At 44.2% G+C, this 131,103-nt stretch overlaps 4 protein-coding genes across 5 annotated transcripts; 2 read left to right on the top strand and 2 right to left on the bottom strand.

Moving 5' to 3' along the window:
* Nucleotides 1-8,659: 8,659 nt before the first annotated feature.
* mgst3b (microsomal glutathione S-transferase 3b) lies at nt 8,660-21,715 on the top strand. Its single transcript, XM_070898459.1, has 4 exons — nt 8,660-8,900; nt 17,206-17,328; nt 18,865-18,937; nt 20,580-21,715. The coding sequence occupies exons 1-4, from the start codon at nt 8,745-8,747 to the stop codon at nt 20,678-20,680; spliced, it is 453 nt and encodes a 150-aa protein (XP_070754560.1). The 5' UTR covers nt 8,660-8,744; the 3' UTR covers nt 20,681-21,715.
* Nucleotides 21,716-28,858: 7,143 nt separating this feature from the next.
* snrpc (small nuclear ribonucleoprotein polypeptide C) lies at nt 28,859-30,181 on the bottom strand. The gene has a single exon (XM_070898458.1). It carries the CDS (start codon nt 30,095-30,097, stop codon nt 29,612-29,614), a length of 486 nt encoding a protein of 161 aa, XP_070754559.1. The 5' UTR covers nt 30,098-30,181; the 3' UTR covers nt 28,859-29,611.
* Nucleotides 30,182-30,470: 289 nt separating this feature from the next.
* Nucleotides 30,471-40,173, top strand: tmem50a (transmembrane protein 50A). The gene is made up of 7 exons (XM_070899084.1): nt 30,471-30,561; nt 34,800-34,899; nt 35,833-35,945; nt 37,756-37,823; nt 38,606-38,698; nt 39,838-39,898; nt 40,031-40,173. The coding sequence occupies exons 2-7, from the start codon at nt 34,801-34,803 to the stop codon at nt 40,074-40,076; spliced, it is 480 nt and encodes a 159-aa protein (XP_070755185.1). The 5' UTR covers nt 30,471-30,561; nt 34,800; the 3' UTR covers nt 40,077-40,173.
* A 4,168-nt stretch (nt 40,174-44,341) lies between these two features.
* On the bottom strand, nt 44,342-91,392 carry rhd (Rh blood group, D antigen). 2 transcript variants are annotated; one of them, XM_070899082.1, is made up of 10 exons: nt 91,035-91,392; nt 82,201-82,387; nt 76,168-76,318; nt 74,577-74,724; nt 66,613-66,773; nt 61,575-61,712; nt 60,080-60,204; nt 56,186-56,265; nt 51,030-51,103; nt 44,342-45,728 (listed from the first exon to the last, which is right to left on the bottom strand). In XM_070899082.1, the coding sequence occupies exons 1-10, from the start codon at nt 91,174-91,176 to the stop codon at nt 45,702-45,704; spliced, it is 1,233 nt and encodes a 410-aa protein (XP_070755183.1). In that variant the 5' UTR covers nt 91,177-91,392; the 3' UTR covers nt 44,342-45,701. The 2 variants fall into 2 exon arrangements, with proteins under 2 accessions (XP_070755183.1, XP_070755184.1); XM_070899083.1 differs by lacking the exon at nt 91,035-91,392 and adding an exon at nt 89,210-89,373.
* Nucleotides 91,393-131,103: the final 39,711 nt, after the last annotated feature.

The raw sequence follows: 131,103 nt of genomic DNA, 5'->3' as shown, positions 1-131,103 counted from the left end.
GGTCCCACACAAGAGATTAATGTGCAAAGTTAAAGCACATGGGATTGGGGGTAGTGTGCTGACGTGGATTGAGAACTGGTTGTCAGACAGGAAGCAAAGAGTAGGAGTAAATGGGTACTTTTCAGAATGGCAGGCAGTGACTAGTGGGGTACCGCAAGGTTCTGTGCTGGGGCCCCAGCTGTTTACATTGTACATTAATGATTTAGACGAGGGGATTTAATGTAGTATCTCCAGATTTGCGGATGACACCAAGTTGGGTGGCAGTGTGAGCTGCGAGGAGGATGCTATGAGGCTGCAGAGTGACTTGGATAGGTTAGGTGAGTGGGCAAATGCATGGCAGATGAAGTATAATGTGGATAAATGTGAGGTTATCCATTTTGGTTGTAAAAACAGAGAGACAGACTATTATCTGATTGGTGACAGATTAGGAAAAGGGGAGGTGCAGCGAGACCTGGGTGTCATGGTACATCATTGAAGGTTGGCATGCAGGTACAGCAGGCGGTTAAGAAAGCAAATGGCATGTTGGCCTTCATAGCGAGGGGATTTGAGTACAGGGGCAGGGAGATGTTGCTACAGTTGTACAGGGCCTTGGTGAGGCCACACCTGGAGTATTGTGTACAGTTTTGGTCTCCTAACTTGAGGAAGGACATTCTTGCTATTGAGGGAGTGCAGTGAAGATTCACCAGACTGATTCCCGGGATGGCGGGACTGACCTATCAAGAAAGACTGGATCAACTGGGCTTGTATTCACTGGAGTTCAGAAGAATGAGAGGGGACCTCATAGAAAAGTTTAAAATTCTGACGGGTTTAGACAGGTTAGATGCAGGAAGAATGTTCCCAATGTTGGGGAAGTCCAGAACCAGGGGTCACAGTCTAAGGTTAAGGGGTAAGCCATTTAGGACCGAGATGAGGAGAAACTTCTTCACCCAGAGAGTGGTGAACCTGTGGAATTCTCTACCACATTAAGTAGTTGAGACCAATTCACTAAATATATTCAAAACGGAGTTAGATGAAGTCCTTACTACTAGGGGGATCAAGGGGTATGGCGAGAAAGCAGGAAGGGGGTACTGAAGTTGCATGTTCAGCCATGAACTCATTGAATGGCGGTGCAGGCTAGAAGGGCTGAATGGCCTACTCCTGCACCTATTTTCTTTGTTTCTATGTTTCTATGAATATACTCAATGACAGAGCATCCACAGCCCTCTGAGGTGGAGAATTCCAAAGATTCACAACCCTCTGAGTGAAGAAATTTCTCATCTCGATCCTAAATGGCCGACGCCTTATTTTGAGACTGTGCCCCTTGTCATTACCAAACAATTAACATTTTTAAACTTTATTTACTCCTCACCCTTGAGTTTTTCTTTCAAAACTTTGAGGAGTTTATAATTGTTCCCTCTCTTGGGGAGTGTTCCTCTCCCTTTCAAAATCACAATAATAGCCCTCCTCCTCAAATAAAACACTCTCATCCCATCTACAGGGGCAGTGTTTGCTTTGCTGAGCCCCTACATTTCACGAGATAATTATACTACTTACTTAATGTGGTGACAAATCCTCATATGTACAATCACGAAAATAATCTGTCCTTACTATACAATATAAATGCACACGAGGCCCATACTTGAGAGACGGTCACTCTGTGACCAGTAACCTTTATTTGCCAGCACTGAAGTGATGAAGGTGGATGGAGCTTCCCCTTTTATACCTGAAAGTCCAGGTTAGGAGTGTCTCCCACAAGTTCACCACCTAGTGGTCAATGTTCTCACGGTGTACAACTTAGGTCAGTTTATACATGGGTTACAATGACAGTTAAATACCTGACATCACCTCCCCCCAAAGTCTTATTGGGATCACAGGTTAAGTCGCTCTGGTGGTTTACGCTCCCTTGTAGAGCGCCTGAGTTGGGGCTCAGGTTGTTGGGCACTGGCCTGAGTGTCTGTTGTTTGCGGTGCCTCAGGCCTGCCTACAGGGCTCTCCTCCACTTGGTTCCGGTGTTTCGGTCACCTGTGGAGGAGTGAACTCTACATCGTGTTCTTCCTCTGCTTCTTCTATGGGGTTGCTGAACCTCCTTTTTGTTTGATCCACGTGTTTGCGGCAGATTTGTCCATTGGTAAGTTTAACTACCAGAATCCTATTCCCCTCTTTGGCAATCACAGTGCCTGCTAGCCATTTAGGCCCTGTAGCGTCGTTGAGGACAAAGACAGGGTCATTAACATCAATACATCGTGCCCTCGCATTCCTGTCATGGTAGTCACATTGTGACTGGCGCCTGCTCTCAACAATTTCTTTCATGGTGGGGTGTATAAGGGATAACCTGGTTTTGAGCATCCTTTTCATTAGCAGCTCTGCGGGTGGGACCCCTGTGAGCGAGTGTCGTCGGGATCTATTGGCCAACAGGAGGCGTGATAAGCGGCTTTGAAGGGAACCCCCTTGAATTCTGAGCATCCCGTTTGATTATCTGCACTGCTCGTTCCACCTGGCCGTTTGAGGCCGGCTTGAACGGTGCCGTTCTGACATGGTTGATACCATTTCCTGCCATGAAGTCCTGGAATTCAATGCTTGTAAAGCACGCGCCATTGTCGCTGACCAAGATGTCCGGTAGACCATGGGCGGCGAACATTGCCCGTAGACTTTCTACCGTGGCAGAGGATGTGCTTGAATTGAGAATGTCACACTCGATCCATTTGGAGTAGGCGTCTACTACAACCAAAAACATTTTTCCCATGAAAGGACCTGCGTAGTCCACATGGATGCGTGACCATGGCTTGGCGGGTCATGGCCAGGAGCTAAGGGGGGCTTCCCTGGGTGCATCGCCCAGCTGGGCACACGTGTTGTACCTGCGAACTCAAAGTTCCAGGTCTGCATCTATCCCTGGCCACCAAATGTGTGACCTGGCAATTGCCTTCACCATGACAATGCCCGGGTGCTCATTGTGGAGTTCTCTGATGAACATCTCTCTGCCCATCTGGGGCATGACTACTCGGTTTCCCCATAGTAGGCAATCGGCCTGAATCAAGAGTTCATCCTTGCGACTGTGAAATGGTTTGAATTCCTCAGGGCATGCCCCGTACGTGGCTGTCCAGTTCCCATTCAGGACACATTTCTTGACTAGAGACAATAGCGGGTCTCTATTTGTCCAGACTTTAATCTGACGGGCTATCACTGGTGAGCCTTCGCTTTTGAAAGCTTCAACAGCCATGACCATCTCAGCAGCACGCTCAGTTGCCCCCTCGGTGGTGGCTAGTGGAAGCCTGTTGAGTGCATCGGCGCAGTTTTCAGTGCCCGGTCTGTGCCGAATTGTATAGTCATAGGCGGCTAACGTGAGTGCCCATCTCTGTATGCGGGCCGATGCATTTATGGCCTTGTTGTCAGCCAAAAGGGATGTTAGGGGTTTGTGATCTGTCTCCAGCTCAAATTTCCTGCCAAACAGGCACCAGTGCATTTTTTTTACAGTATATACACATGCAAGCGCTTCCTTTTCTACCATCCCGTAGCCCCGTTCTGCCTGGGACAGACTTCTGGAGGCATAAGCTACCAGCTGTAACTGACCCTTGGCATTAAAATGCTGCAACACACACCCGACCCCATAGGACGACGCGTCGCACGTTAAAACAAGTTTCTTACATGGGTCATATAGCATTAACAGATTGTTGGAGCATAACAAATTTCGTGCTCTATCAAAAGCCCTTTCCTGGCTGTCCCCCCAGACCCATTCGCGACCTTTGCGTAGGAGCACGTGTAGCGGCTCTAACAGCGTGCTCAATTTGGGAAGAAAGTTACCAAAATAGTTCAGGAGCCCCAGGAACGAACGTAGCTCCGTTGTGTTACCGGGTCTGGGTGCTCTCTGGATCGCTTCCGTTTTGGACGCAGTAGTCTGATCCCGTCTGCTGCTACCCTCATCCCCAGGAATTCTATCTCTGGAGCTAGGAAGACGCACTTTGACTTTTTCAGTCGCAGACCTACCCAGTCCAGTCTGCGTAGCACCTCCTCCAGGTTGCGGAAGTCTTCTTCAGTATCACAACCCGTGATGAGGATGTCGTCTTGAAAAACCACTGTCCTTGGAATCGACTTGAGGAGGCTTTCCATATTTCGTAGAAAGATCGCGGCGGCCGAGCGAATCCCAAACGGACATCTGTTGTACTCAAACAACCCCTTGTATATCGTGATGGTGGTCAGCTTCTTCGACTCACGCGCCAGCTCCTGGGTCATGTAAGCTGAGGTCTGGTCCAATTTTGAAAAAAGTTTGCCACCGGATAGCGTCGCAAAGAGGTCCTCCACTCTCGGTAGCGGGTACTGGTCTTGGAGTGACACCCAATTGATGGTGGCCTTGTAATCACCACATATCCTGGCCGACCCATCCACCTTGAGCACTGGCACAATCGGGCTCGCCCAATCACTGAATTCGACTGGCGAGATGATGACTTCCCTCAGCAGGCGGTCCAATTCGCCTTCTATCTTTTCCCGCATCACGTACGGCACCACTCTGGCCTTGTGGTGTACTGGCCTGGTGTCCGGGTTTATGTGAATCACTTATGTGATCAACTTACTGAGCTCTTTGAACGTCTTGTCCGCCGGCTTCTCTGGCGCTAGAAGGTCCTTCATCAGGGAGTATGTCCTGGATCCACAAACCGTCAGGAGATGAGCCCTGTGTTTGTCGGCCGAATCCTGTCCCAGCCATTCCTTAGTGATGAAACGTTGCTGTAGTCTCTCAATAAAATCGTCCCAATCATCACCAACACAGTAACTCACGTCTGTGCTGCTAGTGGCCATGCTCGTGTGGTTTAAATCCCAGTTTCTCGTCGCCAATAATATGTCCTTACTCTACAGTATAAATGCACACGAGGCCCATACTTGAGAGAAGGTCACTCTGTGACCAGTAACCTTTATTTGCCAGCACTGAAGTGATGAAGGTGGTTGGAGCTTTCCCTTTTATACCTGAAAGTCCAGGTTAGGAGTATCTCCCACAAGTTCACCACCTAGTGGTCAATGTTCTCACGGTGTACAACTTAGGTCAGTTTATACATGGGTTACAATGACAGTTAAATACATGACAGAAAAGGCATCTTTGCAATAGGTAATATAAAAATGTAATTCTATGTTAAAATGATGAGCGATAGTTAACATAAGAGTAACTGACAGTGAACGATTATAAAGTTCTTGAAAACTAATGTTATTTCAGTATATAAACCATATGACAACTCAACCTATCTTTGTGTGCTTTACCTTCAGAGAAGTCTTGTATAATTTCTGAGTAGTCAAATGGTACTTACAGTTTAAGAACTAAATGTTGTCTTCTCCTTTCTCACCTCAGTCATGACTGTTGAGGAAGGTGAGTGGGGAAAGTGAGAAAGGCGACAGCTGCAGGTTGCTGCATGTCCCATGGATTTCATTCTACCGCGCTCACTCGCTGATGCACAATCCCTCATATTCACTCACTGACACACTTTTATTGATTCATCATCATATGATCAAAGGTGGTCCCTCGAAACGAGGATGACTTGCTTCCACGCCAAAAAAAAGAATGAGTTCACAGGTGTTTCGAAAGAAGAACCCGAACTACATCCTCAAGGGTGAAAGATGTCTGTGCGTGGATTTTTTTAACGTGTGGTGGCCGTTGCACACCAGCCACCACACGGGCTTGACAGAGCTAGGTCTTGGTCCAGTGGCAAGGATTACCCAAGACAACTGGAGACCTGCTTTGCTGCACGAACCTAGTGCGCACACATATCACAGTGTGGGCTGGTCTATGCTGTTCCTGGGCCCCTGGCCCCGAACTCACGCCTCCCATGGGCCCCCATCACATCCCTCCACAGTCTCTCACAGCTCCTTTGCCCCGATCTCGTCACTCCTGCTGCACCTGCCCACGTGCCAATCACCGACATGGACCTTGCTGACGTCACTCTTCGCTGCCGTTGCCCTCCTGCACCAGCTCACACTGTACCTTGTAGTGGCATGCCTCCACGCTGCTCCCAGGCCTCCGCTCACCACTCCTTTTATGGCATCAACTTGCCGCTGATGGTCCCTCGCAAGTCGGGGCCTCCACGCTGCACCCAGGGCGCTGATTCACATTCCCTCTCACACACTCTCTTACTCAGTCACTCTCATATTCACTCTCAGACTCACTCACTCGCACTCTTTAACACACCCTCTCACACCCCATTACCCTCACCATCATCACCCTGGGGTTGTTGGCCTGATCGAGAACACTGATGTTGGTGCGTCTATCCTCCCAGTGGATTTGCAGGATCTTGCAGAGACATTGTTGGTGGTACCTGTACTACAACAGTGACTACACTCCAAAAGTGCTTCAATTGCTGAAAAGCGCTTTGAGACGTCCGGTTTTCATGAAAGGCGCTATATAAATGCAAATCTTTCTTTACTCGGTAATTCACTTTTTTCCCCTCGTATTCACTTATTCGCTCACTCATTCACTCCCACTCACTCATATTCATACTCTCCCTCACTCTCGTATTCACTTGCACACACTCGAGCTTATGCACTCTCTCAGTAACTGACACTTTCACTCCATAACTCGCCCCCTTTACCCGAGAGGGAATATAACCCTGATCCCAGGGTAAGAGGGGATTGTATCCCAACCCCAGCATGTGAGGGGATTGTGCACCTTTTCATTCTCTCTCTCTCTCTCCTGACCTCTCTTGCCAACTTGATTACTCTCCCTCCTTGCCCTCTGGGATCCCAGAAACTGACCCCTACACTCATTAGCAGCACAGTATCAGCAATCCTAAAGTGAAAGTCAGTCCCCAGAATCAGTGCCTAAAGTTCAGCCAGGACCCAAAGACCAGAGCTCCCATCCCAGTCAGACTCCCACTAACTCTGCCACTGGGACCAAGCACCTATGATTCTCTTTCCTTTAACAGAAGCAATTTAAAAAAAAAATAATATAAAGGTTGGGCCTGTTTAATTAGACAATGAATCTGCAGAAAAATTAAACATCTGCCAAAGGTAAAGTTAAGCGGGTAAATTATTCACAAGTCAGTACGGGCCAAGTCCTGACTAATAGGGTTATATATAGAGGGGTGGGAGGAGGCTCGTGCAAACAGGGCCAGCCTTATGGGTGGGCGACCATCCAGGGCACCATGGTCAGGGGGCCACCTTGGTCAAGAGCGTGTTAATTGTCTGCTTCCAACAGACTGTAGTGCTCCTCAAGACGTTCTACAATTTATTTACAACAATGAACTTCATGACATCTTTCCATACACATGGATAGCACTCAGGATCCTATTAACTATGCCCATATTGGCAGCGAGTAGCAAATGGAGCTTCTCGAAGTTGAAGCTCATAAAAACATATTTGCGATCGACCATGGGAGATGACAAGCTATCTTCGCTGGCCATCCTGTCTATCGAGAATGGTGTGGATCAAAAGATAGACCTGTCACAAGCAATGTCAGAGTTTGGGGGAGTAAAGACACACAGAGTCACCTTCTGAATCTTGGAAAACAAAGTTTATTTGTTATTGTTATTTATTAGTTTAGTGTTTAATTTAATGTTTAGTTTATTTGTTACTTAGGTATAATGTTATTTTTACGACTTGTATTATTTATTATTTGAATAAAATTGAATTTAATTTTGTGTCATTTCCTCTCGTTTCTTTTAGTAAATCATAAAAGACTTTTGAGATTACAGCTTTATTTCTCAAACTTTCGCAAATACGACTACATACTTAAACACAAAGAATGGGCGCAAAAGTAAAAGTTCTCCCAGGGTGCCATTTTCCCCAAGGCTGGCCCTGCGGCAGAGCATAAAGACTGGCATGGACCAGTTAGGCCGAATAGCCTGTTTCTGTATATTCTATATATGTAATTCTATTGTGATCACAACTTATTGGACAGGCTAGATGAAGCAGCTGGTACGTTCCTATCTGAGAGTTTTGTATGTAAATTCTTGTTGGAAGACTTGATTTATTACCAAACCCTTGCAATGAACAATCATGGAAATGTAATTTAAATAAAAGACTATAAAATTTAAAAATGTGTCAGCTGTGTCTTAGTGAGACAGAGACTTGAACAAAAAAAAAAATCTAGGCTGACACTCCAGTGCAGTGCTGAGGGCCTGCTGCACTGTCGGAGGTGCCGTCTTTCAGATGCGGCATTAAGCCGAGGCCCTGCTTGCCCTCTCAAGTGGATGTAAAAGATCCCATGGCACTATTTTGAAGAAGTGTGGGGGAGTTGCCCCTGGTGTCCTGGACCAATATTTATCCCTCGACCAACATCACAAACGGATCATCTGGTCATCGCCGCAATGCTGTTTGGTGCGGGAGCTTGCTTGTGCGCAAATTGGCTGCCGCGTTTTCTACACGGCCGGCACGGACAGGATGGGCTGAAACGGCCGCCTTCCATGCTGTAAATTTCTATGATTACAACAGTGACTGCATTTCAAATAAAAGTATCTCAAAAGCACTTTGGCATGCCCGTTGGTCGTGAAAGGCGCTATATAAATGCAAGTCTTTTTAATTTCAATTTTTTTTAAAAAAAAGCAAAAGGAAAAAAAAAAGCTGAAGGGGAGAGACACCCAACAATTTTCACCTGGACAGGGAGAGAGAAGAGGAGAATAATGAGGTGCACACACACACACACGTGTGGGATTTTGAGTTGCAGCACCAGTGGCAGAGAGAGGGGGCGCTGCCCTGCTCCGAGGACTTGCTGTGTGGGTTTGGACAGTGCTGGTACCCTCTGCCCCTGTTGTTGGCGCAAGTCCCCCTTTTTCAGGCCGGTCAGTGTCAGCCCGATGCAGTACGTCCCCCCGCAGAATGTGATCCCCCACCCGACCCAGCTCATCCCCCCTCAATTCGGCTACGTGATCCTGGTCTTTATCTACAGCTGGGTCATGCTGGCTTACCTGGGAGTCAAGGTGGGCATTGCCAGGAAGAAATACAACGTCAAGGTAAGACAGCAGACGCCCCCGCCCCGCATCGGCACAGGCCTCCAGCGGTCAGTGCTTGAGCCGCACATTGTTGAGGGCCTGACGGTCAGCGACTGACATTTTCCACATTCCTTCACCGTCCCCGAGGTGAAATGGTCTTATTTATTTGTTTTTACTTCATTCTCTGCTGAGGCTTTTTTTTTCTTTTTAACCCTTTCAGCCGCTGTTATTAAATGCCCACTGCTGTTTCACAAGGTTGACATCTAAATGGATTTTCTCACGGTCCCACTGAGTTTGAGAGACTTGACGAGCAGAGCCAAAGGCCTGTTCTGTGTCAGGGCCCCACCACTGCGTTTCCTGAGGCAGGGCACAAAGGGTGATCCTGTTGCAGCCACAACAGGTTACTTCATTAACAAAAAAAATTAACTTTTGGCCCAACTTATTTTCTCTGCACAGTACTTATGTGGCTGATAATTTCAGAATAATTCTTAAAAAGATTAGTGCCATTTCATTGGAGCAGAATCCCTGCTGATTAAAGATGTTTGGGGGAGAGGGTTGCAATCCTGTTAGCTCACTATCATTAAGAACAGGGAAAATAGTTTTGTGATGAAGGAAACCGCTCACTGATTACCACCTGCACTTTTGACTGGGTCATTCATCATCATAGGCGGTCCCTCGAAATGAGGATGACTTGCTTCCACGCCAAAAAAGGACGAGTTCACAGGTTTTTCAATGAAGGACCTGAACTACATGTTGAAGGGTGCAAGATGCCTGTGCGTGGATTTTTTTTAATGTGTGGTGACTGTTGCACACCAGCCACCACACAGGCTTGACAGAACTAGGTCTTGGTCCAGTAGCAAGGATTAACCAAGACGACTGGAGACCAGCTCTGCTGCATGGACCTAGTGTACACTTTCGACAAGGTCCCACACAAGAGATTAATGTGCAAAGTTAAAGCACATGGGATTGGGGGTAGTGTGCTGACGTGGATTGAGAACTGGTTGTCAGACAAGAAGCAAAGAGTAGGAGTAAATGGGTACTTTTCAGAATGGCAGGCAGTGACTAGTGGGGTACCGCAAGGTTCTGTGCTGGGGCCCCAGCTGTTTACATTGTACATTAATGATTTAGACGAGGGGATTAAATGTAGTATCTCCAAATTTGCGGATGACACTAAGTTAGGTGGCAGTGTGAGCTGCGAGGAGGATGCTATGAGGCTGCAGAGTGACTTGGACAGGTTAGGTGAGTGGGCAAATGCATGGCAGATGAAGTATAATGTGGATAAATGTGAGGTTATCTACTTTGGTGGTAAAAACAGAGAGACACACTATTATCTGAATGGTGACAGATTAGGAAAAGGGGAGGTGCAACGAGACCTGGGTGTCATGGTACATCAGTCATTGAAGGTTGGCATGCAGGTACAGCAGGCGGTTAAGAAAGCAAATGGCATGTTGGCCTTCATAGCGAGGGGATTTGAGTACAGGGGCAGGGAGGTGTTGCTACAGTTGTACAGGGCCTTGGTGAGGCCACACCTGGAGTATTGTGTACAGTTTTGGTCTCCTAACTTGAGGAAGGATGTTCTCGCTATTGAGGGAGTGCAGCAAAGGTTCACCAGACTGATTCCCGGGATGGCGGGACTGACATATCAAGAAAGACTGGATCAACTGGGCTTGTATTCACTGGAGTTCAGAAGAATGAGCGGGGATCTTATAGAAACGTTTAAAATTCTGACGGGTTTAGACAGGTTAGATGCAGGAAGAATGTTCCCAATGTTGGGGAAGTCCAGAACCAAGGGTCACAGTCTAAGGATAAGGGGTAAGCCATTTAGGACCGAGATGAGGAGAAACTTCTTCACCCAGAGAGTGGTGAACCTGTGGAATTCTCTACCACAAAAAGTTGTTAACACCAATTCACTAAATATATTCAAAAAGGAGTTAGATGTAGTCCTTACTACTAGGGGGATCAAGGGGTATGGCGAGAAAGCAGGAATGGGGTACTGAAGTTGCATGTTCAGCCATGAACTCATTGAATAGTGGTGCAGGCTCGAATGGCCTGCTCCTGCACCTATTTTCTATGTTTCTATGTACACACATGTCGCAGTGTCGGCTGGCCTGTGCTGCCCCTGGTCCCAAATTCACAGCTCCCCTGGGCTCCAATCACGTCCTTCTACAGTCTCTCGCCACTCCTTCACCCCGACCTCGCCGCTCCTGGTGTATCTGCCCACGTTCCAATCACCGACCTGGACTTTGATGACGTCACTCTTCGCTGCCGTCATTATTCAATGGTTGAGAGCAGGGCAGCTAACTGACTCGGCAATTATCAGTAATCAGCCGAATGTCAGAGACAGATTTAGTATTTTTATTTCAATTAACCCCAACTAATGCAGTCCAAATATGGCTGACCATTTCTGGTCAGGTGGGAAGAAATCTTGATGCAATCCACTGCGGATGCAAGTATTCTGTAGACAGGTTTTTCCTGTTTTTTTTAAAAACTTTGCTCCAGAATTTTGACTGCTATTTTGTGGGTTAATTACATTTTTTGTTTTGACATCGATCTTAATTTAGCATCTGGTTCTACACTTGTGTATTATGCAATCTTTTTCACCAGTTACTTGACAATAATGCTCCTTGAGTTTTAAATACAGCACTGTAGGCCTCACATTCTATATTCGTGTTGTAAATATATCCAACAAAGATACTTTACATATCCATACATCTGGCCAATTGTAAGTGCATTCTACAGCTTCTTTGCCATCAGCTGTTTTCTCCTGACTCTGAAATTCAGCAATGTTTGTGGCTTTCTTTCCTCTGCTGCCATTTCATCCATCCTGCTTAAACTGCACCTGCTACCCACGTGCAATCATGTACATTAGTTCAGGAAGGCCTCCTCGTAGGACTGCTCCTGGGCATGGCCAAGGTGGCCATCAACCGGCCCAGGCAGCGGGCGGTCGAGGGGGTCGTTCAGCCCGACTGCCTGCCTCTCTTCCGCAGTTACATCCAAGCCAGGGTGTCCCTGGAGATGGAGCACGCGGTGTCCACTGGTACGTTCGCGGCCTTCCGCGAGAGGTAGGCGCCAGAGGGACTAGAGTGCATCATCACCCACGAAAAACAAATTTTCATTTGATTCAAGTTTACTGTCTAAAGTTTAATTTGTTTGTCAGTTTTAGTGCCCCCCTTTAATCAGGAGGCACTTGTATTAATGTTTCAACTTTAAAATAGTTGTACATTAGTTCTATCATTCAAGTGCAGCAGCAGAGCCATATGTGCAGTTTATGGCCCAGCAGAGCACAAACAAGCCTCCCTGGAGCCATTATTTAAATACAATTCAAATTAACAATCTTAACAAAGTTGAGGGAAAGGACATGGGAAACAGTTTATGCGAATTAAAAGGAAGTAAAAAATGACGTTCTTGAGAGTGCCCATTCTTGAGTGACTATAACTCATTTGTAACTTTATTTCTGATGAATTGTCCATTCTGATGTAAATAAAAATAAAATGTAAGCCTCTCCATAACATATCCCTTTAATCACCCATATTCTAAATATTAGATTATGGATGAGAAAATAATGTTGAAGGCTGATCTACATAAATATATGATTTAACAACAAAACATACTCTCTAAACTTAAAACACAAAGTAACTGTTCCTATAAAACAGATGCATACATTGTATATTCAAACATAATGCATATTCCTTGTTTTCATTTTTAATAAGTAGATAAATTAAATCCAATAATACTTTAGTGGGAACCTTGTTAGTGTGCTCTTTGGAGTTTGAGTTAAACAAATGTTTAATTTGCATGTGTAAAAAGTTGTTTCAACTGGGAACCTACTCAGAAGCAACATGAATCAAGTAGGTAAAAATATCCAGTTAAAGTGGCTTTTTGTACACAGGATAATAAGCAAAGACCATCCAGGAAAGAGAAAAGTAAATAATTTAGATCATCTGTAAATGTTTTCTCTGCACAATAGAAGAAAGAAGGACGTACATTTATATCGCGCCTTTATGACCACCGGACGTCTAAAAGCGCTTTACAGCCAATGAAGTACTTTTGGAGTGTAGTCACTTTTGTAATGTGAGAAACGCAGCAGCCAATTTGCGCATAAGCAAGCTCCCACAAACATCAATGTGATAATGACCAGATTATCTGTTTTTTTGTTATGTTGATTGAAGGAAAATATTGGCCAGGACACCGGGGATAACTCCCCTGCTCTTCAAAATAGTGCCAGGGGATCTTTTACGTCCACTTGAGAGGGCAGATGGGGCCTCGGTTTAACATCTCTTTCGAAAAACTGCACTGGAATGGCAGTCTAAATTTATGTGCTCAAGTCCCTGGAGTGGGATGAGAACCCACAACCTTCTAATCAGAGGCGAGCGTGCTACCCAATGAGTCACAGCTGACATAGGCATTTGTGCATAAAATTACTTCAGGCTTAATGTAGAATTGTAATGCTATCTGGATTTTTATTGGAATCCTCCCATCCATTCCGATTAATAGGACCTCGGTCAGATTTTCCACCTCATTGCACCAGAGTGCTGTCAATGAAATGTGTTGGAGTAACTGGAAAGCTCAGAAATTGGGTGGTCTGCTGTCATATCTCCAACCTATTGACAGTATTATCAAACAATCTGGGTTATTCAGAAAGCGCAAAATTGAGTCATAACAGATCACTGCAGACACACTTTTTGTATATAGCTTTACCTTGGACCATGGTTCAAATCCAGTCTCGACTGATTGGAGTAAACTTGCTAAACCATGTTACCTTTAAGAGTCCTAAATGAAATAAGTTTTAGCAGTTTCAACTCACTTCCTAGCGGGTGTCTGGCATGGCCTTGGAGAGAGTGTGGAGGTGATTTACTGGAAGGGTACCAGGGATGAGGGACTTCAGTTATGTGGAGAGACTGGAGAAACTGGGATTGTTCTCCTTAGAGCAGAGAAGGTTAAGGGTAGATTTAATAGAAGTATTCAAATTATGAAGGGTTTTGACAGAGTAGATAGAAAGAAACTGTTTACTGACACAAAAGTGAGTCATAACCAAAGGGCACAGATTTATGATAATTGGCAAAAGAACCAAGGGGAGCTGAGAATTTTGTAAATGCAGTGAGATGTTATGATCTGGAATGCACTACCTGAAAGGGCGGTGGAAGCAGATTCAATAGTTACTTTAAAAAGTGAAGTGGACAAATATTTGAAAAGGAAAAATTTGCAGAGCCATGATGAAAGAGCAGGGGCGTGGGACTAATCGGACAGCTCTTTCAAAGAGCCAGCACAGGCACAATGGGCTGATAGAGCCTTACAGCACAGGAGGCCGCCAATGTACACAACACAAAAAACAAAATGGTAGTGTTACTCAGAGATTAGAAAGATAGCTGGCTTGGAAAATGCCACACAGTTGCCGGTACTTTTCTGAGAATGGGGTTAAAGTGCATTATTTGTAGCTGAGATACATTACTTTGCATCTAGTTTATGCCGTAACTGGAGTAAGACTAGTTGATACTGGCACCGGATGCCAAAGTAGAAAAGAATTTAGTCCCCAGCATCGATGTCCCTCACCTCAATGGATACAAGTTCAGTCCACCCAAAAAAATGATTAGATACTTTTAACAACACAATTGTGAGCCATTGATGTATCAATGTGCTGCTAAAGTAAAAAGACTTGCATTTATATATTGCCTTTCACGACCGCAAGACATCCCAATGAAGTACTTTTTGAAGTTATAGTCACTGTTGTAATGTCGGAAATGCAGCAGCCAATTTGCACACATCAAGCTCCCACAAACAGCCATGTGATAATGACCAGATAATCTCTTTTAGTGATGTTGGTTGAGGGATACATATTGGCCAGCACACCCGGGAGAACACCCCTGCTTTTCTTCGAAATAGTGCCGTGGAATTTTTTTTTACATCCACCTAGGAGAGCAGACGGGGTTTTGGTTTACTGTCTCATCCGAAAGATGGCACCTCTGACTGTGCAGCACTCCCTCAGCACTGCACTCGAGCGCCAGCCTAGATTATGTGCTCAAGTCTCTGCAGTGGGATTTGAACCCACAACTTTCTGACTCAAAGGCAAGATTGCTACCCACTGAACCAAGGCTGCCACCTAATATACCACCTAGTTTGCAGCTGAGTTGCAAGAGCAATGGTGTGCGAATACCAATTAAATAGTCAACTCCACTTGGTTGACTATATATTAAATGTCTGAAACTATTTTCTAACTACAATTATTATATCCTTCTTGATTAATGAATAGTTAGCCCTGGCAGCCCAAAGAGGAGAAATGTGAAAATAGAATTAAAGGATAAATACCTTCGCAAAGAGGAAGGTTTTGCTTTTCTCTCTAGAAACATTACAATTAATATATTTGAAAATAAAGACTTGCATTTATATAGCGCCTTTCACGACCACTGGCCATCTTAAAGTGCTTTACAGCCAATGGAGTACTTTTGAAGCATAGTCACTATTGTAATGTGGGAAACTAATTTGGTCAGAGATTATGAATTTAAGTAAGGATGAAAGTATTTTGAAGTGTGTAATGGCACTACATTTCCTCTGTCTTTGCAGGGAAAGCTATTCTTGTTTCAATGCACTGTGTATTACAAGGTGATAATGAAAAGCCATGTGAAAGGCCCATCAGGAGACTAATTGGCAAGACATTATACAATGTGAATAATTCTTGCAAATAATTCAGCAATGGTGTGAAGTAATTCGGGAAATCAGAATAGCATCAAAATACATTGCAGTTGGAAATTGATGATCTCCAACCAAGAAATCTTCGTACATTAACTGAAACTAAGAGTATAATGTGGGAAAATGTGAGGTTATCCACTTTGGCAGAAAAAATAGAAAAGTAAATTATAATTTAAATGGAGAAAAATTGCAGTGCTGCAGTACAGAGGGACCTGGGGATCCTTGTTAACACAATGTTAGTATGCAGGTACAGCAAGTAATCAGGAAGGCAAATGGAATGTTGGCCTTTATTGCAAGGGGGATAGAGTATAAAAGTAAGGAAGTCCAGCTACAACTGTACAGGGTATTGGTAAGGCCACATCTAGAGTACGGCATACAATTTTGGTCTCTGTATTTAAGAAAGGATATTACTTGTATTGGAGGCTGTTCAGAGAAGGTTCACTAGGTTCATTCTGGAGATGAGAGGGTTGACTTATGAAGATAGGTTGAGCCTATAATCATTGGAGTTCAGAAGAATGAGAGGTGATCTTATCGAAACATATGATAATGAGGGGGCTCGACAAGGTGAATGCAGAGAAGATATTTCCACTCATAGGGGAAATTAAAACTAGGGGACATAGTCTCAAAATAAGGGGCCGCCCATTTAAAACTACGAGGAGGAACTTTTTCTCGGAGGGTTGCAAATCTTTGGATTATCTGCCCGAGAGAGCTGCAGAGGCTGGGTCATTGAATATATTTAAGGCAGAGATAGACAGATTTTTGAGCGATAAGAGAATAAAGGGTTATGGGGAGCGGGCAGGGAAATGGAGCTGAGTCCATGATCAGATCAGCCATGATCTTATTAAATGGCAGAGCAGGCTCGAGGGGCGAATGGTCTACTCCTGCTCCTATTTCTCATGTTCTTAGTAGCTAAGTAACTTCAGAAGGTAAAGTTGTCCTTGATTATTTTTGCATGTAACCACAATTGAGAGAAGATAACTTTTAGGATAAATACTATTACTGAAAGGGACTTAGAGTTCCTCCATGGTCCTGGATATTTTTTTTTCCATTTTTACTATTCTACATTTAGAAGTTTCTGACAGTGTACAGGACATGGATTCCCCTTTACTAGACTAATCTAATGTTTATAAAGGACAGTCTGCTCCAGGAATTTTCCATCATTAGTCTTTTAGAGACCAGTCACAGCAGTTTTCTCTTTCACTAGTAGTTGGTGCTTTTAAGTCTCTTGGTATGCAATTAAGGGCCACACTGTTAATATTTGAGCTAACTTGACTACTCTTATGGCAGTGATTGATGTACAATAGGTTATGCATGAGATACTGCAATTTTCATAGGAATTATTATTTTTAGGGTTGAGGAAAGGGTTTTAGTTGGAAGATACTGGTTTAATTCTTACTTTGGTCTTTGATCAGTAAATTACAAAATATATTAAAATACAGCATTAGTTAGTGAGCTCTGCAACATAATTTGAAGCATTCATGGAAAGCTGGGATCTGTTTAGTTGAAGTAGAATTTATTGGATTAATTTCCCATCGACTGTCAGTAATAATGGACTTTAAGCTGAAACATTCATGAGAGTTCTGGAATTAGGTCGTGCGGCTGATCATTAAGTTTTGTAATGATACCTTTTATTTCCTTCCAGTATCCAGCCATGTATAGTGATAAAGAGCCAATATTCAACTGCATCCAACTAGCACATCAAAACACATTGGAGATATTTCCTCAGTGGCTGATTTTCCAACTGATAGCTGGAGTTGTCTATCCGGTAAGGATGAGGATATGGCATTGTAGCTCAGGGAACTATTCTGCCCAAAATAATCTGTGCTGTCCTTTTCCATGCTGTTCTCCAGCCAGTAAGGTAACTAGTTCCACAGTACGTAACTCCTACAGCTTTTATCTGAAGGACTGTATAGTTCATGAGTTTATAACGAACACTGTCTTGTTTCTACAAAGAGCAAATAACTTAAAAAGATTACATAATTCAACAGGCACTGATGCAAAATATTGATTCTTCAACAAATTATCACATGATTGACATAACTTTAGCTTCCTGAAAATGCACTTCATTTAATCCTGGGGTTCACGTCGCTCTGCCTGCCTCAGTTTTATAGAGGGGAATGGTCCTGCAGTAGTGACACATTTTGCATTAGAACAGAGTAAAAGGCACTTTCTGTCTTACACCCTCCCACAGACCATGGGCAAATCTGCACTGCCTCATCCTTCTGCTGAAAGAAAACTATGTGACAGGGTAGAGGTAAAATTGGGTTGGTTGGCATACTTAGTTATATTCTTATCACTCTTTGGTTAAAGAAGCTTCTCCTGAATTTTCTATTGGATTTATTAGTGACTCTTATATTTATGAGAAATATACAAATTCGAACAAGAAAATCTACCATTTGGATAACATCTTAATCTTAGAAACATCTCAAAGTGCATACATATTTTGAAGTGCAGTGACTTTTAGTATATACTAACAGCTATTTTCTGCTCCAGAACAAAAAGTATAATTTTAGACATGTACACAAAACCAAGTATTTTCCATTGGCCCGGAATTGGGGGTTGGAGTATGTTTCCAACCTGCTAAAAATATCCACACTTACCTTCAGGTTCCCAGGCTTCAGGTCCTGGGCCTGCAGGTGTCCGCCTGTGGAAAGGCCCACAGATCCCAGGGACGTAGGTGGTTTGGAAGCGTCCCTGGGTTCACGCGGGCCAGGTTCTCATATGCTTATAGGGATTCCATTTATGAATGGAATCCCCATAAGCATATTATGAATCCCCAAATAATTAAATTATAAAAATAAATGTTCCCATTTTCCAATGTAATTAAAACTCCCTTCAATAAAGCATATACAATAACATTTAATTTTTTGAAAAATAATTTCAAACATTTTAATCCAGGAAAAAATGTGTGAACTAATTTTAAATGTTTGTGGATGATTTTTTAAAATTATAAAATGTTTAACTTAACACTTTTACCAGGCGTAAGGGTTTCGTGGGCATTTGCTGGGCAGTTGGGCAAATAGTCCAACTCTGCGCCAGCGAAGTGATTTTTGAGGCGATGCGCTATATCTGTCGATGTGAACCTTGATAGATCGCAAGTTCTGGATTTTCATGCACGCAAAGTGCATGTGGAAACCCGGAACATGCGGGGGAATTTTAGAAGGCGTACGCCATCATCAGCCCCGCAAAATTTGGACCACTGATTTTCTTTGTTAATGATATCCTTCATTGTGGGTTCCAAACATTTTTTCATATCGCACACTGAACAATAAAATAATCCAGTTTATTTAATATTTCACAGATCACTGCTTCTCTGCTTGGTATCATCTGGGTAACCAGCCGATTTAGTTATGCATGGGGATATTACTCAGGGGGTACGTATTATTCAAATTCTCTTTTTCTATACAAATATTTTATATTTTAGAAGAAAACAAATTACATTGTTAAACACATTTATTATCTATGTTACTTTAAAGTACTCCAATATTGATGGAAAAACATGCTTTTCTGTATCTCATAGAATGATACAGCACAGAAAGAGGCCATCGTGTCTGTGCCAGCTCTTTGGTAGAGCTATCCAATGAGTCCCACTCCCCTGCTCGTTCCCCATAGCCCTGAAATGTTTTTTCCCTTCAAGTATTTGTCCACTCTTTGGTCAACTCTTTTGAATATTACTGTTGAATCTGCTTCCACCACTTTCAGGCAGTGCATTCCAGATTATGACAATTCGCTGTGTCTCTCAGAAAAGTGTCAATGCTCTTCATTTATGATAAAGTTTTTGAGGTCCAATGAAAATGTAGCAGCCATTTAGTTACACAAACAGCAACGGCTTGTTAATCTGATTTTGGCTATATTGGTTGAGGGAGAAATTTTGGCTAGGATACAAGAGCTCCCTACTCTAATTCAGTTAATGCCATGGGATCTTTCACATCCACCAAAACCAGAGACCTGAAAACTGTGCCTCAGTTTAATGTCTCGCCCGAAAGATAACCTCTCCTGCAATCAGCAATAAAATACTGAAGCTCTGGAGAGGGTTATCAACCTACCAGCTAACATTACTAACCAAGACAAACTGACATGCAGAGTCAGCGTTAACAATAAAGGCTAAATAGCAGAAAAGCAATAGGTGTTTTTCACAACCAAAACATGCGGTCTTTAGCTAGAGTAGGATTCTATTGGTGAAGTATTTTGGTGTCAGTAGTTAGATAATGCAAATGTGCTAACCTAGAAAACTGACAAGCTGACTAACCGCTTTAGACAGAAAAAAAGTCTTTAGGTGGAAATTGTGCTGGGAGGTGGGTGGAGTCGGTGATTTGTCCAAACTCTCGCTTCTGCACATGCATCAGGAGACGCATGCACTCCGATCTTTTAATCATTCAAGTCTTATTAAGCAGCTTATGGATCACAACACCTTAACTCCCTCCCCCCAGTTGGGGTATTTGTCAATTCTCTCCCATTTCCAACCTCACCAAAATGCCCATTTATCTGTCTTTCCTTCTGATGAAGGCTTACACATCAGAAATATCATAACCTATTCTTCACAGATTCTGACTAACTGGTTGTGTATTTGCAGCAGTTTGTTTCGGTGGTTGCTTTCTTTTGATCTACCCAACGATCACTGTTTTCCCTCTCCTGGTCTACCTGCTTGATTTTGTCATCTCAGCCTTGGCTTGTTTTTCTCTCCCTGCCCCCTAAATTTTCAAACTTTTTTGAAACCTTTGATTCCTTTCCCCACCCCACCCCACCTTTGTTCTGCATGTGGTCTGCAAATAGTGAGGGGCACATGGAGTTCACTGGATCATAATAGATCAAGCTATGAAACTCCTACTTCAACAAAAAATTGGAAAAAAATAGTCCAATATTTATACTTATTTATAACTGGTAACAGATCAAACCTGCAATTTATACTTAAAAAAAAAAGTACTTTATAGTGTTAGTTATCTCAAATAATGAAACCATATTTTGTTTTACATTATGTACTTTGGTTCAGCTACGTTATCTGCTTTTTCTTCACAGTGCCAGAGAAAAGAATGAATGGTTCCTATGGATACATTGGTCTACTGGGAGTCATTTTCCTGTCCATAGTTATTGCTATTAATACCCTCATTTTGCTGTGATAAAGAGCCATTATACATTCTGTCACTACGATGGGCGTAGGAAATAATTGTGATTGGCTGCCCAGCAGTTCTCCGGTATCATACATATGCAGCCATTTTGAAATGAGTATCATCTTAGCCACTTCCTGCTATTTGTTTAATGACCAATCATTTTAAAATGGTCAGCCTGTGGTGGAGTTTTCACCCTGATATGTTAAGCACTGCATTTTGATTAGGTTTTGTGGCACAAAACAGATTTTCTATTCCATTCAACAAAAATGATGCACTACAAAATACTAAAAAGTTGCATTTTATAAACTGGGTAACTATAGATAAACCCGAAACAGAATCTAAATTCCAAACAGATGGGCAGATGGCTGTTGCATCCTCTGCTCTAAACTCAGAATTCCTCTTTACTCCAGTTGAGGGTATGTAATTCTTGGTAGTTTAAATTGAATGTGTAATCTTGAACCAAGTTTAACTTTTTTTCCCCTCAGTTATGTGTGTTTTAGTTCCAAGGGTGCTCAATATTTCAAGTTGGTTTCCAATGGTAGCTCATAGCATCAGCATGCACGATGATTTGAAATTAAATCAATTGAAAGATAATAAACAGATAATGGCTGAAGTGTACAGCAGGATGATGAACATCTGATTGAGAAAGATAGGTTAACGGATTGGGGTGTGATTCATCATGAGAATACCCACAACTTTGATAAAGACTTGCACCTGAAACATACATGCATATTTCTTTCAGATGTCATTGACCTGTACATTTTCAGCATTGTCTGTTTTTAAAATCAGATTTTCAGGACCACTAAAAGTTGTCAGTTTAAAATTGGATTCAGATTAAATAATGAAATGCCTTGAGGTATAATTTTTTCTTGCTTCAAGTTTTCTATAGAAATTTTAATGTAACCATTTATCAGGATCCAACTATAATTGATGATTGACATTAGTAGATTTTTTACTGTTTTGTTTAGATGGGTATGCGAATCTTGATGTGGCTTCATGTTTCATTACATTTCATTTCGAATTAAAAATCAATTTTAAAAGCAATAGTTGTTTTGGGTTTAAGTTACTTGAGAAAATCCACAACTTTATCCGCAAAAGGAAAGTGAGCACTCTAAGAAAACTTTCTGTAGTTTAAACCACTTATGGACAGCAACAAGCCACCCTTTTCCAATTCACATTACAGGATGATGTAGAAGCATCAAATGATGTAACCTTTCATATACTGCAGCAAGACATTGGCAGGTAAAATTCTTTAGACTGATGCCTGAACCAAACTACAGTGACCAACTGCCTGTCTGAAAGTTAAACGGCAAAATGATGGGAATCAGCAACATTGGTTCAAGAAAACACGTGTGCATTTTGTAAATATGAGTCAGATGAAGTTAAATGTCTATCCCTCTTGTGCTGCTTAACACCATGTCTCAACCAGGTTATCTAGTTTTTACTTGCATCATACAAGCTATGCAAGTCACAAGCCCTATCTCCTGTATCATCTGAACCCAACTAGGGCAGTGGTAGGGATGCTACAAAGTTCTTCAATTATGGAAGAAAACTAAATCCCATTCCCAATCGGTTTCTGGGAAACAGATCAGCCATGATCTTATTGAATGGCAGAGCAAGCACAAAGGGCCAAATGGCCTTCTCCTATTTATTATCAGTAATGATAGGATCCAGCTTGGCTGCTCATGGTTAAATAGTCCAACAATGTCTCGACTCAGAGGATGTTCACTTAGGTGAGGTGCTCAAGACCTATGCTGGTCGGTAAGAGAATAAGTAAACAAAATGTACTACCTTAGTTACAAGAGTGATCATGGAAGAAACATTTTTCTTATTTGCAAAAAGATTAAAATATATTTTGTGCCTTGATGATTTAAAAAAAAAATCAAAGTTACTTTACCTGTTTCAGATCTCACACCATTCCCAAGTTATAGTAATTCTTAAGGAAATGAGCAGCATAAAAAGGCCCATATCAATTAAATTTCTAATTTTCCTTTCCTTCTGTTGCAAAGGGCTTATAGTCTCTTTCTCTACCTACCCAACTTCCCCTGTGGTCCTGGTTAATAAATAACAAGGAATGACAGGTATTATAAACTGGATTTAGATCACTCCACATCAAACAATACTGGCACAAGGTCAATGAAACACCAGGGAAATATTCAACTGCCAACAGCAGCAGAATGAACCACAAGGGTAATCACTAGGGTTAAAGGTCCAGGTTATGAAGAAAGATTAGATAATTTAGGGCTTCTCAGCCTTAGAAAGCCTGGCTAGGATAGATTGGCGAATGATACTTAAGGGGTTGACTGTGGATGGGCAATGGCAGACATTTAGAGACCGCATGGATGAATTACAATTGTACATTCCTGTCTGGCGTAAAAATAAAAAAGGGAAGGTGGCTCAACCATGGCTATCGAGGGAAATCAGGGATAGTATTAAAGCCAAGGAAGTGGCATACAAATTGGCCAGAAATAGCAGCGAACCTGGGGACTGGGAGAAATTTAGAACTCAGCAGAGGAGGACAAAGGGTTTGATTAGGGCAGGGAAAATGGAGTACGAGAAGAAGCTTGCAGGGAACATTAAAGCGGATTGCAAAAGTTTCTATAGGTATGTAAAGAGAAAAAGGTTAGTAAAGACAAACGTAGGTCCCCTGCAGTCAGAATCAGGGGAAGTCATAACGGGGAACAAAGAAATGGCAGACCAATTGAACAAGTACTTTGGTTCAGTATTCACGAAGGAGGACACAAACAACCTTCCGGATATAAAAGGGGTCAGAGGGTCTAGTAAGGAGGAGGAACTGAGGGAAATCTTTATTAGTCGGGAAATTGTGTTGGGGAAATTGATGGGATTGAAGGCCGATAAATCCCCAGGGCCTGATGGACTGCATACCAGAGTACTTAAGGAGGTGGCCTTGGAAATAGCGGATGCATTGACAGTCATTTTCCAACATTCCATTGACTCTGGATCAGTTCCTATCGAGTGGAGAGTAGCCAATGTAACCCCACCTTTTAAAAAAGATGGGAGAGAGAAAACAGGGAATTATAGACCGGTCAGCCTGACCTCAGTAGTGGGTAAAATGATGGAATCAATTATTAAGGATGTCATAGCAGCGCATGTGGAAAATGGTGACATGATAGGTCCAAGTCAGCATGGATTTGTGAAAGGGAAATCATGCTTGACAAATCTTCTGGAATTTTTTGAGGATGTTTCCAGTAAAGTGGACAAAGGAGAACCAGTTGATGTGGTATATTTGGACTTTCAGAAGGCTTTCGACAAGGTCCCACACAAGAGATTAATGTGCAAAGTTAAAGCACATGGGATTGGGGGTAGTGTGCTGACGTGGATTGAGAACTGGTTGTCAGACAGGAAGCAAAGAGTAGGAGTAAATGGGTACTTTTCAGAATGGCAGGCAATGACTAGTGGGGTACCGCAAAGTTCTGTGCTGGGGCCCCAGCTGTTTACATTGTACATTAATGATTTAGACGAGGGGATTAAATGTAGTATCTCCAAATTTGCGGATGACACTAAGTTGGGTGGCAGTGTGAGCTGCGAGGATGCTATGAGGCTGCAGAGTGACTTGGATAGGTTAGGTGAGTGGGCAAATGCATGGCAGATGAAGTATAATGTGGATAAATGTGAGGTTATCCACTTTGGTGGTAAAAACAGAGACAGACTATTATCTGAATGGTGACAGATTAGGAAAAGGGAAGGTGCAACGAGACCTGGGTGTCATGGTACATCAGTCATTGAAGATTGGCATGCAGGTACAGCAGGAAGTTAAGAAAGCAAATAGCATGTTGGCCTTCATAGCGAGGGGATTTGAGTACAGGGGCAGGGAGGTGTTGCTACAGTTGTACAGGGCCTTGGTGAGGCCACACCTGGAGTATTGTGTACAATTTTGGTCTCCTAACTTGAGGAAGGACATTCTTGCTATTGAGGGAGTGCAGCGAAGATTCACCAGACTGATTCCCGGGATGGTGGGACTGACCCATCAAGAAAGACTGGATCAACTGGGCTTGTATTCACTGGAGTTCAGAAGAATGAGAGGGGACCTCATAGAAACGTTTAAAATTCTGACGGGTTTAGACAGGTTAGATGCAGGAAGAATGTTCCCAATGTTGGGGAAGTCCAGAACCAGGGGTCACAGTCTAAGGATAAGGGGTAAGCCATTTAGGACCGAGATGAGGAGACTTCTTCACCCAGAAAGTGGTGAACCTGTGGAATTCTCTGCCACAGAAAGTGGTTGGGGCCAATTCACTAAATATATTCAAAAGGGAGTTAGATGAAGTCCTTACTACTCAGGGGATCAAGGGGTATGGCGAGAAAGCAGGAAGGGGGTACTGAAGTTTCATGTTCAGCCATGAACTCATTGAATGGCCTGCTCCTGCACCTAGTTTCTATGTTGTCTTGGAGAGGTATATGATAAATAGTACCGAAAAAGTAAATCCAGAAAAGTATTTGTAAGAGTGGGTTAAAGGGTACTGGTTCAAATTAGTAAAGGAGGAATTTAGGACAGATATCAGGAAGTTTTTAAAAGAGTGATCAATCCATGGAATGGACTCCTGGATAAGACCAAGAGAGATAGAAACCCTGGAATCCTTTAAGAGCCAAATGGATGCTGCAGTGGGGAGACTTTAGAGCCTTTCTGAATGGAGGATGAACCAAATCATCTTACTTAGCCTTGTGATCAGTGAGTTATACCACACTGTAATCACCTTGTTTACTGTTGCACATGGCCTACCACTTTAAACCAGTTAATGTCCCATAAAAATTACAGGCTAGGTTTAAATCTGTACATGGTCAGCACTTTTAATTTTAAAAATGGAGACAATAAATTTGTTCACTATTGGGAAAGAACACATTTAAAGTTCAATTTTAATTATCGCCTAGGCCTCATTGTGGCAAGGCTTATAAAATCGACTTTGCAATGGTAGCAAATATGCTGGGAGAATTATTAAAAAAAAGTGATTGTCAGAACCCAAGCACTTCAGTGTGGGCCTGATTTCTACTGCGGTTATATACTTTAAAAGATCATAAAAGGAGACCATTTCCATTATGGACAAGCTTACCTCAGTATGAAAGATAGTAGTAGCATGCAGTGTACACAAGACTTCTATTCCCAATGAATAACAGAAACATCGAAAGTAGGTGCAGGAGTAGGCCATTCAGCCCTTCGAGCCTGCACGCACCATCATTCAATATGATCATGGCTGATCATGCAACTTCACTACCCCATTCCTGCTTTCTCTCCGTACCTCTTGATCCCTTTAGCCGTAAGGGCCACATCTAACTCCCTTTTGAATATATCTAACGAACTGGCCTCAACAACTTTCTGTGGTAGAGAATTCACATTTGTACCCAAACATAAATTTGGGATGCAGCCAATTAGCCATGTGAACGATCTTCATTAATGGAGTGTCCACAGGAAAGTACAGTTGGTTGATGATGCAGTAATAGAAGATCATGTTTGATGGTCCAATTATTGCCAATTTGTTATAACCGAGGACTACTTTCATTACTGGGAAAGGATTACATATTTCACAAGGAGCACTCACCTTGTATGATAGAGCATGCAATAGCCATATGTGTAGAGGCAATATTTAAGTCAAGTTTTCTTAGGAGAAATACTTTTTGTTCAAAGTGCCATCCTATTTCATAAAACATATTTGCCTCAATTGAAAAAAGGTAAATTGTTTCTACTATGAGACACTGGCTGCTTGGATGCTTCACGAGAGCAAACGGGAAACATGATTTCAAACCAAGTTGAGGGGTCCTAAAAAACAGACTGGAAATGCAGATTTCCCAGCCAGTAGCCTGGTTTCCAAGGATCAGGAACTCTCAGACCAAATTGAAGAAGCATGCTATTATTTCCTGTACACCCAGCACAGAACACTCCATCCCAGTGACGATATTTGAGGGAGATCCGATGGTCTGTGAGACATTCAGAACATTTTCTTTTTGCCTTAAATCTGCAACCAAGGCCAACATTTATCTAAAGTTGGGAAGTACTTTGAACAGGTCAGTGAATAAGAACACCAATCTTTCAGCCTCACGAGTCTGGGTTCAAATTCAGTACAGACTAATCAAATGAACATCACCCATTATAACAGGTCCAACAATCTGATCCCAGTAGCGAGTGAGTAAAACAAATGAACATAGTACGTTTCACAACCTCAAGACACCCCAAAACACATCACAGCCAATGAAGTAAAAATCTAGTATCAGTAATGGTGACCAAGTTTCAGATGGAGTTGCTCCTATTTTTTTTGGTTTAATTTGGAGTATCTTAGAAATTGCAATTCTCGGCATTTAGTTTGCTCCAGTTCTAGTGAGTTAGTTTCGTTTTTTTCCCCAAAAGGGGGCAATACCAGCCACTTATGCCTGTTTTGCAAGTTTAGGCACCGAAAAGTTACTCCAAACTAACTTAGAATGGACTAATTGTTGACTTTTGTACGCTCAGAAAAACCTTGCGTACACTTTAGAATTAGGCGCAGGTAAGCCAGAGATTTTGTTTTGGGGGGCGGGGGGGGGGTTTAAAGGGAGAAGTTAGGGGATTTTCCAAAGCATTAAACACTTCACTTTTAAAAATAACCATCAATAATAAATGATAAATCAATAAATAAAAAGTTCCCACTTCACCTACCCGTTCGGGAGCACCGAGAGCCCGACCAGGGCTAGGGACTGGTGCTGCAGACTGGAAATTGGCACTCTGTCCGCTCCAGGAGCAAGGGCTAGGAGCTGCATGCTTCAGGCCCCTCCCACACAGCCAGTAGCACACGCACACAGAACCTGGGGGCCAGGAGCTACTGCGCACACACGCGCAGACTCCACTGCACATGTGCGCAGCTGCCGGCACTCTTTTTGGCCCAGGGCTGTAGCTCCGCCTCCCCGCTGTTGTGCTGTGTTGCGCCGATTGCTGAACAGGCCTGCTGCACTCTGAGAATTGCAAGGTAAGTTTTTGGTGCGCCTTTCATTCCACAAAATAGGCAGGCCTCTCAGAGGTGCACTGTTCTAGCGAATATCGGAAACTTGGGCCCATAAAACTACAGGATTGTCGTAAAAACCCATCTGGTTCACTAATGTCCTTTAGGGAAGGAAATCTGCCGTCCTTACCCAGTCTGGCCTATGTGTGACTCCAGACCCACAGCAATGTGGTTGACTCTTAACTGCCCTCTGAAAAGGCTCACCAGCCACTCAGTTGCATAAGGTGGCTCCAAACCAGCTTCTCATGGGGAATTAGGGCAATAAATGCTGACCTCGCCAGTAACGCCTACATTCCGTGAATGAATATTAAAAAAAAAGCACATTTCACAATCTCAAAACACGTCACAGCCAACTGAAGTACTTTGAAGCGTATTCGCTTGTAATGTAGGGAAGTACAGCAGCCAAAACAGCAAAGATACATGACCAGATAATGTTTTGGTGAGATTAGCCAAGGGATACTCCTCTTCAAATATTTCATGGGATCTTTTACAACTCGAGGAGACAAACTCAGTTTATCATCTCATCCAAAAGAACACACCTTAGACAGCAGTATTAAAATGTTAGGTTAAATTATATGCTGAAGTCTCTGAACCCTTGATTTTCTGACTCGAGGAATGAATGCTAACACTGGAGACCTTACTTATTGGAGTGGGAAAATAGCAAATAGCACGCTGGTGCAGAAATGCTGGTTTTATGTCATTGCAGCAAAGGCAGAATGTGGCACTTGTAGTGGAAAGGTTTGAGACAGACACAAGATAGGTTAGAAACATTCTATTCTATATAGCTTCACTTTTGACAGCAGGAGTTACGCAATACTGCTGTGTCTTAAACGCTTTTGGTGGAATAAAACTGTCCTGTCTCATTTCTTTTAATTATATACAATAAGTATGTTAGAATATAGAATATAATCTACATAGGGCAACCCTCATTCTCTTATAAATACACACAAATCAACAGCTCTAGCATAATCACATCCCCAATTAGATAATTTGACAACATTTGTACAAGAAACTAGTCTAAAATTGCACAATAAGCTTCTCTCAAAATGAGATAATCCCATTTACAAATTCCTTCCACTTTTGGGCAATCAACTCACCTATTAATACAGTATCTGAGATGAACAATTATTTCTGTTTCTTTACACCACGTTTCAGGTCCAAAATAACAGCTTCATTTTATTTTTTATAAGACAGCAAAAGAAACCAGGTCTGTCCAAAGTATGAAGTTTATTATAGAGATTTCCACTAAATTAATTGCAAAAGAATGCAACTAAACAAATTGTTACGTTTAATATCAGTGCACTTCCAAGTTAAGTTTTTCAGCTGGTTGGTTCAGTTACTCAAAACCATTATGGAGAAAGAAATAAGAACATCCACATACAATTTAATCCAATATTTTATGACTAAATGCATTTGCACAGTCAAATGGGTCAGCCACAGCCGCGAATCTTTGATTTAGTGGATAAGAAACAAAATTTAGAACTGTATGGGAACTCGAGGATTTCCAACCAGCCATCCTCTTTCCGGCCAAGGAATGGCATGTGGCACAGGAAGACCAGAAATGAATGGACAATTAGAAAGCCAGATTGCCGTTCATCTGCTAAACACATGGGGCATATATATTAAAAAAACAGAAAAATGTTACGCAAGCCGTCTGTTTTCTGCAAAAGCTGTAGAATTCCAGAATCAGTGAAACCCTCGCTCTCAACCGGGCATTTACAAAAGGTGAAAGTTGCACTAATGAAGACTACAATAAATCGCTGGGTTACAAGCCAGAAATGCGCTGGTAATACCCGCAGCGGGCTGGTGGCAATAAAGATGGCGGTGGAGATGCAATGCCGCAATTGACAACAAAAGACGGTTACAAATCTGATCTTCACACGGCGACGCTGCCCTCCGACTGCCTTGGCTTCAGGGGGTACGGGAAAACTGCACTGAATAAACTCCCTCACGGCACTGCTCATCTGCCCGACCGGATCAATCCCGGCCTGGACGGCACCATCATCGGCCGGTGCGGCCCCATCATCGGGCCCGGCATCATGGGCATCGGGCCTCCGATCGGCGGTCTCATCCCGTGGCCCACCAGCATCATCCCGGGCGGCGCCGGGCCCATCATCGGCATCATGGGCGGCCCTCCCATCGGCGGCCCCGGCAAGATGGCGGGGCGCGGCGGCGGCACGCCGACATTGCCCGGCGGCGGAGGGATGGCGGCCCCGGCGGGAGGCGGGCCGGCCGGCGCCGGGAACGGCGCGGTGGGAGGGATTTTACCCTGGCGGAAAGCGGCTGTCGTTTTGTCGATCAGGCTTTGGGCCTGCTCCTCCATCCATTTCTGGTAATAGTCCTTGACGTTCTCTTTGTGCTTACGGCCCTCGCAGTGCGTTTTGCGGACAGACGGGGAGTCGTGTGTGAGGTAAGTATCACAGTAATCGCAGTAATACTTCGGCATTTTGTCGGCGCGGCGCTGCTGCTGTTGGTGGTGTTGTGCACATGCGTCGTAAGGTCACTTGGTCCTTTGTTGAAGGCGTCAATCGTCGTGACGTCACTTGATGGGCCAGGCCATTTGATGGAATAGGCATGCGCGTTGCCACTTCACTGCTGACGCGCAAGCGCCGTAAGGTCACCTGGAGCATTTTTACAGTTTTTTTAAAAGGATTACGTCATTCGACGTGACGTCACGGATCACATGATGATTCATGCCCTAATAGGCATGCGCACTCGCACTTGGCTGCTGAAGCGCATGCGCCGCAAGATCATCAGGCGTCGTTTATATATTTTTTAAAGGATGCGTCATTGGACGTGACGTCAGGAGTCACGTGATATTCCGGGCCTTAATAGGCATGCGCGTTAGGGTTCGCTGCTGAGAGAAGAGCGAGCATTGTTTGTGAGCGTTTTTAATCGGTGGATAAGCAAGTATGGATTGTCTTTAATTTCTCGGTTTTGTTCGTTTTAAGGTTTAACGATTTTATTTCGGATGTTTTCTTTCACGATGTGCAGTCTTCGGGCGTCGTTGCCGTTGTGAATGAAGGTGGACTGGGCGGTTGTTATCTAATTAAAGACATTGTCGCAGCTGTGTGTGGAAGTCTGGGCGCAATGAGCATGCGCACAGCCAGCGCTATTTGCATAGGGAGTGTCGTGTTTTGGAGCACGGGCTTCCAGCCACTCACAACCGAGTGCTAATCCTGCAGGACTATAAATCCCGAGAGCACTGCAAGGCCTACTCACTCACTTTCCCGACTCGTCTCAGTAAAATCCTCTGACTGCTTTGCATCCTCCTAATAATTTAGCTAACATTAATTTATCTAATGGATCATTTTTTCATATAACTGACAAGAAGTTGCCGCTCATGATTTAAGCAAATGGTATTCATTTTTTTTGTTGATTGTATTAATGATTTGGGTTATTTAGTTAACTTAAGATTTGTATGTATTTTACTGTGTTCTGGAATATCTATTCTAAAGTGGAAGGAACTGGTATTTATTTTGAGTGCAGTGACTACCTTTTTAAAATATGCTGGTATGTCTTAATTGTTGTTGCCCCTTCAGTAACACCAAACTGATGAATAATGCTGATATTACTGCATTGAAAGCATTCATTATTACATTTTTATAATTTGAACTAGTTGATTTCCTGTTTGAGCATTGTGCTCTCTAATTTACTATCACGTTTATCTCTAGCCTTTGTCACCACAAACCCAAACCCCTGCCACCAATTCCTTTCTGATCATTGTCTCCAGCTCATTGGTGTCCTATTTAACCCCGAGCGGAGCTTATGATATTCTCTGATTTCATTGCCTGCTCAGCTCACCTGTCACAGAAATCCTGATCCATGCATTTGTCCCCTCCAGATTTGACTTTCAATGCTGTCCTGGCCTCTCATCCTATATTATCTGTAAACTTCAGCTCATCCAAGACTCTGTTGCATGTATTCTACCTGCATCACCACCCCCTTTCTCCCCCCCCCCCCCCCCTGTCCTTGATCACCTACACTGCCTCCCAGTCTTTCAGCAATCTTGCACCACCCCCCCCCCCCCCCCTCCCTCCCCTGCGCTTCATGGTCTTGCCCCTCCCTATTTCTGTATCCTCCTCCAGCCTTACAATGTTTCCCTTCCCTGGGAACCCTTCTGATTCTTTCAGTTTGTGTATTCTGCCTGCGCCCCACCATTGGTGAATGTGCCTTTAGTTGTTTCGGCTCTGGGCTTCACCAAACCTGCTGGCCCCACCTCTGTTTTGCTGCCCTTTTCAAAACTCACATATTTGACCACCCTTGTGATATCTCATAACATAAGAAATAGGAACAGGAGTAGGCCATATGGCCCCTCGAGCCTGTTCTGCCATCAGTATCATGGCTGATCTGATCATGGACTCAGCTCCACTTGGATGAGTTGAGAAATCCCCTGATGTCTTGGCCAACATTCCCCACTTCACATTTTTTGTTTCACTGCCCCACACTGACTGACTGACTGATCAACCCCTACTTTGATGTTTGTTGAATCTTGCTGTGTGTAACTTGGATGCTGACTCTTATTACTGGTGATTGCCTATTTAACAACAGTAACTACACTTCAAAAAGCATTCATTGGCACTTGATGCCCTAAAGATGTGAATAAGGCACTTTCTATGCAAGTTCTTTGTGGGTGAAAAATACTTTCTGATTTCACTTCAAAGATTATGCCCTCTTTGTTCTGGATTCTCCCAACAAAAGAAATAGTTTCTCTGTAACTACCCGATCAAATACTTATCATTTTAGTGGTTCAGTGCCCAAAATTGAACACACTACTCCAGTGGGTGTGACCAAAGCTCTGTACAACTGAAACTTTTAAAAATTCTAATCCACAAGATAAAGACCATCATTTCATTAGCCTCTTTGGATCTGTGCATTGGCTTTGTGATTTGTGTACATAGACACCTAAATCCCTTTATTTCTCCACAGCTCCTAGTGTTTGACCATTATGAAAATATGCTGATTTGTGCTTCTCTGATTCGAAGGGGATGACCTCCCACTTCCCCACACTGAATTTCATCTGCCATAGTTTTGCCCACTTGCTTAATCTGTCAATGTCCCTTTATAACTTCCTCCAATCCACATATCTTGCAACATCTCTTTAATGTCATCTGAAAATTGGATATACAGCGCACTCTCCCTTCATTCAAGTCATTAATATACCTGCATAAGATGAGACCCCAGTACGAATCCCTATGTGATTGCATCTCATCAATCAGAGAATGAACCCGTTATCCCAACTCTGTTTCCTACCTTGCAACCAATTACCAACCCATACTACAAGGTTGCCTCCAATTCCATGTGATATTTTTGCTGATAGTCTCTTGTGTGGAACTGTAACAATTCCTTCTGGAAGTCCATACAGACACTCCTCTAACCATACTAGTAATCTCCTCAAAAATCAACTAGATTAGCCAGACATGATCTAACCTCCACAAATTCATGTTGATTCTGTTTGATCCACTGATACTTATCCAAGTGCACAGTCACTCTGTCTCTGATGATAGATTCTAATAACTCCCCATAATTAATGCTAAACTGACAGGTCTGTAGTTACCTGATTTCTCTCACCATCTCTTGTATAATGGAGTGACATTTGGAATTTTCCAATCCAAAAGCACGATTCCTGAATCTGGAGAGCTTTGGAAAACTGACTAATGCATTTGCAATCTCCTCACCTTTTTTTTTTAATGCCCTGGGACAGAGACCATCAGGTTAATGGAGATTGGATTCGAGGTAGACAAATCATTTTCTCCATTATCATTTTTTAACTTGTATTAAATCCATTAGTTCCTCATCTTGACTTATTTTTAGGTTCACTTGTGCTGCCGGTAACTTGTCCCCTTCCTGCACACTGGAAATGTTTACAAAGTACTCTTTTTTTTTTTAAAAAGGTCTGCCATTTTCTACTCATCCATTATAGTCATGCCTGCATCCAAATTTAATGGGCCCATAATTCTCTTTACCACACTATTTCAATATATTTATGAAATCTTTTGCTGTTAGCTTTGATATACTTAGCAATTTTTTTCATATTCCTTTATGCACCTCTTGCATCTTTTGTGCATCTTTTATGTATACCATTGTTGCTTTTTATAGCTCTCTGTCTGCTCTTCTACTTTTTCCTTGCATTTGTGTAAGCCTTTTTTGATTTCTCTTCCCTCATTTGTTGACCATGGTTGATTTAACTGCACAAGTGGAGTTTTTGGCATTCAGGGTATATACTGGTTTTGTACCATACCAAATACTTAGACTTTTTGCTGTTTATCTATAGGTTTACCCATTAACAGTCCAGTCCAATTTACTGCGGTCAATCTGTGTCTCATCCCTTCAAAGTTTGTTGTACCGGTACTTAAATTTAAAACCTTGGTTTGTGACTCTCTCTTCTCCCTCAAACCTAATTATATTTTGATTAAGCACTTTAGCAAAATTACTTTATCAAGTTAATAGAGTATCTGGGATCCTGGGCTTTATAAGGTGGCATAGAGTACAAAAGCCAGGAGGTTATGCTAAATGTATATAAAACACTAGTTTGTCCCAGCTGGAGTATTGTCCAATTCTGGAAGGCCATGAAGGCTTTGGAGAGGGTACAGAAGAGATTTACTAGAATGTTCCAGGGATGAGGGATGAGGGATACCAGTTATGGGGGGAGATTAGAGAAGCTGGGGTGGTTCTCCTTCGAGCAGAGAAGGCTAAGGGGAGATTTGATCGAGATGTTTAAAATAGTGAGTGAGAGAAACCGTTTCCAGTGGCTGAAGGGTCAATAACCAGAGAGCACAGATTTAAGGTGATTGGCAAAAGAACCAGAGGCGACATGAGGGAAAACTTTCTCGTGCAACGAGCGGTTAGGATTTGGAATGCACTACCCGATAGGGTGATGGATACAGATTCAATAGTAGCTTTTAAAAGGGAATTGGAGAAAAAGTTGAAGGATGAAAAAATTGCAGAGATATGGGGAAAGAGAGGGGGAGGGGGACTAACTGGATTGCTCTTTGAAAGAGCTGTCACAGACTTGATGGGCCGAATGGCCTCCTCCTGTGCTATACTATTCTATGATTCTATGTTTTCCTTAAGACTGAAACTAGGTATGTTTTTTTTTTAAAGTGTAATTTATGTGGCTTTGTCTCAATTTTGTTTTGGGTTTATAGGATGTCGGGATTTTTAGATAACATCAGATGCCCAGAATGTGAATGCATTGACTGGAGTGAGAAACGGAATTCCATTGCATCAATAGCTGCTGGTGTGTTGGTATGTATCTCCTGCCCATTTAGTTTCCTTTTTTAATTATCATTATAGAAGTGATGATTTGGAATAGAGTAGGTACAAGATTTGTATGTAATTGCAGAAGCACTAATACCTGACACTAACCAAGCTCTAGAGCATGTTGCACTCAGAATTCGCCTAGTTAATCCTCCTAACGCTGTTTAAATTATTCTGTTGTGTTCCATGATTGAGTAGCATCATTATCACTGAAGTTACGTACATTATTGTGTTGGTACAGCATCTAAACATTTGAGTGGAGCACTAAATATGAAGTGTGTGCTGAGTTAGTTGAGTCCAGTATGTTGAATATTACTTGAAGCCTAATCACTTCTATACTACATACATAAATAAATCATTTGTTTTTCCCCTTCTCTTCCACCCTCTAAAATGTCGTCCCTCTTTTTCTCTCCTGAAGAATTAACACTTTGCTGATTTGATTGCATAGATACTGGGTATCCTCTGGTACGTCACTCAAGCTAATATTCGTATGTGAGCCTTGAGTGTCAGCAGACTGTTTGACCATGGGATTGTCATAGCCAAGCCTATCTCCTCCTCAACCAAAAACTGTACATAGCTACTACATGTAAAGGTATCTATTATGATCAAGAGCAGGAATCCAGTCTGCTTATCCCAATCTAGGGGACTGGGACTGAGGCAAATTGTAACAGTGCTACTGATGCCTTGGCTTAGAGCAGCTAATGATGCAGCTGTGGGATTGAATCTGGAGTTTCTGTCTGTGTGGGTTTACTCTCTATGGGTGAACTATTTTTGTTGTGCCTTATCTGCTAACTTTGTTTTTCCCCCAAGATATTTTTATTTGTACTTGGGAATTTTCCAATCATGTGAATTAGAGAAAATGAATACTAAATTTTACTTAACCATCCACTTATGGAATTTTGAAGCACTTTGTATCTTTAGTTTTTCACAGGCTGGTGGATAATCATCGATGCTGCTGTGAAGTACCCAGCTATGGAAACATTCAACCATTCCTACCACACCTGTGGAGTTATAGCAACACTTGCATTTCTCATGTAAGTAGAAATTAGATTTATAGTGACATTCCAGTCCTTGAACGTGTTGTCATAGAAACATAGAAAATAGATGCAGGAGTAGACCATTCAGCCCTTCGAGTCTGCACCACTATTCAATGTGATCATTCGCCTCCGTACCCCTTTCCCGCTTTCTCTCCATACCCCTTGATCCCTTTAGCCGTAAGGGCCATAACTAACTCCCTCTTGAATATATCCAATGACTGGCATCAACGAATCTCTGCGGCAGGGAATTCCACAGGTTAACAACTCTCTGAGTGAAGAAGTTTCTCCTCATCTCAGTCCTAAATGGCCTACCCCTTATCCTAAGACCGTGTTCCCTGGTTCTGGACTTCCCCCAACATCGGGAACATTCTTCCTGCATCTAACCTGTCCCGTCCCATCAGAATCTTAGATGTTTCTATGAGATCCCCTCTCATCCTTCTAAACTCCAGTGTATAAAGGCCCAGTTGATCCAGTCTCTCCTCATGTCAGTCCAGCCATCCCTGGAATCAGTCTGGTGAACCTTCGCTGCACTCCCTCAATAGCAAGAACGTCCTTCCTCAGATTAGGAAACCAAAACTGAACACAATATTCCAGGTGAGGCCTCACCAAGGCCCTGTACAACTGCAGTAAGACCTCCCTGCTCCTATACTCAAATTCCCTAGCTATGAAGGCCAACATACCATTTGCCTTCACCACCTGCTGTACCTGTATACCAACTTTCAATGACTGATGAACCATGACACCCAGGTCTCGTTGCACCTTCCCTTTTCCTAATCTGCCACCATTCAGATAATGTTCTGCCTTCGTGTTTTTTGTCATCTCCCAAATCCATACCTATCTTTGTATAACTATGTTTGAATCTCTCCATATCAGGTTTCCGCCCCCAGAACTGCAATGGTTCTAATAGTCACAAATAACATCCTGTGTGACATTGTGCACTCTCCTTCCTCATCCTTTTTGACTATTCTGCAGCCAGTTGACCACACTATCCTCCTCTAATGCCTTGCCTCTCTGTTGTTAGCTGAGTGGCCCTCACTTGGTACCACTCCTCTCACCCAGTCATAGCCAGAGAATCTCCTACAATAGCCTTTCTGTACTGTTTTCCTCGAGTCCCTCAAGGATCTATCCTTGGCCCCTGCCTATTTCTCATCTACATGTTGTCCCTCGGCGACCTCAGTCCGAAGACATAACTTCAGGTTCCTGATGTACACTAACAATGTCCAGCTGTACCTCCCCATCACCTCACTCAAACTCTCCACTGCCTCTTTGTCAAATTGGTTGTCCGACATTCAGTCCTCGATGGGCCGAAACTCCCTTCAATTAAACATTGGAAAAACTGAAGCCATTGTCTGCAGCCCCGGCCACAAAAGCCACCGATTCCATCTCCATCCTTGGCCACTGTCCTGGGCTGAATCGGACTGTTTGAAACCTTGGTGTCCTATCTGACCCTGACTTTAGCATCTATCCTCTGCATCACCAGGACTGCCTACTTCCACCTCTGACATCGTCCATATTTGCCTACTCCCTTCACCCCACCATTGGCAGCTGTGCCTAAGTCCCCTTGCCCCAACAGCACAATTCCACAGGGATGCAGAAGGGCTGCATTTCCTCAGTACTCAGTGATATGCTTGCACAACATGTATGAAACGTGAGTTGCACTTGTATGTAATGTTTTAAAATTATGCACTCGTCTTTCCTAGTCTGCCAAAGGGAAACAGTACTAAATTGTTGACTTGTTTCACATGCATGAATTCTCAATCTTATTCTAATCCTAATGAAGCACGACTTGCAATGTCGTTTTTTTTAGGATAAATGCTGTTTCAAATGGACAGGTCCGTGGAGATGGCTATAGTGAAGGTTGTATGGGCCAGACAGGTATTTCTTTTAATTCTGATCAATAACATAAGGTGAAGTCTACTATCTGTATGAGGCTGATTCTGGTTAAATTCTGTTCTAATTCTGTTTTTTCTGGGCCTTTTGCCATTTTGTTTCTATTCTGATTGTATGGGTTACGATTCCCTTTAATCAAACTCTGTCTGAATCATTTGTTTCAAAACTGCTTTAACATACGCAGTTTACAAACAGACAAATGAGAATCTAAATACATAAATAACATTCATCAACTTTTAAATTTATATAAAAAATATCAATGTTTTTCTTCCCCACTTTTGTAACCAATGAAGAGTGTGCTGCATCTGTACCCTGTCCATCTTTATTTGAAATTTGAGTTCTGCCACCTAATGGAGGACATGCTTGTGGATCTGCTCACCTTTGTAGCAGCCAGAGGGCAATGTGTCTCAGTTATGCATTTGCTTATCCACTAGTTTGCCTAACTGGCTCCGGAAAGTCATTATATCTGCAACCTGTTCTTCCATTGAAAACACTTTGCTTGTCCTTTCGTCATAGTTGAAAGGTACTGTGTGGCAAGTATGATTGATAAAAGAGCTTGTCACAATGTTATATAACTCGTGTTGTTTATGACTTTATTAATAGAGAATCCTGTCTATAACGCCCATCTGGTTGTACCATACTTTTTGAAAGATTCCTGAAGACTGCATTATTAAAAAGTTGCTGCTGTATATTTTAATTAAATTTGGACCATTTGCTCTCAGTATATTGTATGTTGTATACCCCCATGAGTAGTGATTATTTTACAGGTGCTCGAATCTGGCTGTTCATTGGTTTTATGTTGGCGTTTGGCTCTCTCATTGCATCCATGTGGATCCTGTTTGGAGGTTATGTTGTGCCACGTAAGTGATTGCAAGTAATTCCTCTAATCTGCTGTTTGAAAACTCACTTATTGAGTCCCATGCCTGACTGATACTGAAACACAGATAATTAGGTGTGATTTATTGCTCGCTTTTGTCGAGTCATTGGGTCACTTCTCTGTCAATGCCTCCTAAAGATTAAAAAGAAAGTAAGAGCACATAGATTGATCACGAGTTGTTTGTAATCACAGAGAACTGTGGCTAATTAATTTTTGTTTTTTTTCATACATTTTGGGGTTAAACCTCAGGCTGAGTTAAGATTGGACTTTGTATCGGTGTATGTACTTGCTGAATACTGCACAGTTCAGCAATACCTGCATGATTTTTTTTAATTGCACTTGGTGGCTGGGGGTGGAGAAACAGTAGTTACAGTACATTACAGGGATTTGAAATTGTATATCCTGTTCCCAAAAAATTGATTTTTTTTCCAGTCAGTGCAAGAAAAAAATCTTCACCGTTGTCATGTTCATCACCCAATCTAGTTGAGCTGCAATTTTGACTGAGTGCAAAGCCACTAATGATTTCTCTTGCCTGTCTTCATGGTAACTTTTTGAAGAGGGGGAAACATGATTTTTACCCAAACTCAGTCTTGGTATGCAGATGAATTCTAGAGTTCCTTGCAGTCCCAAATACACAGTTTATCACTCCAGTAGAGGTAGCTTTTCTTGTGTATTTGAACAAGTGTCATCTTGGCTCAGTGTCTTGCCCAACATTTCTTCTTCAACCATCACCACCAAAGTGGATTAACTGATCTCATTTGTAGGACCTTTGTTGTAAACGTTTGCCTACACAACAGGGACTTAATTTCTGAAGTAATTTGTGTGCTTCAAGTGCTTTGGGACATCATGAGGATGTGAAAAGTGTTGTCAATGCAAATCCTTTTCTTTAAAGTTGCCACCATCCATAACACAAACATTTAACGCCAAATAAATCTACTAAAGCATCTGTTGGGATATCAGTGTCTACGTATCAATGACTTGGAAAAATATCCCTCCGTTTTGAACGCAATTGTGTCTATTCAAGTTGTAGGCGCTATATAAATGCAAGTTTTTGTTGGTTCTGTGTTTCAGTATTTTTTTCAGCTAATAAAAATGATTTTTGATTTTCTTTTCCTTCTTTAGAAAGGTCTGATGTTTACCCTGGTATAGCGGTCTTCTTCCAAAATGCATTTATCTTCTTTGGGTAAGTATATTTGCAGTCGTGTAAAGTCTACACAAGGTCTATTTCTAAAACTTTTAAACACTAATTCTAAGCAACTAAAATACAAAATCTTTTTCTTAATCTTTTGCTCATGAAATGTCTCATTTCTTGCAGGGGCCTGGTGTTCAAGTTTGGACGTACAGAAGATCTGTGGCAGTAAATATCCAGGCATTGCAGTGTATTAACTATATTCTGTATTTTATTTCTCATACAACCTGTATCTCGCTATATTTGTAACTTTTTTGCTGTTCAATTTACATGCTGCCATTACACTACAAACTTTCCTTGAGTTTGTCACTCATATCTGACTTTGTAATATTGATATCTGGCTTGTTTTTAAAGGGGCATTGACAGGATGAGTGACAATAATAATAATAATAATAATAATAATAATGTAGAACAGATTAAACTGTAACAGTAGCCGAATTCAAAATGGTGGAGGATTGCAGATGAAACGGAGCATGATTTAAAAAAAAAATGGATGGGAATATCCTGGCAAGGCGTAATTGGTACGTTTGTCACAAGTCACCCTGCGTTTCACACCGAACCTCCCAACGTGAGCTTATTCCATAATTCCTGGGAAACTAATTTGCATATGGCGCAACAAACCTGCTGTTCCATGGACCTCGGAAGAGGTGTAACCAAGGGTGGGCACCATTTCACACAGGTGCTATCTCTAAGTGAAGTCAATGGGTGGGTCTTGGTATGACCGTTATGCCCTGTAAGCATTCTTTGTAGCATGCTCCTTCACAGCGTTGCTTGGTGGATCTGGTGTCTCCATCTCGGTTCTCTGTTCTAGAGAAAACCCGCGTATTCTCTTGACGTGTGGACAGATATAACAGTCGAGAGCCAAGTGCTATTTGTTTTCTTTAGGGGGCCGTTTCCATATTTTCAGAGGACGAGGAATGATTGCTTTGGAGGTGTGTGACTGCTTGAAGGTAGCCACAAACAGTGATTGCACATCTTTTGGAGATTGGGCAGCCCTCTTTCTGACCTAACTAATGATGACATGGTCAGACCGGCAGATGCAACAAAAACACCACTCGTCCGCTGTATTAACTTTTGCAGGACTGTGTGGGAGACAGTCCAAGTCTCCAATGCATCCTGGAGAATTCAAATGATGCACGCATTATACAAGTAAAGTTTTGTTGGAGGCAGGAAATGCAACGACCATATGTAGTCCATCATCGCCTGGCACATCAGTGCAATTCTGTGTCATATTTCTGCCTTGCTTCGACGTGACTTGTGAAACAATGATCCCAGATATGTAAACTGCTCCGCCCAATACACAATTTCACTTGTAAGTCTCGAACATTCTAGAAATTGCAAGTCCATTCTGTGCACCCTTTAGGGGAAGTGGGGCAGGGGGGGGGAGGTAATAGCGAGTTTGTGCTATGTCCTGCCATCGTGTGTCTCATGCCTCTGCCCCTCCATGATAATGGTGAAAAGCGAATTGTCCCGTGGAACAGCCACTGGTGCTACTTTGCCATTCTGAACACGAGTGGAGATCCTACAAATATTAGCTTTAGGAACTTGCAGGAATCTGGGTCAGGAAAACTAATCCAAGCAAAGTAAGAGACAACGCAAAAAAAAACATGGAAAAAAAATCTGTTCTAAAAATCAAGCTGCAAATAGTCTAGCCTGGCTGAGAATCCTAAGAGTCATAAATGATGCTACTAGTAGGTGACATCAGGCCCACTTGTGTGTAGATTTTTTGGGCATAACTGAACACTACAAGTAAACCAACCTGAATCAGATTTGTGCTTGCAGCTAGGGGCGCAGTTATGGGAGTGTTTCGTCTGAGCTCTCTGCAAAAGTTCCAGGAAATTTAGAATAGCGTGAACTCGTTTACATGCCCTATTTTCCTTAGATTTTTGCGCTGGAAACAGCTTTGCAATATAGATGTGGCATTGTTATGGCAGATATTTCCAGGAAATTCCCGTCCAATGTATTTTAAATATGGAAGCTTCTGTATAAAACTAACTTTCACGACTTCAAGATGTCCTGCCACTTTACAGCCAATGAAATACTCTTGATGATGTTTAGTCTTCTATTTCTATGTGATTACCTACTTTAAAAAAAAATGTTTCCATAGATAGCAATGAGTTAAATTTCTGCATTGTTCAACCTCTTTGCTATTGTTTGTTGAAACGGTGTTGATGATTATTGCAAAGTTACATCAGAGGTTTCAGGGCTAGTAAGCCGGAAAATCCTGATGACCGTTCCTCTTTTAAATTGGCTAGTTCTCCCTTTTCCAGTCTGCCAAATCCAAGTTGTCTGAATCCATTATTGAAATCAGTCTGGCTCGGAAAAGCAAGTAGCAATAGATGGTTTGGGTAGTTCAGTGATAGAGGGCCATTGTCAGAGTTGGAGGGGAAATGTTAATGCAGGGGCGTTCTTGTAATTCCAGTTTTACACGATAATGACATTCATTTTAACTAATCAACTGTGTCTAACCATGTATTTGATGATGGAGAAACTTCAGTGATCAGATAAGCTGTGGTGGCATCCTTAGAATGTTAGTTTATTTGCAAATCATGAGTGTAAATGGGTTAAGTTGATGGCGATATTGGGTAGGGTGACCCTACACACATTTTGGCTTGGTAGCTAATGTAGCAGTTTTTGTTTTTATATGTAGTGCTGTAACTGTTGCATTCCTGATAATAAAAACCAGTACAAAAGATTCCCATGAAAATGTTTTTATAATCCTGTATTTTGAATATTAGTTTTGCAGAGACATGCAATGCAAACTTTAATTTAGTGCAATTATAGTTTTGTGACCTTTCTCTTGCTTTGGTAAAGTTACTGTGGAGTTCAATCATGTATTTTAATGACTTGGTAATCAATATTTTTAAATTTGTTTTAATGAAGTGTACATGCAATGTAAATTATTGCAAAATTACTAAATATTAAATCGCTTCAATAAATAAGAGCCAAATTTCAAAGCTGTAGCAATAAAGTGGACATATTTGTTGTAATACTTACAATTATCTGCTAATGCAGGAGGTTATTGTACGATGTGCTGTGCCATGAAAGGATAAACTAAGGACCTGGGCCCATAATTCTCTGCACTGTGAATGTATTAGCTTGGTCACATGATTAGAGATCAACATCAAACATTGCTTCCTCACAAGAAGGGTTGGAAATGTTATTGAGTGAGTTGTTCACTCTTGCACTCCATCTGTCAGCTGGTTGCAGGGATTTGGGAACTATTTTACCTGTCCTGGGAGAGGAAAATATAATTTGGGGAAAATTTATGGGGCTATCAGTGATTTTAGAAGAAGTGGTTTGGCAAAACACGTCTGACTGACGCTACTATTGTGGTTAGTGTATGAACAGTTTTGAAATGGTGGCGGGAGAGAGTAGCTAATACCCAGATTCCTGCATTTAAGAATTAATCTGAAGAGATGTTCTGTAAAGAGCACTTTAGCCTAATATGATCAATACAGTAAAGCATTCATATTACTGGATTAACAAACTTTAGGTATGTAATCAGCCCTAGATTGATGAATCGTCATTGAGTATTTCAGGTCCTATTATACTGAAAGTGATGAGCATTCCATAGAAGGCCCAAATTGAAGATGATCAGTCCCTTGATAGGTTTGATGATGTGCACTAGCACCTTTTTGTGATGTAAAATGAGCATAACTGCTATCTTGTGTTGCTATAGCTATTACTACCTGATTCTCATGTAATTTGGAGGAAGGATAGAGAGAGAGAGAGTAAGGTGAAGACCATCTCCCATTAGTAATCCGATATAGCCTGGGGACTCATTTCAAATAAAGTATTTGGTGGTTTCATGATGGCATGCTTATCAGTGGAAGCCTGAAACTAAAAGAACCCTTTTTGTGATCAAATTGGCAATCTGATACCTGAACCAGGTAGGTCTGCAGTATCCCAGGGCATTTTTTTAATAATTTACCAGCCAGTCTGGCTCATAGAATCTGGCAGCGTTGTTGATGGGGATCAGGATTCTTCTCACTTGGCTCCAATTAATCCAACGCCTGGAGCAGATGTAAGTGGACAAGCAACAGAAAGTAGCTCTGGTAAGTTGCGGAGTTTTAGCCGGTTGAACTCCAGTAATAATCCTGCACACACTTGCCGGTCTTTAGACCTGGCTTGCTAACCTGCACTAAAGCTCTGTGGACTTGGATAAGTGGGATGTGTCCCCCATGGGGAGAATGCAGCTCATTTTGGACAAACGGAAACCCTACAGGTGGGTGTAGATTTCTGAGTAACTTGATTTGGAAACCTTTACATTTGACTTCCTGTCAGTCAGATTTTTGGCTGACCAAAAAAAACATAAATTGGATCCTCACTGTTAAAAGCAAGGAGCAACATCTGGTAACCATGCAACAATTGAAATAGGTTTAATTGTTTTATGGGAATATTCTAAACTAAAATACTCATTTGTATCAGACTAAACACTCCCCCTTTAATTTTCAAGTGATTTACTTTATTGAACAGATAAGCACATCAAGAAATTGTGGCTTGTTACAAAATATGTTTCATCCCATTAAGAATGACTTGTCCATCATCCAGTATCTTTATGTATATAAAAGTAAAAGCAATGTATTGGAGCTGACACAAAACTAGCTTGGAGGAATGTTGTAGATAGAAATTAGATAGAAATATTTCCATGAGCGATGCTGGGTGAAAAACTCACCTGTCGAGTGGGTTATGGATTAGTCAGCTTTATGAATGGAAAATATTGAATCCTATCCCACTTCTGACTAGAACACCTATAAAATATTTTCAATTTTAAAAAGGTTTTACTTAAAGTTGGAGAAAATCGGATATCAATTTTCAATGATGGTGTCATATTAGTAGAAATAAAGATGGATTTTATGAATATGCGCTCCTGATGAGCTTCACACCCAACAGAACATGTCAGCAATTCAGACTTTCTGTCCATTTAGGGTGTGCTCGGTTTCTTCAGCTTGTAGTTTCCAGGTGTAGAAACTTAAAAAAAAAAATTGAATTGAAAAACATTTGGTGTGTTGACCATGTCCAATGCTCTGATGTATGCTCTTGGCACACTTTACATTGGAGGACAAATTTGTAAAGTGGATACTCTCTAATTTCATACCATAAATCAATCCTCCAGTAATGTTCCCAAATGACCATTCTTCATGTGTGAGCCCAGACAGTCGGTACAAGAGCCAACCTTGATTTTTTTTTGCATCCGCAGACATTTTGCCTGCAGGTAATACTGAATAGTGATCAAGAATGGGAGCCCTCTAATTTTCCCATTCCTTTCCAAGGGGCACTGCACTGCACTGCACTATTGCCCTGGTTGACCGCATCTTACTCAGCACAGACTATGGATTGAACTTGGAGCCTTCCTGGTCTGTGTGGCTCTGTTCCACATTGTGCTATACATTTATTTGCCAAATGCTGCCATTGGGGGAGCTCGTTGCTTTTTTTATTGAATATTTACTTACTTAAAAATTCTTTAACCTTTTTTAACTCTAGGTAAAAGTTTTCACATTATCAGAATGCATCCTTGCACACATTCAATACAACATTTAATCAAAAAACAGATACAACTGAATAATGCATAAGCTATAGCATTTCGACAAAGGCTCTACCCACTTCAGTGGGTGTTCAACATGTAACGAACACACTTCACATTACGTTAATCCTTTGCTAAAATTCAATAGATTTTTGTTCTTTTTCTTTGTACACTTTTTATGAAATTAGTTCCAATCTTCTGAAATAATTCTTAAACTCTGGTGTCTGTTCTTTGTTTCAAAATAAGAACGAAGTTTTTGAAATTCTTTCTTCAGATTATAGTTGCCAAGTGTGGAAACTGTTTTAAAAAAAAAAAGAAATTAATTGAATCAGCTCTACTGTTAACTACTTTCAATGCAGTTTCTGGTAGACATTAGTCCCCAGAGCAAAACTACCCTCATAATTCTTTACAGAGTTCTTCTCAGGAAAAAATAAACTAGATTTACTGGAAGATTGATATAACAGCAGTTCATTCTTAGTCACTCACTGCTGCTTTTGTGATATTTGAAATTGCAGACATGTTCATCTATAATATGATTGGAAAGATTTGAGCGTCTGAAGACGAACCAGTGCTAATTTAAAACACCCGCCGTCATTTCCAATGCAAAGGCATGTTGCATTTCAGATTAAAGCTGGAGGCAATCATTTAAAAGGCTTAGTGTTTTAGTTTCGATTAGGAAAGCAGCTTACCAATTTTCTTTTGAGCAGTCCACTCTTTGGAGAGAGAAAGAGAAAGAAAAATGGAAGTAGAGCTAAAGAGTAGTGAACATAAGAATTAGGAGCAGGAATGGGCCAGTTGGCCCCTCGAGCCTGCTCCACTGTTCAATAAGATCATGGCTGATCTTCAAACTCAACTCCATTTTCCTGCACTATCCCCATTTCCCTTGATTTCCTTAATATACAAAAATCTATCAATCTCTGTCTTGAATCAAAGACTGAGCCTCTACAGCCCTCTGGGGTAGAGAATTCCAGAGATTCACTACCCTCTGCATGAAGAAGTTTCTCCTCATCTCAGTTCTAAATGGCCAACCCCTTATTCTGAGACTGTGATCCCTGGTTCTAGACTCCTCAGCCAGAGGAAGCATTCTCCCTGCATCAACCCTGTCAAGCCCTGTAAGAATGTTGTATATTTCAATGAGATGACCTCTCATTCTTCTAAACTCTGGAGAATATAGGCCTAGTCTACTCAATCTCCACATGCTATGTTCTTCCCCCTCACTTAGCTTGTCTATATTCCCATTGAAGTCTCTTTGCATCCACCTCACAACATACATTCCCAAGTAGCTTTTTATCATCAGCAAGTGGGGGGGTGGGGGGGGGGGAGGAGGAGAGAGAGATTAGGCGGGGGGAGTGGAGAGATTAAAGTCAATTTAGGAAGGATAGACAGAAAGGAAAAGGAGGCGGGATGGCGTTGCTGGTTAAAGATGAAATCACTGCAATTGTAAGGAAGGACATTAGCCTGGATGATATGGAATCGGTATGGGTGGAGCTGTGGAATTCAAAGGGCAGAAAATGCTAGTGGGAGTTGTGTATAGACCACCAAATAGTAGTAGTGAGGTTGGGGACAGCATCAAACAAGAAATAAGGGATGTGTGCAATAAAGGTACAGCAGTAATCATGGGTGACTTTAATCTACACATTGATTGGACGAACCTAACTGGTAGCAATGCGGTGGAAGAGGATTTTCTGGAGTGTATTAGGGATGGTTTTCTAGACCAATATCTCGAGGAACCAACCAGGGAGCTGGCCATCCTCGACTGGGTGATGTGTAATGAGAAGGGACTAATTAACAATCTTGTTGTGCGAGGTCCCTTGGGGAAAAGTGACCATAATATGGTAGAACTCCTTATTAAGATGGAGAGTGACAAAGTTAATTCGGAAACTCGGGTCCTGAACTTAAGGAAAGATAACTTCGACGGTATGAGGCGTGAATTGCCTAGAATAGACTGGCAAACGATACTCAAAGGGTTGACGGTGGATAAGCAATGGCAAACATTTAAAGATCACATGGATGAACTTCAGCAAATGTACATCCCTGTCTGGAGTAAAAATAAAACTGGGAAGGTGGCTTAACCATGGCTAACAAAGGAAATTAAGGATAATGTTAAAGCCAAGGAAGAGGCATATAAATTGGCTAGAAAAAGCAACAAACCTGAGGACTGGGAGAAATTTAGAATTCGACAGAGGAGGACTAAGGGTTTAATTAACAGGGAGAAAATAGAGTACGAAAGGAAGCTTGCAGGGAACATAACAATTGACTGCAAAAACTTCTATAAATATGTGAAGAGAAAAAGATTAGCGAAGACAAACGTAGGTCCCTTGCAGTCGGATTCAGGTGAATTTATAATGGGGAACAAAGAAATAAGCAGACCAATTGAACAAATACTTTGGTTCTGTCTTCACGAAGGAAGACACAAATAACCTTCCGAATGTACTAGGGGACAGTGGGTCTAGTGAGAAGGACAAACTGAAGAATATCCTTATAAAGCGGGAAATTGTGTTAGGGAAATTGATGGGATTGAAGGCCGATAAATCCCTGGGGCCTGACAGTCTGCATCCCAGAGTGCTCAAGGAAGTGGCCCTAGAAATAGTGGATGCATTGGTGATCATTTTCCAACAGTCTATCAACTCTGGATCAGTTCCCATGGACTGGAGGGTAGCTAATGTAGCACCACTTTTTTAAAAAGGAGGGAGAGAGAAAACGGGCAATTATAGACCGGTTAGCTTGAAATCAGTAGTGGGGAAAATGTTGGAATCGATCATGAAGGATGAAATAGCAGCGCATTTGGAAAGCGGTGACAGGATCGGACCAAGTCAGCATGGATTTATGAAAGGGAAATCATGCTTAACGAATCTTCTGGAATTTTTTGAGGATGTAACTAGCAGAGTGGACAAGGGAGAACCAGTGGATGTGGTGTATTTGGACTTTCAGAAGGCTTTTGACAAGAGATTGCTGTGCAAAATCAAAGCACATGGTATTGGGGGTAATATACTGACATGGATAGGGAACTAGTTGGCAGACAGGAAGCAGAGAGTCAGGATAAATGGGTCCTTTTCAGAATAGCAGGCAGTGACTAGTGGAGTGCCGCAGGGCTCAGTGCTGGGACCCTAGCTCTTTACAATATACGTTAACGATTTGGATGAAGGAATAGAGTGTAATATCTCCAAGTTTGCAGATGACACTAAACTGGGTGGCGGTGTGAGCTGTGAGGAGGACACTAAGAGGCTGCAGGGTGACTTGGACAGGTTAGGTGAGTGGGCAAATGCATAGCAGATGCAGTATAATGTGGATAAATGTGAGGTTATCCATTTTTGGGTCAAAAACACGAAGGCAGAATATTATCTGAATGGCGGCAGACTAGGAAAAGGGGAGGTGCAACGAGACCTCGGTGTCATGGTTCATCAGTCACTGAAAGTGGGCACGCAGGTACAGCAAGCGGTAAAGAAGGCAAATGGTATGTTGACCTTCATAGCTAGGGGATTTGAATATAGAAGCAGGAAGGTCTTAATGCAGTTGTACAGGGCCTTAGTGAGGCCTCACCTGGAATATTGTGTTCAGTTTTGGTCACCTAGTCTGAGGAAGGACGTTTTTGCGATTGAGGGAGTGCAGCGAAGGTTCACCAGACTGATTCCAAGGATGGCTGGGCTGTCATATGAGGAGAGACTGGATCAACTGGGCCTTTATTCACTGGAGTTTAGAAGGATGAGAGGGGATCTCATAAAAACATATAAGATTCTGACAGGATTGGACAGGTTATATGTGGGAAGAATCTTCCCGATGTTGGGGAAGTCCAGAACCAGGGGACATAGTCTTAGGATAAGGGGTAGGCCATATAGGACTGAGATGAGGAGAAACTTCTTCACTCAGAGAGTTGTTAACCTGTGGAATTCCCTGCCGCAGAGTTGTTGATGCCAGTTCACTGGATATATTCAAGAGGGAGTTAGATATGGCTCTTACGGTTAAGGGGATCATAGAAACATAGAAACATAGAAAATAGGTGCAGGAGCAGGCCATTCAGCCCCTCTAGCCTGCACCGCCATTCAATGAGTTCATGGCTGAACATGAAACTTCAGTACCCCCTTCCTGCTTTCTCGCCATAACCCTTGATCCCCCGAGTAGTAAGGACTTCATCTAACTCCCTTTTGAATATATTTAGTGAATTGGCCTCAACTACTTTCTGTGGTAGAGAATTCCACAGGTTCACCACTCTCTGGGTGAAGAAGTTTCTCCTCATCTCGGTCCTAAATGGCTTACCCCTTATCCTTAGACTGTGACCCCTGGTTCTGGACTTCCCCAACATTGGGAACATTCTTCCTGCATCTAACCTGTCTAAACCCGTCAGAATTTTAAACGTTTCTATGAGGTCCCCTCTCATTCTTCTGAACTCCAGTGAATACAAGCCCAGTTGATCCAGTCTTTCTTGATAGGTCAGTCCCACCATCCCGGGAATCAGTCTGGTGAATCTTCGCTGCACTCCCTCAATAGCAAGAATGTCCTTCCTCAAGTTAGGAGACCAAAACTGTACACAATACTCCAGGTGTGGCCTCACCAAGGCCCTGTACAACTGTAGCAACACCTCCCTGCCCCTGTATTCAAATCCCCTCGCTATGAAGGCCAACATGCCATTTGCTTTCTTAACTGCCTGCTGTACCTGCATGCTAACCTTCAATGACTGATGTACCATGACACCCAGGTCTCGTTGCACCTTCCCTTTTCCTAATCTGTCACCATTCAGATAATAGTCTGTCTCTCTGTTTTTACCACCAAAGTGGATAACCTCACATTTATCCACATTATACTTCATCTGCCATGCATTTGCCCACTCACCTAACCTATCCAAGTCACTCTGCAGCCTAATAGCATCCTCCTCGCAGCTCACACTGCCACCCAACTTAGTGTCATCCGCAAATTTGGAGATACTGCAAATCAAGGGATATGGAGAGAAAGCAGGAAAGGGGTACTGAAGGAATGATCAGCCATAATCTTATTGAATGGCGGTGCAGGCTCGAAGTGCCGAATGGCCTACTCCTGCACCTATTTTCTATGTTTCTATGTGCAACTTTGTTTCCAGAGTGTAAACCAGGCTGCCGATGCACTGTTGCCTGTTTTGTACTGCCGCCCAAGCCAAATTTCACCCCCATTATTTTTGCAGAGACCACAGTCAGTAGAATTCTGCCCAAAAAATATTGTTTAAAATACTATTTATAACTTTTTAAAATTCATTCCGGGATGTGCGCGTTGCTGGAAAGGCCAGCATTTATTGCCCATCCCTAATTGCCCTTGAGAAGGTGGTGGTGAGTCGCCTTCTTGATCCACTGCAGTCCGTGTGGTGAAAGTACTCCTACAGTGCTGTTGGAGAGGGAGTTCCAAAGAACCAAAAAGAATTGAGAATTCACATCCAAAACAGTGCTGCTGTACAATATATTATGTGCACCAGTCAATAATTATTCAAAAATTAACAAACTCCTTCACTGATAATTTGAACCTGAGTAAAATGTCATTTAGAATAATTAACTCAAAATGACAGCAACATTCCCCAAAGGAAAATAAGGCATTTCTGGGTGTGGGTCCTATTTGCACAGGCAATTTTCTCCTTACCTGCCAATATGCTTGGTCATCATAGCATTTTAGATCAGGGGGCTGCTTCCAAATGTTTAACTTCAGAATAAAACCTGCAAATAAAAAAAGGGGAAACTTGCATAAGTTGCATCCTTAAAGGCACAAACTTTATTCTTTTAAAAATATATTCAAGTTCCACTCCACGAATTAAGTATCTAAACCAACAACCCAGTGCCATAATGGGGGTGTGCTGCATTGTCAGAGGTGCCAAAATTTGAATAAGGTGTTAAACCAAGGCTCCATCTATCTGCACTGGGGCTTAAAATGGATGTTGCACTAATCCAGGAACAGCAGTCAGCCAGTTCCTTCTGTTCTGATCAACATTTTTCCCTCAAGCAAAATTAACAAAAGCAAATTAACTGGCTATTCATCTCATTGGTGTTTGTGAGATCTTTCTGTGTGCAAAATGGCTACCACATTTGCCTATCGGACAATAGGCCACAGTAATCGCACTTCGAAACATATCACAGTACGAGACACCTTGAGACATTTTTGAGAAACATGATAAAGCACTACATAATTTAATTCTCTTTTCCAAGTAAACTAATCCTGTGAGCATTGCAAGTCCTTTTAGCATCAGTGAGCGTGGTTTTCTACATTGGGCTCTTCACAATGCTTATGAACAGGTGAGGTCGTTGCCTTGGATACACTTTCATTTGCCATTGGTACAAACAAAATGGTTGGGTTTTTAATGAGTCTTAACTGAAAAGCAGCAGTTCCAGCAAGGTCTTCTATTACATCCATGGAATTCCAAATGTATGATTTAACAAACATGCATCATGGTGTTTTTTCTGAGCCACATGTTATTTGGGTAAAGGTTAATACTGAGGAATGAGAGCCTGATGGTTAGTTTCATCTTCAGATGATCCAAAGCCAGATTTGAATTTGAACCTATCAGGATATTTGTCTTTCCAAGATAAGAGGAAATGCCAAATTTAACATTAAGAAAAATATATATTGTAAATACTGTTATTAACTATTCTTTGCTCTTTTCTTTGTTCTCAGTATGTGGGCACATTTATTGCCCATCCCTAGTTGCCCTGACAGTGAGACTATTGATCAAACAGTTGCAGATAGGTGGGCCGAGAATGCTTCCCTGAGGAACTCCTGCAGTGATGTTATGGGACTGTAATGACAACCACGACCATCTTCTTTTGGGTCAAGTATGACTCCAGCCACTGAAGGGTTTTCCCTTTGACCTTCATTGACCAGTTTTGGTCCATACTTGGTCAAATGTTGCCTTGATGTTGAGGGCAGCTATACACATCTCTCTTCTGGCATTTAACTCGTGTCCATGTCTGGATCAAGGTTATAATGGGGTTTGTCACCAAATGGTTTTGGTAGAACCTGAACTAAGCATTGGAGAACAAGTGAGTAGGTGTTACTTGATGGCATTATAGATGACTCCTACTATTATTTTGCTGATGATTTGGAAATTGTTATTAAGGTAGCACATGGCTGAGTTAGATTTATCCTGTTTTTTGTAGGTAGGACATATTTGAAAGAAAGACAGACTTGCATTTATATAGCGCCTTTCACGACCACCAGACATCTCAAAGTGCTTTATAGTCAATTAAATACTTTATAGATCGTAGTTACTGTTGAAATGTGGGCAACGCGGTAGCCGATTTGCGCACCACAAGTTCTTGCACACAGCAAGCTCCCACAAACAGCAATGTGATAATGACCAGATAATCTATTTTTGTTATGTTGATTGAGGGATAAATATTGGCCAGGACACCAGGAATAACTTTCCTGCTCTTCTTCAAAATAGTGCCATGGAATCTTTTACATCCACCCGAGGGAGCAGGCAGGGCCTCAATTTTAACATCTCATCCGAAAGACGGCACCTCCGACAGTGCAGCGCTCCCTCAGCACTGCACAGGAGTGTCAGCCTAGATTCATGTGTTCAAGTTCCTGGAGTGAGACTTGAACCCACAACCTTCTAACTCAGAGGCGAATGTGCTACCCACTGAGCCACAGCTGACACAGAACTTGGGCAATCTTCCAGGTAAATGCCAGTGCCATAACTGTACTGGAACAACTTGGCTAGGGGAACAACTAGCTCTGGTACACAGGTCTCCTGCACTGCAGCCAGGATGTTGTCAGGACCCATAGCCTTTACTGTATCACATGCACTCAGCCACCTCTTAATGTCACCTGGATTGAACTGAACTAGCTGGACACTGGGATCTATGATAGTGGGGACCTTGGGAGGAGGTCGAGAGAGATCATCCACTTGGTACTTTTAGCTGAAGACACTTGCAAACACTTGCCTTGTCTCTTGTACTCATATTCTGGGCTCTACTATGGCTGAGGATGGTGGTGTGCATGGACACTCCTCCTCCTGGTTGTGCACCATCATTTGACCAGATGTGGTCGGGCTACAGAGCTTTGCTCTGATCCGTTGATTGTGGAACAGCCAAGCTCTGTCTATAGCCTGTTGCTTTAAGTGTTTAGCATGCAGGCAGCCATGTGTAGCAGCTTTACGTGGATCGTACCTCATTCTAAAGTATGCCAGGTGCTTCTCCTGGCATGCCCTGCTACACTCTGCGTTCACCAAGGATGCTTTTCTGCCTTGATGCTGACTGAAAGACACGATTCTGGGAGTATGATTACATCAGGCGGTTGCTTGACTAGTCTAGGGAACAGCTTTCCCAACTTGGGCACCAGATGCTGGCGAAGATAACTCTGCAAGGTTGACTGGGCTGAGATTGCCTCGGTCTTATTCTGATCTTGTGGCTGAGTCATCTCCGATAGGTCCTTCCAGTTGTCTTCATATGATTGAATTATGTAGTGATTACTTACAACTTGCTCGGCGAAGTCAGAGGGCAGTAAGAGTCAACCACAACGTGTGGGACTCGAGTCACTTGTAGGCCAGACTGGACAGAGGTGGCAGATCCCTTTTTCTGAAGGGTAGCAGTGAACTGATTAGGTTTTTACAGCAATCTAGGAGCTTTCCTAGTTATTCTTCCCAACTTTGATAAAGAATTTTAAAAGAATAGTTTAAAAAAAACGTCCATTTTTATTAACAAACCCATCACCGATTAAAACTACGCTATTGGGACACAGGTGCAATGACCTGTATGACCTGTAGATGGAGTGATTGTGCTCTTTTATAAAGTAGTACACCCTGTGTGGCTCAGTGGTGAAATGTATTGTCTCATCATCATAGGCAGTCCCTCGTATTGAGGATGACTTGCTTCCACGCCGAAAAGGGACCTAATATTCCAGGTCGCGAACTACATCCTGAAGGGGTGGAAGATGCCAGTGCATGGATTTTTTTAACGTGTGGTGACCGTTGCACAACAGCCACCACACGGGCTTGGCAGAGCTGGGTCTTGTAGCAAGGGTTAACCAGGACGTCGGGAAACCAGGTCTGCTGCACTGACCCAGTGCGCACACATAGCGCGGTGTGGGCTGGCCCGTGCTGTCCCTGGGCCCTCGGCTCTCCTGGGCCATGAACTCTCGCCTCTCCTGGGCCCTGCTTATGTCGCTCCGCAATCTCTCGCCACTCCTTCGCCCCGACCTCGCCGCTCCTGCTGTACCTGTCCACGCTCCAATCACCGATCTGGACTTTGATTATGACCCTCTTCGCTGGAGTGGCGACCCCGACCTGCGTGAGAACACCAGCGGCAGGTCGGGGCCATAAAAGGAGCGGCAAGCGGCTTCGGGAGCAGCGTGCAGGCACTGGGAGATTATTTCAGGGAGCAGCATGAGCTGGTGCAGGAGGGCGACTCAGCTCCACTTCCCCGCCCGCTCCCCATAACCCCTTATTCCCTTATCGGTTAAGAAGCTGTCCATCTCTGTCTTAAATTTATTCAATGACCCAGCCTCCACAGCTCTCTGGGGCAGAGAATCAATGCATTGTCTGAGAGGGTACTGAATCAGGAAGGTACTATGTTTCGTATCTCTCAATCTGCAAACTTGAAAATCACTGACGGAGATCTAAAAATAAGAAACACTTTATTTTTACAGCATGGTGTTATGATTATTCAAATAACATTTTCATTCATTACTTATGTACTTCCAACAAATTTAATGCTTTGTTATGGTTTCTACAAAATCAAATGAAGGAAGTTTCATTCTGGAATGCATTTGATTTGTTAAAACCTTTTTTGTAAGGTTAACGCTACCCCAGGTGCACCACGATGCCTTACTTATGTTCTTACACCATTAGCATTCACAATTCAAGAGCTTGTATCCTCTGTCCCACTGCACAAATGTGTTCCCAACCTCCTTGTGATCACTGTCACCATCCAATCTGTCTGTGACAAAATCCTCAAGGATTGTGCCAGGCTTGCCTCCCACTCTCCAGTACCCCCAAGTAAAGGGAAACTTTTCATTCCTGGAAACAAGTGTCACAGAGCAGGCCATGTAACCAAGCTCCATCATCAATGATAGGTGCACTCGCTCACTTTTACCGACCATGTAGATCATCTTCAAAGATGTCGCGCTGTCTGTGAGGACTAGGGGGCATAGCTTAAGAATAAGTGGTCACCCATTTAGAACTGAGAGGAGGAGAAATTTCTTCTCTCAGAGGGATGTAAATCTGTGGAATTCTCTGCTCCAGAGAGCTGTGGAGGCTGAGTCACTGAATATATTTAAGGTGGAGTTAGAGAGATTTTTGAAAGATAAGGGAGTGAAGGGTTATGGGGAGCGGGCAGGGAAGTTGGGCTGAGCCCAAGATCAGATCAGCCATGATCTTATTAAATGCTGGTGCAGGCTCGAGGGGCCAAATGGCCTACTCTTTGTTCTTACACCATTAGCATTCACAAGGTTGTTGCTATTCCCCTTAACCTAGTCCCGAAGAATATATAATTAAACTTAATGTGACTCCTTTCCTTGTCACGAAATTGTGTGTGGCAAAGAGCTGCATTCTAAGAATGTCTGTCTAGATACTAATTTAATGTCAGCAGTGACACAAATCTGCTTGGAGTTCATTGTGTAGCTTAGCAACTGATGAAAGAAAACTAGAATATCACTGGGAGGGAGGAGGCATGGGTTTTATGTTCCTGATATCATTCAGAACGAGTTAAGGCATTTTCCTGCACACAGATGTTGTACCATCACACTCCATAAATGACAGCTACATTATTGAAATTCTATCTATATAAGATATTTTACAAACTCACCTGTGATTAATCCTGTTAGAATGCTCATTGCCATGGTAATAAACATAGCTGTCTGCCAGTATTCCGTATGTAACATCTTTCTGAAAGCAAAACATCCACAGAGCTTAAAATTGTGACAAGAAAACTACAGGCATACCTTTGACGTCTGCATTGTTGGTGGGGAGTCTCAGCCACCGGCAGCAGAGATTGGTCATTGAGACACACAATATTAAAATGAATGCTGAGAAAATGATGGGCAGTGCATGCCGGAATTTACGATTTGTGCTTCGGGTGGACTTGTGAAGTTACACCCTCATTTAGAAGTCGCAGATCCCAGGAAGCTTGATAACCTATCTATGACATAGATGCTTCTTGGACAAGAAACCAAAAGATTTTGCGCTTATCAAAGTGAACAATGTGACTGCTGAGGACTAGGATACCTTTCCAACTTTGGTACCAGTGACAGTATTAAGCCGGATCTCTAGAATTCTACAACACCTCAAAGCCAATCGCTGTCACAAGCCAATCAATTACTGCAGCATATAATAGAATCACAGAATCTGGCAGCACAGAAGGAGGCCATTCGGCCCATCATGCCTGGGCCGGCTCTTTGAAAGAGCTGTCCAATTTAGCAAGGGAATATAGATTCTGCAGCACATTACCAAGTGAGCTAAATATGTTTAAGCCTTAAGAATAGTATAACAACAGCAATTTTTAGATTGAAGAACTCTCGAACTTTAATCTTATGGTCCCCAATGAGGAGGTGAGGGTACAGAGAGCAGCAGAGTAAGAGCTGAAGTGAGAACTGCAGCGGTCAGCCGCAGAACAGGAGCCAGCCAGCCTACAGCCGACCAATCAATCCATAGCCAGCTAGCCGATAAATCCCCAGGGCCTGATAGTCTGCATCCCACAGTACTGAAGGAAGTGGCCCTAGAAATAGTGGATGCATTGGTGATCATTTTCCAACAGTCTATCGACTCTGGATCAGTTCCTATGGACTGGAGAGTAGCTAATGTAACACCACTTTTTAAAAAAGGAGGGAGAGAGAAAACAGGGAATTATAGACCGGTTAGCCTGACATCAGTAGTGGGGAAAATGTTGGAATCAATTATTAAAGATGAAATAGCAGTGCATTTGGAAAGCAGTGACAGGATCGGTCCAAGTCAGCATGGATTTATGAAGGGGAAATCATGCTTGACAAATCTTCTAGAATTTTTTGAGGATGTAACTAGTTGAGTGGACAAGGGAGAACCAGTGGATGTGGTGTATTTGGACTTTCAAAAGGCTTTTAACAAGGTCCCACACAAGAGATTGGTGTGCAAAATTAATGCACATAGGATTGGGGGTAATGTATTGACATGGATAGAGAACTGGTTGGCAGACAGGAAGCAGAGAGTCAGGATAAACGGGTCCTTTTCAGAATGGCAGGCAGTGACTAGTGGGGTGCCGAGGGCTCTGTGCTGGGACCCAAGCTATTTATATTATACATCAATGATTTAGATGAAGGAATTAAAAGTGATATCTCAAAGTTTGCAGATGACACTAAGCTGGGTGGCAGTGTGAGCTGTGAGCAGGATGCTAAGAGGCTGCAGGGTGACTTGGACAGGTTAGGTGACTGGGCAAATGCATGCAGATGCAGTATAATGTGGATAAATGTGAGGTTGTCCACTTTGGTGGCAAAAACATGAAGGCAGAATATTATCTGAATGGTGGCAGATTAAGAAAAGGGGAGGTGCAACAAGACCTGGGTGTCATGGTACATCAGTCATTGAAGGTTGGCATGCAGGTACAGCAGGCAGTGAAGAGGGCAAATGGCATGTTGGCCTTCATAGCGAGGGGATTTGAGTATGGAGCAGGGAGGTCTTGCTGCAGCTGTACAGGGCCTTGGTGAGGCCTCACCTGGAATATTGTGTTCAGTTTTGGTCTCCTAATCTGAGGAAGGATGTTCTTGCTATTGAGGGAGTGCAGTGAAGGTTCACCAGACTGATTCCCGGGATGGCAGGACTGACATATGAGGAGAGACTAGATTGACTGGGCCTGTATTCACTGGAGTTTAGAAGAATGAGAGATGATCTCATAGAAACATATAAAATTCTGACGGGACTGGACAGCTTAGATGCAGGAAGAATGTTCCCGATGTTGGGGGAGTCCAGAACCAAGGATCACAGTCTAAGGATAAGGGGTAAGCCCATTTAGGACTGAGATGAGGAGAAACTTCTTCACTCAGAGAGTTGTTAACCTGTGGAATTCCCTGCCGCAGAAAGTTGTTGATGCCAGTTCATTGGATATATTCAAGAGGGAGTTGGATATGGCCCTTATGGCTAAAGAGATCAAGGGGTGTGGAGAGAAAGCAGGAAAGGGGTACTGAGGTGAAAGATCAGCCATGATCTTATGGAATGTTGGTGCAGGCTCGAAGGGGCGAATGGCCTACTCCTGCACCTATTTTCTATGTTTCTATGTTTCTACAGCCAATCAATCCGTAGCCAGCCAGCCTACAGCCAATCAATCAATCAATCCATAGTCAGCCAGCCACACTGCAACTGCTACAGACACCCCACCAGCTAGGCCGTCAGCACCATACATCACCAGCATGCAGCCAGATTTTTAGTTTCATATATATCTTCCACAAATATATAACCGTGTATTGAGACTGATGATGGCACTTTTATCAAAGATGACTGCCCTCCAGACTTTTGCATTTAAATTTAGAAAAGGAATGCTCCAATTTTTTAAGTTCAACGTGTGTAATGATGGAGGTCTTCCCCGCAGCCATTCCACCTGACATGTGCTGCACTGGCCCAGCCATCAATTTGTGGCTGTAGACCCAGATCAGAGACAAAACAATCGAACCTGCGAATCAGCAGGGGCTGGAAGAAATGCTGGCACCCACCAATAAGAATGGGAGAAAACCCAGCCCCGGCCCGAATACAGCCTCTTTCTGATCCTATGCGAGGAGAAATTCTAATGCAATTTCCACTGCTATAGAATCATGGGGCTCTGGTACTGGCACTCAGGGATGCCGTTGGCCTTATATATCTGTCACAAAATGTATCGTATCCAAAACCTCAAGAACCTCATACATCTTTTTTTCTATTTTTCACATCAGCAGAGACAAATTTCAAGGCCATAAAGGAAATCCCCTTGCAGCTTAAATTCAAATGCATGTTTAAAGTTAATGATTAGCAAACCTACGATTCCTGCAGTGGAGACTGTTTACTTAGACATCCCCAAAGGCAACTAACTGTATATTTGGAGGGGTAGGCACTTGGCAATTGGCTTTGCACTTATTAATCCACTGTACACGGCTTGTTCAGAATGAGGCAAATGACACTGTTCTCTTACTTTTCTTTAAAGCTACAAGTTCTCTGTGAGAGCAGAAATCCAAGAGCTTAGGGACCCCATGAGACTTGGGGAACACTGTGAGTCTAATGAAAATGAGAATGGCTGATTAAAATTACCCTTGAATCAGTCTAAAAGCAACTTTACCACAGTCTGTATAATGTGGGAGTGCTTGATTCTGACACAGGTACAAAAAGCAGAAATATTTAATTCTTCAGCACAAATTTAAAGAAAAAGAAAGGAACTGGCAAAATAAATGGAAGATTTCTCTACTTAAGGGCAAACTAGACTGAAAATAAATTTGAAAACAATATAAAGTAACAGGGAACAAAAGAACGGAACTAGTGGAAAATTGAAGTAAAATTTCGCTTATAAAGCAACACAGACCATACCAGCCGAGAAATTACACTGTATATAATTAAGAGCCCCTAGATACTTAATGCATTTATATGACAAACCCTTTATTAAAATGTTAGATAAAGTCAATCTTGTACAAATATGTTACACATTTGAATGCTGATATCACACAGCAAAAGGCCTTAGACATTTTATTTATCATAGAAAGTGAAAACATACCTTTGCAAATCATCACTTATGGAAAGTAAGATGATGTATACTATGCCTCCTATTACTCCAGGCAAAGCATGGGTATATAAAACCCCACAGGTATCATGCACACCCAAATATAATTGAAACATGGCCTAGAAGAGATGTTAAATTGTTAGGCGTTGTCTGCACACATGCACAAAGAGAGGAAACCAAACAATACTTTAGAGTACTCCGAATAAGATTGACACAAATTAAGACTGGCAAATGCAAGAATGGATCTTTGGCAGTGAAAATGAGATCGGTTTGATATTGAATGCATTTAAAAAAAAAAGATTTAAAAAAAAGATTTTATCCCCTTCTCCGCTGAAAGTGTTGACTCTTGTTTGTGTACAGTTTCACATACTCCGAGCTACATCACGGCAGGCGAGCCCCAGGAGGGCAGAGAAAATGCTTCAAGGACACCCTCAAAGCCTCCTTGAAAAAATGTAACATTCCCGCCGACTCTTGGGATTCCCTGGCCCAAGACTGCTCAAAGTGGAGGAGATGCATCCGAGAAGGCGCCGAACACTTTGAGTCTCTTCGCTGGGAACATGTGGAAGCCAAGCACAAACAGCAGAAGGAGCATACGGCAAATTAAGCACCCAACCCACCCGTCCCTCCAACCACCGTCTACCCCACCTGTGACCGAGACTGTAGATCCCGCATTGGTCTCAACAGTCACCTGAGAATTCATTTTAGTGTGGCAGCAAGTCATGCCTAAGAAGAGTACAGTTTCACATACGCCTGCAGCCCTCTGGTACCTGATACAACTGGCCATTCTTCACATGTAAGCTTTGACACTGAGTATCAGCAGGTACCTGGATGTGCACCAGAGCCAAACATATTCCTGCTCTCCACACTTGTGCACTCTCCAGTACGAGTCACTGATCAGCGATCAGGAGTAGGAACTCTGGCTGATATTTTTTCCCTGCCTTGTTATAGCAGCCCAGTTGCTCCACAGTTATGGCGAGCCAAGTCAGCACAAACCAGAGATCAAACCTGGGACCTAGCGGTCTGCATGGATGAATGCATTCTTACACTGACATATGCTCACTGCATTTGGCTTGCTTAGCCAGAAAGCTTCTCGAGCAGACTTTCTACAATCTGTTTCTGATAGCCATCTGTGTATAAACAGTAAGTGTCATAAAATCCAGTAAATTGGTTGCATCAGTTTAAAAGATACACTTGTGAATTTATGTGGGGCAGCCAGTCAATGTAAGATCAGCTATATTGACGCTTTAGTTCCTAGACTCGAGGTTTACTTAAAAACCTACAAAAAAAGATTGGATTCACCGATTGGACTTGACAGGATTGTTTGCTGTTGACCAACAACTCCTGAAGTCTTACTGCCCCATGGTCCTGCATCCTTAATTATCAACTTTGATGTATATTTCAACAGAGAAAGACAGTAAATAAAAATAGATGGAATAACTGTACATCCATAAGCACATGTTACATTTAATGATTTATTTTTCAACATTACCTTCAGGTACTTGAACCCCAGGGTGCAGAGAACACCAGTAATCAAGCCGATTATCATTGCGATGTAAGCAGATGGTATCAGAGGAGCAGAAAGTCCAACAGCGACTCCTCCTGCCAGTGTAGCACTACGGATATGTGACTGTAGGGACACAATTAAAACAATTAGTGTAAAGCACCAATTATTTCTGAATCATCATTTTATACACAAAAATGTTGTCCAGTTCCGAAGTTAATTTTTCAAGTTTTCACATGTTAGTTTTGTACATTGGATTTGAGAGCGTGTTCTAATACAGAGGTGCTCACTTTTATTGGGACCACAGTCTCCAGCAATAACTTGCTTGAGGGCCACTCTCACTGACCTCTCATAAACTAATGCCCTGTGCTTAATTTGTTTGCGCTTTTATACTTTTTCGACTGCTCTCTGTTTTTCTCTGCAACTTCCCAAAAGCTGAGAGGCTCTAAATTCAGGCCCACGGATACATGGAGCTGGAACTTTGTTGCAAGCCACAGGTGAAGGGCAGGTGCACTGTAAGTACCAATATTCTAACATCTTTTTCTGATATCGGCCATGTCAGCTATGGCTCAATTGGTAGCAATCTCACCTCTGAGTCAGAAGGTTCTTGGTTCAAGTCCCACTCCAGGGACTTGAGCACAAAAATCTAGGTTGACACTCCAATGCAGTACTGAGGGAGCGCTGCACTGTTGGAGGTGCCATCTTTTGGATGAGACATTAAACTGGCTAAGTCTGCTCGCTCAAGTGGACGTAAAAGATCCCGTGGCACTATTTCGAAGAAGAGCAAGGGAGTTATCCCAAATGTCCTTACCAATATTTATCCCTTAATTAACATAACAAAAACAGATTATCTGGTTATTATCACAGTGCTGTTTGAGGGAGATTGCTGAGCGCAAATTGGCTGCCGCGTTTCCTACATTACAACAGTGACTACACTCCAAAAATACTTAATTGGCTGTAAAGTGCTTTGAGACGTCTGGTGGTCGTGAAAGGCACTATATAAATCCGGTCTTTCTTATCTTTCTTAATCACAGATTCTGTTTTTACCACAAAAAGCTAAAATTATAAACGAAGCAGTTAAGCTCTTTCTGATTTTACCTCAAAATGACAGATGACAAATTCAATTGTTTACTTTAAATACAACTTTGTTCCTATGGTCCCCAATGTAATGTATTTGCTTCATGGGTTCTTTGCTTAACAATTAGTAGCAACACATTGCTATTAAGCACTAGTTGGTTTATTAACAAAGGTTTAACAATCACTCTGCACATTACCAGTTCATCGACTAGACTCACAACCACATAGTGGATGACCTAGATCCAACTGACTGGGGTTTTATTGAGTCTTGTGAGCATCACGTGACTGGCTAAGCTACTCACAATGCAACAGCTCTACAACTATTTTGGTGTAAAACAATAAATCAAGTGCCCACTTATTAAAGGGGCACTAGAATCGACAAATTAACCAATAAAACTTTTTAAACAATAAATGGTCAAATTAAAATTTGGTTGCCGGGGTGATGATGCACTCCAGCTTCTCTGGTGCCCACCTCTCACGGAAGGCCACGAGCGTACCGGTGAACACCGCGTGCTCCATCTCCAGGGACACCCTGGCTCGGATGTAACTGCGGAAGAGAGGCAGGCAGTCAGGCTGAACGACAGCCCGCTACTTGGATCGGTTAATGGTTACCATGGCCATGCCCAGGAGCAGCCCTTCTGACCTGTCCGCTTCCCTCCGCACAGGATGAACAACAGCTCTACAAAGCTATGAGCATACTCACAGGTGCATACATTGCACCCAGTAAATTAATTATTTCCAGGGGGTGGCCCACACAGGTGGCGTGCACACAAATAGAGCGTGCAGCAGAGAGAAAAAGCCAGAATCGCAAACAATAATAGAGAGAAAACTGTAAACTGAGTCAGAACACAAAGTGAAAGCAGAACGAGGCAAAGGAGTAGAAGAAGCACAGAGCAGTAGAATCAAAGCCAGATTTAAAAGAACAAAATAGTCAAATGAAGAGGCTAGAAAGTCCGGCTGTATATTGCAGTCTTTCCAATCTGCCTTGTCGTTGCCTCACCCCAAATCCTAGGTTGGATGATCTATCTATTGGGCAGGTGCCCACACCAGCACTGTCACTACTGGGGCATCTGCCATAGACCCGGCCAGATGTCACAGCGAATCTTCACCACTCCAGACAGGCAGCAGAGAAAGAAAAAAGAAAGACTTGCATTTATATAGCGTCTTTCACGACCACTGGGTGTCCCAAAGCGTTTTACAGCCAATGAAGTACTTTTGGAGTGTAGTCACCGTTGTAAGAGGGCCACAGGTCGATCTGGCCAAAGATTGGAGCTGCTCAAAAATGTTGTACCAAAGCTCCCTTGCAAGGGAGCCCCAGATTTGAAAGTTTGAATATGGCATTATGGGGCTCAAACAGTGCCCAGTATGATACATACAGCTTACAGGCACGCATACCGCTGGCCACATAACTGGCAGGGTTTCCAGTGTGCATCCAGGATCTTGTCAGACACGCCCTGTAGTGTATGCAGCTGTGGGTATGCTCACAGGTTTGTTGAGTTGTTGCATTGTGAGTGGCTTAGCCAGCCACGTGATGTTCACAAAACTCAATAAAACCCCAGTCAGTTGGGTCTAGGTCATCCACAATGAGGTATGCAGTTGTGAACCTAGTGGATGAACTGGTAATGTGGAGTGTGATTGTTAAACCTTTGTTAATAAACCAACTAGTTCTTAATAGCAATGTGTTGCTATGAATTCTTAAGCAAAGAACCCATGAAGCAAATATAAGAAATATAAGGATTGGGTGATGGAATTGGAAACCCCACTCCCACCTCCCCATTGGATGTTCATTTGGGAGCCAGGTTCCACCCCATTTTACAGCAGCATTGCTCCTGGCATATCCAATTGCCACTCCAAAAAGGAGTGGAAGCTCTAGGCTCAGAGATTTTACATTTTTCCTGCAGAAAGCATTGACTCCTTACTGGCGTGTAGTCCCACAGGCACCAGGTGCCCTCTGGTACCTCGCCCAATCTGCCAGTTTTATGTGTGAGTCTCGACACTAAGTGTTAGCAAGCTGTTTAAACACAGGAGGCATCGCACCCATCCTGGATCCTGACCTCCAGTGGGCGTTGCTGGTTCTTTGGTCGATTGCCTCGTCCCTAATGCAAAGACACCAGAAACAATTGTAGGGCTCCTTGTCTGAGATCAATAAACTCAACACCGAGTGAGAATCGGAGTTATGACCATACATGAGCTGAATGGCCCAGCTAGTCGTTATCTAAACCTACTGTGCCATTTGGGGAAGCTTTGATTTTTCAAGTATCTAAGGAAAAAAATACCACTTTATAAGCAAGACTGAGGAACATGGGAGAGTGTTGCATTGAGGGTATGCCAGGCCACGCCTGCTCTCAGTTCTTGAGCAAATAGTGAAGTAATTGCACTTGTAATTTGTTTCACTGTCATTCTTTAAAAGAAAGAAAGACTTGCATTTATATAGCGCCTTTCATGACCACTGGACGTCTCAAAGCGTTTTACAGCCAATGAAGTACTTTTGAAGTGTAATCACTGTTGTAATGTGGAAACCGCAGCAGCCAATTTGTGCACAGCAAGCTCCCACAAACAGTAATGTGATAAACATAGAAACATAGAAACATAGAAAATAGGTGCAAGAGTAGGCCATTCGGCCCTTCTAGCCTGCACCGCCATTCAATGAGTTCATGGCTGAACATGCAACTTCAGTACCCCATTCCTGCTTTCTCACCATACCCCTTGATCCCCCTAACTCCTTTTTGAATATATTTAGTGAACTGGCCTCAACAACTTTCTGTGGTAGAGAATTCCACAGGTTCACCACTCTCTGGGTGAAGAAGTTTCTCCTCATCTCGGTCCTAAATGGCTTACCCCTTATCCTTAGACTGTGATCTCTGGTTCTGGACTTCCCCAACAATAATGATCAGGTAGTCTGGTTTTGTTATGTTGACTGAGGGGAAAATATTGGTCCAAGACACTGGGGATAACTCCCCTGCTCTTCTTCAGAATAGTGCCATGGGATCACCTGAGAGAGCAGATGGGGTCTCAGTTTAACGTCTCATCCGAAAGACGACACCTCCAGCAGTGCAGCATTCCCTCAGCACTGCACTGGAGTGTCAGCTTAGATTTTTGTGCTCAAGTCTCTGGAGTGGGTCTTGAACCCTCAACCTTCTGACTCAAAGACGAGTTGCTATCCACTGAGCCACAGCTTAAATAAATAAGAAAAAATAGAAAAGATATCAAATTTACAAGAAGAAGAATGGCCAACACTGGATATTTGAAACAAAAACAGAATCTGAAGAGGAAAGAGAAGCTGATATTTTAGGTGGGACCCTTCATCAGACTGAAAAACCCAGATGTTGACCTATCTTTGTCTTTTAGAGGCTTTCTGGTTCGCTTTATTCCTGCATTTTCTGTTTTTGTTAAATAGAGTCATGTGGAAAACAATTCCCAGTGGGGTTTATGTATCAAATAAGATAGTAGTTTAATAAAGATGATTTATGCACGTGAGAAGCAGAAGTATTGTAGTACTGGAGCACAGCCTTTCAGATGAAACATTAAACTGGGACTTGTTTCCCTGTCCCAGTGAACAAGAATATCCTACTTTGGTCAAACTTAAGCCCAGGTTTGTGAAGAAACAATACAAGGATGTAGTATCTTGGCACAGTAGTAACATACTTGCCTTCAACTCGTGCATTGAACATACAGTTCATCTTAGTCCCAAGTCTGTTTAATACTAAAATGAATTGCATACTTACCACACAAGCTTAAAAAAAAGAGCTATTGTTTAAGCACTGTGCTTTAATGGTATATATTTTTCACTTTGAGTGAATAATGAAGCATTGTGATCCCACTCATTGCATCTCAGATTAACAACTTGGTAACAGCAGTACAGTAATTATATGGCGGAGACAGGGTAGCTGGCACTGCTAGAATTCCGATAAACACAGTTAAGCGAAGTAAATGAAAAGTATTCTGTTACCATGTCTATTTTCCCTTCTTTATGGATATGACTGGAAATCGCGAATGCTGCAACAGTGGAAGCAGCCAAGGCATAGTAGGTGTTGAAAACGGCTTTATCCTGATCCGTATCGAGAAGTGCTGCATTGAAACTGGGCCAGAACATCCACAAAAAGATAGTGCCTGCGGACAAGAGGAAGAATTTTAGTCACTGGACTTCGAACTGGAGGATATCTAACACGCAGCCTCCTGTTGTATGGAAACCACACAAGGAACAATAGTAAATACATCTTAGAATTTTATCTACTTATAGCAAACACTTTCACAACATATTATCGCAAAAGGAACATCTTCTTTATGGATTTCCTGGACAGTTTCTGAATCATCAGTTTGATTGGCTGTTTCCTAAATTATAATAATAATGCTGCTGCTTTTTCGATATTTTGCAAAGTTTTTCCTTTTATATGTTTTGAGACATTAGAAGCAAGACATGAGCAAAACAATAACCTGCCTGTGGTTAGATGAGTTAGACTGGGGTCCTAGAATCTTACCAAAGCAGAGTACCCTTTTGAAACAGTTCTATCGGACAAGTAGATGTGAATGACCTTCAGATGAAATGATAGCCTGAGGTCCCATCTGCCTGTTCCAGTGGTTGAAGGGAAATGTTAAACATCCCTGGCACAATTCAAAGGTCGGAGAGTTTTCTGGTAGCATGGTCAGCCTTCCACCCTCAACCAATGCCACCAAAAGCACATTGTTGTTTATGACATCTCGCTGCAAGGAAAATGGCTGCCACATTGACCTATGTAGTAACAAACATTAAGTATCGGTAAGGACAATGGTGCCTCTGGGGAGTGCAGCCAGAGCCAATTCCAAGGCACCACGAGTGGCTCAGCTGCACAGGGGGGAGGGAGGAAGAACAAAAGAGCCCTAGTGATAGGGGATTCTATAGTTAGGGGAACAGACAGGCGTTTCTGCGGCCATAGACGTGACCTCCGAATGGTTTTGTGCCTCACTGGTGCCAGGGTCAAGGATGTCACAGAGCAGATGCAGGACATCCTGGGGGGGGGAGGGTAATCAGCAAAAGGTCGTGGTCCATATTGGGACCAACGACATAGTTAAAATAAGGGATGAGGTCCTACAGGAAGAATTCAGGGAGCTAGGAAGAAAATTAAAGGGTAGGACCTCAAAGGTAGTAATCTCCGGGTTACTACCGGTGCCACGTGCTAATGAGTATAAGAATAGAAGGATAGAGAGGCTGGAAAGTTGGTGTAGGAGGGAGGGCTTTAAATTCTTGAGGCATTGGGATCGCTTCTGGGGGAGATGGGACCTGTACAAACCGGACGGGTTGCACCTCAATAGCGCCGGGACCAATATCCTCATGGTGAGTTTTGCTAGTGCTGCTGGGAGAGTTTAAACTAGCTTGGCAGGGGAATGGGAACCTGAGAACAAATTCAAAAGGGAAGGAAGTAAAGCAGAAATTGTATAGCAAGAATCTAGAACGTGAATCTGTAAGAACAGAGGAAACAGAGCTTAGTATGTAGTGAGCAAGGAGGTCTTCCTGTGCTGAATGTAAGGAGTATAGCAAATAAGGTGGATGAGCTAAGAGCACAGGTAGACACTTGGGAGTATGACATTATAGCTATTACAGAAACATGGTTGAAAGAGGGGCAGGTTTCGCAGATCAATATTCCTGGCTACAGGATTTTTAGACAAGGTAGAGAGGGGGTAAAAAGCGGGCGGAGGGGTGGGGGGGGCAGTGTTGCGATACTGATTAAAGAAACTATTACAGCGGTAAGGAGGGATGATATGTTAAAGGGATCATCAAATGAGGCCATATAGGTCAAATTAAACAATAAAAAAGAGACGATCACACTGCTGGGCATGTATTATAGACCCCCAAACAGTGAGAGGGAGATAGAGGAGAGTAGGCAAATTGCTGTGAAATCCAAAAACCATAGGGTAGTAATAGTAGGGGATTTTAACTATCCAAATATTGATTGGGACAAATTTAGTGTGAAGGGTATAAAAGATGTGGAATTCTTGAAATGCATTCAAGAGAACTTTTTTAATCAGTATGTAGCAAGCCCAACACGAGAGGGGGCAGTCTTGGATTTAGTTTAGGGGAAAGAAGCTGGGAGAGCACTTCGGTGCCAGTGGCCATAATTCAGTCAGATTCAAGTTGGTTATGGATAAGGACAAGAATAAGCCTGGAATAAAAGTTCTGAATTGGGGAAAAGCTAATTTTGCTAAGTTAAGGAGTGATTTGGCCATGGTGGACTGGAAACAGCTACTTGTGGGTAAATCAGTGTCGAAACAGTGGGAGGCATTTAAGGAGGAGATCCAGAAGGCTCAGGCCAAACATGTACCCTTAAAGAATAAGGCTGGGAAAAATAATTCTAGAGCCCCCTGGATGTCTAGGGACTTACAGGAGAGGATTAAGATAAAAAGGGACGCTTATGTCATATATCAATGGCTAAATATTATAGAATCTTTAGAGGAATATAGAAAGTTAAGAGGCAAAATTAAAAAGGATATTAGAAATGCTGAGAGAGAGCACGAGAAATTCTTGGGCAGTAAAATTAAGGAAAACTCTAAGATGTTCTATAAATATATTAAGAGTAAGAGGGTAACGCAAGAAAGGGTAGGGCCTATTAGAGGCCATGAGGGTAACCGTTTTGTGGATGTGGAAGATGTTGGGAGGGTTCTTAACGAATACTTTGCATCTGTTTTCACAAAGGAAAGGGGCAATGCAGATACTACTATCGAGGAGGAGTGTGATATTCTGGATGAAATAAATATAGTGAGAGAGGAAGTATTAAGGGGTTTAGCAGCTTTGAAAGTAGATAAGTCCCCAGGCCCAGATGAAATGCATCCCAGGCTGTTGAGCGAAGTAAAAGAGGAAATAGCAGAGGCATTGACCATCATTTTCCAGTCCTCTTTGGATCTGGGCATGGTGCCGGAGGATTGGAGGACTGCTAATGTAGTACCATTGTTCAAGAAGGGAGAAAGGGATAGGCCGAATAATTACAGGCCTGTCAGCCTAACCTCAGTGGTGGGAAAATTATTGGAAAAAATCCTGAAAGACAGGATAAATCTGCATTTGGAAAGGCAAGGATTAATTAAGGATAGTCAGCATGGATTTATTAAGGGACTAACCTGATTGAATTTTTTGAGGAGGTAACCAAGTTGGTCGATGAGGATAGTGCGTACGATGTAGTATATATGGACTTTAGCAAAGCTTTTGATAAGGTCGCACATGGTAGACTGGTCATGAAGGTTAAAGCCCATGGGATACAGGGCAAAGTGTCAAGTCGGATCCAAAATTGGCTTGGAGGTAGGAAACAAAGGGTAATGATTGATGGATGTTTTTGTGACTGGAAGGATGTTTCCAGTGCGGTTCCACAGGGCTCAGTACTGGGACCCTTGCTTTTTGTGGTATATATCAATGATTTAGATTTGAATATAGAGAGTATGATTAAGAAGTTTGCAGATTACACTAAAATTGGCTGTGTGGTTCATAATGAAGAGGAAAGTCATGGGCTGCAGGAGGATATCAATCTCCTGGGCAGAGCAGTGGCAAATGGAATTTAATTCAGATAAGTGTGAGGTGATGCACTTTGGGAGGACTAATAAGGAAAGGGTATACACATTAAGCGGTCGGCCACTTAATAGTGTAGATGAACAAAGGGACCTTGGAGTGCTTGTCCACAGTTCCCTGAAAGTAGCAGGCCAGGTGGATAAGGTGGTTAAGAAGGCATACGGAATGCTTGCCTTTATTGGCCAAGGCATAGAGTATAAGAGCAGGGAGGTTATGCTTAAATTGTATAATACTTTGATTAGGCCACAGCTGGAGTATTGTGTGCAGTTCTGGTCACCGTATTATTGGAAGGACGTGATTGCACTAGAGAGAGTGCAGAGGAGATTAGTTCTGAGGACAGATTAGATCGGCTGGATTTGTTCTCATTGGAACAGAGGAGGTTGAGAGGAGACCTCATTGAGGTGTACAAAAATATTGAGGGGCCTGGACATAGTGGATAGTAAGGGTCTATTTCCATTAGTAGAGGGGTCTATTACGAGGGAGCATAGTTTTAAGGTGGTTGTTGGAAGGTTTAGAGGGGATTTGAGGGGGGTCTTCTTTACGCAGAGGGTTGTGGGGATCTGGAACTTGCTGCCTGGCAGAATGGTGGATGCAGAAACCCTCACCACTATTAAGAGATGGTTGGATAGGCACTTAAAGTGCAGTAACCTGCAGCGTTACGGACCTAGAGCTGGTAATTGGGATTAGATTGGATGACCTTTTGTTGGATGGAGCAGATGTTTTTATCGGGTTTTTGCCTCTCCCAGGAGATCACATGGCTCCGGTTGGGGTGGAATGTAGAATGTTTCAGGATAAGGGGTGTCGCAGTTGTGTGAGGCGGATTGGTTGGGCTGGGTGCTCTTTGCCTTTCCGTCATAGGTTTATGTGTAACCTTTAGGGCTGCTGACCAAGGGTTGTTTGGCTCTTTGTCGGCCAGTGCGGACACGATGGACCGAAATGGCCTCCTTCTGCGCTGTAAATACCTATGTTTCTATGTTTCTAATTCATTGCACATGAAGCATTTTGCGATATTTCTGATGTTATATAAATGCAAGTCTTTCTTCTTGCCAACATATAAAAATGAAGTGATTAAGGAGTGAAAAGGAAAAAAACGTCTCAGTTTTGACAATCTCTTTTTTCATTTTACTCAAATGTTTCCAGTTTCCCAAATCCATTGAGAACCGAACTCCTATTATTAACCTTTCAGAACTCGTCCTGCTAACCATCTCCTACACTCCTTGTACAATAAAAGCTTGTTATGGTTTTTGTCTCCCTCCTTTGTCACTTTAAGAGTGTTTAGAAATAGTTTCAACAGTGACAATGTGTTCAGAGTGTGATATGTCAGGTACTCCATAATTTGGTTTTCTTGCAGTTTAAAATTTTAATTAGGCTATTGTGGCTGTAGACACTTGCTGTGTTGCAATGTATGATGATGAGTCTTTCAAACTGCAATCTGTAAGACATGATCTGATTAGAATTAAAAAAAATTTCAGGATTGATGCCCAAATCTTTTAACAATGGAACCAGTAAGTCATCTATGATTTTAAAAAAAGTTTTATGCATACTAGTTTATCTCCCATGGTATTGGTACATGGTATTTGCAGGATTACTAAGGGGGTTAAATTCCGTTGCGCCCCGTTTTGCGGCGGTAACATCCAGGAGACGGGACTTTTTGCGCTGGGCACAGAAGTCCCGTCCCGCTCGCAAACTTCGGGTTAACACCCCTGGGAGGACGTGGAGCGCAAAGTAACGTGCTCTATTTTTTTTCTGAGGCGCTAGCAGAGCCGATGCGTAGGGAGCAGGGCGCAGAGCCATGCACCGGGACGCGTAACGCTGCTGCGTGGGAGGGGCTCTTCCCTTCATTAAAGGGCCAGAGCTACAAATTCTGCACTGGAAAAATGATCCTTCCTGGACCACCAGTGAGCGGGGGCGCCATGCCAACAGCCCGACACTCAAGCAGAGCGCCGAGCTGACTGATCGCGGCACAGATCCAGCGTTGAAACACCAATGGGGCACCCGGAAAAATCGACACCATTTATTTTTTAATGGCCGCCACCTCCCCTTTAAGTATCATCCCGCAAGAAGCCTGAAGGCTGGGGCACGTCCCCTGAAGCTGCCGCTGACATTGCCCGGCACAGCTTCGGGGGGGGGGGCAGGGAGGGGGGCTCCCCAGTTTTTGTTCCAGGGCGATAACGGGGCCCTGCGCACGGTGATGATGTTGTCATCGCCAGCGCAGGGGAGCGGGGTGCTACGGGTTACCGCCGCCACTAAACTGCCGTGAAATTTGGCGGGTGTTGTTATTTGCGCCCAGGGGCGCTAACGGGAAGTGCAAACAAACCGAATTTCTAAGTGAAAGGGGTTTAAAAGGTGGGGGATAATTGGATCTGGGAGTGCAGACATAATTGGATCCCCCATCTTAAAGTCATACATCTGTCCTTTGCTACTTTGACAATTGTGAACAAGGATTGCTTGTAGCACAAGCGTTTCTCCGCAGTACAGGCTGAGGAACTGAGAGATGCAAGTCTGAGGTGCTCAGCACCACCACTGGTGGGAGGGTATAATTGCAGTGAGACAAGTTAACCCAGGCAGTTTCCATTAAAATTGTAGACAAGGTCAGGGTGCGGTGGGGTGGGTCAGATTTTAACTATTGGGTAGCCGACCAGCTGAACAGCATATCGGGTGTGAGGGCATTTGCAAGGGCAAGATTGCGGGATTTACCCATATCTTGCCCAGCAAATGTCCTCAAAATTCTTGCGCCTGATAAAAGCAGGCGTATAGCCTACTGTTACAGGTGTAAGAGTTTAAAAAATACAAAAATATAATTCAATTAAATTTAAAAAACACATATTTTTAAAAACCCTGCCCACTACGTTACATTTATTTTTAACCATACTTTTTAAAAACTTTTAAAAAACACGGAATTTTTTTTTCCTCTAAGATATTATAACTTTCTTTTTAATTATGTGAGGTGTTTTTTTATTTTTTATTATATATGTTTAGTGTGTTTGTTTTTTTTTCTCATTAATAGCAATGAGAACTCGTAGATACAGAGCTCTCATTGCTATTAATAAGAAAACTGTGGAATACTGTACCTGATTGGCTGAGCAGTCACACGTGACTGCACTTTCTGTGTGGGAACCTGGAGGACGGGAGCGCGCTTCGCAGCGCGGGAAGAGAAGGCCTCCCCACCGGAATCCCACGCTCCTCCCGGACCACCAGGTACTTTCGTAGAAATGTTTCGGGTCGGAGGCAATTGTCCACGGGAAGCCTCCGCCCACAATTTCAGCCCCAATGGTAAAAATTGGCACAAGATTGAATATAGATTATATCGGCACTTTTGTAACTACTCCTGATATTTGCATTTTACACTTCTTAATGGATTTCCTGGGCAGTTTCTGAATTATCAGTGTGATTAGAGGTTTCTTGAAAAATTGTCTTTGAGTGTCAGCTGTGACTCAGTTGGCATGCCCTCACCTCAGAGTCAAAGGTTGTCAGGTTGTCAAGTCAGTGACTTGAGCATAAAGATCAAGGCTGGCTGTACTGAGGGAGTGCTGCACTGTTGGAGGTGCTGTCTTTCGGATGAGATGTTAAAACGAGGCCCCGTCTACTCTCTCAGGTGGATGTGAAAGATCTCATGGCACTATTTTGAAGAAGAGCAGGGGAGTTCTCCTGGGCCAATATTTATCCCTCAATCAACATCAGTAAAAAACAGTTTACCTGGTCATTATCACATTGCCGTTTGTGGGAGCTTGCTGTGCGCAAATTGGCTGCCACGTTTCCTACATTACAATAGTGACCACACTTCAAAAGTACTTCATTGGCTGCAAAGTGCTCTGGGACGTCCGGTGGTCGTGAATGATGCTATATAAATGCAAGTCTTTCTAAACACTTCACAAAAAGTTTGAAATCTATTATTATAGCACTGAGTACATGTATAATTATAATGATACTGCTGTTTTTCTAGAACATTTACTGAGGTTTTCCTTTTCTATACTTTGAAAAATAATTAGAAACTCACATAAGCAAACAAAAATCGGACATGATTAGATGGGTGAGACTGGAGCACGTGGTCCTAAATTCCTATTGGTGCAGAATAGCCTTTTGAGTAGCCTATGGGCAGGGAGTGGGACTTGCTGCAGCCTGGGACCTGACGCATTTTGGTTACTTTCTCATCGCACCTTGTCATTCCGCTCAGTTCTGAAGCATATCATGTGGTATTGGGGAGCATGAGGTGCGTGTTAGAAACCCTGTGGTGTTACACGTCCTGCACATACAGGTGCTAACTGGGGGTGGGGGCGGCTGAGGCAAGTGACAGAGCAGTGAGAAAACCTAGACCTTACAATAGCTGAAGGGTGCCCAAGATTACATCTTTGAATGCCAAAGAGGAGACTTAAATCGATACATACCAATCATAGAAAAGAGGTCAGATATCTGGAATGATCCTTCCTTTTCATGGCCGTTTTGCAGCCCCGGGCGATGGAGAACCTGTGAAACTATCAGTCCAAAAACAGCTCCAAAAAGATGCAGATACATGCCACTAGTTTTACGATCAACCTGTAATGGAAGAACACAAGAGCTTAAATCTGCCTGCATTGCAGTGAAATCATGAATTAATATTTGAACATTATTTTTCTTATTCTAAGTTGTTCCACAGCAATACTATGCATTGTGCTCCCCTCCAGCCCCACCGGCCCCCACCCCCGCCCCCCCCCCCCGCCCGCACCACCGGCTAGGGCTTACCTGGGGACGGTGGAGTGGCCGGAGAGGCTGCCGGTCTAAATTGGAGTAGTACATAGGAACAGGAGGAGGCCATTCAGCCCCTCGAGCCTGTTTCACCATTCACTTAGATCTGTAACTCAACTCCAGTTTACTCGCCCTTGCTTGATATCCTTACCCAACAAAACTCTATCTATCTCAGTCTTGAAAATTCACTTTGGCCCAGCATCCACATCCTTTTGAGTGAGGGAGTTCCAGATCCCCACTACCCTTTGTGTGAAATAGTGCCTCCTGATGTCACTCCTACATGGTTGCGTTCCTGTTTTAAGATTATGTCTCCTTGTTCTGGAATCCCCCACCAGAGGAAATAATTTCTCTCAATCTTCCCTATTGCATCCCTTATTGTTTTAAACCCCTTGATTAAATCATCCCTTAGGCACCACAGCTCACTGGAATTATTAAAAGTCCGACCTGAAGTCCAACTTCGGATGAGGCTCAGGCTTCCAGCTTCTGGTATGCACTTTGTGCGTGCTGACTGTACTTCACCTGAAAATGGGCCTAACTAATTTCTGAGTCTTGCTACAATTGTACAAGGCCTTGGTGAGACCACACCTGGAGTACTGTGCACAGTTTTGGTCTCTTTACCTAAGGAAGGATATACTTGCCTCAGAGACAGTGCAACAAAGGTTCACGAGATTGATTCTTGGGATGAGAGGGTAGTCCTATTTAGTAGATTGAGTCATATTGAGTACTCTCTGGAGTTTCGAAAAATGAGAGGTGATCTCATTGAAACATATAAGATTCTGAAGGACAGAATAGATGCTGAGAGATTGTTTCCCCTGGCTGGAGACTCTAGAACTAGGGGTCATAGTCTCAGGATAAGGGGTTGGCCTTTTAAGACTGAGATGAGGAGGAATTTCTTCACTCAGAGGGTTGTGAATCTTTGGAATTCTCTGCCCCAAAGAGCTGTGGATGTTGAATCGTCGAGTATATTCAAGACGGAGATAGATAGATAGATTTTTGGAATCCAGAGGAATCAAGGGCTATGGGGATATGGCAGGAAAGTGGAGTTGAGGTCAAAGATCAGCCATGATCTTACTGAATGGTGGAGCAGGCTCGAGGGGTAGTATGGCCTACTCTTGCTCCTAATGTTTATGTTCTTATGGTAGATATAAGAAAAAGCTGACATAGCACTTTAAGGAACGCTTATAATAGACATATTTTGCCCTCCTAATTTTTCACTTGAATGTGATTAATCTCCCTTCCCTCTTGTTTGCTTACCTCTAGCAAAAATTTCAGGAGCCATTTATTAACAGTGAAACATGTCACCTCCACAATGGTCATCAGGAGTAACTGCACAGGGCTGGTATTTCCCAGAACTGCTCCCATTGAGACCAGTGCAGATACTGCACTAAAGTCCGCATGGATTATACTGAAAATAACAAGAAGTCCTGTTAGTTAGGGTAAGCAATCATAAGAATGAACCAAACTCAAACGGAACCAGTTGGGGATAACGTGAAATGTGGTATCAGAGTCATGTAGAAACCATACACTGTAAAAATGCAGGCAAACACAGATTTAACTATCAGTTTCATTTTAGGCTGCAGTTACACGCTTTTGCATCAATGTGCAGCAGTTTCATACGCACATCAATGCAAACATTGGCAGCATAATTCAGGTGCTCATCTGATACCAAGCACACTCAAGCAAAGTGGTGTGAGACTGCTTTACATTGCTTCTAGTTTGCAGCAGCTGTGGTATAACTCCTGTTCAATGTGATGCTGCATTTCAAAAGTGCTTGAATAGTGCATTGGATCTCAGACAGATACAATATAACTAGGGTCTGGAGACCCTCCATACCAAGTGGCAGATACCATTCTCAGACACCAAGTGGCAGATCATTTCGAGTTGGCTAAAATTAAAAGAAAACGCATACTAACTGTGACAAGTGAAGTTTAGTGCCAGGTAGTTTTGGAACTTGAACTTAAAACATGAGAGTCTATACAAAGGTAATCGCTAAGTTAAGGGAACAGGAGCATAATGGTTATGTTACTGGACTAGTAATCCGGAGGCCTGGACAAATGATCCAGGATCATTAAATCCCACCACAGCAGCTGGGGAATTTAATTTCAGTTAATTAAATAAATCTGGAATAAAAAACTAGGGGCCGAAATTGCCCTACCCTGGGATTTGGGCACACGGTTTGAACTAAAGAAAAATTAGCATCCGGCAAGATGGGCCGCTAAATTGGGCTCTTAGAGCCAAAAATGTTTGTGCCGGTAATGAGGCGCTGCGCTCAGCTCATCAGCGTACCGTGTCACGTTGTCGTGCCACAACATTCCTCCCCTACTCTGCAGCCACTTTAGTGGTGCCCACTGGACCAACAGTGAGGGTGTTGGCCGGGCTGCATGTTAGCGGCTAGGCTGCTATTGCCGGGCCGAGTGAAAAGTCGGCCAACATAAAAAATATGGCAGCCGCGGCATTACCACCTCCCCTATAAGGCCGGCCGGGACGCCCCAACCACCACAGTGGCATCGCCTCACGACGCCCTTGCGACCCCCAGGGCAATTTCCCCCGCGGGCATAAAGAAGTCGGCGCAGGGCGGTGATGGGTCGGCACACAGGGCGATGACGTCATTGCCGTGCGCGCGCGCTGCGTTGGTGAGCTAATCGCAGGACACGGCACAAAGCACTTGTCACGCTCCAATCCCCGAGGGCAATTCCAGGGGTGAGCTCTTTGGCCGCCAAGCCCGGGCAAAAATCCTTTGGTGGCCTGTTAACGTCTCAGGGAGGAACTAATGGGCCTTTCTGAGAGGAAATTTCGGCCCCCGACTAACAGTAATGGTGACCATGAAACTACCAGATTGTCGTAAACACCCATCTGGTTCACTCATGTCCTTTAAGGAGGAAATCTGCCGTCGTTATCTGGTCTGGCCTATATGTGACTCCAGACCCACAGCAATGTGGTTGACTCTTAACTGCCCTCTGAAATGGCCTAGCGAGCCACTCAGTTGTAACAAATCGCTACAAGAAACAATAATAAGAATAAAACCGGACTGACCACCTGGCATTGACCTCAGCACCGGCTCCGAACATGACAACGGCACACCCAGCCCACTCGACCCTGCAAAGTCCTCCTCACCAACAACTGGGGACTTGTGTAAGAATTGGGAGAGCTGTCCCACAGACTAGTCAAGCAATAGCCTGACATAGTCATACTCACAGAGTCATACCTTTCCGCCAATGTCCCAGACTCCTCCATCACCATCCCTGGGTATGTCCTGTCCCACCAGCAGGACAGACCCACCTGAGCTGGCAGCACAGTGGTATACAGTCGGGAGGGAGTGGCCCTGGGCGTCCTCAAAATTGACTCCGTACCCCAAGAAGTTTCATGGCTTCAGGTCAAGCTTAGGCAAGAAAACCTCCTGCTGATTACCACCTACCGCCCTCCCTCAGCTGGTGAATCAGTACTCCTTCATGTTGAACCCCACGTGGAAGAAGCACTGAGAGTAGCAAGAGAACAGAATATATTCTGGGTGGAGGACTTCAATGTCCATCATCAAGAATGGCTCGGTAGCACCACTACTGACTGAGCTGGCCGAGTCCTGAAGGACGTTGCTGCCATACTGGGCCTGCAGTAGGTGGTGAGAGAACCAACACGAGGGAAAAACCTACTTGACCTCGTCCTCACCAATCTACCTGTCACATATACATCTGTCCATGACAGCATTGGTAGCAGTGATCACTGCACTGTCCTTGTGCAGATGAAGTCCCAGCTTCACACTGAAGACACCCTCCATCGTGCTGTGTGCCACTACTATCACCGTGCTAAATGGGATAGATTCAGAACAGATCTAGCAGCTCAAAAATATGGCATCCATGAAGCGCTGTGGGCCATCAGCAGCAGCAGAATTGTATTCCACCACAATGTGTAACCTCATGGCCCTGCATATCCCTCACTCTACCATTACCATTAAGCCATGGGACCAATACTGGTTCAATGAGGAGTGCAGAAGAGCATGCCAGGAGCAGTACCAGGCCTAACTAAAAATGAGGTACCAACCTGGGGAAGCTGCAACACAGGACTACATGCATGCTAAGCAGCAGAAGCAGCATGCTATAAACAGAGCTAAGCGGTCCCACAATCGACAGATCAGATCAAAGCTCTGTAGTCCTGCCACATCCAGTCGGGATTGGTGGCGGACAATTAAACAACTAACGGGAGGAGGAGACTCCATGAATATCCCCATCCACAATGATGGCGGAACCCAGCATACATGTGCAAAAGACAAGGCTGAAGCGTTTGCAACTATCTTCAGCCAGAAGTGCTGAGTGGATGATCCATATCGGCCTCTTCCTGATGGCCCCACCACTACAGAAGCTAGTCTTCAGCCAATTTCATTCATTCCACGTGATATCAATAAACAGCTGAGCGAATGGAATACAGCAAAGGCTATGGGACCTGACAACATCCTGGCTGAAGACGTGTGCTCCAGAACTAGCTGCGTCACTAGCCAAGCTGTTCCAGTATAGCCGCAACATTACAGCTACAACACTGGCATCTACCCAGCAATGTGGAAAACTGTCTAGGTATGTCCAGTTCACAAAAAGCAGGACAAATCAAATCTGGCTAATTATCACCCCATAGTCAACTCTCAATCATCAGCAAAGACGAAGGTGTCGTCGACAGTGCTATCAAGCAGCACTTACTCACCAATAACCTGCTCACCGATGCCCAGTTTGGGTTCTGCCAGGACCACTCGGCTCCAGACCTCATTACAGCCTTGGTCTAAACATTGACAAAAGAGCTGAATTCCAGAGGTGAGGTGAGAGTGACTGCCCTTGACATCAAGCAGCATTTGACCAAGTGTGGCATCAAGGAGCCCGAGTAAAATTTATAAGCCAATGGGAATCAGGGGTGGGGGGGAGGGGATTTCTCTGCAGAAGGACAAGGGCAGCAGGCGCATGGGAACACCATCACCTGCAAGTTCCCCTCCAAGTTACACACCATCCTGACTTGGAAATATATCTGCGTTCCTTCATTGTCACTGCGTCAAACTCCTGGAACTCTCTCCCTAACAGCTCTGTGGGAGTACCTTCAACACAAGGACTGCAGCAGTTCAAGGCGGAGGCTCACCACAGCCTTCTCAAGGGTGTTATGCATGTAACTGTGTAATATTTGCCACCAGAGGGCGCGACTGTTGGAGTCCTAATGGTCACCTGCACATACGTGCAGGGCCAGTATAAAAAGTTGGCTGCCATGTTGTTTAGACACTCTGGGGTTGTAATAAAGAAGACGAAGGTCACACTAAGTTTAGCTCACAGTACTCAGCCTTGTGGAGTTCTTGTATACCTAACAAAGGGCAATTAGGGATGGGCAATAAATGCTGGCCTTGCCAGCCAAGCCCGCATCCTGAAACAAATAAAGAAAAGTTTATAGATCGCATGGCGGCTGAATTTGCGACCTCTACGAGTGCAGACAAGGTGCACATGCATGTTCGGGGTTTAGGCGTGCACTGCGCATGCGCTAAAACCCGGAACTTGCGATCTGTTAAGAATCCTTTTGACAGATCGTACGAATCCGAAAGAAAAGGGCGCTTGCGGGTGGAGAATTGGGCTATTTGCCCAACCTTTGCTTAGCCCTTGAAATTCTTACATCTGGTTAAAGCCAGAATAAGGCCTGCTTTTATCAGCGGAAGAGTTTTAAAAAAATAGAAAAATAAAATTTTATCATTCGTTTATACATTAAAAACCCTGTCCTACAAGGTATGTTTATTTGTTGCCCCATTGTTTTTTTTAATTTCATTTTTGTTTAAAATATTTAATTGAATGACATTTTAATTAATTTCAAATATATCATTTTTTTAAAAATTATTTCATGCGTTTGTGTATTTTTTTAAGTGATCCCCATTCATACTTATGGAAATTCTATACAAATTGGAACCCTCTTTTATTGGTTGGGCTGGCCCATGGATGCTTGCGAATCGCATGCGCTTCTGGGATACATGGGCCTCTACCCACAGGTACCGGGAGAGGCCCAGGAGCACGAATCTACAAACCTCCCGGATCACCAGATACATTCATAGATTTATCGCAGGTCGGAGACCTCGGCCCGTGGGAAGCCTCCGACCGCAATTCCTACCCCATGATTTCTTCATTTAAAAAAACTAGTTATGTAGGTTAATTGCAATCATACAAAAAGGAAAGCTAATATACTTTATCCTCTCACAGAGCGCATACTCTCAGTGGTACAACAGCTTGTTCCTAGTCTATTACACAACTGCCCTAAAAGATCAACCTGCAAGAACAGGAGCTGTTCAAGCCATTTTAAGGATTCTATTGTACTTCAGTCTCTGTTGATCCAGCATACATCTCTTTTCAAAATCTGCAATCATAAATATCTCATTAAAGCTCGCATCCACCAGGTATCAAGGAAGTATTTCCTGGCTAGCAATGGCCCCTCAACTACCAATCTAGATTTATTGTCCTGTCTAGTTTAAGTACAGTTGATCTCCTTGGAATGCAAAGGCCTGGTCAAAGGAGCCTCAAATCTGCAGGGAGCTCTGGGAAAGATGAGGTACTGCACTTCTCTGCAAAATTGCTGCACTCTCAAATAATCCCACAACAGGCACAATTATTTACTATTCCAATATGTTTCACTTTGGGCATCAGCTACAACTCATCATCATAGGCGGTCCATCGAACGAGGATGGCTTGCTTCCACGAGTTCACAGATGTTTCAATGAAGGACCTGATGTTCCAGTCCTGAACTCCAATTGAGGGGGTGGAAATTGACTGTGCGTGATTTTTTTTTAACGTGTGGTGACCGTTGCACACCAGCCACCACACGGGCTTGACAGAGCTAAGCCTTTATCCAGTAGCAAGGGATAACCAGGACGACTGGAGACCTACTCTGCTGCACGGACCTAGTGCGCACACACATCGCAGTGTGAGCTGGGCCGTGCTGCCCCTGGGCCCTCGGTTCTTCTGGGCCCCATACCCTCATGCGGCGCACCTCTGCCACGATCTCTCGCCGCTCCTCCGCCAAACATTCGCCTCACCTCCGCCGCAATCTCACACCGCTCCTACGCCATGATCACTTGCCACATTACGCCACAAACTCTCGCCGCCCATCCGCCCCGACCTTCCCACTCCTCTGTACCTGGGCCCTGCCGATGTTCCTGCCCACGCTTCAAAGCTCCAGCTACAACTAAAGAAAAACACTATAACACAGGGTTACTGAAGGTATTCGCATTCTGTACAGCCCAGTCAGTTTAAGGCCATTTCTAATAATGAGGTATAAAGAAAATGTTACCTGCTCAGGCTTATTCGTATCTTTGAGTCCTCAAAGTCAAAGAGCAACCCTTCTAGGATTGTGGCCCACTGAAGTGCAAAGGCTGCGAGGAGCAGAGTAAAGGCAATGCCACTGCGCCCATATCGCTTGAGGAATGTTGCCAGGAAGCCAAAGCCGACAAAGACCATTGTATTGACATCTTGAAGTACTATTATTGAAAATAAAGGTAAAGGAGAGTGCAGTCAAAACTGAAACTTTAATCATTGGAAGAGAATTAAATCATAATCTAAAACGATCTGTGACTTTATTGGTTGTGTTCCAACATTACTCCACTTCCACTATAGTAATTACATTTTGTCTTTGAAACAATTTCAATTAATTGTAACTTTGTTTCAGAGCCAGCTATAAATCTGCACTTTCGCTATAGGTTTCCTGTAGTACAACAGGAACCACACTTCAAAAGTATTTCATTGGCTGTAAAATGCCTTGGGACCTCCTGAGGTCATGAAAGGTGCTATATAATTGCAAGCTCTTTCTTTATAGGTGTGTAGTAATCTTAATTTACTTTAACGTCTGCTGTATGCAGTTCCCAGGTTTCACTACAAAAGTGGATGGTGGTAAATGGTGCTACTAAAATCGATACCAGTATATACAGTATCTGTATTTTATTATAGCCCTCACTGCGATATGTGCGTGCTAGGCCCGTGCAACACAGCTGGCCTCCAGTCGTCTTGGGTAATCCTTGCCACTGGACCAAGACCGAGCTCTGTCAAGTCTGTGTGGTGGCTGGTGTGCAACGGCCACCACACGTTAAATAAATCCACACACAGGCATCTTCCACCCTTCAAGATGTAGTTTGGGATCTGGAATATTAGGTCCTTCATTGAAACACCTGTGAACTCATCCCTTTTTGGCGTGGAAGCAAGTCATCCTCGCTTCCAGGGACTCCCTATGATGATGATTTATTGTGACTTGACCATACTGCAAGCACCAATGTTAATTGTTGGAATGGTAAATAATTTGAATTGTTAATCCTCCCCAATCCTGTGGATCGGGTGGACATTGAAGATCCAATGCCACTATTTGAAGTAGAGTAGAGAGATCTCCCAGTGTCCTGGTCAACATTCTTCCCTCAACCAACACTACCAAAACAAACTCGTTCATCACGTTGTTGGATCTTGCTTGTACAAATTGGCTGTTGTGTTGGCCTGCATGTGACGTGCTCTGAGATGCTTCCAAAAAATGTGACTTGGTGCTGTGTAACTGCGAATCTTTAACAGTAATAATGTGAAACAATGTCAAACAGTATCAAAAATCTGATTGACATATCCACAAAATATATGCTCATTTTATACCAAACATTCAACGGGAGGTAACTATATGGATGAAAAATATTATTTATATTTACTTTCTGACAAAAGAAATACTTTTTTCACAGTTTCTATTTTTTCCTGTACTATGGTTTCTTAGTTTAAAATCGAAATTAAGATAAATAGCATTCCAAAGTGACTTTTAAAAAGAAACAGTTAATGGTTTCTCTTATCAGCATTGCCAGAGTTTAACACCCAATTATTTTGAAACTGGAACAAGTGGCTTGGTCTTATCATGTCGTAGGAGTTACTGCTGTGAACTACAGATTGTTGTAGGCTCGCCCAGACATGTTGCATCAGAAGAACAGCCAGAACACATCGCTCGAATGTCTCCATTTACATCCGATGTTGTAAGACACTTTCACAAGTGTGCTTTAACTTTGTTGCTTACAGCCAGCCCCTAGTCACAAGATGTCCTCCTGCAGATGAACATTTAAAACCCTTCACAAAATTGTTTTGAAATAATGTTGTGATGTACAGCAAATTATGCACCGACAAGCAAAACAACCCCACCAAACTGCTAACATTTCAGTTTGGTCAAAATTTAATGCTTTTAAAAAGATACAAGCCTATTAAATCCTGTTTGAATTTCCATAATTTTTCCCAAGCCGATTTAAATATAACTGGGGGAAATTGCACATTCCGCAGCGATCTGGCTCGTCAATTACATGTTGCCACATTGAACACATCATACATTGGGCTCAATTTTCCCCAATGACGGTTTTTGGCGTATTGCCAGAGTTACGCCCGTTTTTCTTGACCCCAACTACTCCAAAAAAAGTATCAAGTTTCCCCGTTCTATTTTTTGAAATTGGCGCCGTACAGCCTATCCTATACCTTGGGGGGGGGGGGGGGGGTGGACGGGGGAGAGGGGTGTGGAGCCTAATGTCTGCGCCGAGAAAATGATGCTGCCCCTTCTGCGCATGCGTAAAAAAAGAGACATTTTTGACGTGATTCCTATGGGCGCGGATGCTCAGTACAGCTTCGGGTCTGCATTCGGCCATTTTTAAAGAGCCAGTTCTGTACGAGAACTTTAATTCTCATTGGAAAAATCGGAGCTGCAATACAATATGCAACGCAGCTCAAGGACCAAGAATTTCTTACAGGATGAAGTGGAGGCACTGGTTACTGTGAGTGAGGGCAGATGGCATGAGCTGGACATAAAAGTTCCAACAAAACAAAATGAAGAAACGCTGGAACCAACTTGCAGAAGATTACTGTGCAATGGTGACCACCCCGAGGTCTGGAGACCAGTGCAAAAAGAAATGGCAGGACCTTGGTCAAATAGTTAGTGTAAGTAATATTTTCATTTATTCAATGGAATTGCAATTGTAAATGTGACCAGCTGTACATGTCCCATCCAGCAGAAAGACACCCTCTCTAAAAAGTTATGTTTTCATCTTTGCAGAGGAAGGTGTCACACAACAAACGAGAAAGAGAGGCCCAGCAAATTTGCACCCACTGACACCCTTGGAAGAGAAGGTTGCTGCTTTGATGGGTCCTGCCTGGAGAAAAGCAACCACCACTGCACAAGCTGGGCCCACACTCGAGGGAGAGGGTTGTGAATCTGTGGAATTCTCTGCCCAAGGAAGCAGTTGAGGCTGGCTCATTGAATGTTTTCAAGTCAAAGATAGATAGATTTTTAAGCAACAAGGGAATTAAGGGTTACGGGGAGAGGGCGGGTAAGTGGAGCTGAGTCCACGACCAAATCAGCCATGATCTTATTGAATGGCGGAGCAGGCTCGAGGGGCTAGATGGCCTACTCCTGTTCCTAATTCTTATGTTCTTATGTTCTTATGTAAGTCCTGCAAATTCCACAGTCTGGCTTTGCTAAATGTTAAGTACTGCACGGGCTAGCCATGCTTCAGTTCATGGGGATGCCTCCATCAGCTACGCTTCAGTTGATGCAATGTGCTATCATTCATCGTGGTCCTTCAAGTCAGCCTGCTGCCTGTGCTGTGTGAGCCTACTCATGCCACCCACCCTGCCTTCTCCTCTACTGCTAATCATTTGTCTATTCTGTTATATTTTGCAGAACTTGAGGCTAACTCTGACGATGCAGAAGAAGATTCAGGCGCAGACAAGCCTGAAGAGGAGAACATCTTCCAATCCCACCTTCCAGACCAAGAGCATGTGGATGAGGAGGAGGGGATGGATGAAGGCCCCACTGTTGTATTCACTCTGGAGAAGGTGCAGGTGCCGCCCATTGAGGTGCCAGCCCCTTCCCTGAGTGGTTTGAGGGTTGGTGGGACATTCCATGGTTTCCCACCATCTGAGGCTGGGGATTACAGTAGGGTGCAGCGAGGCACACCCAAGGTCCCACCGTCCGAGGCTGCACGTCCCTGTGGGGTGCAGCGAGGCACACCCAAGGTTAGGAGGGTAAGGAGAGCTCGACAGCTCTCTCCTAAGGTGCAGGATCTAACAGATGTGGTTCAGATGATGGCAATGAGTGCGGAGAGCATTGACCTTACCCGATCACTCCTGGACACCATAAGTGGGGTGGGTGATGAGGTATTGGGACTATCAGGAGAAGTAACAGCACTCTCACGAGAAATGAGAACACTGTCCGGAAACATGAGGGAGGGAATGTCTCAATCAGCCGAAACAATGTCGGTGCACATGAGAGAGGGAATCTCGTAGATAGCTTATGCGCTGTCAGTGAACATGAGGGAGGAAATGTTTCAATGTAGTTCAAACACTGTCAGTGAACAGTATTGTAGGTAGTTGACACACTGTTGCTCAACATGAGAGAGGGCATGTCACAGGTAGCTGAGACACTGTTGGCGAACATAAGGGAGGGAATATTGCAGGTAGTTGACACACTGTTGGGGCACATGAGGGAGGGAATGACAGAGTTAACTGCTGCAATAAGGGAACACACCCAGATCCCGCGCCCGTTGACAGAATCAACTACCACTCTCACTCCAATCCCCAGACCAGCCTCTGAAGAGGCCCAAGCCGGGCCTTCCCCCCTCCCCCCCATCAATAAGTGCGCATTACCCGAGATGTTCAAAAGAATAAGCTTAGTACCAACCCGAGAAACGCTGCGCCACTGCCTGTGGGCAGGGGTGGAGTCACCAAGATCATGCACAATGGGCAGTCTTAGAATAAGGTGGAGGAGAGATGGGTGCAGCCTTTCTTTGCAGCTGTTGTTGGTATTGTTATTATTATTGCTGTTACTGTTGTAACTGTTCTCAAATTAAAAGTTTTTTGTAAGTCATGTAAATTTACAAGTTTACAAGTTTGTAAGTGATCTTAAAGTTTTTAAGTGATCTGAACTGAAAACTTTACAGTTTGATACAAGAATATTTTTATTAAAGTTAAGTTAAGTACATGTTAAACTTTTGAATAAAATATATTTGACATAACTGAATCATTTCCATTATTTATTCCATTATTAACAACTTTTTGAACCAAACAAGAATCATTTCCATCATTTGTTCCATTAACACAACACATCATTACGGAACAGGTCCAAACAGTAAACATGGTCCATGTGGAATTGTTGGCGCTGAGCCTTCAGGTAGCAAAGCGTTCATGGATGAGCTGCTGGCGCAAGGCTCGAGCGATCGTTAAAGGGGCACGACGGCCCGCCCTCCTCCGCCGTCATGCTCCGGGTTCAGGTGCTTCCTCGTTCTCCTCCTCCTCATCATCATCTGCCTCTTCCTCATCATCAGCCACTCTCACCTCAGGTGGGTCTTCTACCCAACTGATGTTGCCTCATGATGGCTAAGTTATGCAGCATGCAGCACACAAGAGTGAACTGACCGACAATCTCAGGGGAGTATAGCAAGTAGACTCCGGAATGGTCCAGGCATCGGAAACGCTGTTTCAAGATTGCTAATGGTCCTCTCTATTATGCTGCGCATCGAAATGTGCGACATGTTGTATTCCCGGTTAGCTTTCGTGCGGGTTACGTGTAGGGGCATCATGAGCCAGGTGGCGAGGCCATACCCTTTGTCTCCCAGTAGCCAGATCTGCCCTTCTGGCTGCTGCTGAAACATGGCAGATATAATGCTCGCGCGTAGGATTAACGCATCATGGGTGCTCCCAGGGTATCTTGCATCAACTGATATGATGCGATGCATATCGTCACTCATGAGCTGCACATTAATGGAATGGAAGCCTTTTCTGTTCCAGTACATCTCGGAATCCTCCAAAGGTGCTCGCAAGGCGATGTGGGTACAATCAATGCAGCCCTGTGCCTTTGGGAAGCCAGCAATCCTGGAGAAGCCCACAGTCCTTTCACGCATTGCCTGGGTGGTCATGGAGAACTTTATGTAGTCATTCCTCCAGGCATATAGTGCAGCAATCACCTGCCGAATGCAGATATGTGTTATATGTTGAGAAATGGCGCACACATCCCCAATTGTGGCCTGGAGTGATCCAGATGCATAGAATGAAAGTGCAGCTATGACCGTCACTTCAACTGACAAAGCAGTCCTCCTGACGGTTCTAGGTTACAGGTCTGCTTTTACTAACTCACAGATTCCAGTTACAACTTCTTTGCGGAAACGCAGCCTTCTGACACAGTCTGCATCACTCAGCTGCAGGTACGAACACCTGTCTCGATATACCTGACGTGGGTAAGGCCTCCTGCCCATCATCCTATGTGCTCTGAGGTTCCTCATGCGATGACATTGAATCAATTGTCTCCTCTGCAGCACCATCATGCAGAAGGCTTGCACAAGGTATGGCATTGTCAGTATTGCCCCCATGATTAAATTCTACCTTTGCAAGAAGCTCAAAATGGCAGGCAGGACAAGGTTCTTTGTTCTCTCTCCTCAAGGTCTAGTATATGAACCACACACAGTCTGAACAGGCGCAATGATCGGGAAACCTCCCCCCCACCCCACCCCTCCGCCCCACCCTGGGCTTTATTTGATTCGTGTTGTAGGCTTCTCATGCCTTCCATCCACCTTCTACAGCATCCCCCCACCCCCCACCCCCCCGGGCTTCTTTTCAACTCGAGCCCCAAGCCCGTGTCCGGGCGAGGGACCAATTCTGCCAGCTGATGCTCCGACCTTTGAGCCTGGTTTGGAGACGTTCGGTGGTGGCATGTCAGTTTAAAAAAAATCAAAACTTAAAGAATTCCATTAAACTTCCATTTCCTGCATTTTAAATGTTAAAAATTTAAGGTTGATTGTGGAAATGTGTGTGTTCTTGTCTCCCTCCAAAACCGCATAAAAGCAATGGCGTCTTTCTGCACCGATTTTTTTAACGTGCGCTGGTTTATCTTACGTGCCAAGAAGATTTTTCGGGAGTGGTCACATACGCCGTCCAAGGAGAAATTTACATTGGCCAAACTTCCACAGTCCTGAATTTGGTGAAGGGCCCCGCCCGTCCAAGTGCCGCCCAAAGCACCGCCGATGGTCGCTGAGGTACCTGACGGTACTTTGGGCGGGGTTTTCATCAAAAAGCTCCTTCAAAGGGCAGCGGGCAGCAAATGAGGGACTTATGCCACCAATCTGGGCGGCAGCCGGCGGGAGCTCCCAATCTCGGCGGCAAAGGCGCTTGCCGCCCAAGTGTCGCCGAGGATGGAGTCGGGCCCACGGAGGGCCGAACAAAGTAAAAGCATTAAAAAAAAACATCGGAACACCTTCAGGGGACCCCATCCAGGTAAGTCCCTGTAAAGAAAAAAATTTAAACTGTTTACTCACCTTTTTTTTCAGCTCTTCACGCTCACCGTCGGGGACAGACCAGCCTCCTCGCAGCGGTGCACCCCTGTTCTGGCGCCGACTCCCGCCCGCACCAATCTGGCATCTCGGCGGGCGGGAGTCCACTTACGCCACTCGGCCGTCCGCTGACGTCAGCGGGCAGTTCCCGCCGGCTCTCCCCTCCCACCCGCTCCAGACCAGATCGAAACTGGCTCTGGGCGGAACCCGAGGAGGAATGTGGGCGGCAGTCAGCGGCAGTCAGCGGCAGCGGGCTGCGAGTGCATCAATTTCGGGCCCCAAAATTGTGAAAAACTGCCGCAGATATCAGGTTGCGCCCCGCTCCCTATGATGCATAAAAAAACAAACCTAAAAAAATCGTAACTAACTGAGTTACGCTGGTGCACAAAGTTTGGGGAAGAGTGGATTTTTTAATTTAGCCAAAACAACGGGGCAAATCACTGGGGAAAATTGAGCCCATTTTAACTTAAATTACTGGGCAATACAACTTAGTTGAATTATATTGTATCAGTTCCTGTGTTTCGCCCTACAGCAGTTAACCCTTGAGTTCCAGTTGATAAATAATTGCAGTCACTGGAAATCACTACTCACTCTATTTAATTATATATACATTTCTTTTTTACTTTAACTAAACCAAAGGTGATTAAATAATGAATGCAAGGAAACAAATGTAACATTTTAATTCACAGTATACCAGTTTAACATGTACTTTTCCATATTTAATAATATTATGAATTGAGAATTATTGTTGGACTAGGATATATTGCTCTATTTTTTTAATATAACATTCAATGTTAGAAACATAAACTAACCAGCAATGTGGTAGTGCAGGAAGTATTGCTCCGGTGAGAAATAAAAACGATTTCACCTATAATACAGCACACGACAAATTTGTGACTTTAGCCGTACATTAGGGGAAGACTGATGATGGGTTATTCCCCATAGCAAATAGGGAGAAATTGGAGGGTGAGCCACTTGTGCCCCTTTGATGCACTGCTTACCAACCGTCAGTCAGAGACGGTGTGAAATGCAGAGAAACCTTACAGGAGGGGGAAGATAAGTTAAAAATGAAGGGGGAAAGGAATAGGTGGAAACAGAAATATACAGAAAATTACATTTTGTTAATGTTATGTAAAAATAAGCTTGGGATGTCAGTGCCTTAATCATCCTAATGAGTGGTTCCCTTTACAGACAATTCTAAAATTCAGGAAATGCTGATCTTGATTTTTGCGCCTTCAATTTGTTGCCTTCAATCTGGAACTATAATTTTCCCTCATCCACTAATTCCAATGAAAAAGTGGCCGTGTATATAAAACGGGAAACACCATTTTACACTCACAATTACTTTGTTTTGCCCTCACCAACATGAGCTGATTCCTTTAATTATTCCTGTATTTCTGATGTAAACATCCCAGTCTTTACAAAATTTACAGTTGTTCTTGATTCTGTCGACCATATGTTTTGCAATAATTCTACCCACAGATGCAGAGAACAATTTTGTTATTGAGTTTCTGTTATATAAGGCCCAATAAAATGAGCTGCGTGTATTGAAAGTCTGTTAGTGGTTAAATTATAGCGGAAGACAAATTGTTCGAGCACTGTCTTCTGATCTGTGGCAACTAAATCCAAGGCTAACCCAGACTGACTGGTTGAAGGTTTCCTATGTCTGTCTGTTATGAAGGTTCCTGAGTGAAGCAAGCCTGATTAGTCACAATCCGTTTCCCAGTGGATCGGAATTAACAGCTTTAATCTAAAAAAGCACAGATTTAACATTTTGATTGACATGGGAAATAGTTTAATGCACTCTTACCTGGGTATGTAGCTGTGTATTTTCTTGGACTATCTTTACTGTAATCAGCAAAAAATATAAATAATACTATTATTGTACATTGTAAAATCAGAGCTAGCAGAGGAAAGCTAATTCTGATGCTTGGAGCTAGCTTCTGAGACATTATGATATTTCTAAATATTTTAGGAACGTTCTCCTACCAATTAAATATGTCAAAAAAATGAATAAGTACAAAGTCCTCGGGAGTATTTGTCAGTTTGCTTTCACCCAATCCACAAGCAAAAGCTGCTCTTAGATAAATTATATTGGACACACCCATATCTTCAAGGGGCAGTGACTTAATAGGAGGCAAAGTTATTCAAACATGCCAGTCTAATCAACTAGCAAGCAAGATATTTTTGCCTTCCCCTTTAAGTTATGGTTTAAATTATGGTTAGCATTTATCATCCTCTTTAATATCTTCTTGGTACAAACTTATATCTAGGCTTGAGCACTGACTTTAATCTACTTTTGTTGCTCCATTTGATTAAGTTTAATAATATCCATTATCCGTGTGTCAATTAACCACCTTCCTGATTACCCATCAGGGTTTTTAATGGGGCTAAGTGAGGTGCTGCCTCACTGCACACACACAGCCAACACTGAGTTCCTCCATCTCGCTCGTTATTTTGGGTAACGCGACAAAATAAAAATGACAACTAATTGCTGGGGCTCCGCCCATTCCAATTTAGATGGTCAGCGGCCCCATAGGAAATATGCAGGGGCCTAATTAAAATATTTGAATGGAGGTCAGCTGACATTGTCAGGCCCCCAGTGCCATTTTCATATCAACAAGGCCACCACTACTTCCTCAACCAAGGGAGGTGGCCATGTACTGTACTATTTAGAGGGATCCTTAATTGCAGTGACGGAAAGGTGGAAGAAGGTCTGGCAGTCATTTTTCTTGAGTGTCTTGAGAGTTTGGAGCCTTCAAGGCTTTATTAAGTTCAGCTTCCTGCTGCTGCGTGTGCTAATCAAACTTCCTGTCACCCGAATCTGCTGCTCTGTTTTAGCGCCCGACGCTTTCAACCCTTCCCTTTAAGATGCAGGCTTAGGATGAACTTCTGCCCTGTCAGATTTCCCACCCTCTCAAGTGGCGAGCTGCCTACAGGCAGGGTGAACAGAACTGACAGCTCGCCTGTTCCATTTAAACGAGGGCCAGACCATCAAAGGGCAGGCAGGTGGAGCCCACCTCACGCCCAATCTACACTCCACACCAAATTCCGTCCTAAATTCAGTTTCTGATACCCCCAGCAAATGAGGTGCATTGGGAAACACCACATGATGCCCCAGAAGTTAGCGGCAAGAATCCCTTCCCTTAACTACTGGAAAAGTACAAATAACAACACATTTCTTTGATTCAAATGAAGTAGCCTAGTGTTCTTTCACAATATAATCCATTGAGGGGCTGAATGGCCTACTCCTGTTCCTATGTTCCTATAAGGGTATAACAGCAATCCTGGGAAACCAACAGTAACAACAATAATGTGTATTTATATAGCGCCTTTAACATAGTAAAATGTCCCAAGGCGCTTCACGGGAGTGTTATAAGACAAAACCGAGCCACATAAGAAGCAATGACGGCAGATGGTCAAAAAGGTAGGTTTTAAGGAGCGTCTTAAAGGAGGAAAGAGAAGTAGAGAGATGGAGAGATTTAGGGAGGGAGTTCCAGAGTTTAGAGCCCTGGCAGCTGAAGGTACAGCCATCGATGGTTGAGCGATTATAATCAGGGATCCTCAAGAGGGCAGAATTTGAGGAGCGCACACATCTCGGGGAGTTGTGGGTATTGTGTCTGCAAGCACTCTAGTAACGACTCCACAGGGTAAGGTATTGTACTTGAACTGTTGAGGCCTTAGTCCATTTATTGCAGCTCCTGAGTGAGGGTACAGTATGGTGAGCTCCCTTTTATACTTGGTTACCTGCAGTGTACAGGTGACCCCTAGGTCTCCACCAGTTGCACCCTCTGGTAGTACAGGCATAGTGTACACAGTGTGAAGATACATCCAGTGGTCTTATGTAACTGTACATTGAGTATACAGAATATATACTTATGTTATACATACACAACATCACTCCCCCCTAAGTCTTGTGCCACTGGCCTTTGCACTGTGTGTGCTCTGGCCCTCGACTCGACTTGCACCTTGTCTATGCGTTGGCGTGGCTCTCTCCCTATAGCCCCCCAAGTTCTTATTGCCACAACATTGGGAAATGGTCAGCAGTGGACGGTTGGAGATTGCAGTGGGGCTTTGGTGGGTTCTGGGTGTGATCCATGTGTGTCCCTGGCTACATACATCCATTTTCACCCCCATACATAGACCATGTGTGTGGCTCACCACCTGCATGTGCATACATGTACAGAAGGCAAGAACCAAAAAAAGAAGAAATAGGATTAATTACATCACTGTTTGGGTTTTGCTGTAGTGGAACAAGTACATTTTACAGGTCAGGTACATACATGTGTAGGTGCAGGTGGGTGAGGATGTTAGTTCCAGAGTGACCGGACTGTGTCCAGGTTGTCTGATGGCGGCGCTGCACCCCCTGCCAGCTGGGTGGGCTCGGATCGCTCACCTGGCTGAGTCTCAGGGCCTTTGCCGTTGCCTAGTGGTGGGCAGAGCCACAGGAGTGTGTGGGCTCCCTGTCCTCCTTTGAGGGCTGTAGTATCCCCCTGCTGCCCTTCAGCAGTAGTGGGAGCCTGGTCATCCCAGGTCCCATTGGGAGGGCTGCAGGGTGCTAGCCTTTTGCTCTCGGTACTGGCCCTGGTGACCAGAGAGGTAGAGCCGATCTGGGGCAGGGGTCAGTCGTGGCACCTTTGCTGTCTGCTGATCGCTGGCCCTGCAGTTGGTATGCTCCCTTTGTGTGTGGCCACGCTCCCTGGGGCATCACGTTGATCCCGGAGGTGCAGGCTACATGATCGGGTAGCCCGTTGGACCTGGGTGCTTCCGACGGGAGGTTACCCTTGGTTTTGTTAGCGTATATGTAGAACCCGGCATCGCACATCATTCCTTCAGTTACAGTCATAATACATTGACTCCGACCGCAATCACCCGACTCAACACTGTTAGTTACCTTTACATATTCGCATTTGTCAGTTACATCTTTTCCATGTGTACTATCAGCATCGCTGTAAAAGTTACATTTACATACTTGCATTTGTCAATGACATCTTTTACATGTGTATTACCGGCATCGCTGTACAAAGAGTGGAACTGTCCCTTTAATTGTGATGAGTTGCCGGTCTCCTTTCAGAGGGCTTTGCAATCTTTACCCCAATCCGGTTCGCTGCTCGGCATCACGTGTTGCTCCCTCAACGCAGCCCCTCGGCCGCCGCCATCTTTACATCAGGCGCTTCACCTCGTGGTGCGGGTGCAATCTTCTTTCTCTCTATGAGGTAGGCTGCGGTGATCATTTTCGCCCCAGGTTCTGCCACGGGAACAGGGAAGTTACTGTTATGTATGCAACCCTATGTAACCAGCATTCTACTGCCACCAGAGGGCATATCTGTTGGAGTATCAAGGGATCCCAGCATCCCTTGGGAGCACTGTACATAAGCAGGCCTCCCATGCTGTAGCAACCCTGGAGTTCTAACTCTGGAGTTAGAATAAAGAGACTAAGGTCACACTTACTCACGCCTACAGTACTCAATCACATTAGTTTATTCTGGACATAACAACTGACGATGAGATAACAAACCATCACACGAAAATGCAGAGAACTGTTGGTATCCTGGAGAAATTCTCAGAAGGGGACAATTGGGAGGCCTTCGTGGAGTGACTCAACCAATACTTCATGGCCAATGAGCCGGAAAGGAGTGTGAACGCTGTCAAACGAAGAGCGATCCTCCTCACATTCTGCGGGGCAACAACCTATGGCCTCATGAAGAATCTTCTTGCTCCGGTGAAACCAACAACCAAATCATATGAAGAACTGTGTACGCTGGTCCGGGAGCATCTAAATCCAAAGGAGAGCGTTCTGATGGCAAGGTATCGATTTTACACATGTCAACAGTCTGAAGGCCAGGAAGTGGCGAGCTACATCGCCGAACTAAGGCGCCTTGCAGGACATTGTGAATTTGATGGATTCCTGGAGCAAATGCTAAGAGACTGTTTTGTGCTTGGCATTGGCCATGAGGTTATCCTTCGCAAACTATTGACTGTTGAAACACCGAACCTGAGTAAAGCCATAACGATAGCCCAGGCATTTAAGTCCATCAGCGATAACACCAAACAAACCTCACAGCATAAAGATGTTTTGACATGTACTGTACACAAAGTAACATCGTTTTCAGGCAGGAATGCATATGGCAGAACGTACATGCCTGCAGCTGCATGACCTCAGATGACCCAGAGTCCGCCATCAAGCGTTAATGCGAGGCAGTTAACACCTTGTTGGCGCTGCGGAGGTGATCGTTGAGCCCATCAATGCCGCTTCAAACACTATGCGTGCAAAGGCTGTGGAACAATGGGACACCTCCAGCGAATGTACAGAAGAGTTGCAAACCCTGAAAACCATCACATTGCGGAAGACCGATCCATGGTGGATCAAACTGAACTAGAGACTCAAACCGAGGAGGCAGAAGTGTACGTGGTACACACCTTCACCACGAAAAGTCCACCGATCATGTTAAAAGTTGAACAGATTGGAATTCCAGTATCCATGGAATTGGACACGGGTGCGAGTCAGTCCATCATGAGCAAAAAGGCCTTCCACAGGCTGTGGTGCAACAAGGCACACTAGCCCAAGCTGAGCCCCATTCACACCAAGCTGAGAACTTACACTAAAGAGCTGATCCCTGTAATTGGCAGTGCAGCAGTAAAAGTCTCCTATGATGGTGCAGTGCACGAACTACCACTATGGATAGATGGCCCCACACTGTTCGGCAGAAGCTGGCTGGGTAAAATCCGCTGGAACTGGGACGACATCCGAGCGCTTTCGTCCGTCGATGATCCCTCATGTGCCCAGGTTCTGAGCAAGTTTCCGTCGTTGTTTGAGCCAGGCATCGGAAGTTTCTCAGGGGCGAAGGTGCAGATCCACTTGATTCCCGGTACACGACCCATCCACCACAAGGCCCGGGTGGTGCCATATATGATGCAAGAGAAAGTGGAGATCGAGCTGGACAGGCTGCAATGAGAGGGCATCATCGCACCGGTGGAGTTCAACCGGTGAATGGGCCAGACCGATTGTTCCGGTTCTCAAGGGCGATGGCACGGTCAGAATTTGCGGGGACTATAAAGTAACAATTAACTGTTTTTCACTGCAGGACCACTACCTGCTACCCAAGGCAGATGACCTATTTGTGACGCTGGCAGGAGGAAAGACATTCACCAAGTTGGACCTGACCTTGGCCTACATGACGCAGGAGCTGGTGGATTCTTCGAAAGGCCTCACTGGCATCCCTACGCACAAAGGTCTGTTCATTTACAATAGATGCCCATTTGGGATTCGATCGGCCGCGGCTATTTTTCAAAGGAACATGGAGAGTCTGCTAAAGTCGGTTCCGTGCACTGTGATTTTCCAGGACGACATATTGGTCACAGTTAGGGACACCATCGAACACTTGCAGAACCTGGAAGAGGTTGTAAGTCGGCTAGATCATGTGGGACTCAGGTTGAAATGCTCGAAGTGTGTTTTCCTGGCGCCAGAGGTCGAGTTCTTAGGGAGAAGAATCACGGCAGATGGCATCAGACCCACCGAAGCCAAGACAGAGGCTATCAAGAATGCACGGAGACCACACAACGTGATGGAGCTGCGGTCGTTCCTGGGACTCTTCAATTATTTTATTAATTTCTTACCCGGGTTAAGCACCTTGCTAGAACCGCTACACATGTTGCTACGCAAGGGAGATGACTGGGTTTGGGGGAAATCACAAGAGATAGCTTTTGAGAAAGCCTGAAATCTGTTATGTTCCAACAAACTGCTTGTTCTGTATGATCCTTGTAAACGTTTAGTGCTAGCTTGCGATGCGTCTTCGTATGGGGTTGGGTGTGTGTTACAACAAGCAAATGAATCAGGAACATTGCAACCGGTCGCTTATGCATCCAGGAGCTTGTCCAAGGCCGAAAGGGCCTGCAGCATGATTGAAAAAGAAGCTCTGGCATGCATTTATGGGGTAAAAAAAAATGCATCAGTATCTGGTTGGGCTTACGTTCAAGTTAGAAATTGACCATAAGCCGCTCATATCGCTATTCTCAGAGAGCAAAGGTATCAATACCAATGCCTCTGCTCGCATCCAAAGATGGGCGCTCAAGCTGTCTGCATATAACTATGTAATTCGCCACAGGCCAGGCATAGAGAACTGTGCTGACGCCCTTCAGTCAGCTACCATTGCCCACCACCGGGGTGGAAATGGCACAGCCTGCAGACTTGCTCTTGGTGATGGATGCATTTGAAAACGAACGTTACGGCCCACCAGATCAGGACTTGGACCAGCCAGGATCCTTTACTGTCCCTTGTAAAAAACTGTGTCGTCCATGGGAGCTGGTCCAGTGTCCCAGCGGAGGTGCATGAAGCGATCAAGCCATTCCAGCGGGGTAAAGATGAAATGCCCATACAGGCGGACTGTCTTTTGTGGGGTAATCACGTGGTTTTGCCCAAGAAAGGCAGGGAGACGTTCATACGCAATCTACACAGTACCCACCCAGGCATAGTAATGATGAAAGCTATAGCCCGATCCCATGTGTGGTGGCCCGGCATCGACTCAGATTTGGAGTCATGAATGCGCCAATGCAACACTTGCTCTCAACTGACCAATGTACCCAGGGAGGCACCGCTAAGTTTGTGGTCATGGCCCTCCAAACCGTGGTCCAGGATCCACGTTGACTTCGCTGGCCCGTTTCTAGTCAAAATGTTCTTGGCTGTTGTGGATGCTTATTCAAAGTGGATTGGGTGTGTAATAATGTCTGTAAGCACGTCCACTGCCACCATTGAAAACCTACGAGCCATGTTTGCCACGCACGGCCTGGCTGATGTCCTTGTCAGTGACAACGGGCCGTGCTTCACCAGCGCTGAATTCAAGGAATTCATGACCCGCAATGGGATCAAGCATGTCACATCTGCCCCGTTCAAGCCCGCATCAAATGTCCAGGCAGAACGGGCAGTCCAAACCATCAAGCAAAGCTTGAAACGCGTGTCGGAAGGCTCCCTGCAGACCCGCCTGTCCCGAATCTTGCTCAGCTACCGCACCAGACCATTTGCTCACTGGGGATCCCCCAGCCGAGCTGCTCATGAAAAGGGTGCTCAAAACAAGGCTCTCTCTCGTCCACCCTGATCTCCATGATCACGTCGAGGGCAGGCGGCATCAACAAAGCATGCACCATGATCGCGCAAATTTGTCACGTGATATTGAAGGCAATGACCCTGTATTTTTACTCAACTATTGACATGATCCCAAATGGCTTGCTGGTACTGTCATAGCCAAATAGAGGAGGAGGATGTTTCAGGTCAAACTCGCAAATGGACTAACTTGCAGAAAGCATTTGGACCAAACCAAACTGAGATTCACAGACAGCCATGAGCAACCTGAAGAGGACACCACCAACTTTAACCCTTTGACACACACAGAAGTGGCAACCGACATCACGGTTGACCACGAAACTGAACTCACCATCCCCCGCAGCCCAGCAAGATCAGCTGCGCAGCAGCCCAGCGAAGAACCAACCAACTCACCTGCACCTGCATTTGTACCGAGACGATCGACTAGGGAGCGAAAAGCTCCAGATCATCTCACCCTGTAAATAAGTGTGCTATTGACTTTGGGAGGGAGTGATGTTATGTATGCAACCCTATGTCACCAGCATTCTACCGCCACCAGAGGACATATCTGTTGGAGTCCCAAGGGATCCCAGCATCCCTTGGGAGCATTGTATATAAGCAGGCCTCCCATGCTGTACCAACACTCTGGAGTTAGAATAAAGAGACTAAGGTCACACTTACTCATATCTCCAGTACTCAATCACATTAGTTTATTCTGGACATAACAGTTACCTTCTGTGCCGATCTTTTTCCTTCGGAGTCCTGCCACTGGAGCCTGGAATGTGAGGTCAGGTCGTTTGGGCTGGATCATCTTGAAGTTGGGTTGAGCGGTATGTGTCGTCTCCACACAGTCGAGTTGGACGGTTGGATTTTCAGGTGTTGTGCTGGATCCAAATTTGGGGCTGCATAGGACGTCGATCGCTGGGCCTTGGAGGTTTTCCAAGCTCCAACAGATTTGGATTTGTTTCATCCATCTTCTTCCTAGCAGCGTTGGACCATCACTAGCAACAGTCCACAAGGGTAACTTGTGCATCGCTTCGCTCTGGGATGCCTGGACATTCATGCTGCCAACGACTGAGATGGTGTCGTTCGTGTAGGTGAGCAGCTTCACCTGGATCATGATCATTTTAGGTCATTCGCTTGGACTGTCCCAGAGTTTCTCAAAGGCCACCTGATTCATCAGCGATTGGCTCGCCCCTGTGTCCACCTCCATCGTGACTGGAACACCGTTGATTTCAACTTCCATTTTCAACGGAGAACTCTCGGTGGAGCAGTTAAACACTCTGTACACCTCATCGTGGGGCTGAGCTGCCTCCTGGACTCTCTCTTCATCTTCACCAGCGCTGGAGTCCAGATGATCGGCCAACTCTTCAGTGATTCGGTGAGTAAAATTTCTCTTGCACATTCGCTGGAGGTGGCCCTTCGTGTTACAGCCTTTGCAAGTATAGTCTTTGTAGCGGCACTGGTGGGCACTGTGATTCCCTCCACAGCGCCAGCATGGGGCTGGCCAGTTGGCCCCATGTGGCAGACTCAGGGTTGCGGGACTCGGGTTTCTGTTCTCTCTTCCCTGAGAGAGACTGCTTGCAGCATCCTTGCCTCTAAAAGGCGCCAGTCAGTTCACAGTACTTGCCGGGTTAGAGTCCTGGGGGTGAGTCATCATCCGCTTGGAATCACAGGCCGAGACCACGAACGCTAGGCTGACGTTAATTACCTTCTGTAGGGTAACCGTGGTGTCCGCAGAAAGCTAATAGATGCTAAGAGGCTGCAGGGTGACTTGGATAGGTTAGGTGAGTGGGCAAATGCATGACACATGCAATATAATGTGGATAAATGTGAGGTTATCCACTTTGGGGGCATAAACACGAAGGCAGAATATTATCTGAATGGCGGCAGATTAGGAAAAGGGGAGGTGTAACGAGACTTGGGTGTCATGGTAGATCAGTCATTGAAAGTTGGCATGCAGGTACAGCAGGCAGTGAAGAAGGCAAATGGTATGTTGGCCTTCATAGCTTGGGGATTTGAGTATAGGATCATGGAGGTCTTACTGCAGTTGTACAAAGCCTTGGTGAGGCCTCACCTGGAATATTGTGTTCAGTTTTGGTCTCCTAATCTGAGGAAGGATGTTCTTGCTATTGAGGGAGTGCAGCGAAGGTTCACCAGACTGATTCCCGGGATGGCAGGACTGACATATGAGGAGAGACTGGATCGACTGGGCCTGTATTCACTGGAGTTTAGAAGGATGAGAGGGGATCTCATAGAAACGGATAAAATTCTGACAGGACTGGACTTTTTAGATGCAGGAAGAATGTTCTCGATGTTGGGGAAGTCCAGAACCAGGGGACACAGTCTAAGGATAAGGGGTAAGTCATTTAGGACTGAGATGAGGAGAAACTTCTTCACTCAGAGAATTGTTAATCTGTGGAATTCTCTACCGCAGGGAGTTGTTGATTCCAGTTAATTGGATATATTCAAGAGGGAGTTAGATATGGCCCTTAAGGCTAAAGGGATCAAGGGGTATGGAGAGAAAGCAGGAAAGGGGTACTGAGGTGAATGATCAGCCATGATCTTACTGAATGGTGGTGCAGGCTCGAAGGGCCGAATGGCCTACTCCTGCACCTATTTCCTATGTTTCTATTACACAACAGTGGGACTGTAGGAGATTACAGAGATAGGGAGGGGCGAGGCCATTTGAGGGATTTGTAAACAAAAGGAACACTAAGAAACCCATAACATCTTTTGGTAGACAGATTCCTTGCAATGACAATCTCTCTCTTCAGTCTCCACTACAATAGTAATCTTCATTTCCGCATATTGCCGATGAAACCCAGGCTTGCAAAAGAAAAGCATTTTGAAGGAAGCCATTAAAGTGGACAGTGGGGAAGACAGCATCCAACGTATCCAATTAAGGGGCAAAATGAGTAGCGAGTATGAGGAGTATGTATTAGATAGTGTTTTTATAGAGCCGGCACATCCTGTCTGTCATGTATTCAACCAGCATTGTAACCCATATATAATTTGACCTAAGTTGTACACTGTGAGAACAATGACCACTAGGTGGGAGACACTCCTAACCTGGACCTTCAGGTATAAAAGGGGAAGCTCCACCCACCTTCATCACTTGAGTGCTATGGAATAAAGGACAGGCCACAGACTGACCTTCTCTCAAGCATGGACCTCGTGTGCATTTATACTGTATAGTAAGAACGTATCACTGTCTGTATGAGTCTTTGGGTCACAAGAATGCCAAAGGAATGCAATTGGAGAAATGTGGAAGAAAATATGAATAGAATGCGTGAGGTTTGAAAAGGGCATGATGTGCATAAGTCCTGGTCCAACAGAATAAGTGAATGCTATTAAAGAGTATCAATTTCCAGACTTTACATATATGGATAATTCAGCTTGTCTAGCACAATCAGGCTGTTCAGGCCAAAAAATAGAGTTGTTCCAACATTGCTTCCCACAAAGTGACTACTTAAGAATCTGAAAACATTAACAGCTGTGTAAGTGGAGTGTTCGGTTTGTAAATGTTTAAACAGAGCTGCATTTTACATTTTATACACCTTAGCACAATAATAGCATACGTTTGTTACATTTATTTTGCGATTTCAATTTAAATCCTTACACTATGTAAGCCTTCGGTATAAACATTAGACAAACTTATGTTTAACGTGTGTCCGTCAAGTTACATTTTTCAAAGGAGTCACACCTCCAAATTATCACACAGCCATCGAGCAAAAGATTGGGATGTGCTCAAATAAACATTTTCCTGTTAAACTGGCAATATTGTGAATCTACCGGGAGAGGCACTGCAAGAAAATAAATATTTTATAATGTAAATAAATGGGGATACGAGGTTTTGAAGAGATATCTGTACCTTAAGGAAGTTTTGTAAAGTGGTGGGCAAGCAATATTATACCTGTGAGGCCTGTATCTTTCAGTATCAATAAATATGGCTCAGATTTATCTTTAGTCAGAACTGTGATATATTGCTTCAGTAAACTGGCTGCATTATAGTCACGGACAAACCAATGTCATGTTTAGGCTGCTGTGGGACTGCAGTAAACATCAAAAACCGCAATCGAGTTCCCAGAATATCTGTGGAAAGTGCCAAGGAAAATTCCCAAGCTAATACTTAAAATGCCATACCATGTTAGTGCACTATAATTTAAACACAAGCTATTTATTTAGTAAGACCTCAAATTACTTCTTATGAAAATGATCTTTTCTTTACCATTCTCCTCACAAACATCCAAACCTTACGTGTAAGTGCTAAAATTACGAACAAAAGAATGATTACGCACTTTCCAACATCTACCTGCTGTTGTTTTCACTCAGCGTCTTCCATCATCATTTGTAACCTCGAACATGTCAATGGCAATACCATGCAGTGTTACCATGTTTCGCAGGATACAATAAGAAAGAAAGACTTGCATTTATATAGCGCCTTTCACGGCCACTGGACATCTCAAAGCGCTTTATAGCCAATGAAATACTTTTGGAGTGTAGTCACTGTTGTACTGTGGGAAACGCGGCAATCAATTTATGCACAGCGAGCTCCCACAAACAGCAATGTGATAATGACCAGATAATCTGTTTACGTTATGTTGTTTGCGGGATAAATATTGGCCAGGACACCAGGGATAACTCCCCTGTTCTTCTTCGAAATAGTACCATGGGATCTTTTACGTCCACCTGAGACGGGGCTTCAGTTTAATGTCTCAAAAGAAAGACAGCACATCCGACAGTGCAGCACTGGATTGTTAGTCTGGATTGATGTGCTAAAGTCTCTGAAGTGGGACTTCAAGCCACAACCTTCTGACCCAGAGGCGAGAGTGCTACCCACCGAGTCACAGCTGACACAGAAATCAATTACAGCCATTCTTAGCTCTGCATTGTGCTTTGACCTTGTGAGACCTAAACATACAAATCCCAGAATACTTCACTTGTAATTGTTCTCTTTGTGCTAGTGTATGCCCCAGTGTGTCTCTCTTTTTTGGTTAGATTGGAGAGATGAATCAAATAGCGTCTAGCACATGTCAAATAGGAACTGACATTTCTTTTAGAAGCAGGCACAGATTCACAATTTGATAATTTACCCACCAACCATTCAGCAGTCTATTCTTGTATAACTGTGTTGCCTAGTACAGAATTGCAAGGGTAAAATTATGATGAATGCTGTTATGTATGGAGAAAGAGTCAGACTGAACACTGTGAGCTCAAAGTAAAATGTGACCTTAATCTTTTATTGCAGGTCTCCAGAGTGCCTCTCCAACCTGTGAGGCCTCCTTAAATACTTGTGCTCCGAAGGGATTATGGGATCCCTTGGGACTCCAGGGGATGAGCCCTCTGGTGGCTGTACAGAGTAAATACAAGTTTACATATATACCAACACTACCCCCGCGCCCCCGCCCCCCCCAAAGTCAATAGTGTAACTATTTACAATGTGAGTCGATCTGGGGCCGTTCTTGCCCTGGTTGATCGTCTCGGTGTGAAAGCTGGTGTTGTTGAATCATGTGTTGGGCCCTCACTGGGCTGCTGTGCAGCTGGCCTTGCTGGGCTGCCTGGTGTGTTGAGTCCTGCTGGGCTGCTGTGGATGATGGGTTCTGCTTTGTGGTCACCTGTGGTGCCAGTTGCCACTGGTGTGTATGTTGGGGGATCTAAAAAGGTAGGGTCCAAGGTGGGTTGCTCAGGATAATCCTTGAATCTGAGTTTGATTTGGTCCAAGTGTTTCCGGTGAATGAGTCCATTTGAAAGTTTGACCCGAAACACCCTGCTCCCCTCTTTGGCCACGACAGTACCGGGAAGCCACTTGGGACCTTGTCCATTATTCAATACAAATACAGGATCATTGATTTCAATCTCACGTGACACATTTGCGCTTTCATGGTATGTACTTTGTTGAAGCCGCCTGCTCTCTATCTGTTCACGTAGATCGGGGTGAACTAACGAGAGCCTTGTATTAAGTGCTCTTTTCATTAGCAGTTCAGCAGGTGGGATCCCAGTGAGCGAGTGGGGTCTCGTGCGGTAGCTAAGCAGGACTCGGGATAGATGCGTCTGCAGCAAGCCTTCAGTTACCCTCTTCAAGCCTTGCTTGATGGTTTGCACTGCTCTCTCTGCCTGACCATTGGACGCTGGTTTAAATGGGGCAGATGTGACATGTTTGATCCTGTTACGGGTCATGAATTCTTTGAACTCAGCACTGGTAAAACAGGGCCCGTTGTCGCTCACCAGGACATCGGGTAGGCCATGTGTGGCAAACATGACCTACAGGCTTTCATTAGTGGCAGCGGATGTGCTAGCCGACATTATCTCACATTCAATCCACTTGGATTACGCGTCTACAAACACAAGGAACATTTTACCCAAGAACGGGCCTGCATAGTCGACGTGTACCCTAGACCACGGTTTGGAGGGCCAAGACCATAAACTTAGCGGCGCCTTCCTGGGTATATTGCTTAACTGCGAGCAGGTGTTACATCTGTGAACTCAGGACTCTAAGTCCGCATCGATACTGGGCCTCCACACGTGGGATCTGGCTATCGCTTTCATCATTGCGATGCCTGGGTGGGTACTGTGGAGGTCATTGATGAAGGTGTCTCTGCCCTTCTTGGGAACCACTACTCGATTGCCCCACAGAAGGCAGTCTGCCTGGATAGACATTTCATCTTTGCGCCACTGGAACGGCTTTATCTCTTCCTGCATTTCCACTGGGACACTGGACCAGCTCCCGTGAAGCACACAGTTTTTGACGAGAGACAATAAGGGGTCCTGGCTCGTCCAGGTTTTGATCTGCCGGGCTGTGACGGGTGATCGCTCACTCTCAAATGCTTCCATAACCATGGCTAGATCTGCGGGCTGCACCATTTCCAACCCCGTGGTGGGCAATGGCAGCCTGCTGACAGCATCGGCGCAGTTTTCTGTGCCTGGCCTGTGGCGGATGGCGTAGTTGTATGCGGACAACGTGAGCGCCCATCTCTGGATGCGGGCCGATGCGTTGGTATTTATCCCTTTATTCTCGGAAAACAGGGATATGAGTGGCTTATAGTCAGTTTCCAATTCGAATTTTAGCCCAAACAGGTATTGATGCATTTTCTTTACCCCATAGACACACGCTAACGCTTCTTTCCCAATCATGCTGTAGGCTCTCTCAGCCTTAGACAGACTCCTGGATGCATAAGCAACCGGTTGCAGTTTCCCGAAATCATTAGCTTGTTGCATATAATGATGCATCACATGCTAGAACCAAACGCTTACATGGATCATACAACACAAGCAATTTGTTTGAGCATAACAATTTTCTCGCTTTTACAAAGGCATTTTTGTGGCTTTTGCCCCAAACCCATTCACCCCCTTTTCGTAGTAAGACATGCAATGGTTCCAACAGTGTGCTGAGACCCAGTAAGAAGGTACCAAAGTAGTTCAAGAGTCCCAGAAACTACCACAGCTCCGTCATGTTCTGTGGCCTCGGTGTGTTCTCGATTGTTTTCGCCTTCGCGTTGGTGGGCCTGATGCCATCCGCCACAATCCTCCTTCCCAAGAACTCCACTTCAGGCACCAGGAAAACGCACTCCGAGCATTTTAATCTGAACCCCACGCGGTTGAGTCGACTAACAACCTCCTCCAGATTCTGCAGATGCTTGGCTGTGTTCCGACCTGTGACCAAGATGTCGTCCTGGAAGACCATGGTGTGCGGGACCGATTTCAGTAAGCTTTCCATGTTTCTCTGGAATATCGCCGCTGCTGATCGAATTCCAAATGGGCATCTGTTATAAATAAAAAGACCTTTGTGCGTGTTGAGGCCCTTCGATGATTCCTCCAGTTCCTGCGTTATGTAGACTGAAATCAGATCCAGCTTCGTGAACATCCTTCCTCCCGCCAGCGTTGCAAAGAGGTCATCGGCCTTTGATAGTGGGTATTGGTCCTGCAGGGAGAAATGATTGATAGTTACTTTGTAATCACCACAGATTCTGACGGTGCCATCTCCCTTGAGCACAGGAACTATCGAGCTGGCCCACTCGTTGAACTCGATCGGTGAAATGATGCCCTCTTATTGCAGCAGGTCTAGCTCGATCTCTACCCTTTCTCTTATCATGTACAGTATTGCTCTTGCCTTGTGATGGATGGGTCGCGCCCCCGGAATTCGATGGATCTGCACTTTTGCTCCTTGGAATTTCCCAATGCCTGGTTCGGACAGTGAAGGGAACTTGTTTAACACCTGGACACACGAAGTGTCGTCAGCGGGTGATAGCGCTCGGATGTTGTCCCAGTTCCAGCATATCTTTCCCAGCCAGCTCCTGCCGAGCAGTGTGGGGCCATCGCCCGGTACCACCCAGAGTGGTAGCTTGTGCACTGCTCCATCGTAAGAGACCTTTATGGTAGTACTGCCAATTACGGGAATCAGTTCTTTCGTGTAAGTTCTTAGTTTCGTACGAATTGGAGTTAAGACTAGCCTTGAGGCTTTGTTGCACCACAGTCTTTTGAAAGTCTTTTTCCCCTGATGGACTGGCTTGGGCCCGTATCCAGTTCCATTGACACCGGGAGTCCATTTAGTTCAACATCCAGCATTATCGGGGGACAATTCGTGGTGAATATGTGCACCCCATGTACCTCTGCCTCCTCAGTCTGAGGCTCTGGTTCGTCGTGATCCTCCGTGGATCTATCCTCCTCTGCAACATGGTGGTTTGCAGGTTTAACAGGATTATCAGCTCTCCTGCACATATGTTGGAGGTGTCCCATTGTTCCACAGCCCTTGCAAACATACCCTTTGAATCAGCATGAATGGAAACGATGATCACTCCCGCAGCACCAACAAGGTGTTAATGGCCTTGCATTCATCACTCTTGATGGTGGACTCTGAGACATCTGCGGACGTGCAGCTGCAGGTATGTATGACCTGCCCTGTACATTGAGATTCGAAAACAACATCACTTTGTTCACAGTACTTGTAGCAGCACTTGTGTGCTGAGAGATTTGCTTCGTATTGTCACTGGTGGCAATGAATGCCTGGGCTATCGCTATGGCCTTATTCAAGGTTGGGGTCTCTACAGTCAAAAGTTTGTGAAGTATGGTTTCGTGGCCAATGCCAAGTATGAAAAAGTCTCTGAGCATGTGCTCCAAATGTCCTTCAAATTTGCAATGTCCTGCAAGGCGCCTTAGCTCGGCGACATAACTCGTCACTTCCTGGCCTTCAGACCTTATATAGGTGTAGAACTGGTACCTCGCCATCAGAACGCATTCCTTCAGGTTCAAATGCTCTCGGACCAGTGTGCACAAATCATCGTACGATTTCTCCGTGGGTTTCGCTGGAGTGAGCAGATTCTTCATGAGGCCATATGTTGGTGCCCCACAGATGGTGAGGAGGATCGCCCTTCATTTGGCAGCATTCTCTTCCCCATCTAGCTCATTGGCCACGAAGTATTGGTCGAGTCGCTCCACAAAAGTTTCCCAATCATCTCCCTCCGAGAATTTCTCCAGGATGCCCACTGTTCTCTGCATCTTTGGGTTCGCTATCTGTATCTCGTCACCAGTTGTTAGGTATGGAGAAAGCGTCAGACTGAACACTGTGAGCTCAAAGTAAAGTGTGACCGTAGTCTTTTATTGCAGGTCTCCAGAGTGCCTCTCCAACCTGTGAGGCCTCCTTAAATACCTGTGCTCCCAAGGGATTATGGGATCCCTTGGGACTCCAGGGGATGAGCCCTCTGCTGGCTGTACAGAGTAAATACATTTACATATATAACAAATGCTGGTCATGCCTTAATGCTATTCCTGGCATTAAATACCACCTGTACATTAAAAGTTTTTTTGTCCGGCTAACTGATGGCTTAATTGCAAAAATCGATACACCATTTACCGCTGTTAAAGGGATGCTTATAAATTCTCATACATTATTACGTTCATCTTCAGCACTATCAGCCCCTTTCACACATGAAACAACGGTGGGTGTCAATCAATCAGTAATGCCCAGTCACCATTGCCACGGTTTTACTCAGGCAGCTATCTTGCAATGCCAGGATCCCAACTTCCCAGCAGTAGTAAAAAGTACGTGTTGCTCCTTTGATGGCTCAGAAGTTTATCCAGCGAAACAACATTTTTATAGCGCCTTTAACATAGTAAAACATCCCAAAGCGCTTCACAGGGGCATAATCAGACTAAAATTGGCAGGTGATCAAAAGCTCGGTCAAAGAGGTGGGTTTAAAGAAGCATCTTAAATGAGGAGAGAGAGGTGGAGAGGCATGCAGAGGGAATTCCAGCTCTTGGTTGAAGACATGGACGCAATTGCGGGGCAAAGGAAATCGGGGATACACAGGAAGCCAGAATTGGAGGAACACAAAGTTCTCGGAGGGTTTTGGGGCTGGAGAGACAGGGAGGGGTAAGGCCATGGAGGGATTTGGACACAAGGCTGATCAACATACAAAATTCTTACAGTGTAGATGCAGGGAGGATGTTTTCCCTGGCTGGGGAGCCTAGAATCAGGGGCCGCAGTCTCAGAATAAGGGATCGGTCATTTAGGACTGAAATGAGGAGAAATTTCTTCACTCAGAGGATGGTGAATCTTTGGAATTCTCTACCCCAGAGGGCTGTGGAGGCTCAGTCGTTGAGTATATTCAAGACAGAGATCGATAGATTTTTGGATGTTAAGGGAATCTAGGAATATGGGGATAGTGCCGGAAAGTGGAGTTGAGGTAGAAGATCCACCTTGATCTTCTATCTTTCTCCTATTTTTTATGGTCTTATGTTCTTATATGAATTTTAAATTTAGGTCAGCAAGCTCAGGTGTGAGGGGTGAGAGGGACTTGGTGCGAGTTAAGATACGGGCAGCAGAGTTTTGGATGAGCTCAAGTTTAGAGAGGGTGGAAAGTGGGAGGTCGGCCAGGAGAGCATTGGAACAGTCGAGTTTGGAGATATCAAAAGCATGGATGAGAGTTTTATCAGCAGGTCGTGGTGGAACACATTTAATCTGTAGCCTGCACTGAGCTAACTGATCTGAGTTGCAGCTATGGTAGTGGTGTTACAATTTCCATTACTACAATGCCAAATCTCTTAGCTTTGATTGATTGTAGCTCTGCGCCTTGCAATTAATGCACACATCTACTGTAACCAAAAAGAGCTTCCGTCTGATTAATAGGTTTCAGCTGTAGCTCAGCGGTAGCACTCTCGCCTCTGAGGCAGAAGGTTGTGGGTTCAAGTCCCACTCCAGGAACTTGAGCACATATAAAATTCTAGGCTTGACACTACAGTGCAGTGCTGAGGGAGTGCTGCACTGCTGGATGTGCCGTCTTCCGGATGAGTCATTAAACCGTCTGCCCTCTCAGGTGGACATAAAAGATCCCTTGGCACTATTTCGAAGAACAGCAGGGGAGTTATCCACAGTGGCCTGGCCAATATTTATCCCTCAATCTACATTACTGTTATGTATGTAACAGTGTAATACTTGCCACCAGAAGGTGTGACTGGTGGAGTTCTAATGGTCACCTGCACACATGTGCAGGACCATGTTGTTTAGGCACTCTGGAGTTGTAATAAAGAAGACTAAGGTCACACTAAGTTTAGCTCACAGTACTCAGCCTCGTGGAGTTCTTGTATACTCAACAATTACAAAAACAAATGATCTGGTCATTATCATTTTGCTGTTTGTGGGAGTTTGCTGTGTGCAAGTTGGCTGCCGCATTTCCCACATTACAACAGTGACAACACTCCAAAAAAAGTACTTCATTAGCTATAAAGCGGTTGAGACGTCCAGTGGTCTTGACAGGCGCTATATAAATGCAAGTCTTTCTTTCTAGGTGGTATTTATAAACAGATGTTGTGTTCCTGAAAGCAAAGTCTCGTACCTCCCAACCAATTTCCAACCCAAGTCAAAAGGCTACCTCCAATTCTGTGCGCTTTCATTTTTGCCAATAATCTTTTGTGTGGAACTTTATTGAATGCCTTCTAGGAGGGGTAGTAAATAGTGTAGGTGGGAGCAGGAAGTTGTAAAGGGACATAGGCAGAGTAAGAAAAGCTATGCAGATGGAGTTTAATGTGGGCAAACGTGAGGCCATTCACTTTGGACTGAAGAAAGATAAATCAGAGTATTTTCTACACGGTGAGAAACTAGAGGAGCAAAGAGATTTGGGAGTCCAAGTACACAAATCATTTAAAGCTTGTAGACAGGCACAAAAAAAAAGCTATCAAAAAGACTAAAGGAATGTTGGCTTTTATCTCAAGGGGACTGGATTACAAAGGGCTGGAAGTTATGCTTCAGTTGAACAGACGATACAAAGATGGGAGGAAAAGCAATGTGTGAGGAGGACACAAAAAATCTGTAAGAGGACACAGACAGGCTAAGTGAGTGTGCAAAAATTTGGCAGATGGAGTATAATGTTGGAAGGTGTGAGATCATGCACTTTGGCAGAAAAAAAATCGAAGAGCAAGTTATTATTTAAATGGAGAAAAATTGCAAAGTGCTGCAGTACAGCTGGACCTGGAGGTCCTTGTGCATGAAACACAAAAGGTTAGTATGCGGGTACAGCAATGGAATCTTGGCCTTTATTGCAAAGGGGATGGAGTATAAAAGCAGGGAAGTCCTGCTACAGTTATACAGGGTATTGGTGAGGCCACACCTGGAATACTGCGTGCAATTTTGGTTTCCATATTTAAGAAAGAATATACTTGCTTTGGAGGCAGTTCAGAGAAGGTTCACTAGGTTGATTCCGGAGATGAGAGGGTTGGCTTATGAGGAAAGGTTGAGTAGGTTGGGCCTCTACTCATTGGAATTCAGAAGAATGAGAGGTGATCTTACCGAAACATATAAGATTATGAGGGGGCTTGACAAGGTGGATGCAGAGAGGATGTTTCCACTAATAGGGGAGACTAGAATTGGGAGCATAATCTTAGAATAAGAAGCTGCCCATTTAAAACTGAGATGAGGAGGAATTTCTTCTCTCAGAGGGTTGTAAATCTGTGGAATTTGCTGCCTCAGAGAGCTGTGGAAGTCATTGAATAAATTTAAGACAGAGATAGATGGTTTCTTAACCAATAAGGGAATAAGGGGTTATGGAGAACGGGCAGGGAAGTGAACCTGAGTCCATGATCGGATCAGCCATAATCGTATTAAATGGCGGAGCAGGCTTGAAGGGCCATATGGCCTACACCTGCTCCTTTTTCTTATGTTCTTATGTTCGTGGTCAGGCCCCAACTAGAGTATTGTATTCAGTTTTGGGCACCGCATGTCGGCTAGGATATATTGGCGGGCCAAATTGTCTGCATTCCCAACACAAGACTCCCAAAGCAAGCACACACTCCTGCATGGCAAGCGAGCCCCAGGTGGGCAGAGGAAACATTTCAAGGACACCCTCAAAGCCTCCTTGATAAAGTGCAACATCCCCACCGGCACCTGGGAATCCCTGGCCAAAGACCGCCCTAACTGGAGAAAGAGCATTCAGGAGGGCACTGAGCACCTCGAGTCTCGTCGCCGAGAGCATGCAGAAAATAAGCACACGCAGCGTTGGAGCGTGCGGCAAACCAGACTCCCCACCCACCCCTTCCTTCTGTCTGTCCCACCTGTGACACTGTAAAAGTGTGTTCTCAGGTGACTGTACAGTCCAATACGAGAATTAAAGTGGAAGCAAGTCTTCCTCGATTTCGAGGGACTGCCTATGATGATGATTGGCCTTAGAGGGAATGCAGCACATACAATGGGACCGGGGCTTCGAGGATTAAGCTATGAGGATAGGTTACACCAACTTGGCTTGTATTCCTTGGAGTGTAGAAGATTGAGGGGTGATATGATTGAGATGTTTAAAATGTTAAAAGGATTCGATGAGGTAGAGAAACTATTTCATTTAGTGAGGGAATCAAGAATGGGGGGGAAATAATCTTAAAGTTCAAGCCAGGCAATTTAGGAGGGAAATCAGAAAGCACTTTTCCCACACAAAGGGTAGTCGAAATCTGCAATTCTTTCCCCCAAAAGGCTATGGATGCTGGGACAATTGGAACTATTAAGACTGAGAGGAATAGATTTCCGTTAGGTAAGGTTATTGTCAATTATGTACATGCTGTTTGTAGCCACCAGATGGTGTCATTGTTGGAGGCCACTGAGCAGCACGCACATGGTGCTGCTCTGGTATAAAAGGCCAGCCATTTTGAGAGTCAGGCACTTTGGGCCGTAATAAAGCAGAGCCAAGGGTGCACCTTGTTCAGTTAAACGGTACTCAGTATGTACCGTTATTGCATACATAACATTTGGCAATGAGAATACAAGAACCTTTGTTTGCAAATGAGCACGATTGGATTTTTAGAGCGATTCGTGGAGAGAGAAGATTGGGCAGACTTTGTGAGCCGTGTGAACCAATACTTCGTGGCCAACAAAATGAAGGGGGTCGACGATGCAGATCGGCGCCGGGCCGTGTTCATCATTGTGTGCGGCTCAAAGATCTACGGTCTGATAAAGAACCTACTTATGCCGAGTGATCCAACAGAGAAAGCCTACGAAGAGTTGTGTACATTGTTATGGGTGCACCTCAAGCCAGACGACGGCATCATCATCGCAAGATACAGGTTTTATACACATGTTTGATCGGAGGGCCAGAGTGCGCTGGAATTCATTGCCGACCTGAGACATCTAGCGGGACCGTGCAATTTCGGGACGGTGTTGGCAGACATGCTGCGGAACGTCTTTGTTGTCGGTATCAACCACGAGGAGATCCTGCGCAAACTTCTGGCGGTGGAGGAGTTGGATTTAAAAAGGGACATCCAGATCGCTCACATTTATGACGATGGACAGGAGTTTAAAGCAAATATCGGTGAAGAACTAAACCTCGGCAAATACTGTAAATGTGATTGATTCGGCATTCGGCAGAGCGGCACATGGCAGGGCCTATCCGGCTGCGTTCGCAAAACCTGTGGCTGCCCAAAGTCCACTAGCGGGAATGTATCCAATTTCTCCGTGTTGGCATTGTGGGGGAACTCATCGGCACCAGCAGTGCCAATTTAAGCAATGTACTTGCAAAGGCTGTCTGAGAGTGGAGCATCTCCAGCGCAAGTGTCCATAGATGAGCAAGCGAACTGCGACACACCACGTGGAGGATGACAGTCAGATCCGGATACATAATCTGAGATGCCAGAGGAGGAAGTGTATGGGCTGTACTCTTTCATAACCAAGAGTAAATCAATTTTGATTAACGTGAAGTTTAACGGGATACCGGTAACGATGGAACTGGACACAGGGGCGAGTCAATCGATCATGAACGAGAGAGCATTTAATAAGCTCTGGGATACTAAGACTGTGAGGCCCAGGCTGAGCCCTGTTAATGCCAAACTGCGCACGTACACCAAAGAACTGATAAAGGTGATTGGCAGTGCACAAATTAACGTGTCGTATAACGGCGCGGTTCACGAGTTACCGCGGTGAATTGTTCCAAGCAATGTCCCAACGCTGCTCGGCAGGAGCTGGTTGGAGAAAATCAGATGTGACTGGAACGACATAAAGGCATTGTTGTCAGAGGAAGATACATGTGCCCAAGTATTGAGCAAGTTTCCCTCGCTGTTCGAACCGAGTATCTGCAACTTCACGGGAGCCAAGGTGCAGATCCACGTGGACTCAGATGCAAGACCCGTCCATCATAAAGCTCGGACAGTGCCATATATGATGAGGGAGAAGGTTTAAATTGAACTGGACAGACTCCAGCGTGAAGGGATCATATCACGGGTCGAATTTAATGAATGGACCAGCCGCATTATTCCTGTGCTGAAAAGTGATGGCACAGTCAGAATCTGTGGCGACTACAAGGCTATGATCAACAGGGTTTTGAAAAAAGATCAGTACCTGTTACCGAAGGCTGATGACTTGTTTGCGACGCTAGCCGGAGGGGAGTTGTTCACAAAACTGGACTTGATGTCGGCCCATATGACGCAGGAATTGGTTGAGATGTCGAAGAGACTTACGTGCATTAAAAGGACTGTTTATTTACCACAGATGCCCATTTGGAATTCGCTCGGCTGCAGCAATATTCCAGAGGAATATGGAAAGTCTAGTGATCCGTTCCTAGAGCTGTCATGTTCCAAGATGACAACCTGATTACCGGTCGTGACTCCAAGGAACATCTGAACAACCTGGAAGAGGTTCTACTGCGTTTGGACAGAGTGGGACTCAGACTTAAATGCTCGAAGTGTGTCTTCATGGCACCGGAGGTCGAATTCCTCGGGAGGAAAATTGCCGCTGATGGCATCAGACCTACTGACGTGAAAACCAAAGCCCCAAGCCGCAGAACGTGACGGAGCTGCGTTCATTCCTGGGTCTACTCAACTACTTTGGTAACTTCCTACCTAAACTGAGCACCTTACTTGAACCACTGCACATGCTATTGAGAAAAGGCAACAACTGGGTGTGGGGCACATTGCAAGACAGAGCTTTCGAGAAAGCCACCAATCTGCTTTGCTCGAACAAGCTGCTGGTACATTATGACCCATGCAAATGCTTAGTTTTGGCCTGAGATGCATCGTCATATGGAATTGGTTGCGTGTTACAACAAGCCAATGAGTCGGGGAAACTTCAATCTGTCACATATGAATCCAAAAGTTTGTCTAAAGCAGAAAGAGCCGACAGTATGGTAGAAAAAGAAGCTTTTGCATGTGTGTACGGTGTTAAAAAGATGCATCAATACCTGTTCGGTCTGAGCGTTGTTTTCCGACATCCAAAGGTGGGCGGTGACATTATCTGCTTATGATTATGTCATTCGCCACAGACCTGGCACAGAGAATTGTGTCGATGCTTTGAGCTGGGTGCCGTTGCCCACACCGGAGGTGGAAACACCACAACGGGCAGATTTAATGTTAAACATGGATGCTTTTGAGAGTGAAGGTATCCCTGTCGCGGCTCGACAAGTTAAGATCTGGACCAGCCAGGACCCGATATTATCGATGGTAAAGGATTGCATCCTCAAAAGGGATTGGTCTGCCATACCTAAGCAAATGTGCGAGGAGGCCAAACCAGACATTCGTCGCAAGGACAAACTGTCTATTCAAGCAGATTGCATATTGTGGGGCATGTAAAGTCCTGTCCCCTCAGTACAGATTCACACGAGGCATGTAATGAAGCCAAGATCACTCTGGACCTGCACCTTTATTTCACAGCTCTGGAATGCTGCACTTGCCTGAGACCTGTCCTTATATACTTGTCGCTTGCAAGTGCACCCCTGGTGGTAAGGTATGCTGGTGGTTACAGGTCATATCTTATTACAGTCATGTATAGCATGTTAGGATACAGTTATATAAAATAATATAAGATACATGACATCACCCTCCCCCAAGGTCTTATTGTCTTTATAGGTTCAGTCTCTCAGGTGGTCTAGCCTCTCGCGTGGAGCGTCTGAGTTGTGGTTCAGTTGTTTGCCTTGGTGTCTGTTTTTCTTTGGGTGTGGTTGCTGGTATGTCGCCTGGGCTGTCTGTTTCGATTGGTGTGATTGTTGTTGACTCACCTGGGCTGTCTGTTGGGATTGCCCTTTCCTCAGGTTGTTCCCTCTGTCTGTCCACCAGATGTGGTGCGAGTTCCACATTGTAGTCTGCCTCTGGTTCCACAGTGTTGTTGGTAAATCTGCTTTTGACTTGGTCTACATGCCCCCGGCAGGTTTTGCCATTGTCCATCTGTACTACCAGTAGCCTGTTTCCTTCCTTGCCTGTTACTGTCCCTGCAAGCCATTTGGGACCCCTGCCATAGTTTAGTACAAACACTTTGTCCCCTATCTCATTCCATCTCCCCCTCGAATTTCTGTCATGGTACTCAGTCAGCTTAATGAGAGCCTTGTTTTTAAAGTCCTTTTCATCAACAGCTGCGCGGGGGGGATCCCAGTGAGTGAGTGCGGACGAGATCTGTATGCCAGCAGCAGTCGCGACAGGCGACCCTGCAGTGTGGGACCTTGGATTTTAAGCATGCCTTGTTTAATGATTTGCACTGCTCTCTCCACCTGGCCGTTGGAGGCCGGCTTGAACGGTGCCGTCTTGACGTGATTTTTGCCGTGGTCAATTATAAAGTTTTGGAATTCTGCACTGCTGAAGCACGGACCATTGTCACTGACCAATATGTCAGGGATTCCGTGCATTGCAAACATGGTTGCGAGGCTCTCCACAGTGGTGGAGGTTGTGCACGAGTTTAAAATGGTGCATTCGATCCACTTTGAAAATGCATCTACAACTACGAGGATCATTTTGCCCATGAATGGGCCCGCATAGTCTACGTGCACCCGCGACCACGGTTTGGTAGGCCAGGACCAGGGGCTCAGTGGAGCCTCCCTGGGGGCATTGCTGAGTTGGGCACAAATGGTGCACCTTCGGACGCAGAGCTCCAAGTCTGCGTCAATACCAGGCCACCAGACGTGGGATCTGGCTATGGCCTTCAAGAGAACGATCCCCGGGTGTTCGTGGTGAAGCTCCCAGACAAATGCCTCTCTGCCTCGCAGAGGCATGACTACTCGGCTGCCCCACATCAGGCAGTCTGCTTGTAGTGATAGCTCATGCATGCGCCTGTGAAAGGGTTTTAATTCCTTGGGGCAGGCATCGTGAGCCTCTGCCCAGTCACCGGTTAGGACATATCTTTTTACTCAGGATAACGTGGGGTCGCTGGCTGTCCAGGCTCTGGTTTGGCGAGCCGTCATGGGCAAACCTGTGGACTCAAAGGCATTGATTGCCATGACTATCTCACAGTCCTGTTCGTCAGACCCTTCCGTGGTCGCCAGGGGTAGCCTGCTGAGCGCATCGGCACAGTTGTCTGTGCCTGGTCTGTGCCTTATGGTATAGTCGTAGGACGCCAGCATGAGTGCCCACCGTTGAATTCGCGCTGAGGCGTTGCCGTTTATTGCCTTGCTCTCGGATATGAGGGATGTGAGGGGCTTGTGGTCGATTTCTAATGCGAACTTGGCCCCGAAAAGGTATTGGTGCATCTTTTTGACACCGTACATGCATGTGAGCGCCTCCTTCTCTACCATTCCGTACCCGCGCACCGCCCGCAAAAGTGACCTGGAGACATAAGCTATGGGTTGTAATTTGCCCGCACTATTGACATGTTGCAAAACGTACCCGACCCCATACGCTGACACATCGCATGTGAGAACTAGCTTTTTACCTGGGTCAAAGAGAGTCAAAACACTGTTGGAACACAGAAGGTTGCGTGCCTTATTGAAGGCGCGTTCCTGGGCGTTCCCCCCAAAACCAATCGCACCCCTTTCTGAGTAGCACGTGGAGAGGCTCCAGCAGCGTGCTTAAGTTCTGCATAAAGTTCCCAAAGTAATTGAGTACCCGAGAAAGGCGCGCAGTTCTGAGACATTCCGGGGCCTGGGTGCCAGGCGAATTGCTTCTGTTTTGGACTCTGTTGGGCGGATTCCATCAGCGGCAATCCTTCTGCCCAAACATTCAACCTCGGGTGCGAGAAACAGGCACTTGGATTTCTTGACTCGTAGGCCTACCCAATCCAACCGCTTTAGTACTTCTTCCAAATTACGGAGATGGGAGTCGGTGTCCCTGCCTATGATAAGTATGTCGTCTTGAAATACAACCGTCCCCAGGATGGACTTGAGCAGACTCTCCATGTTGCGTTGGAATATGGCAGCTGCCGACCTGATGCCGAATGGGCATCGATTGTACATGAAAAGGCCTCGATATGTGTTGATGCTGGTGAGTAGCTTGGATTCCTCGGTCAATTCTTGCGTCATATACGCAGATGTGAGGTCTAATTTTGAGAAAAGTTTACCTCCAGCCAATGTGGCAAATAAGTCCTCCGCTCTGGGCAGCGGGTATTGGTTCTGTAGGGAGACTCTGTTTATGGTAGACTTGTAATCCCCACAGATTCGTACGGATCCATCAGGCTTCATGACTGGAATGATGGGACTTGTCCAGTCGCTAAATTCCACATGTGATATAATGCCTTCCCGCAGAAGCCTGTCTAGTACGTGTTCAATCTTTTCCCTCATCACATAGGGTACAGCTCTGGTCTTGTGATGGACCGGTCTAGCATCCTGTGTGATGTAGATTTTGACTTTGGCCCCTTTGAAAGTGCCCACACCTAGCTGAAAGAGATGTTCAAATTGCTTTATAACTGTTGAGCAGGAGGTCCGTTCCTCTAATGACATGGCATGGACATCATCCCATTTCCAGTTTAGTTTTGCCAGCCAGCTTCTCCCCAGCAGTGCTGGGGGGTCTCCGGGGACAATCCACAGGGGAAGTCGGTTCATTGTCCCTTTGTGTGTGACAGTGAACCAACTGCTGAGGACTGGTACGATTTCTTTGATATAGGTCCTTAGTTTGGTGTCGACCCTTGTGAGTTTTGGTCTGTCTCTTTTATGCGGTTGTTCAAATTGTTGAGCGCCCATGAGAGATTGACTTGCTCCCGTCTCCAGCTCCATGTTGACAGATATCCCGTTGAGTAGGACCCTCATCATTTTAGGAGGCGTCCTGTTGTAGGAGCAGTGGCCATTGATCGTGTTGACCCGCTGTACATCGGTGTCCCGGGTACTGTCCCCACCATCTTCTGGTCCGCTTTCTGACCCATCGATTCGTATACCAGCCGAGCTGCCATTTTTTTGCACATGCGGGCCAAATGCCCTGAATATTCACAATTTCTGCAAACAGCCTGCTGAAATCGACATCCCCTTGACGAGTGCCCACCCCCACACCTCCAGCACAGACCTGTTCCATTGTTCAAAGTGTTCCCAAAGAATGAGCTGCGTCAGGCTGATCTCTCTTGAGCTTCTCTCAGTTTGTAGTTGATTTCTCGCATTGTGGGTTGATGAGGTGTGAACAGCCGTTCCTGTGACCCTTGATGGCTTCTGCCTGCTGTCGAGAGCCTGTTCTTCCGGTTTTGTCTGTGTGTGGGGGTAACAGCTTGTTTAGTGCTGTGAACTTCTTGTTCCGATATTTCGTTAGTTGTCGTACCTGCATTGTAAATCAACCTCGTTTCTTCTTCCCCTACTAAGAATGTCTGTGCAACCAGTGCTGTTGCCTCTAAGGTCAGGTTCTTGGTCTCTATGAGCTTTCGGAATATGTCTGCGTGGCCTAGTCCTTCAATGAAAAAGTCTCTCAGCATTTCTCTCCTCAGTTCATCGGCGAACTCACATAAACTAGCCAACCTCCGAAGTTCCTCCACGAAGTCAGGTATGCTCTGGCCCACACAGCGTCTGTAGTTGTAGAACCTGTGTCAGGCCTCAGGTGGTCTCTTACCAGTGTGCTCAATTCTTCAAACGACTTGCTTGCTGGTTTCTCGGGTACCAACAGATACTTCATTAAAGCGAATGTTTTCGAGCCACAGCTGGTCAAGAGATGGGCTCTTCTCTTGTCTGCCTTATCGTCGCCTAACCAGTCTTTGGTTACAAAGCTTTGCTGGAGCCTTTCTATAAAGTCCTCCCAATTGTCTCCCGCATTGTACTTTTCATTTGATCCATTGTTCGCCATTCTGTGGATTCTGTAATCCCGTAACTCGTCGCCACTGTAAAGTCCTGTCCCCTCAGTACAGATTCACACAAGGCATGTCGTGAAGTCAAGGTCACTCTGGACCTGCACCTTTACTTCACAGCTCTGGAATGCTGCACTTGCCTGAGACCTGTCCTTATATACCTGTCTCTTGCAAGTGCACCCCTGGTGGTAAGGTATGCTGGTGGTTACAGATCATATCTTATTGCAGTTATGTATAGCATGTTAGGATACAGTTATATATAATAATGTAAGATACATGACAGGGCAATCGAGTTGTAATTTCCAAGAAAGGGAGAGAGAAGTTTGTGCGTGAGTTACACAGCACACATCCTGGTATAGTGATGATGAAGGCCATCGCCAGGACCTATGTATGGTAGCCAGGAATTGATTCTGAGCTGGAAGCATGCATGCATCAGTGCAACACCTGCATGCAGCTCAGCAAAGCACCAGCGGAATCGCCGCTAAGTCTGTGGTCATGGCTATCCAAACCTTGGTCCAGGATCCATGTAGATTTTTCAGGTCCCTTCCTGGGCAAGATGTTTTTAGTGGTGGTGGATGCTTATTCGAAGTGGATAGAATGCATAATCATGTCATCCAGTATGTCCACGGCAACCATAGAGAATCTCAATGTCATGTTCGCGACACATGGTCTGCCTGACATAGTGGTGAGCGACAATGGGTCGTGCTTCACCAGTCAGGAGTTTCAGGAGTTTGTAAAACTTAACAGCAAAAAACATGTAAGGTCAGCACCGTTCAAGCCTGCGTCCAACGGGCAAGCAGAACGTGCTGTACAAATTATCAAGCAAAGCATGAGGAGAATAACCCAAGAGTCACTGCAGACCCGCTTGTATTGCATACTGCTGAGTTACAGGACAAGACCCCACACACTCACAGGGGTCTCGCCTGCTGAACTCATGATGAAAAGAGGTCTTAAGACCAAGTTATCTCTTGTATACCCGGATTTAAGTAATCATGTTGAATGCAGAAGACAGAGTTAACAAGGGTACCACAATCGCGCAACTGTGTCACGCGAGATTTCTGTTAATGATCCTGTATATGTATTGAATTATGGTCAGGGTCCCAAATGGATCGCTGGTATGGTCATGGCCAAGGAGGGCAACAGAGTATTTGTTATTAAGCTCAAGAATGGGAAAACTTGTAGGAAACACATGGATCAAACAAAGCTGAGGCACACAGACGAGCCAAAGCAGTCGGACGAAGAAACCGTCGACGACCAACCAACCTACCAGCAGCCTTCAGCGGACTCAAGGGTCATCAGTGAACCCGGAATTTCCATCACGGACTTGTTCAATAAAAATGGACTTGCAATTCCTGACATGGCCACTACCACCCCCAACAAGTCAGCCATCCAGCCACCAGCCATAACAGACTCCTCACATTCACCCAAGGCCAGAATCGAACTGAGACGGTCAACCCAGGAGTGTAAACCACTGGACCGTCTCAACCTGTGAAAGACTTTGATAAGATGTCAGAGGAGGGTATTGTCATGTATGTCCATGCTGTTTGTAGCCACCAGATGGTGTCATTGTTGGAGGCCACTGAGCAGCACGCACATGGTATTGCTCTGCCATAAAAGGCCAGCCATTTTGAGAGTCAGGCACTTTGGGCCAAAATAAAGCAGAAGCAAGGTTGTAACTTGCTTAGTTAAACAGTACTCAGTTTGTACCTTTATTGCATATATAACAATTATCAAGGGAAATGAAGCTATGGTGGGTGAATAGAGTTGAAGTGCAGATCACCTATCATCTCATTGAATGGCGGAGCAGGATCCAGGGATTGAATGGCCTACTTCTGTTCTTATGTTGCTATGTCTCAGTTTGCAGATAAAGAACGTAGGTTCAGGTCGGTGACACAAAATAAATTCTTCCCCTTTAAGAAGCACATTTCAACCTTTTTAAGAACCACCAATTTTACTTTCGAAAAATATCTCTTGGGTTAGGTTTAATGTGACTTTATTTTATGGAAGGAGAGATTATTTTGAGGGAGCAGACCCAGTACTGGGATGGATTCACAAGGGAGAGACTGTGACAGGTTGGATGCACAAGGAAAGGGGCACGGCACTTGAGGGAATTCATTGGGGGGAGCAGAGAACTTGTACAGGTATGGATTCAATAGGGATAGATTTGTCACTGGGATGGATTTGACAGTGACATGATATGTTACAGGGAGGGATGGATTTCATCTAAGGTGATCAGCGCACCCTATTTAAATCCAACGAATTTCTCTGCCTCCTGCCTCAATAGTTGCCGGCTTCAGGGACCACCAGGACAGGGGTGGCCCACGGTGGATCCTGGAGCCTTGGCAACACGCTCACTCTCTTCAAGTTTAGAAGGCCTAGTCGTGGGATCCCCTCCCTCACTTAAGGCCCTTGACTTTTTGGGGGGTCTCCTGCCCTCTTTAAATGTGGCACGGGTCTCTTCCGGTACTGCAGTGGGCCTCTCTTTGGAAAACTGCCACTTCTCCTTCCCCAGCAATGGTCAGTGCTCTCTTTGTAGTGGAGACCCCACTTTGGAGCCCACCATGTATAACTGATCATCCCCGACCCAGGAAAATGGCTTGGCTTCACGGCGGGCAAAAGGCCCATTCGGACCCTCCTCCAGTGCTGACACCACCCCAAGTGAAAATTCAGCCCCGTGTCTCATAGTTACCTCGTGTTGCCCCATATTGTGCTTTAAAACTTTTGCTTACAGGCAGCCTGGCAGCAGATCTTTTATGCCAAAAGTCTCTTCCTGTGATTTTCATAAAGTTCCATCTCAGTAACATCATGAATTGGAAAATGCATTGTGGGTGGAATTCTCCATTCATGATGTCACAGGAAAGGGGAGTTCTACACAAAATGTCTGCTTCCAGCAGTTCTAAAGCGTAAACCAGTCTACACGAGGTGACTGTGGGAAACCAATTAAGTATACAGGTATTTCACGGGATAATAATTAAGATTATGAAGCAGTTTAGTTGAATAGATTTTAAGTAAAGCAAATAATGATGGCAGAGAAACATTGAAAAAAACTTATCTAACTCACAAAACAGTGTACATGGAGCAGTAACAATACATTTCTATTAGAAGCAAGTAATGATCGGCTTACATCAATATTCCCTAAACTGTTTAATTTGCTGTAATGTAAACTGTATTATGGATAAGATAATCTTTTTTTAAATTTCATTTTTGTCGATTTATTACCATAATAAACCATATTACCTCTCTACCCCAAAGAGCTGTGGAGGCTGGGTCATTGAATATATTTTAGGTGTAAATAGACAGATTTTTGAATGATAAGGGAGTCAAGAGTTATGGGGAGCGGGCAGGGAAGGGGAGTTGAGGCCAAGATCAGACCAGCCATGATCTTATTGACTGGTGGAGCAGGCTCGAGGGGCCAAATGGCCTCCTATTTCTTATGTTCTTATGTATGTTCTTATAATACAAACATACATAATTTTGTTAAACAGCAGACAGGGACCTTGTCCTGATGCACCAACATCTATTTCACGAGTAAGCTTAAACTCCCCCCCCACCCCCCACCGCTCCCAGAAACCTAAAACCTGGCTGACTCTGGGCTCTTCCGTCACATCCATATTCTCGGGATGATTTACTCTCCTTTAACCCCCAAGTATTCTCCCACACTCCTTCGCACTACTCTGAGTACCTAGTGCGTCCCTGCATTATTACATGCCAACATTTCCATAGACCCACTGAAGTTTGCAGCACAGAAGGAGCCCACTTGAACTATCAGGTTCGATATCAACCACCACCCCCCCCCTCCCCCTGCCCCCATGACGGATGGTATCGGGTTGGGGGAGCGTTAAGGACTTAAATATGGGAAACACATCCCCAACAGGCCGCACACAAGCCCACCGCCTTTTTATGGCGTTGGATATCATGGTGTGTGAGTATCCCGCCGTGGGGAGGCAGAACGCATCATTAACAATTGGGCTCCCACAGTGCCATTGGGAGGCTGATGTAAAATTCACTGCTGCAGCCCGGATTTCCAAGGAGTCGAGAAACCTGGCAAAGAAAGGGAACCGGGAGCAGCCGACTCCACAAGGTAGGTGCTTTTTCCAGCTCATTGTGGGCCAGGAGGAGCAGGACAGCTCCCCCGGGCCTCTTAAGAAAGCCTTCGGCCTCAGCCCTACCGATCGCGGCCTCTCTCTCTCACTTGGCGCAATGGGTAATAGCTCTCCAAGCCAAAATGGCCAACCTCCCCCGCCCCCCCCCCCCCCGCACACACCCTCCCCCGCCCCCTTCCTGTTGCCGGTGCCCACCCACATTATCAAAAAAAAAATGTGAAAGTGTCCCGCAGTCCTTATGCTATTGCAGACCGATTTCAGTCCCTCATTGGTTCCGTTTCTCCATGTCTTAGGTGACAAGGCATGAGCATATGATGGAACCTTTCCAGCTGGTTCATCTTCCTTAATGGCATAACGCTTAGGAATCATCTACTTACCTATACTGGGTTGCTTTAAGTCTCAAGCTCACTTGATACGTCTTTGTCTGTTACTTGCTAAACTGACACAGAGGGAATTGCCATTCTACTTAATATTCATAAACGTTTTCCTGAGTTTCATGAGCCAATGCAAAGAAATTGGCAACAGGAGAGCTTTCAAATCCTGCTGAAGCACAACACATTAAACTACTAGCCGATCTCCCGTGGCATTGTTCATGGTGAATTGAAGGTTACGTTGCTGCAAAGAAAGAAAGAAGAAAGAAAGACTTGCATTTATATAGCGCCTTTCATTGCCACCGGACGTTTTAAAGCACTTTACAGCCAATGAAGTACTTTTGGAGTGTAGTCATTGTTGTAACATGGGAAACACGGCAGCCAATTTGCACACAAGCAAGCTCCCACAAACAGCAATGTGATAATGACCAGATAATCTATTTTGCTCTGTCGATTGAGAGATAAATATTGGCCAGGGCACCGGCGATAACTCCCCTGCTGTGCTGTGGAAGCGGGAAGGGGAGATACTTGCATGAAATCTGCTAGGAAAGAAGTGATAGGCAAAAATGAAATGAGTGGAAAACCAATGCAGAGGCACAAAACATTGTAGAATAGCCCAGGATCCAACCCCTTGGTCGATGGCTAGTGAAATACATGTGGTGCTGCTTGAGGTAGTTGTGTACCTGTGTCTGGAGATGCACTTGTGAAGGGGAACAGAAATACTTCTGTTGCCTCTCATCTTCCTCCAAAAAGCACAAATGTAGTGGGATTCGTGGGGAAAACCCATTGTGCCATTATTGTCATCGTTGACAAAAAAATGGCTAGGCCACAACAATTGTTCAAAATGTCTCCTAGCCACCTTAATTCAGAACAGCAGAAAAAGAAAAAAAAAGAAAAGAAAAAAGATTTTAAAATAGCTCCAAATGTTTGCTGTAATCCTCAGGTAGGGTTCTTGTAATCCATTATAGGTATCTGTGCTCAGCAACCTAAAATGCTCACTTTTAATGGGGGTGAACATGAATTAGTGCTTTGTCAGCAGGAGCTCTGGAAAATTATCTAAATGCTGTGATGGAACTTCATTTCAATATTAAAATGAAGCTCTCACTTGCTTCAAGCAGAAACATCCTGCCCTCAGACAACCTATAACTGGAAATGTGAATGAGCCAACTCGTTCGGAATACATCACTGTTTATGTTAAACCTTTTAAATACAAATTTAAAAATGCAGCTAGCATAATCAATTTAAAATATATTATAAAATGTAAATGAAAATTAAACAAAAGCAAAATTTCAAACAGCAAAGTTTCATTTGCCAAATATGCAACTTGCTATTTCATTTGTTACACACACAGCATGCTATATTTATTAAATAAGCAACCCCCTGAATACAGTAACTTAAATTGTAGTTTGAGCAGTTACCTAAAAAAAATGAGAAGCAACAACAGCTTATATTTATAAACCGCCTTTAACGTAATAAAATGTCCCAAGGCGCTTCACGGGAGTGTTATCAAAAATAGCATATGCTTTTGCTTGCGTAGAAGTTATATTACAACAAAAAACTCCAATTACTTTCACTGCACCTAAAAAATTGTTTTTTAATGGGCTTTTGCCCACCGTCCTCCATCCTCAGTAATTTTTGATCAATACACAGCAACGTAGAACGGGGGGTGGGTTTACAAATAATATATTCTGAAATACAGTGTAAATGGTCAAACATAAAATCATTCTGGTAGTTATATGTGCAGATGCATGCTGGGAGTTATAGCCAGGAAGCATAGATTGATATTAATTGGTAAAAGCATTAGAGGGGAGATGAGGAGAGATATTTTCACCCAGAGGGTGGTGTGGGTCTGGAACTCACTGCCTGAAAGGATGGTAGAGGCAGAAACCCTCATCGCAATTAAAAAGTACTTGGATATGCACGTGAAGTGCCATAACCTACAGGGCTACGGACCAAGAGTTGGAAAGTGGGATTAGGCCAGATAGCACCTTTTCAACCGACACAGACTTCATGGGCTGAATGACCTCCTTCTGTGCTGTAAACTTCTATGATTTCCAGATTCTATGTGCTACTAATTCTAATCGCCCTTCTGCACACTAGTCATACTCTAGTTCCTTGTTTTCAAGCTACTATCTAATTTCCTTTTATAAGAAGTTATGGACTCTGTTTCAATAACAGTTTGTGGCAGAGAATTCCACACTCTAACCAGCCTTTGTGTGTTATTTTTGATACCTTCCTTTTTCCATCTTTAAATTTAAGAGTGATGTCTGGATATGCAGACATATTATCTTACATTACAACAGTGACTGCACTTCAAAAGGACTTAATTAGTTGTAAAGCACTTTGGGAAGTCCTAAGATTGTGAATGGTGCTATATAAATGCAAGTTCTTTCTTTTTCTATCTTTATTGCCTTACCTGAGCAGACATAGGGCCAAAAAGATTCTGGGAAAATATTTGGACCAATTCCTCTTGACTATTGGTAGCTGTTTGTTGACAGTCAATGCTTGATTGGAATTGTGATTGGTATAAGAACATAAGAAATAGGAGCAGGAGTAGGCCATACAGCCCCTCGAGCCTGCTCCGCCATTCAATAAGATCATGGCTGATCTGATTATGGACTTAGCTCCACTTCTCCGCCACTCCTCATAACCCCTTATTCCCTTATCGTTTAAGAAACTGTCTATTTCTGTCTTAAATTTATTCAATATCCCAGCTGCCACAGCTCTCTGAGGCAGCGAATTCCACAGATTTACAACCCTCTGAGAGAAGAAATTCCTCCTCATCTCTGTTTTAAATGGGTGGTCCCTTATTCTAAGATCGTGCCCTCTAGTTCTAGTCTCCCCCACCAGTGGAAACATCCTCTCTGCATCCACCTTGTCAAGCCCCCTCATAATCTTATACGTTTCGATAAGATCACCTCTCATTCTTCTGAATTCCAATGAGTAGAGGCCCAACCTATTCAATCTTTCCTCATAAGTCAATCCCCTATCTCTGGAATCAACCTAGTGAACCTTCTCTGAACTGCCTCCAAAGCAAGTATTACCTTTCGTAAATATGGAAACCAAAACTGCACGCAGTATTCCAGGTGTGGCCTCACAATTAAATTGTATAGCTGTAGCAAGACTTCCCTGCTTTTCTACTCCATCCCCTTTCCTGATCACTTGTTGTACCTGCATACTATCCTTTTGTGTTTCATGCATAAGTACCCCCAGGTCCCGCCGTACTGTGGCACTTTGTAATCTTTTTCTATTTAAATAATAACTTGCTCTTTGATTTTTTTCTGCCAAAGTGCATGATCACACACTTTCCAACATTATACTCCACCTGCCAAATTTTTGCCCACTCACTTAGCCTGTCTATGTCCTTTTGCAGATTATTTGTGTCCTCCTCACACATTCCTTTTCCTCCCATTTTTGTATCATCAGCAAACTTGGCTACGTTACACTCAGTCCCTTCTTCCAAGTCGTTAATATAGATTGTAAATAGTTGGGGTCCCAGCACTGATCCCTGTGGCACCCACTAGTTACTGGTTGCCAACCAGAGAATGAACCTTTTATCCTGACTCTCTATTTTCTGTTAGTTAGCCAATCCTCTATCCATGCTAATATATTACCCCCAACCCAGTGAACTTTTATCTTATGCAGTAACCTTTTATGTAGCACCTTGTCAAATGCCTTCTCGAAGTCCAAATACACCACATCCACTGGTTCCCCTTTATCCACCCTGTTTGTTACATCCTCAAAGAACTCCAGCAAATTTGTCAAACATGATTTCCCCTTCATAAATCGATACTGACACTGCTTGACTGAATTTTGCTTATCCAAATGTCCTGCTACTGCTTCTTTAATAATGGACCCCAACCACAGATGTTAGGCTAACTGATCTATAGTTTCCTGCTTTTTGTCTGCCTCCTTTTTTAAATAGGGGCGTTACATTTGCACTTTTCCAATCTGTTGGGACCTCCCCAGAATCCAGGGAATTTTGGTAAATTACAACCAATGCATCCACAATCCCTGCCGCTACTTCTCTTAAGGATGCAAGCCATCAGGTCCAGGGGAATTTATCTGCCTTTAGTCCCATTATCTTACTGAGTACCATCTCCTTAGTGATTCTGATTGTGTTAAGTTCCTCTCCCCCTATAGCTCCTTGACTATCCACTGTTGGAATATTGTTAGTGTCCTCTACCGTAAAGACTGATACAAAATATTTGTTCAAAGTTTCTGCCATCTCCATGTTCCCCATTACTAGTTCCCCAGTCTTGTCCTCTATGGGACCAACATTTACTTTAGCCACTCTTTTCCTTTTTATATACCTATAGAAACTTTTGCTATCTGTTTTTATATTTTGTGCTAGTTTACTTTCATAGTCTATCTTCCCTTTCTTAATCATTTTTTTAGTCGTTCTTTGCTGGCTTTTAAAAGCTTCCCAGGCTTCTGTCCTCCCAGTAGTTTAGGCCACTTTGTATGCCCTTGTTTTTATTTCTTTAGTTAGCCACGGATGGCTATCTATTCTCTTACACCCGAAATTTCCTCCTCACTGGAATATATTTCAGTGTTCAGTACAAATTCAGTTATCATTTGCCATTGTTCTTTAAATATGTATTTTCAGTCAATCAAGTGCAATTTTTCTAAGTAACACAGTAATACAGTGAAAATTTGACATAGGAAATGTAACAAAGAAAATGCATTCTGGATGTAATGCACGAATAGAGCTATTATGGAGATGCTCAGAGAAGTCAGATGATATGTAGTTTTATATAAGGAGGTGTAGTTTATGGGTTTATGGGTTTATGGTAACATAGTGGTTATGTTACTGGACTAGTAATCCCGAGATCTGGAGTAATTATCCGGAGACATGAGTTCAAATCCCACCACAGCAGCTGGGGAATTTAAATTCAGTTAATTAAATAAAAATCGAGAATAAAACGCTAGTATCAGTAATGGTGACCATGAAACTATCAGATTGTTGTAAAAACCCATCTGGTTCACTAATGTCCTTCAGGGAAGGAAATCTGCTGTCCTTAGCTGGTCTGGCCTATATGTGACACCAGATCCACAGCAATGTGGTCGACTCTTAAACTGCCCTCTGAAATGGCAGCTCACCATCACCTTCTCAAAGACAATTAGGGATGGGCATTAAATGCCGGCCTTGCCAGCAAAGCCCACATCACAGGAACTAATAAAAACTAGGAGCTGTTATACCAAATAGTGCACAACGTGTTATTCCGCTAAGGTAGAACAATGTCCTTTATAAGCCACAGTCTAATTGTTGTGAAGTGAATACAGACCTACAGATCAGTCAGAGATACTTTTGTTGTTTGGTGAGGTAACTCGAGATTGGAAAATGCTTCGCAGTTTCAGGCTGCAGCTGAGAAGCACACAGCATTTTAAGATTGTTTTACATCTGTTACAAATTGTGACATTTGAAATGTGATATCTGGAGTGTAGTGACTGCACATGCAGTCATATAACCTTCAATATATTAAGATGGGCAGATCATTTCAGTTCATAGTAATTAAACATCACACTCCCTGGCCTCTCTTATATACTAAAGAACTTGTTATTCACATCAGTATGTGAAATGGATCTGAATTCCTGCAATTTTAACGCTTAAAATTAGTTAATATTGTGCATATAAAAAATGTTTTGTCTATTGCTTTTAGATATTATCTTTGTGTTGACATATATGCAATACATGACACCTTACCATTGGAGCCAGGCCCACTGCCAGCAGCAAACTGCCAATATAGATGAAGCACCACTGGTACTGCCAGAAACCATGTCCACCAGCAGAAATAAAAGAAAAATTTGCATTTATATAGGAGCTTATCATTTCTCTCAGATATGTCTCAAATTGCTTCACATACAACAAGTTGCTTTGAAGTGCAAAAAACATTGACTGGAATGATCTGTTCATTTAGTTCTTTGGTGTTGATTGAGAAAGAAAAATTGGGCAGGGCAGCAGGAGAACTCCTTCTTTGAATAGTGTCATGGAATCTCGAGAACCAGGGGTCACAGTCTAAGGATAAGGGGTAAGCCATTTATGACCGAGATGAGGAGAAACTTCTTCACTCAGAGAATTTGGAACCTGTGGAATTCTCTACCACAGAAAGTTGTTGAGGCCAGTTTGTTAGATATATTTAAAAGGGAGTTAGATGTGACCCTTATAGCTAAAGGGATCAAGGGGTATGGAGAGAAAGCAGGAATGGGGTACTGAGGTTGCAAAACTGATCAGCCATGATCATATTGAATGGTGGTGCAGGCTCGAAGGGCCGAATGGCCTACTCCTGCACCTATTTTCTATGTTTCTATGTTTCTGTGTTTCTAACATCCACCCGTATCATTGAAGCAGGCAGACATGGACTCAGTTTAATATCATACCCAAAGAAAGGCACCTCTGTCCATACATACAAATATATAAATTGAAGGGTAAGAAAGAAACTTGCCCCATCCAGCAACCATGCACATGATTAATCACCCCTTAACCATGCAACATTCCACTGGAGCATCAGCCCATATTTTGTGTTTAAATCCTGGAATGGGGTTTGAACCCATAACCTTCTGACACACATTTGAGGGTGCCACCAACTGAGCCAAGTTGATGCTGTGGAAGAGATTGTTTCCACAAATACCTCACAAAGCAGTACCACTGTGTAATAGCTGAGCACCAACATCGTACTAATCAGGCAGAAAGAATACCTCATGGAATGGCAAGAACACACAGAGAGAAATCTACCTGCTCTTAGAAAACAATTCAAATTCAGTACCAGACTTCAACAGGGTTGAGGGCTTTCTTGAAGGTCCAACTTTACCAATTATTCTTTTTTCTCTTGTAAAAAATATCTTAACACTTTCTTCAGGCAACACATAACCACTACAACAAGTAACAACATATTGTATTATGTACTACA

The sequence above is a fragment of the Pristiophorus japonicus genome, chromosome 14 (genome assembly GCF_044704955.1).
Source record: "Pristiophorus japonicus isolate sPriJap1 chromosome 14, sPriJap1.hap1, whole genome shotgun sequence".
Lineage (NCBI taxonomy): Eukaryota > Metazoa > Chordata > Chondrichthyes > Pristiophoridae > Pristiophorus > Pristiophorus japonicus.
This window is presented reverse-complemented; position numbering and strand designations above follow the sequence as displayed.

Bases quoted from the DNA above. Each gene is read 5' to 3' on its own strand.
- rhd (XM_070899082.1), bottom strand. From the start codon at position 91,176: ATGTCTCAGAAGCTAGCTCCAAGCATCAGAATTAGCTTTCCTCTGCTA. The intron at 76,319-82,200 runs GTAACATTTTCT...TGTTATTTTCAG, and splicing joins ATACGAATAAGCCTGAGCAG to TATAATCCATGCGGACTTTA. The intron at 56,266-60,079 runs GTATGTTTTCAC...TTTTGCTTTCAG, and splicing joins ATAAGTGATGATTTGCAAAG to AAAGATGTTACATACGGAAT.
- snrpc (XM_070898458.1), bottom strand. From the start codon at position 30,097: ATGCCGAAGTATTACTGCGATTACTGTGATACTTACCTCACACACGAC.
- tmem50a (XM_070899084.1), top strand. From the start codon at position 34,801: ATGTCGGGATTTTTAGATAACATCAGATGCCCAGAATGTGAATGCATT. The intron at 37,824-38,605 runs GTATTTCTTTTA...ATTATTTTACAG, and splicing joins AGGTTGTATGGGCCAGACAG to GTGCTCGAATCTGGCTGTTC. The intron at 38,699-39,837 runs GTAAGTGATTGC...TTCCTTCTTTAG, and splicing joins TGGAGGTTATGTTGTGCCAC to AAAGGTCTGATGTTTACCCT.
- mgst3b (XM_070898459.1), top strand. From the start codon at position 8,745: ATGCAGTACGTCCCCCCGCAGAATGTGATCCCCCACCCGACCCAGCTC. The intron at 17,329-18,864 runs GTAAGGATGAGG...AATATTTCACAG, and splicing joins TAGCTGGAGTTGTCTATCCG to ATCACTGCTTCTCTGCTTGG. The intron at 18,938-20,579 runs GTACGTATTATT...TTTTCTTCACAG, and splicing joins ATGGGGATATTACTCAGGGG to TGCCAGAGAAAAGAATGAAT.